Source organism: Neofelis nebulosa, chromosome 9 (genome assembly GCF_028018385.1).
Source record: "Neofelis nebulosa isolate mNeoNeb1 chromosome 9, mNeoNeb1.pri, whole genome shotgun sequence".
Lineage (NCBI taxonomy): Eukaryota > Metazoa > Chordata > Mammalia > Carnivora > Felidae > Neofelis > Neofelis nebulosa.
Window position 1 is genome coordinate 53,602,990 of NC_080790.1, and position 121,896 is coordinate 53,724,885.

Here is a 121,896-nt window from a genome sequence, read left to right on the forward strand (position 1 = left end):
TTCAACATTTTTTTATTTATTTTTGGGACAGAGAGAGACATAGCATGAACGGGGGAGGGGCAGAGAGAGAGGGAGACACAGAATCGGAAACAGGCTCCAGGCTCCGAGCCATCAGCCCAGAGCCTGACGCGGGGCTCGAACTCACGGACCGCGAGATCGTGACCTGGCTGAAGTCGGACGCTTAACCGACTGCGCCACCCAGGCGCCCCGAGAATCACTTTTTAAAAAAATGTTTATTTATTTTTGAGAAAGAGAGAGAGCACAAGCAGGAGAGGGGCAAAGAGAGAGGGAGACAGAGAATCTGAGCAGGGGAGGGCAGAGAGAGAGGGAGACAAAGCCCAATGTGGGACTCAAACTCACAAACCCTGAGATCATGACCTGAGCCAGTCTGACACTCAACCAGCTGAGACACCCAGGCGCTCCTGGAGAATTGCTTTTAAAACAGAGTTGATAAAAGAATTTGGCAAGTTTGCTTGTTACAAATTAATGGCATACTAAGAAGCGGCATTGCTTTATGGCATTATTCCTTCACTCATTTAAAAACTTTTATTGAGGGGCGACTGGGTGGCTCAGTCGGTTGAGCGTCCGACTTCAGCTCAGGTCACGATCTCGCGGTCCGTGAGTTCGAGCCCCGCGTCGGGCTCTGGGCTGATGGCTCAGAGCCTGGAGCCTGTTTCCGATTCTGTGTCTCCCTCTCTCTCTGCCCCTCCCCCGTTCATGCTCTGTCTCTCTCTGTCTCAAAAATAAATAAACGTTAAAAAAAAATTTTTTTTAAAATAAAAACTTTTATTGAGAGCCTACAATGTGAAGGCAACGTTTCTTAAGCTCTAGGGCTACAGTTATGAACAAAAGATGTTGTCTTTGCTCACGTGCAGCTTATTTCTAGTAATAAGTTAGATATTATATTTTTTTAAAAAGATGCTATTTAGAATAGCCACGACAAATATAAAATCTCTAGGAATGAACTTCACCAGCACTGTGTATGACCTCTCAGAATAAAACCATTCTAAGACATAAAGGAATCTTTAAAAATGGAAAGAAATACTGTGTATCTAGATTGGAAAATCTAATGCGAATTTTAATTTTAATTTATTTTGAATGTTCTTTGATGCAATAAGTTTAGTCAGAAATTTAGATGAGAGAAAATAGTCAAGAAAATGTTGAAAGGGGAGTAAGGCTTATGCTACCAGTTATTGCCATTTAGTACACAGATGCAGTAACCAACCAGGGCAGAGCTGGCACAGGAAACGACAGGCACATTGATACAAGGAAAGTGTAGAATAAAAAAGAATGTGTTATCTAATAAAGGCCTCTCACATCAATGGGGTAAAGGGTGGATTAGTCTAGCAATGACACAAAATTTCATCCTGATGCCAAATCTCACAGGTTGGAGGTGGCTGCCTGAAGCTCAAGGAGGGCTGTGAGGCCTAGTCTAGGCTTAGCCAGGGGTTCTGTGTTTGATTAGAAATGTCTTCCAGAGGCCCAGGAGGGGAAGACTACACTCAGACCACATATTTTTCATTCCTGTGTTATTCAATAAATATCATTGGGACAACTAGCTAGCAGTTTGGCAGGGAGGGGAATCACTAGCTTTTCCTATTGTATATACCAAAATAAATTTCAGATGGATTAGATTTAAATGTAAAAAATGAAAGTATGAAATACTAGAAGAAAGAAGAGGAAAATTTTTGAAAGTAATTATTGTGGTGAGGGAAAGACTTCCCAAGCGTGATGCTAAAGACAGAAACCATAAAGTTAAACATTGATAGATTTAGCTACTTAGTCATTAGAAACTTCTACAAAGCAGAAGTTAAATGGGAACTGGCACATTAAGAAAAAAAAATGCAGCATATCTGATGAAGGGTTAATACTTTACTACATAATGAGGCCTTCAATCACTAAGAAAAGTATGAACACACCAATAGAAAAAGGTGAAAAAGATGTTGTTAATAGGTAATTCACCAAAGGAGAAGTGCAAACAGCTGAGAAACATAAAAATTTTATTTTACTCACCAGTAATGTAAGGAATGAAAATGAACACAGTGCTATGCCATTTTTTTTTTTTTTTCACCTGCCAGACTGGCAAAGAAAAATCTCTAGTGTGGTGAAGAATGTGGGAAACAATATTGAGAAAATCCCAGCTAATGGGGCCTAGTTGCTTTTTGCACAAAATCCACTTTGTAATGGTTTCTGAGTAGTTTTTTCAGAGAGCAGTCAAGCTATTACAGGTAGCATTTACTGGAGAGATCTGAGAAAAGTTGTGAAAGAAGATCTTTGTAGCTAAACTATAATTCTGTAAATTTGTGGTTAGCTAGAATATCCTGTCAGACTGTTAAGTTCTAGTTTCCTTTTCTTATTTTAAAATGTCTCTTCCTAAGAAATGGGTCATGAGTGTGTAGGCTATTGTCCCCTAATAAAGCTTTAACTGCTTGGATACCCAAATCCCTTGCTAAATTTGGGTATAAACTGGCCCCACCTCAGGATACGATGAGACAGCCCCCTGCTGGGCACCACAATGTTGGCATGTGGCCAGGGGGCCCACCCACGTGGGTTGTCTCCTCTCTTGTGTGGAACTGGAGACTCACAAGTCTCTACCCTTCTAAGCAGGTGAGACCCACCTCATCTGACACAAACAGTAAACCCCAGCATTGTCACCTTGTTCTGGGTTAGCAGTTTTCTCCCAAGGACATTTGGTTGGGAAGTGTCCTGGGATTGTGACATCCAAGATCGTCTTCATTCTGGCTCAAATGCGATTTCACTCTCATTGTGTAATACCCCAATAATCAATAGAATAAAAATAGGAAGATTTTATTAATACTATAAAAATGCTAATCGGGGGGCGCCCGGGCGGCTCAGTTGGTTGAGTGTACAACTTCGGGTCAGGTCATGATCCCCAGGTTGGTGAGTTCAAGCCCCGTGTCATCCGGCTCTGTGCTGACCACTCGGAGCCTGGAGCCTACTTCAAATTCTGTGTCTCTCTCTCTCTCTCTCTCTCTCTCTCTCTCTCTGCCCCTCCCCCACTCATGCTCTGTCTCTCTCAAAAATAAATAAACAAACCAAAAAAAAGTGTTAATCGGGTTCCTCCTGATGTCTTCGTAGGCCAAACAAGCACATTCACACACTGCTGGAAGGAAATTAATTTAGAGGACGATTTATTTACCTTTGTGTTGGGCAAAAGGAAAGGATGAAACCAGTAAAAATACTGATGGGGGGGTGATGCTGCCTGGGTGGCTCAGTCTGCAGAGCATGGGACTCCATCTCAGGATCATGGGTTCATGCCCCATGTTGGGCGTAGGTTTTACTTAAAAAGATAATGATAGGTATTTTTACATAAAAATAATCATAACTTTTAAACCTCTTGCACATCAAAAATATGTTCAGTATTTATGACAAAGGGCTAATATCCTGAATATAAAGAGTGCTCTTACAATCATTAAAATAAAAGATGCCCATCCCTGGGGCGCCTGAGTGGCTCAGTCGGGTTAAGTGTCCGACTTCGGCTCAGGTCATGATCTCATGGTTTGTGAGTTCAAGCCCCGCGTCAGGCTCTGGGCTGACAGCTCAGAGCCTGGAGCCCGCTTCAGATTCTGTGTCTCCCTCTGTCTGCCCCTCCGGCTGCTTGCACTCTGTCTCTTGCACTGTCTCAAAAATAAATAAACATTTGCAGCGCCTGGGTGGCTCAGTCGGTTGAGTGTCCGACTTCGGCTCAGGTCATGATCTCGCAGACCGTGAGTTCAAGCCCCGCGTCGGGCTCTGTGCTGACCGCTCAGAGCCTGGAGCCTGTTTCAGATTCTGTGTCTCCCTCTCTCTCTGACCCTCCCCCATTCATGCTCTGTCTCTCTCTGTCTCAAAAATAAATAAACGTTAAAAAAAATTTTTTTTAATAAATAAATAAATAAATAAATAAACATTAAAAAAAAAAAAAAAAAAGATGCCCATCCCAGGAAAAAAAAAGTGCAAAGGATACAGAGGCAATTTATAAAAGAAAAACATAAATTGCAAAAATCATGAAAAAAAGTTTCAACATTATTAGAAGTTACAGAATACAAATTAAATCCCAAAAAGAGACTGCTTTTTGTTTCACAAATTACAAATGTTAAAAAAAAAAAATGATAATGCCCAGTGTTGATGAAGGTGCAGGGAAAAGGAAACATTGGTGAGAGTGTACTTTGGTTAATTCTTTCTATAGAGCAACATTTTTCAGAGCAGTCAGGGACCCCTAGGGCTCCTTGAGACTTGAAGAGGTCTGAGGGGTCAAAATTATTTTCATGTCAATACTAAGATGTTATTTGCCCTTTTCATTCCCTCTCACTAGTGTAGAGTACAGTTCTCCAGAATCTGGATGAAGTGTGATGTCACAGCAGATTGATGCAAAAACAGATATGAGACTCCAGCATATTCTATTGTTGCAAATAAGGTAAAAGTTGCAAAAATGTAAAAGGGGTACTTTTCTCACTAACTATATTTTTGTTTCTTTTGGAAAATCATTATTTTTAATTAAAATATGTATCGCTTGTGTTAGCATTTAATGGTTCACTATAGTTATTTTTAAATGAGTATGTAAATATACAAATGTTTAAAATTTTTCCATGGCTAAACTTCTAAGACAGGCAATAGGGATTGAAATGAGCCGCACAAAGTCTTTGAGAAACCTCAGTAATTTTTAAGAGTGTAAAGTGGTCCCAAGACCAAAAAGCTTGAGAACTGTTGCTCTAGAGCAAAGAGATTATATGCATCTAAAGCCTTGAAAGTAGAACTACCTTTTTTTTTTTTTTTTTTTTTTAATTTATTTAATCTCTACACCCAACATGGGGCTTGAACTCATGACCCTGGGATCAAGAGTCACATGCTCTTTCCACTGAGCCAGCCAGGTGCCCCATAGAGTTACCCTTTAATCCAGCCTTCCATTTTTTGAATAATTTGTCCTAAGGAAATAGATGTATCTCAAATATTTTTGTAAGTATATTCACTGCTGTATTATTTAAGACAGCAAAATGTAAAAACAACTTAAATGTCTAAATAGAAGATTGGTTGGGGCAATAATAAGAAGAAAACATTAGCATAAGTCTTCATGAGCTTAGATTAAGTAGTTTCTTAGGACACCAGAAGCACAACAGTCAAAGAAAAAATAGATGAACTAGGCTTCATCAAAATTAAACACTTTTGTGTTTCAAAGGACATCATCAAGAAAGTTAAGAGACAAGGGTGCCTGGCTGGCTTAGTCAGTAGAGCATGTGACTCATGATCTTGGGGTTATGAGTTTGAGCCCCATGTTGGGTGGAGAGATTACAAAAATAAATAAATAAACTTAAAAAAAATTCTGATTAAAAAAAAAGTTAACAGACAACCCACAGAATGGGGAAAAAATATTTGCAATCATCTATCAGATAAGAATCTAGTATACAGGGGCACCTGGGTGGTTCAGTCAGTTAAGCAGCTGATTTCAGCTCAGGTCGTGATCTCAGGGTTCATGGGTTTGAGCACAGAGCCTGCTTCGGAGCCCGCATCTCCCTCTCCCTCTGCCCCTCCCCTGCTTTCATGCTTTCTCTTTCTCTCAAAAATAAACAAACATTAAAAAAAAAAAAAAAAAGAATCCAGTATATAGAATACATGAAGTACTCTTTTCAAAAAAAATTTTTTTAATGTTTTATTTATTTTTGAGACAGAGAGAGAGACAGAGCATGAGCGGGGGAGGGGCAGAGAGAGAGACACACAGAATCTGAAACCCTCTCCAGAGCCCGATGCTGGGTTCGAACCCATGTACCACGAGATCATGACCTGAGCTGAAGTCGGACGCTTAATCCACTGAGCCACCCAGGTGCCCCTAGAATATATAAAGTACTCTTACAACTCAACAATAAATAAGACAAATAACCCAATTTTTAAAATGGGCAGAGTATTTTAATAGATGTCTCTCCAAAGAAGATATCTAAATGATCAATAAGTGCAAGAAAAGATGCTCAATGAATGAAATGCAAATCATAAGGGAAATGCAAATCAAAACCAAAATGAGGTCCCACTTCACATGCCCACTAGGATAACTACCAAAAAAAAAAAAAGGTATTAGCAAGAAGGTAGAATAATTGGAAAACTCATACTCAACTGTGGGAATAGAAAATGGTGTAGCCATTGTAGAAAACAGTCTGGCCATTCCTCAAAAGTTAAACACAGAGTTACCATATGTCCCAACTATTCTACTCCTAGGTATATACCCAAGAAAAATGAAATCTGCATCCACACACAAATTTGTACACAAATGTTCATAATAGCATTATTCATAATAGCTAAAAAGTGGAAACAATCCAAATGTGTATCAACTGATGAATGGATAAACAAAATGTGGTATAGTTATACAATGGACTATATTCAGCCAAAAAAAGGAACGAAGTACTGATACATGTTACAACATGGAGGAACCATGAAAACATGCTAAATGAAAAAAGCTAGATGCAAAAGGTCACATATCGTATTGTTCTATTTATATGATATCTCAACAAGTAAATCCATAGAGTCAGGAAGTAGATTATTGGTTGCCAGGGATGGGGGTGGATGGAGGGGATGAGGAATGAGGAGTGACTGGTAATGGATATGGGTTTCTTTTTGAGGAGATAATAATGTCTGGCATAAGACTGTGGTGATGATTGCACATCTTTGTGAATATACTAAAACCACTAAATTCACACTTTAAAATGGTGGATTTTATGGTATCTGAATGATATCTCAATTAAAAGAAAAACAGCATACAAATTAGTGTGTAGAGTATTATCCCATTATAAAAAAAAAAAGAGTAGCATATATATGCTACTTTAAAAAGTAATATAGAGCATGGGTGGCTCAGTTGGTGAAACATCTGACTCTTGATTTTCGCTCAGATCATGATCTCAGTGTCATGAGATGGAGCCCCGAGTTGGGCTCTGTGCTGACAGTGCAGAACCTTCTTTGGATTCTCTTTCTCTCTGTGTGTCCCTTCCCTGCACTTGCTCTCTCTCTAAAAAAGTAAATAAATAAAAATAAATAAAAGATGAGTATATAAAACAAATAGAGGTTGTTAACAGCATGGATTTTCATATGCATTGCATATTCATGTATGTTCTATAAAAATATGTTTTGCCATCTTACTTGGAAAATTGGGTAATAGAAGTTATCAAAGACAAAATAATGTGCACACTATCTGTCCATTTAGACTCTCCCAGGGGCAGTTTTTCTGGCCTGGTGGGACAGTCCAGAATAGTGATTAAAAAAGCAGCTTGGGGAATAAAAAAATTAGAAAGCAGCTTGGGAGCCACATTGCCTGTGTTGAAATACTGGCTGTGCTACTGACTAGCTCTGTAACATTGGACATATCACCTAATTGCTGTGTGACTGTCTCCTCACCTGTAAAATGGCATCAAAATATCTACTGTACAGGGCCTGGTGGAATCAGAGTTAATTCATTTAAAGTGTTTAGAGCAGCACTTTGCATATAGTAAGCTTTTCATACATGTTAGCCAGTCCTGGAGATGTTGCTTGGTGTGGCTCAGATTCCAGGATGGGGAATGACTACATTTAACCACACTAAAGTCAGGAGCCAGTGAGAGAAGGTTCTTTTATGGGCATACTGAACAAACTCTGAAAATGCTTTAAAATTTTTAATTAATTAATTAATTAATTAAGAAGGGAATTTTGTTTTTATCGTTTCTATTTTTAAATTATTTTTTATTATTTTATTTTTAAATGTTTATTTATTTTGAAAGAGAGAGAGAATATGTGCGTGGGAGAGTGCAAGTTGTGGAGGGGCAGAGAGTGAGGTGGGAGGGAGAGAGAGAGAATCCCAAGCAAACTCTGTGCAGAGCTGGATATGGGGCTCAATCCCACAACCGGGGGATCATGACCTGAGCCAAAATCAAGAGTCAGATGCTCAACTGACGGAGCCACCCAGGTGCCCCTGATATTTATTTTATCTTTTACTTTAAATATAGCTGATACACAATAGAAAATGCTCTTTTTTTAGTTTATCTATTTGGGGCTCAAACTTATGACCCTGAGATCAAGAGTCCCATGCTCTTCTGAGAGTCAGCCAGTGTCCCTAGAAAATGCTTTTTGAAGTAGAGGTGAACTAACAAATGCAGGCACAGCTTTTCATCTATGTAGAGGTAAGATTTAAGAAAGTGTGTCCCCTCACTATGGTTGAACTTCTCAGGGAATAACTAATTTGATGTCTTCCACCACCCAGGAGTGAATGGTGTAGTTAGTATGTTTGCTGTTGCTAAAGTACTGTTGCCTTAGCTCCCCACCAGGGTGTACTTAGTCTGGTGGCAGATGTCTCGAGTGCTAATGCTGCTGGGAGAAGGGGAACAGCTAAGCCACTGTCTCCCTACTTTAGTGAACTTGGGTCCAGGGGGCACTCGGGAGCCAGAGCCCCCTCACAGAGCCCTTATATTTAGGGCAGGAGAGCAGGGGAAAAGAGGAGAAGGGAGTTTGGGTTTTGCCTGGGGGACTAGCCTTCTCTTGTCTGCGCCCTTTGCCTTCCCCTCTACTGTCCTTTCCTCTTCCCGGTAACATCTAAAGGTGACAGCACCTTCTGGGAGATTCAAAGCAAATCTTCCTGGTAGTTCCTTCCTTCCTCCTTCCTCTTTAATCAATTTCCCATGAATAGTTACCCAAAATGGCAAGCTGGGGCTTGTTGCAGCCAGTTTTTTTTTTTTTTTTTTTAACTTCTGTTTTTCTCTTTTAGAGTGTTTATAGAAGGTCTGTGTGTCAGAAGTCAGCCCTGTGGCAAGAGGCAAAGGCAGGGATGGGTGCCCACAAAGGCAGTATTATTTCCCAAGGCAGCCAGAGAATTGTGGATATTATCTTATTCATTCTTCCCAGATGGAAGACTAAGACCCAGAAAGACCCATAAAACTTGTCCAAGATCACCCAGGGAGTTGATGCCGAAGCCAAAACTAGAATTCAGCTCTCCTGATCCTTAGCAGAGTGTAATTTTCCTTTTAGAATGTTGATGCTCAAGAGCAGGAGCCCCAGTTAGGTGTCCCGGAACCCCAGGCAGGTAACAAAGAGGACAGCCAGGGTTAGAATTATAGAGAAACCATTATTTCCCAGGTGCAGGGATGCCCAAACAGAGTGACTTTGGGGAATGACAGGTCATTCTCTATGGGAGAATGAAGACAGAGATAAGAGACTGGCAGGCCTTGCACTGGTGAGGCTGGGGGGAACAGATCCAGAAGGATCTATAAGCTATGCTGAGGAGTTTGGATTTTTTTTTTTGTAGACCATGGGTGGAGGAGGGACTTGATGGCCTTTAAGTAGGGGAGTGATGTGGTCAGATTGGAATTTTAGGAAGGCCCCTCCAGTGGCCAGGCCAGGCAAGGTGGCCAGAGGACTTGGCAATGGAAGGCTTCTCTGGTGGTGACTGCCTATTTATATGTCTGGCTAGGTGCTGCCTCATTGGCAGGAAGTGACAACCCTAGCGATGCTGGACAGTGCGTGGTTCACTACTAAGGGTAGCCATGAGAAGCAGGAGTGAGGTGTGTTCAACTCACAAACCGCAAGCCCTTAGCCAACAATGTTACTGTCCAGGTGACAGAATAAGTAGCTGCTCTTGGGGTGAACCTGAGTGGTGATGGGGTGAACCTGAGTGGTGATTCATTGCCCAAACTGCTGGCTGGGGTGGCGTACGTAGTGGTAGTATACACGTGTGTATGTTGAGTGGGGCAAGAGAGGGGCCTGGGGATTGGGGAAAACTTCTAAACACATGGGACAACTCCTATGGCTATGACCCAACAGGTGCTTGTTGACCTGTTCAGTCTTCTCGACTGTGGCATTGTTTGTGGCCTAACAGCTGGTGGTAGGATAGGGCTGCAGCAAGAAACACAGCAACTGCAGAGGGGGCTTATTGATTTCCAGTCCTCAATCCAGAAGAGGATGGGACATGCTCAGACTGCCCCAAAGAGACAAGAGAAGAGTGCTGAAATGCAAGTCCTGATAGGAAAGGAGACAAAGTGGATTAAATTCTAATAGACTGGCCTGGCACCTGATATTCATTGCTCCAAGACCCTCTTCTATCCATAGTCCTTTTTTTTTGTTTGTTTGTTTTGTTTTATTTATTTGAGTAATCTCTACACTCAATGTGGGGCTTGAACTCATGACCCCGAGATCAAGAGCTGTACACTCCTCTGACCAAGCCAGCCAAGTGACCCTCCATAGTCCTTTCTTACCTAGCTTTTATCTTCAGCTTCCTATTGGTTCCTTATTATCTGCCTTTAGTGAAGCTCCTTTCAAAAACAACAAACCACTCCCCCCCCCCAACCCCAAATCTTTTCCCCAATCCTCCCTGACTCAAGTTATTGTACTATTTCTCTTTCTCTCTTGAACCCTCAGCATTTGAGTGATCTACACTCCTGTCTCCAATTCCTTACTCCCAGGCCCTCCTCTCCTGGTGTAATCTGCCTTCTTCCCATCACTTTTCTGACATTCTGCTTCCCAAGGATATCCATGACATTGGAAGTGTCTTCCTCAGTATCACCTTGAAGTGGTCTCTACAAATGAGTGGAAGGAATTAAAAAAAAAACAACACAAAAAATGATTAGAAATTAGATTTCAATTTGTTTACCTGAACTGTTATAAAATTTTTGTTTCTTAACTATATAATATTTAGGATTATGCTTGTATTAAGTTTTAAAGTAAGCATGACTAATATACATATAGTAATTTAGAAATAAACATGTAATAGTGTATATGCTAAAGACTTTTTACTGAAGGGGTACACTTAAAGACTATTTGGGGCTCACGAGTTTTCAGGATAAAGCTCAAACCCTTTATTCTGGCATTCAAGGCTATTTTAGCCTCAAATGATTTTGTGGCTTCCTCTACTCCTTTTCCCTCTCTTTATCACATACCATGCTTTTAATTAGCTACTACACATCTTCCAATTTTACCAAAACATCATTTTAGGTCAAAGTATTTTGTACAAAGTAAATGTTCAATCAAATCTATTAAATCTCTCTGTAACATTATTGAAAATTTCCTTAAAATTTTCCTTCTTGACTCCTCTCAAGGGCACTACCCTGGTTTTTCTCCTGCTGCTTTGACTACTTCATTGGCTACTTCTTCTATATTCATTCTACAAATACTGCTAATATGTTATGGTGACAGGCACCAGAAATACCATGGTGAACAAGTAGACTAGGTCCCTTACCCCAAAGCTTAATCTTCCTCCTTTACCTGTCTCCATGTAGCTCACTCTTTCAGTTTGTCTATTTCTAGCTCCTTGTTGAGTATTCCTCCCTGCAAATACTACCATCCTCAGGTCTCAATTCATTGCTCCCCTCCTTAGATCTCTCCTGGCCTCCACATTCGGTTTCAATCTCCCTTGCATTGGCTCCTTTCTACATGCATTCCTAGTGATGCCACTTCCCAACCTGTATTAGAATCTAGAGGTAGTTTTCTAACTGCTGTTCCCGACTTTAGTCCATCCAAGTTGCCATTCATTCTGTGCCTTGCAGCCTAACTCATTATTTTACAAATTATTGCCAGATTTGCCTTTGAATGGATGGGAGGGGAAAGACACTGAGGGAAATTTGAGGCCTAATTTTGATCTGGCATTTAAACCACTTCACCTAACCAATTTTAGGGACTCCTCAAAGACTATTTGGCCTGGGTTTGAGGGATTAATTTAATTATCCACTCCTACCCTACTCTATGAAAACAGGATTTGTGCTCATTATCTCCAGAGGACAATGAACCTATTTCTGGGTCCTCACTAGGTCATCCCTTTCCTGTCCTGGTCCCTCAGTCCAATGGTCTTCTCCTGGCTTGTCATTTAGTACACACTGGTTTGTTCTCTTTTAAATATTTGTCCTTTCTGTCCAGAGACACTGGACAGAAATGGGCCTTTGGTTTTTTAGTCTTAAGTATATTAAAGTTTACTTTGTAAGCAGTGTTGTGCTTTACATACACGCTCTCATTTTTTTCCACAAGCCCAGGAGATGTGTACTTTTAACACCTCTATTTTATATAGAGGCTAACTAATTTGCCCAAGGCCACAACAGGCAGAACTCAAATTTGAACTCCGGTTTAACTCCAGAATGTGGGTTCCCTTCAGTGACTGCCTGCCTGACTCCACAGTTGTGTATAAAATGTATGGTAGGCCCCAATCTTACCTCCAGGGACTCTTGGAACCAGGTCTGTAGTTTAGAAAAAAAGAACAGATATCCTGTAGAGAATAAGCCTCAACAAATATTGTGTGGAATACTCCCCTCCCACAGGAATTTCTCTTTGCTGTTAGTGATCTCCCACAGTGCCTGGGGTTTGAACTAATCACTTTGGCACCTAATCGTTCACTATCTTATATTGTATTGCTGTTTCTAGCGTGTCTTTGCCTAATGGTAGAGAATTTTTCTTCTCATGAAGTCTAGCCTAATCCTACTGGCTGGTGTGGACATAAGGCAACTAGGCCTTCGCAGCAAGATCTTCCTAATCCACCAGTGAAATCAGTGGCACTCAAATCTAAGAACGATTCAGGGTTTTGTTAAAAATGGTCTTCTTTTTAGATTTGGGGGGTGGGACCCAGGTATCTGCATTTTTAACACCATTTCAGACTATAGTCAATGGATCTGTCTACAATCCTGTCTGTGAGGCCTGCCCCATTCAGGCAGGATTATTTCCTGGTATGGTTTCTCTAACATTGCACACAGCTGAAGAGTTAGAAGCTGGGCCTCTTTTGTTTCTGGATTCACCACTTGGCAGGTGTAATAACATCCTCTGACAGGCTGCTTGCCACAGGTGCATGCTCGACACATGCGCCCCGCTGGTACCATCCCCCATTTTGTCCTGGTGCCCAAGACCCCTCCATCCCTACCACCACCCCTGCCCTCTTCCAAATCCTCAAACCCACCCTTGCCCCTTTCCCTCCCATCCCAGCTCCAGCCCAGCCCCTTTCCCTCCCCCACCTCTTCTCTGGGTCCCCCCAGGCTCCTCCCACCTCAGAACATTTTTTTGTTCCTGGCTAAGAGTTTTCCCAGTGAGACTGGGGTGGGGGGTGGGGCTGGCAAGAGGGGAGGACACACTGCCATTCATCAGAATTTATACCGAATGGCCATACTTTTTCAGAGAAAACCCAGGTTTTCTACCAGAGAAATGGGCAGAGACCTCTCTCTGGAACTTGGCTGGAGGGATGTCACTCTCCGGGAGAACCCCTCTGTCTCTGCAAATATCCCAAAGCAGGCCCAGCCTGCCATGTTCCTTTGTTGGGACAGAAAGGGAATGGAATCTTACCAATAGGTGAAAAGGGCTAGACAGAACACCAAGGATGGGCCCAACCTTCTCCCTACAAAGGCCTAACGCTAACAGGGAAGGGAAAAAAAAGCACCAACAAAGAGTTTAAGATAGTAGTTCCCAGCTTTTTCAAATATGAAGCATTTTTTAACCAATCCATTTTTTAATTTTTAAATTCTTGACATTACAGAACTAAACTGAAATTTATTAACATTCCACTCTTACATTTCTTATCGACAAACAGAAATAAAATTCATGAGCCAAAACCCAAAACAAAACTAAAAACAGGGAAAAGCTTATAAAACTAAATATGGATCCCAGCATTAACAGCTGAACAGAGAATGTGATTTTTAAATTCTTAGCGGATGATAAAGTTGTGTAGAAACTGAACACTTACAAATTATTTAAAACCTGGAATCACTGACCAGAAATTACACAGTTGGATCATGGGAAAACAGCAGAAAGGGGTTATAAGTGAACCTACACTGTTCTAGCTGCACCCCATGCCCTTCTCAGAGGAAAGCCTGGCATTGATTAGATATTGGGCCAGACTAATACTGGCAGCAGAACCAGTGATAGTAACCTGCCTACCAGAAGAGCCTTCCACTGGATTGGCAATTTTGATCTGGGCCCCGGACATCTGGCGGATCTCATTAATGTTGGCGCCTTGGCGCCCGATTATGCAGCCAATTAAGTTATTTGGAATGGTGAGTTCATGGGTCGTTTGAGTAGATGCATCCAAACTTGCCCAATAGCCTTTCACCTCTGGAGAGCTGGAGTCAATTCCGGCGAATCCGGTCCCGCCGTGCATCATGGCAAAGTGAGACTGTTGTCTTGCCACCTGGTTCAGCTTGGCCAGATCGAGCGGAGAAATGGTGTGTTGTCCTTGAATCGAGTAGGCATCTAGAGGTGGTCCCTCCAGGTCATGGGTGGCATGGGGGTAGCCCGCAGCGTCGCTGCACCGATCTTGACCGCCCGCACAGATGACTGGAGAGCTGGCCGGCATGGGCTGGTACGGAATGGTCATGACTCTCCCTTGCGGAGACTGGGAGAGCGTCTCCAGCATGACCAGGCAGATCTGCTTGACACACTCGGTGACAGACTGCGGCACGCCAGCAATGGTGATGGCTCGCTCGGTGGAGTTGGGCAGCATATCCCCCGCCACCTGGACCTGGGCCCCCGTACTCTCGCGGATCTCTTTGATCTTACACCCGCCTTTCCCAATCAGGGAGCCGCACTGGGTGGCCGGCACCACCAGCCTCAGGGTGACCGGGGGCCTGCTGGCCGCCGTGCTGTTGGTCATGGAGCTGTTAATATCTTCTTCCAGCTTGTCGATGATCATAGCGAAGGCCTTAAAGATGGCATTGGTGGGGCCGGTCAGAGTGATGATTCTCTCCGGACAATTCCCCTCCGAGATGTTGATCCGCGCGCCACTCTCCTCGCGGATCCTCTTAACCGACTCCCCTTTCTTCCCAATGATGCTTCCTACTTCCTTTCCGTGCATAAGCAGCCGAATGGTGAGAGTCACATTTAGTCCACTTTCAGTCACACCGGCATCCATGGCGAGCGGCGGGCGGCGTTCGGGGGAGTTGGGCTCGTTACGTGGTCAAGTCTTTGGTGGCTGGCGGGGGGAGGGGAGGTGTAGGCCCAAAACTGCCGGCGCGAGGCGAGCGAGGGCCGCGGGAGCGAGCGGGCGCGGGCGGGAGGCCGCGGCGTCGTCGCAGGGGCGGGCGGCGGCGGCGGAGGGGGCGAGCGGGGCCGGGAGCGGCGGGCGGGCGGGTGGGCGAGGGCGCGGCGGTGGCGACTCCGGCGGCAGCCTCGGCGGTCTGGGCGGGGCGGGAAGCCCGCTTTCAACCCCGCGTACCCTCTGACCCCGGAAGTGCTTGCCGCGCAGGACCCCTTGAAAAAAACTGAGGACCCGTATTTTTTAGGTCACAAGATTGCGCCAACCTTCGCATGGTAGTTTAAAAAAAACTCTTTTAACAGCTTAGCATTGAAGATAAAGCCACGATGGGCAGAATCTGTGAGTCCGGCAAGGTTTTAAAACCAACGTGCATTTTATTAACTCCAGCGGCACAGGCAGATGTTTGGGAATGTTAATGTTGTGAGTGGGGGCGACATATTATTTTCCCGCCTTACAAAAAGGGCTTGGATGCGGAGCGACACGGGCAGCCCCGGCGGTAACTGCAGGCGGCAGCTGGGACGCCGCCGGTTTAAAACGTGCGCGTGAGGCGGCTAGAGCGCGTGCGCGAGGGTGTGGGGAGACGGGAGGGGCAGCCGCGGTCTTCCGGGGGGGAGGGGCGGCGAGGCGAGGCTTGTGTGGTGGGCGCGTGCTCGCGCGCGCGCGCGCGTGGGCACGTGGGGCCCCTTCGCCCCAGGCGTCCCGGCGCCCCGTACCAGGCCCCCCACCCCTGTCCTGGTCTCCCCACGGCAGCTGGTGAGGAGAAAGACCGAAACCCACCCCTGCCACCGCTAGAGTCGCGGCTCTGTTGATGACTTCTGGGAAGTGTTGGAAACAGGGCCTTAAAAAAGAATGGCGTCCATTTACATAATGCTTTGTTTGCATTTTGCAAGTTTCTTTCGGTTGAACCTACAGAAATCCCACAGTGTCGTTTTAGTCGTGGCAGTCTCGTCAGGCATTTAGGACAATGGTGTGCTCCTTTTGGGACCGCATTTAGTCAGGGTTGCTGACTAGTGCTTGGAGAATTCTTGCGATTTCCCCCCACACTCTTCACTTTCCCGCTTCTGCGTTTCGGCCTTTCCCCCGTTTCCCCTTTTGGTGCGATCGCCTCGCCCCGCTCCCCTTGGGGGCGGCCCCTGTCGGGCCCCGCCATCTTGGAAGGCCTTTCTTGCCGGTTCGCCACCGCACGTCCCTCTCGCCAAAGAAAGGTTGCTTGGGAGGCTCGTGTACGTTTATTTCTAGCCCTTTCTCTTTCCTGCGGATAAGCCAGACAGAAAAGGCACACAGACAGACGTGTGCACAACGTGCTTCAGGATCCCTCAGGGAAAGCAGCTAACGTGGCGGTCCCTCCGCCCCTTTCCTTCCCCACGGGATGGCCGCCATGTTTCCAGAACACAAAATGGCGACACGTGGCCTGGATTCGTTGCCAACGAGAAATTGGGGTCGACCCGAAAGCTCCAAAATGCCCCCACCTCCCCACCCCGTGCGTGTTGGCCAGCGCCTTTCCCTCGCAGCCAGTGCTCTAACCACTCTGGTCCAAACCTAAGCTGCCGAATTTGAATGCATTTCCCCCATTAATTTGAAATGGGAATGTTTATAACTGTAAAATGTAGGTGTGATGCCGAGTCTCTCATAGTCTTAAGTTTAATAAAGGGTAATGGGGGGGCAGTGCCAGTGGATGATTTGGGCCCCCAGTTACCAAAGCATTTAGGAATCACTGCTTTAAGAAATAAGATGGGAAGTTACTGATTTCCTAGACCTCTAGCACAGGCTGGTGTGCTGGAGAGACTGAGAAATGGTCTTATAAAATTTCTTAGCATTTCCATGAAGCAGTTTGGATACCTGTGACCATTTTCAGAGGCTAGCTGACCGGTGAACCTAAGTTTACCACAAGTGGTATTAACTTTCAGTATGGAGGGACAGATGTTATTGTGCATTTACCAGCGCAAGATCCTGTGCTAGCATTTTACTGCATACTATCTTTAATTTTTACAGTGATCTGAGGTAGGTGTTATCTTTTTCTCTCTCTTTTTCTAACAGATGAATTCACTTAGGCCCAGAGAGATGAAGTGACTAATTCAAGGTCACACAGTGGAGGATGGATTCCAGACCTTCTGATTTCCTTATTGGTGAGCACTTTCTCAAATTTTTCTGTAAGTCAGTGTTTTAAAATTTAAGTGCTATTTGAAGTTTAGGTGAGCTTGTCATTTAAAAGAACCTCTCAGGTAACCTTTTGGTGCATAGTCACCCCGTTTGTATCTTTTGGGGATTCCCAGCTTTTCCTGGTGTGAACTATACCTTGGCTCAAATGCTATTTAAAAAAATTTTTTTAATTAAAAAATTGGTGTCTGGGTGAGAATTGGGAGTGGGAAATGATTCAGCCCTACCCAAAGGCTGAAGTATGTGTCAGTCCAGCCTTGTCTGTGGCACATTCAAGTCTACCTGGCTCTGTGGAAGCAAGCAGTTTCTCTGACTCACTTGCTTCCTTTAGCTACCCATGGGCACGACTTCCGCCTTCCTCACCCCGGTGTCCCAACCAAGTAAAAATAAATAATTTCACTTTAGCGCCAAGCCTCCATTTCTCTGCAAATATTGACAGAGCATGACAGTGTTAAGGAAATCATGGTCTATGAACTCTTCAGTTCAGTGTAACAAATAACTTGTAGGTCAAGCAAGGAATATGTGCCTGAACAGGGCTCTACTTGTGTGGATGTTAGAGATGGAGAGAAGGGCTTTTTGCTTATTTTAACTTACATTAATGTCATATATCATAGTTTTCAAAGTGCCTTTGCGTTACTTTGTGTAATTCTATAACCAACTTTAATTGGTGGGTACATTATAGCAACAATGGCAGTACTAGCATTAAGTGCTAACTTTGTGACTGGCACTGTTTGAAGCTTTATTCTGTATGTTATTTCAGTGGCTCTCACATTTTTTTTTTTAAGTTTATTTATTTTGAGAGAGAAAGAGTGTGCTAGTGTGCACGTGAGCCCCTGAGTGGGGTAGGGGTATGTGTGTGTGTGGCTGGGGGTGGGGGGCAGAGAGAGAGAGAGGGAGGGAGAGAATCCTAAGCAGGCTTTGTACTGTTAGCATGGAGCTGGACTTGATCTCATGAACCCAACCATGAGATCATGACGTGAGCCAAAATCAAGGGTTGGTTGCTTAACTCACTGAGCCACCCAAGTCCTCCCCTCCTTTTTTTTAAGATTTTATTTTTAAGTAATCTGTATACCCATTGTGAGGCTCGAATTCACAACCCCAAGATCAAGAGTCCACTGACTGAACCAGCCAGGCACCCCAGCCAGTTCCACTGACTGAACCAGCCAGGCACCCCAGCAGTTTTAAAAGTAAGCCATCAAGAGATAACATTTTTACAAAACAATTCATATATGCATAGGCATATGTAACAGAAACCAAATCTTTGTAAAACACTGTTTATTTTTACTGTATGCGGTGTACTCTGGTAATTTCTGTTTGTTTACATGAAATAAAAAGGTATATCACAACTGAAGTGACAAACCGTTATAAGGTTGTGACCAAAATGATTAATATACACATTTAATCCTCACAAAACTCCTGAGATGAAAGTGATGCAATTTATATTTTATAGAGATACAGAAAGGTGAAGGATTTTGTCTAACACACAGTTATTAAATAGTAAAATATGGATTTGAATTTGGGCAGTCTGAGCCCAGAGCCTGTATATTTACCACTGAGCTAGATGTGGTCTCTGCAGATGGCCTTGTCTTTAAGGGAGACAGAGTTGTTTAGGGAATTAAAATTATTAGTAAATGTTACAAACAAACTGAAGACGCAACAAGAGAAATTCTATGTAATGAAGAGTTATATCCTTATTCAAAATACTCTGGTCTGTATGAGGTGCCTGGGTGGCTCAGTCGGTTCAACATCTGACTTCAGCTCAGGTCATGACCTCACAATTCATGAGTTCAAGCCCTGCATAGGGCTCTGTGCTAACAGCTCAGAGCCTGGAACTTGCTTTGGATTCTGTGTCTCCCTCTTTTTCTGCCCCTCCCCTGCTCACACTCTGTCTCTCTCTGTCTCTCAACAATAAGTAAATGTGAAAAAAAGTTAAAACAAAATATTTTGGTCTCTAAATCTGTCACATATTTATTTCCCCTGAAGAAAAATGTATACGTTGGGTCTTTCTTCCTGTCTATTTAATGCCTTTTTGCCTGAAATTTTCCATTAATTCCTTCTTATCTGAGTACCTCCCTGATTCTACTCACCTCTTCCTTCAATAAAGACTTCCCCTTCCCAGCCTCTCTGTTTCCCCCAGAGTCCTATAGCCCCCACGGCCCCCTGTAGGCTACCTTTGGCTGTTAATTAAATTGTAATCTGCATTGGTGTTGATAGTGTGTTGTACAGGGCATTGGTGTCATGGGTGACCCAGAGATCTGGTAAAGAGGACATTGGACTTGGGAATCTGTGGCTCTGGCCCCTAGCTCCAGCTCTCCCACTGTCTAACTTTGAGAAGTCTACAACCCAGTTCAAAACTGGGCTTTGGTTTTCCCACGTGTAAAACAACAGATTAAATGATTTTTTCTAATTCTATCCAGGGAGTGATGATACTTGATGATCCTGGGTATCTCTGGGAGGGAGGAGGATTATGTAAATATTTTACTTATGGTAAATTTCCCCCTCCCTTCCTCAGACCTGCAGTATCTTGTGTATACGTGATTGAATTCCACACCACCCATTTTACAGATGAAGCCACTGAGATATGGAACATTTGACTAGTCACTGACCCACCCCTGGAGCCTCACACATGACTCTTCTCCTCCCATTTGAATGACTGCAGGTTAGTTAAGGGGTTTAATGAGTTTGGGAAGGTGAGTCAGGCTTAGACTTTGGAAATTGAACCACAGGATTTATATTCCATTCAGAGGAGGGATTTTTGCTTCCTTTTACCTCACATTGGCATGTTTATGAAATGTTTTGAAGTGATTTCACATTATTTACTAATCATGACAGACACCCTTGCCATGAAAGTATAAATATGCCTGTTTTATGGAAGAGCTATCTATAGATCAGAGGAATGAAGTGACTTGCCCAAGGTTACACAGCTTGTCAGGACCTGAGCTGGGTCTCTTGACTTCTAGTTGTGGATTGTTCCTCTCCTTGGCTTTAGATGCTAGTTGCACTGACTTTGACACATGGAATAGTTTTATCTTTAACTCAGAAAGCTTTCAATCCAGCCTTTATTTTTTTGTCCCAGAGCATCTAGTCCATTTATGTTAGGTTCCTGATTCTTTTGGTTTAAGAAAAGCTCTTTCCTCTTTTTGTCTAATGTTTACATTTATGGGTTTGGGAAGTGGTGGGAATTATTCCTCGATGAGGCTGTGGAGGCAGGGACCACATCCCTCCCCCTCCCCCCGCCCCCCCAATATACCTTTTCCAGCAAATGTACTACAGCTTTTTTTAAAAAAAATTTTTTTTCAACGTTTTTTATTTATTTTTGGGACAGAGAGAGACAGAGCATGAACGGGGGAGGGGCAGAGAGAGAGGGAGACACAGAATCGGAAACAGGCTCCAGGCTCCGAGCCATCAGCCCAGAGCCTGACGCAGGGCTCGAACTCACGGACCGCGAGATCGTGACCTGGCTGAAGTCAGACGCTTAACCGACTGCACCACCCAGGCGCCCCTGTACTACAGCTTTTTAAAGTTGCCCTACCAACATGCAGTTTTGCAAAAAATAAACAAAAAACCAACATGGTTTCTTCTTCTCTTACTCTTTCAGATTTAGCTTCTCATTTTTCTTTTATTTGAAATTATAGTAAATTGAGAGGATCTTTACCCTATCACTTTCTGGGATACTACAAAGTATAACCTACGAAATATTTCTTGCCCACTTTGTAGATAGGAACAATAGTTACAATAATAATCTCATATACTGGTGATCCTGTGCTGCCGTTATGGGGTTAATACTGAGTTTTCTCAGAAACTTAAGAAATATATTGGTGTGCCTTACAAAAGTGCCCAGGAAATACAGCAACATCCTTGGTCTAAGTTCTCCTGGTTGGGGAAAGTAATGCCTGTGGATTCCCAAGGGTTACTCTGACTGAAATAAGTCATGGAGAATGGAGTGCAGAGAAAAATTAAAGGAAAAATGAGAACAGAGTACAAATGTAAAGTATAGAAGAAAATGAGGAAGGAAAAAAGATAAGAAAAGGAAAAAGAAAAGGGCAGAGAAAAGAGGAGAAAACAAGATCAGTGGAACGGATATGAAGAGAACAATTCCGAGGTTCATTTGCTCCTTATGTGATGTGGGAAGCATAGGCTTGCACCAAGAAAGAACAGCTGGTATGAGAACTCATGAACTGATCTGAACCACCATGTCTCTTTTTTAATATTCTTTTTCTAATATCAAGTAGGGAAAATTTGTTTCTACTATCAGCTGGGGATGTGATTAGACACCAATAGTTTCAATATTAGCTTTAGTCCTATTGGTTTATCAAGGAAAATGTGCTATAAAAATCACATTAAAGTATTCCAGGTCAAATTTTATCCTATTCATTCAGTCAGCAATTTTTTTTTTCAATTATTACTATTTTTAAGTTTAATTTTACTCTCAGTGTGGGGCTTGAACTCACTACCCCAAGATCAAGAGTTGTATGCTCTACCAACTGAGCCAGCCAGGCACCCCAGTCAGCAAATACTTATGGATTGCTTGATATGTCCCAGACACTAAGGATATAAAAATGAATGAGATCCTGTTCTTGCCTTCAAGATGTTTATGATCTGGAAAGGGACACGGACAAGTAAACAGATTTGCAGTACAATATGTTAAGGTATTAGGATATAAGTAAGCAGAGGATGTTATGGGCTTAGAAGAAGGCCCTTGATTCAGCCTTGGAGGGGATCCAGAATGACTGCCTAGCGAAGGTGACATTTAGGCTGAGTCCCAAGTTGGCAGATTACAAGGTGGAGGGCAGGAAAGAGTAACTCCAGGCAGGGAAGCAAAAGCCCAAAGGCAGAGAGTATGCGGTCCATTCAGAAGTTGAAGCCACTTCAGGAAGGTATGAAGGATGTTTGCATGATCCAGTTTTTCGTGATTGTTGTACTGCTTTAGAAGTGTACATTATTGAGACTTGATTATGCTTACTAGAGCACAGAAAGTCTAAATCCTTATTTTGTAGCAGGATTCTCTTTTAAGATGAAGGTATCAGAGGGACATCTGGATGGCTTAGTTAAGCGTCTGACTTCCTGCTCAGGTCATGATCTCACAGTCTGTGGGTTCAAGCCCGTGTCATGCTCCGTGCCGACAGCTCAGAGCCTGGAGCCTAGTTCAGATTCTATGTCTCCCTGTCTCTCTGTCTGTCCCCTGCTTGCTCTCTCTCTCTCTCTCTCTCTCTCTCTCTCTCAAATATTAAAAAAATTTTTTTTGTAAAAGATGAAGATATCAGAAATTGTACTTCTGGTCTATAGATTGTAAGAAGAAAATGTAAATAAAGCACAGTCTTTGAATTAGCAAATGGTTATTAAACTTCTGTGCAATAAAGGAAAGAAGGTGCAAGGCATAGCATATCCCCCCACCCCGCCATTTTTTTTTTTTTTTTAGGATTTTATTTTTAACTAATCTCTGTGCCCAATGTGGAGCTCAAACTTACAACCCCTGAGATCAAGAGTCGCATGCACCATTGACTGAGCCAGCCAAGCGCCCCAGCATATCCCTTTCTTATCCAACTTTTGGATTTGATTGTATTCTGCTTTGTTTTTAAGGAGGTGTATGTGTGGAAGTTTAGGGTCTTTGTTTAGTTGGTTAGGATCTTTGAGTTAGGGGGGAGGGAAAGGATTTCAAGAATAATTGCTACTTTATGGCAGAACAAAAGAAATACATTTAAAAAGCTCTTTTTTTTTAATGTTTGTTTATTTTTTATTTATTTATTTATTTTTAATGTTTATTTATTTTTGAGACAGAGAGACAGAGCATGAACGGGGGAGGGGCAGAAAGAGAGGGAGACACAGAATTGGAAGCAGGCTCCAGGCTCTGAGCCATCAGCCCAGAGCCCGACGCGGGGCTCGAACTCACAGACCACGAGATCGTGACCTGAGCTGAAGTCGACGCGTAACCGACTGAGCCACCCAGGCGCCCCATGTTTGTTTATTTTTGAGAGAGAGAGAGACAGAACAGGAGCAGGGGAGGGGCAGAAGAGAGACAGGGAGACATAGAATCTGAAGCAGGCTCCAGGCTCCGAGCTGTTAGCACAGAGCTGGATGCAGGACTTGAACTCACGAACCGCAAGATCATGACCTGATCCAAAGTCAGACGCTTAACCAACCGAGCCACCCAGGTGCCCCTAAAGCTCACTTTTCTGATCTCCCCTACTGAGCACAAACAAGACTTAGGGAACATTGTTAGACAGTTAATTCAACCAGACAAAGCATTTAACATTATTCTCTATGTAAAATCTGTTGTGGACATGGATATAGCTGCATTAAGTAAAAACCTTATGTGTATTCATTGGACAATACTGGGATTTTACCTGGAGTAAAAGAAAAAAAAAAGTACTATATGTAGAGTAGGGAAGAACATGCTTGGAAAATAGCACACAGATTCAGTGGTCATTTCTCAGTCATCTTCTTGACCCTGTAGCACCTGAAACTCCCTCCTTGCACATTAGTTTCGTTTGACTTCCAGGATGCCACTCTGTTGGTTTCCCCCCTCCTCACCAGCCCCTCCTTCTCACCCCCCCCCACCTTTTAGCCGATTCCTCCTTATCTCCTCAGCCTCTAATGAAGGAGTACTCAGATTAGTCCTTGCATCCCTTCTCTGTTTATACTCATTCCCTGGGTGCTCTCTTTCAAGACCTCAAATACCATTTATACCCTGACAGCTCTCAAGTGTATAGTACTAGCTTGGATGTCTTCCCTTGAACTCAAGACTCCTATCCAACTGCCTACAAGATATCATCTCCACTTGGTTATTTAATAGCTTCTTGAGCTTAACATATTCAGCAAATTAATTCTGGAACTTCTCTTCTCAAACATGTACCTCTGCCAATTCTTCCCCATTTTAGTTTCAGTTGTATTGAACATATGGAGGACTCTCCCTTGACTCTCTTCCTTTTCTTGCTCTCTTCATCTAATCTACTAGTAGGTCCTATGAGCTCTACCTTAAAAAACATCCAGGATTTGAACACTTCTCACCACCTCCCCTGCTACTTTTAGAATAGCCTTCTAAATTGTCTTCCCTCAGTCTAATCTGAACAGTGACCAGAGTCGTTTTGTTAAGTTTATATCAAATCATTCCACTCCTCTGCTGAAAACTATTCACTGGGTCCCACCCATGTTAAAAATTAAAGTCCTTACAGTGATCTAAGAGGCCACATAGCATATTCAGTGCTCCCCCAGCTGCTCTGACCTCATCTTTTATCACTTTCTCCTTGTGCTCTGGACACATTGGTCTCCTTGCAGTTGCTCCAGCATGCCAAGCCTTGAACTTCTTAGTGGTATTCTTTGCCTGGAATACTTCTTCCAGTTACCAGTATGGTCTCCTCCCTTACCTCCTTCAGGTTTCTGCTCTTGTCACCTAGTTTGTGAAACATTCCTTGACCATCCTATTTAAAGTAAAAGCCATCTCCTGCCCTTTTCATTCCTTCTTCCCTTTTCCTGCTGTATTTTTCTCCACAGAACTTATCACTGTTTGAGGTACTATTCATTCATTCATTTTTCACATATTTATTGAGGGATGCCTACTATGTGCCAAGCACTGTACTGGGGACTCTCTCTACTATAGTCTGTTTATTATTTGTCACCTGCCACTGGAATGTAAATTTCCTGATGACTAGGACTTTGTTTTGCTTGTTGCTATATTGCCATCTCCTAGAATAGTGTCTAGCACATTGCAGTTGAATGAATACATTTATTCAGATTTTAAACAAAAACGTATTGAATGTATAGGGGATTGTGTACCAGATAATGAGGGAAAGATATGTATAAATAATATATTGTTCCTGCCCTCAAGTTGCTCAGTCTAAAATATGCTTATTTTGACCTGAACAGTACTGTGTTCTCTAACAGGATAAAGTGTTACATCATTTTGGAATTGGGGAGGTGGAGGTAGGGACTAGTGTGCAAGGGTATGGATCTCTCCAGAAGTGAAGTCTTGCTTTATCAGGCTTATCAATAATTTGTGTACTGGTTCTGGGAGGGCAGGATTGCTGATAGCTCACTGCATTACTGGCTTTCTGGATTATAATTTCTGTTTAGTTTTGTCTTATTAGAGCAGGAGCTTCTTTAAAATCCTGCTATCAGTCTTGGTTCTTTTTAGATATCTTCTAGGAACCTCTGTCACAGCCACTTTTTTCAAGATAAGTGAAGGAGTTTACTATCTTTACCTTCCTCCATATCTGAAAGTTCTTTTCCAGAAATTGTGGTCATCCATGTACTAACTGTTTGGTCTTGAACCTCTCAGAACCTCAGTTTCTGCACTTGTCAAATGGAGATAATGATAAATGACATCAGTCTTCTTTTTAAAAAATTTTTAAAAATTTTAAAAATTTTAAAAAATTTAAAAAAATTTTTTTTAATCTTTATTTTTGAGAGACACAGAGACAGTGTGCGAGTGGGGGAGGAACAGAGAGGGAGACACAAAATCCGAAGCAGGCTTCAGGCTCTGAGCTGCCAGCACAGAACTCAATGTGGGGCTCGAACTCACAAACTGCGAGATCATGACCTGAGCTAAAGTCAGACGCCCAACCGACTGAGCCACCCAGGCACCCCGACATTAGTCTGTCTTCTTATGAGGATGAAATGAGTAAATACTGATTTTGAGAGTGGGGCAGTAGAGAAGGGAAAGAGAGAACAATTTCCTTTTTTTTTTATAAAGTATTTTTAAAAAGTTTATTTATTTAAAATTTTTTAATCTTTTATTTATTTTTGAGAGAGCAGGGGAGGAACAGAGAGAGGAAGACAGAATCTGAAGCAGGCTCCAGGCCCTGAGTTGTCAGCACAGAGCCTGATGTGGGGCTTGAACCCGTGAATGGTGAGATCATGACCTGAGCTGAAGTTAGACACTTAACTGACTGAGCCACCCAGGGGTCCCTAAAGTTTATTTATTTATTTTGAGAGAGAGGGAGAGAGAGTGTGTGCTAGTGGAGGAGGGGCAGAGAGAGAGGGAGAGAGAGAATCCGAAGCAGGCTCTATACTATCATCACAGAGCTCGATGCAGGGTTTGAACTCACAAACTGTGAGAATATGACCTGAGCCGAAATCAAGAGTCAGATGCTTAACCACCTGAGCCACCCAGGTGCCACTGAAAAAAAAATTTTTTTTCTTTATGTTTATTTATTTAGAGAGTGTGAGCTTGGGAGGGGCAGAGAGCCGAGAGAGAGAGGGGGACAGAGGATCCGAAGAGGCCTCTGCGTTGACAGCAGTGAGCCCAATGTGGGGCTCGAACTCACAAACTGTGAGATCATGACCTTAGCCAAAGTCAGATGCTTAACCAGCTGAGCTACCCAGGAACCCCCAAAAAACTTTTTAATACGCTTATGTTTCGTTTCTACCAAGAGTAGTGAAGATTTTTTTTTAATATATATTTTTAAATGTTTGTTTATTTTGAGAGAGAGAGAGAGTGTGAGCAGGGGAAGAGTAAAGAGGGAGACAAGAAAATCCCAAGCAGGCTCCATGCTGTCAGCACAGGGCTCGACGTGGGGCTTGATCTCACAAACCGTGGGATCGTGACCTGAGCCGAAACCAAGAGTTGGTTGCTTAACTGAATCACCCAGGAGCCCCATAAAGATTTTATTTTTAAAAACAAAGATGTTAGGGTCCTGGGTTTGGGCTTTAGGGTTAAACGTTAAAAAAAATGATTATTTATGGGGCGCCTGGGTGGCGCAGTCGGTTAAGCGTCCGACTTCAGCCAGGTCACGATCTCACGGTCCGTGAGTTCGAGCCCCGCGTCGGGCTCTGGGCCGATGGCTCGGAGCCTGGAGCCTGTTTCCGATTCTGTGTCTCCCTCTCTCTCTGCCCCTCCCCCGTTCATGCTCTGTCTCTCTCTGTCCCAAAAATAAATAAAAAACGTTGAAAAAAAAAATTTCAAAAAAAAAAAAAAAAATGATTATTTAAAAAAATACATTAATATATTGTTTTCTATAGAGTAACAGGTTTTTAGAAAATATTTCCTTGTGTTTCTACTCAGGTAATTACTTTTGTATTACAGAAGGGCAGTGAAATACTAGAACCCCACCCCAGGCTGTGCAGTGAGCTGGTGTCTACGTAGGCAAACAACCATTTCCTTTTAGGTGAAGTTGGAGTTCAGGAAGTACTATTTGAAGAGGCTCAAAGGGATTGATGATGATAACAACAGCAATAATAGTAGTGTCTAACTGATGAACCAGGCACTTTATGTAGATTGTCTTATTTTAACAGCATAGCAACCACATGAAGGCTGGTGCCTTGAGAAGTACAGCAGTGTAGGAGTAAAGAGCATAGACTCTGGGGTCAAACTTTCTATACTGACTTCACAGCTTTGCCAGTAACTAGCTGTGTGGTCTTGAGTGAGAAAACTGCCTCTTCTTCCTCTTCTGTAAGATGAAGGTAATAATAGTAACTGCTTCATGAGGTTGTAACGATTAAATGATGTAAGCCCTGTAAAGCACAGTACTTGGCATATAGAAAGTGCTCACCAAATTTTATTGTAATAAAAGTAGATGGAGAAACAGAAGCTTAGAAAGAGGGAAGTTAATTTGCCTTAGTGACACAGCAAATATAAATGACAGAACAGTAATATGTGCCTGGGAAGTCAAACTCCATTGCCCTTCCTTCCTTCCTTCCTTCCTTCCTTCCTTCCTTCCTTAAATAGGCTCCACATGGGGCTTGAACTTACAACTTTGAGATCAGGAGTTGCATGCCACTGACTGATCCAGCCAGGCACCCCATTCAGCGCTCTTGTTTCTTTTTTTTTTTTTAATTTTTTTTTCAACATTTTTTATTTATTTTTGGGACAGAGAGAGACAGAGCATGAACGGGGGAGGGGCAGAGAGAGAGGGAGACACAGAATCGGAAACAGGCTCCAGGCTCCGAGCCATCAGCCCAGAGCCTGACGCGGGGCTCGAACTCACAGACCGCGAGATCGTGACCTGGCTGAAGTCGGACGCTTAACCGACTGCGCCACCCAGGCGCCCCATCAGCGCTCTTGTTTCTTAACCATTACATTGTACCGCCATTATGGATTGAGGGCGAGAGCCTGGACAAGAACCACATTTTGTCCAACTTGAGGTGAGCATAGATCTAAAGGTCACACTTGGGTTCAGACCTATGGAAGCTTTATTTGTGCTCTTTTTTTTTTTTTTAACATTTTAAATTTATTTTTTGAGAGAGCGAGGGCAGGGGAGGGGAAGAGAGAGAGGGAGACACAGAATCTGAAGCAGCTTCAGGCTCTGCACAGAGCCTGAAGCAGGGCTTGAACTCATGAACTAGGAGATCATGACCTGAACTGAAGTCAGACACTTAACCAACTGAGCCACCCAGGGACCCCTTTGTCTGTGCTCTTAACAGTGTAGCATGTACTGGTTATTCTCTGAAGTGATTGTTCCCTAGATCCAAACAAATGAATGAGTGATGGGTTATTTATGGTCTGCTGAGGGGTTGAGTGTTCCCTGGCTGGGGCCAGGAAATGGAGCTGAATAAACACCTGTATCTTACCCACTGCTCTTGGACCTAAGTAGGAGCTTGTCTAGTGTCTTTTGTTATTATGATTGTTACTCCTTATACAACTGGTAATGATGAGAAGCTGAGCAGTGTATATATCAAGCACTTTATTTTTTATTTTATTCATTTATTTTTAAAATTCTTTCTTTCTCTCTCTCTCTCTCTCTCTCTCTCTCTCTCTCTCTTTCTCTTTCTCTTTCTTTCTTTTGTGTGAGTCAGGGAAGGGAGCAGATGGAGAGACAGGATCTCAAAGAGACTCCACGCTCAGTACACAGCCCAACTCGGGGCTCAGTCCCATAACCCTGGGATCATGACCAGAGCCAAAACCAAGAGTTGGGTGCTCAACTGACTGAGCCACCCAGGCACCCAGTAAATATTTTATTTTTAAGTAATCTCTACACCCAACATGGAGCTCGAACTCACAACCCCAAGATCAAAAGTTGCATCCCCTCCCAACTGGGCCAGCCAGGAGCCCCTACATTGAGCACTTTATGTGCCATGCATTTGACATAGATTATCTCATCTAGTCCCTAATGTAACTGTATGAGGTAGTCACTCCTAATCCTATTTTATAGAAACAGAGAGATTAGGAAACTTGCTTAAGCTCACATAGTGTGTGTGGTGGAGCTGGGATTTGAATAGACAGTCTGACTCTAGAGTCCACCTTCTTGATCTCTACACTCTATTGTTTCTATTCTTTCCTGTGTAAAGTATATAGTATATGGTAGGTGGCTTAGTAGGTCCAGTCCTATTTTCCCATCTGAAAAATGGGAAGATTTTGACTAGTGGGCTAGAAATAAGGAGGCCTGTGATCTTGTCCTAACCTTGTCACCAACTTGCCACATCCAGGACTTCAGTTTTCTTAGCCTCATTGTCCTCATTCATTAAACAAAAGGGTCACTCTAGATGGTCTCTGAGATCCCTTCTAACTCTTAATGTTCTGATTGACCATATGAAGTGAGGAGAATAACACCTGCTCAACTCCTTGATTTTGGAGTGGTGGTATTTGTGAGGTTTTAGAGAGTCTGCTTTGTGTAAGGGAAGATGCCAGATTTTAGGACAGAGAACATTGCTTTCCTGAAGAAGGTAGGTCTGGGCTCTTTTCTGAGGGTGGTTGCCTAGGGAACCTAGCCTCTGGCCAGCAACAGTCAGGAATGCTTTGGTTAAGAGTTGGCTACAGATAACTAAAACAAGCAGCACATTTAGGTTTCACTTTCCACGCCCCCTCCCCCCCCCCCCCCCCCAGCTACCTTTCCTTTTCATGCTCCCAGTTTGATACACTTCTGTATATTAGTATTTAACAGGAGTTTGTTATTTAAATCTTTATTGTAATCTTATGAGGTAAGTACTATTCTAAATTTACAGTTAACGAAAGTGAGGCAAATAGAGTTAAATAATTTGTCCATAGTTACTCAAGTGGAAAGTGGTATTCAACCCACTATGTTGTACTGCCTGGTAGGAACTTAAAAAAAAAAAAAAAAAAAAGCAAAGGGAGGACTCTTTATTTATTGGTGGTGTTTTGTTTTGTTTTTTCTTTAAAAAGTTTTTTTTAAGTTTATTTATTTTGGTAGAGAGTGTGAGCAGGGTAGGGGTAGAGTGAGAGGGTAGAGAGAGAATCCCATTGTGGGGCTTGAACTCATGAACTGTGAGATCATGACCTGAGCCGAAATCAAATTGGACACTTAACCCCTGATCTACCCAAGTGCCCTGTTTTTGTTTTCTTTAGAATAGTAGACTCTTGGAGTTGGAAAGAGCCTTTACCATAGTCAGTCTCCTTGCCTACTACCTGCCATCTGGTTACAGGAACGCTTTCCATCATCCCCCTGACAGATGATCACCCAAGTTCTTTTTGAATACTTCCATTGCTGGGGAGCTAGCTCATTACTTCTTGAGGAATCCCATTATATGTGACTTGTTCTCTTGGGTAAGAGATTATTTCTTGTTTTGAAATTAAATCTAATTGAGATGACTTACCAGTTTTAGGCCTGTCTTCTGGAACCATTTAGGATAATTATGATCCATCTTCCATATGCCAATCTTGTTAATGTTTGAAGACCCTTTTCCTATTTATAAGTCATTTGTAGTTTTCTCATAGCATCTAAACTTGCTTTCAGTTTGGATTGGTCTGCACAAAGCAGTCTCTATTTTTTATTGCTTTGCAAGTGCAGCCTTGCAACAGATCTATGCTTCACTTCTTATGGTTAGGCACAAAGTATGGGCTCTTTCCACATCTTTGGAGAACGAATAAATGGTGAGCTGAGTCTCTACAATAGTATATGAGTCTGAAGGGTTTGCAGTTTCCTACTCTTGTAATCTAATGTCCATTAGACTGTTGCCCTGTACACACTATTAGAGCTCACAAAATGGCTGGAAGTTTATCCGGGCATTTGACAAAATTGCATTTACTTCATCAGGCCACTAGGTGATGAACAACTCACAAACCCAGACTTTCAGGGGCAGTTGTATACAGGACAGTTTTAGATTGTAGTTGGAAAGGCCATCAGAAGTCATTTGGTACAACCTTATTAAAAGGTCTTTTGGGGATGGGGGAGGGGAAACATGTCTTGTGTATACTTTGTCTTTCCCAGCTTTATTCCAATTAAAAAAATTTTTTTTTCTTTTTTCTTTTTTTTTTTTTTCAACTTTTTTTTTTTAATTTATTTTTGGGACAGAGAGAGACAGAGCATGAACGGGGGAGGGGCAGAGAGAGAGGGAGACACAGAATCGGAAACAGGCTCCAGGCTCCGAGCCATCAGCCCAGAGCCTGACGCGGGGCTCGAACTCACGGACCGCGAGATCGTGACCTGGCTGAAGTCGGACGCTCAACCGACTGTGCCACCCAGGCGCCCCTTTATTCCAATTTTAAATATTAATTTGAATAGGGTACTTCTTTCTCTGAGTGATCTTAGAAAAGGGGCCTGGGTGGTACTTTCAAGGTTCTCTTGTGCCCATTTATGTATATGTATATTTTAAAGGTTTTATTTTTAAGTAATCTCTACCCAACGTGGGGCTCAAACTTATAGCCCTGAGATCAAAAGTCTCATGTTCTACCAACTGAGCCAGCCAGGTGCTCCTGTATTTTATCATAATGTAGGAATGATGTCTTGGCTTGGTTTAGGATTCTCAAATAGTAGTTCTTGCCACTACAAAGTCTACATGCAGCTTTCTCCTGTCTTCAGTTTCAAGTGATACACATGGGAAGTCCAGTGCCAATAGGATTGTTTTTCCTTGTAAGTAATCACCTGTCCTTTCTCTTTGGAAGTTTGTAAATTTTTTTCTTCATGCTTAGATTTCATCAGATATGCTTTGGGTGTGTTTCTTTTTAAAGTAACTCTGCTTGCCCCTTGTTAACCTTTTTTAGATCTAAAAACTTAAGTCTTTTCTTAACTCAAGGAAGTTTCCATCTGTTTCCAACCTTCACAGAAGAAGAAACTGTCCAGAAAGGTGACTTACTCAAGGTCACGCAGCTAGTTAAAAATGAACTTCAAGCAAATAACTTGACTTCTTTGATGACCTATATTTTCATTGTACTGAATATTGCTCTGTTGAGAGGGCCAACATGAAAAACTTGGGAAATTTTTTAGTGAGACACGAATTTTGCTGAGGGTCTGTGGGGACATGAAGAAGGACAAAGAGATGATAAAATTAATTATGATTAAAATGTGGCCCATTTGGGGGCTCCTGGGTGGCTCAGTTGGTTAAGTATCTGACTCTTGATCTCAATTTAGGTCATGATCTCACGTTTTGTGGGTTTGAACCATGTTTCTGGCTCTGCAATGATGGTGTGGAGCCTGCTTGGGATTCTTCCTTTTTCTCCTTCTTTCTTCCCCTCCCCACTCATGCTTGCAAGCTCTCTCTCTCTGAAACTTTCTCAAAATAAATAAATAAAAATGTGGCCCATTTGAAGAACTATAAAATTCACAAGGTATCCCAGTTACTGGAGTTAACCCAGAGCTCTAAAACTTAATAAAGTTAGTTTTGCAAGGGAGAAAAACTTGATAAAGCCAGGAAGTTTATTGAACACTTGGATAACTAGATACTTAGTTGTCAGGAGTTGGATAAGTATGGTCATGCCCTATTGTAAATATTGGAAAACATATGAGTATCTGAAGGCTTGGAGACAGACATCATAAATTGTGTCTTATCAGTGGTCTGGTTTCTGTTTTGAGTTCCAGCCTGGGACCCTTTTCTGCTGGGAACCACCTGTCCCTGGCTCTGTTGATCTTTGGATTTCCCCAGCCCTCAGTCCCTTTCAGTTTTGAAATGAAACCTACCCCACCGGGTGAGGTCAGGTACTGAGAGAACTTTGACAGCTCATACCAGGTTGTTTTTTTTCTAGAGTCTGGTATGTGACTGTGTGAAGTGTAAGGTTCAGCAGGCTGTGATATAGACTAATTGATGGTGAATCACCTGTTGGGTAGGGCCCAGGTAGTGCCATTTCTTTGGGTAACCAGGAAAACATGTAGACCAAATATGTTGTCTTTCATCCTCAGACACTTGAAACTTAAGAGTACAGTCACCAGAGATCTGCCATGATCTCTCTGCCTTGGGTTACTACAGAAGGAAAGACATTGTTTTATTTCAGTGTCTTTTCGCCTCATTTTTAGAACCTCCATTCTTTTCAGGAAGGAGCCAAATCCTTGGCCTCTTTCTGCTGCTCCAGCTTCTAAATGTTTATACTGTGCCTCCTGGAATTGCTGCTTTGATGTGAAGTGTCTCCTCTAGATACCCCTAGACACACATGCCCTGCCCCAACCCCTTCACAGAATTTAGCTTCCCCTTTTCCCTTTGTTGTGAAACTAGTTTCCATGATGCTATAGCACTTTGCTTGGAATCTTTATAAGTGGTACTGGCTCTTTCTGTAACTCACCCCATACCACTTCCCCCTGATTTTACCTGACTGTCCCCCAGCCACATCCCTCAGCACTGCAAAACTGCTTCCAGACTTTCAAATACTTTTCCCCCTTTGAGACTTCTGCTGGCCAGCAAGGTTACCTGATCCTTGTCCTTGAGTACAGTTAGCATCTGTACTCAACATGGGGCTCAAACTCACAACCCCCAAATCAAGAGTTATATGCTCTACTGACTGAGCCAGTCAGGTGCCCCTCATTCTCCCATGTTGGTTTAAAATTTTAGTGTTTGACCTCTCCTCCTGGGACTCTGGCCCAGGCTAGGGGATTGGTGGTCAGGTTTGGCCTGGGTCTAGTGATTCAGGGTAGACGGTGGAATTAGGGAGCTTGGTGTTAACATCTCAGATGTGGGCAGATGGGAAACTGTAAGATCTGAACACCAGAGCCATCTGGGGTGGAAGGGACAGAGAAAATTTAGCATCTGAAGCAAAGGATATCCTTTGTAGGTTCCCTCTTCTGCTCATTTGGAAAAAAATTAAGGGGCGCCTGGGTGGCTCAGTCAGTTGGATGTCGCACTCTTGATTTCAGCTTGGGTCGTGAGCTCGCAGTTTGTTGATTTGAGCCCTGCATCAGGCTTCATGCTGACAGTGCAGAGCCTGCTTGGGATTCTCTGTCTCCTTGTCTCCCTCTCTTTCTTCCCCTCTCCCACTTCTGCACGCCTGCGCTCTCTCAAAATAAATAAATAAAAATAAAAAAATTTTTACAAATTAAGTTTTTTTATAACAGTTTTAGGTTCACAGAAAAGTTGAGGGGAAGATAACAGAGATTCCCATGATTATTATTTTTAAGTAAGCTCTATGCCCAGTGTGGGGCTCAAACTCACAACCCTGAGATCAAGAGTCACATGCTCTCTCTCTGCTCCTCTCCCCTGCTGCGCACGCTGTCCCTTTCTCTCTTTATTTTATTTTATTTTATTTTTTAATATATGAAATTTATTGTCAAATTGGTTTCTATACAACACCCAGTGCTCATCCCAAAAGGTGCCCTCCTCAATACCCACCACCCACCCTCCACTCCCTCCCACCCCCCATCAACCCTCAGTTTGTTCTCAGTTTTTAAGAGTCTCTTATGCTTTGGCTCTCTCCCACTCTAGCCTCTTTTTCTTTTCTTTTTATTTTTCCTTCCCCTCCTCCATGGGTTTCTGTCAAGTTTCTCAGGATCCACATAAGAGTGAAAATGTATGGTATCTGTCTTTCTCTGTATGGCTTATTTCACTTAGCATCACACTCTCCAGTTCCATCCACGTTGCTACAAAGGGCCATATTTCATTCTTTCTCATTGCCACGTAGTACTCCATTGTGTATATAAACCACAATTTCTTTATCCATTCATCAGTTGATGGACATTTAGGCTCTTTCCATAATTTGGCTATTGTTGAGAGTGCTGCTATAAACACTAGGGTACAAGTGCCCCTATGCATCAGTACTCCTGTATCCCTTGGGTAAATTCCTAGCAGTGCTACTGCTGGGTCATAGGGTAGGTCTATTTTTAATTTTTTGAGGAACCTCCACACTGTTTTCCAGAGTGGCTGCACCAATTTGCATTCCCACCAACAGTGCAAGAGGGTTCCCGTTTCTCCACATCCTCTCCAGCACCTATAGTCTCCTGATTTGTTCATTTTGGCCACTCTGACTGGCGTGAGGTGATATCTGAGTGTGGTTTTGATTTGTATTTCCCTGATAAGGAGCGACGTTGAACATCTTTTCATGTGCCTGTTGGCCATCTGGATGTCTTCTTTAGAGAAGTGTCTATTCATGTTTTCTGCCCATTTCTTCACTGGGTTATTTGTTTTTCGGGTGTGGAGTTTGGTGAGCTCTTTATAGATTTTGGATACTAGCCCTTTGTCCGATATGTCATTTGCAAATATCTTTTCCCATTCCATTGGTTGCCTTTTAGTTTTGTTGGTTGTTTCCTTTGCTGTGCAGAAGCTTTTTATCTTCATAAGGTCCCAGTAATTCATTTTTGCTTTTAATTCCCTTGCCTTTGGGGATGTGTCGAGTAAGAGATTGCTATGGCTGAGGTCAGAGAGGTCTTTTCCTGCTTTCTCCTCTAGGGTTTTGATGGTTTCCTGTCTCACATTCAGGTCCTTTATCCATTTTGAGTTTATTTTTGTGAATGGTGTGAGAAAGCGGTCTAGTTTCAACCTTCTGCATGTTGCTGTCCAGTTCTCCCAGCACCATTTGTTAAAGAGACTGTCTTTTTTCCATTGGATGTTCTTTCCTGCTTTGTCAAAGATGAGTTGGCCATACGTTTGTGGGTCTAGTTCTGGGGTTTCTATTCTATTCCATTGGTCTATGTGTCTGTTTTTGTGCCACCCTTTCTCTCTTTAAAATAAAACAAAACAAAAAAAGAGTCACCTGCTCTACTGACTGAGCCAGACAGGCACCCCGAGGTCCCCATTATTTTTGAAAAATTGATCTTTAATTTTATAGGGAATATAGTAATATAATCTAAAAAAATGAAAATTGGTAGACATTTTGAATTCTCTTGTTCTCCTCCCATACTCATTTCACTTATTTTTGTATTCCTCAAAGGTGGTAACTTGTTAGTGTTTGAAATGTAGCTTCCAGACTTTTTTCTTTGTGTTTACATACATGTGTATGAACCCAGAAAAAGAGTTATTTTTGTGTTTATTTATACAAATGGGGTCACATTTTATGTATTATTTCAGTATTTCTTTGATTCAGTAATGTACCTTGATAGTATTTCATGTTGATACATAAAGATAACTTCTCCTTTATTTTGGCTACTGTGTAGTTTTTTTTGTATAATAGAAACACTGTGTATAGCTACTTTCCTAGTGAGAGACATTAAGGTATTTCCATTTTGATGCTATAAGTGATTCTTGTTGTGTTTTAAATGTTAGCATTCTTTCCTAGGGCTTCTTTTTTCCTTTTCCTCATACTCTTCCTAGGTGATCTCAACTTCTCTGACAGCTCCACTTAACCATCTACACATGGATGATGTCCAGATCTTTCTGTGGACCACAGTATCCAACTGCTCATGTAGACAACATCACAAGGATGTCTTGCATACTCGGCAAAATGCAGCCTCCTGCTCTTCCCCACTTGCTCCTCATCCATTGTCCTCATCACATGTAAGTAGCACACTCTTGATAGGCCCAAAGCCTGGTAGTCATTCCCTTCCCCTCCTACAGCCAGCAACCAGCCTATCACTAGGACTTTTCCTCCCCATTATTTGTTGGATCCAGTTGCTTTCTTTCCTTCTTCATTGCGGGTACTTTGTCCCTTAGTTTTCTGATTTATAAAATAGAGTATTTGTGAGTACTAAATAAATTAACACACATAAAATGCTTAGAACAATAGATTGGCACCCAGTAAGTGCTATGTGAATATTGATTGTTGTCATCATCATCGTCACCGTTGTTGTTGGGGTCTTCTCATCTTAGTGTACATAATCCATTCTCATATCTACCTCCAGTCTTGATTTTATCCTTCCCTACCTCTGTTCCATTCTGCACATTGTAGCCAGAGTGATCTTTATAATATATACAAATGATCATGGTCTAACTTTCCTGCTTAAAAAAACTTCGGTGATTTTGCCATTGGGCTTTTACATGTACTGTCACCCCCATCTGGAATGCTTTTTCCTTGGTCTTTGCATGGTGGTTTGTTTTTTTGTTTGTTTGTTGTTTCGATATACCTGTTTCTAAATGTCATCTTCTCAGAGAGGCCTTCCCCTGACCACCTAATTATTCCAAAGTAGCCATTCCTATTCTTTCTATCACATCACCTTTTTTAATCTTTGCATAACACTTATTAATATGTTATTTTTCTGTCTTATTCACGTGTTTATAATCTCCTTCAATTAATTTTTTTTATTTAATTTTTTTTTTAAAGTAGGCTCCACACCCAGTGTGGGACTTGAGCTCATGACCCTGAGATCAAGAGTTGCATGTTCTACCAACTGAGCCAGCCAGGCATCCCTAGTCTCCTTCAATTAGAATTAAATTCTCTGAGAAAGACAGATACATGTTTTCACTCATATGTGGAATTTGAGAAATTTAACAGAAGACCATGGGGGAAGGGAAGAAAAAAAAACAGTTACAAACAGAGAGGAAGGCATTTCATAAGAGACTCTTCAATACAGAGAACAAACTGAGGGTTGATGGGGGTGTGGGGTTGGTGGAACAGGGAAAATCGGTGATGGGCATTGAGGAGGACACTTGTTGGGATAAGAACTGCGTGTTGTATGTAAGTGATGGATCATGGGAATCTACTCCTGAAGACAAGAATACACTGTATACACTGTATGTTAGCTAACTTGACAATAAATTTATATTAAAAAAAAAATTTTCTGAGAATGAGGGTATTGTTTGTTTTATTCGCTATTCTCTTCCTAATGCCTAGAACAATGCCTGGCACGTTGTAGGCACTCAGTGAATACTTGTTAAGTGAATTACAAAACAACTTTGCATGTCTCAGGAGTCCCTTTTTGGTCTCCCCAGCATCATTTGCTTCAGGACACCTTCTACTTTGGCTTCCCTACCCCCCATCTCTTCAGATGTGTTTTCTTGCTGCAAGAATTTTTTATATTATGTTTCCTTTACTTAGAACACTTTTCCTCAGGGTGCCCAAGTGGCTCAGGTTAAGTGACAGTTTTGATTTCAGCTCAGGTCATGATCTCTTGGCTCGTGAAATCAAGCTCATGTTGGGCTCCATGCTGACAGTGCTCAGAGCTTGCTTCTGATTCTCTCTCTGCCCCTCACCTGCTCACAGTTGCTTCTTCTCAGAGTAAATAAACTTTAAAAAAGAAAAAAGGATCACTTTTCCTTAAGTGCTCTGCCACTGCCTGGGTATCTCCTATTCATCCTTCAAGTTTCAGCTTAGGTGTAACTTCACCTGACTGTCTTTTTTTTTTTTTAATGTTTGTTTATTTTGAAAGAGAGGGATAGAGAATCTCAAGCAGGCTCTACTGTGTGTCAGTGCAGAGCCTGATGCGGGGCTTGATCCCATGAACCATGAAATCATGACCTAAGTTGAAATCAAGATTTGTACACTTAACTGAGCCACCCTGGTGCCCCATGACTGTCCTTAGTCTTCCACCTCTACGTGCATTACCTTTAATTATACATACTGTAATTATTTGTCTCCCTTACTAGATGGTAAGTTTTGTTGGGCAAAGGCCTAGGTCTTGCTTACTATGTATTCTTAGTGCTACTGCTTTGGGCTGGAAGCATCTCTTGAGATGAGGTGCTGGGTAGGAGTACCCAGAGTAGTACTTGAGGACTAAGAAGTGTGCCTTAGAATGTCAGAGTAAGGTCTAGTCATTTGGCCCAAGCTCATTGTCATTCTCCTTATTCCATCTTCGGTGATTCCAGTATTTTCTTGAATGAGCCATCTAACATGCTTGAGATGAATCATCTAATACACTTGTCTCTCTCTCAGATATATTCACAAAATCAGGGTAGGTCTGGCAGAGAACTTGCCCATGGAAGGGAGCATGAGTGCTGAGGATAAAAGTTGGGGATCTGGGTAGGCAGATTATTTACTCTTGAGTGGCTGAGGGCAGAATAACTGAGAGTGGAATGCAATCCTCAGCAAGGAAAGAAACAAAAGGCCTTAGGGATAAGGTGAGGCAAAGATGAAACAGGAAGCTGAATCATTAAGTCAGAAACTTAGAGAATCAGGATGGTGGGTGGAGTGTAAGAAAGGACAGGGCAAGCAATTCAAGATTAAGGCCATAAATAATCTTGGGGATTACGTAAATCATCTTTTGGCATTCTCACCTCTTTAGTGTGGAACCAGCTTTTGGATTAAAAGAAGAATCAGGTAGTTGACATATAAAGGTTTGAGCTAGATTTCACATTAGTTTGTATTTTATAAGTTAATTACCTGAATGTGAAATCCTCAAATCCAACCATGTACCTTTCTCCACACTTCAGTTTCTGCTCCGAAGAGCTGACTTCCCCTCCTTTTATTTTTTTATTTTTTTATTTTTTTAAGTTTATTTATTTTGAGAGAGAGCGAGAGAAGGCAAGCATGAGTGGGGGAGGGGCAGAGAGAGAGGGGGAGAGAGAGAATCCCAAGCAGGCTCCACACTGTCAGTATGGAGCCCGATGCAGGGCTGAAACTTACGAACTGTGAAAACGTGACCTGAGCCGAAATCGAGTCAGATGCTTAACTGACTGAGCCACCCAGGAGCTCCTCCCTCCTTTTAAATACACTAAGTTTAACTAGCTAATTTTCAAAAAAAGTTTCCTGTACAGAAGCCTGTAGCAATCTTGGTGCTCCCTTTAGGTAGGCTGAGGATATTCCCTTTACATAGAATGATCACTCTTTCAGGCTGTATCTCCTCTTACCAAACCATGCGTAGGAACTGGCTTCAGCAGTCTCAGGAATTCAGGACTCTGCCTAGCCTGAATCTGTGAAATTTCTGTCTGAATTGTGGGGAAGGACATGGGAGTGTAGATTCTGTTGGTGAGGCATAGTAGTAGTGGAAGGCTGGGTGTGCATAGATGAGAGATTTGAAGCTGTATAGGCAGTGGGCTTCAAAGTTTCTGACCTGGAATGGTCTTTGAATGTATGGCAGTGTTAGTGTGCTCTAATATATGCCAAATAGAGAATCTTGGTGATTGGTGCCAGTCATTAGCCCTTAGAGGCATTCTATATGTTTTTCTGTGTGGCCTGGAAGTCTTCTACAGACTGACCAGTAGCTGGCATCACAGTGGGTACCTGGGGAGAATCACGGGGATAGGAGCAGTACTTACTAAAGAGGGATATATTCTCTTTTGAAGGTTGGATGGAGTGATTATGTGCACATCCTGGGCAGTCTAAGGCCCAGTCACCTTGCCTGTGTGAGGCAAGGTATCTGTATTCCCCTCCTAGGGGTCTGCTGGGAAAACCAACCTAAGAGGGCCAGAGATCATGGCCACTCTTAGTGATTCCCATAGGAATGCTCCCCATCTTTGACTCCTCTGTTGCTTAAGCCCCATGCTCTGATGGCCTGCCTTCTGTTTTCTGCTTTGGTACCTTCAAATTTCACAATCCATTCTGACTTTTCTTTCTAGATTACTCCATGCCTAGCTTGATTCTTGGTTCTACATAGTCCTCTAATTTTGACATTGCCAGTCAGCTTCAAGTGTGGGCCTTCCTCCATGAGCCCTGTTTGTAGAGGTATGATTTTGAAGCTTTAATGCATCAGAATTACCCATGCAGGCAAAGGAGGAGGTTGCTGTATACTTACTTAAAATGCAAATTCCAGGGTGCCTGGGTGGCTTGGTTGGGCATCCGACTTTGGCTCAGGTCATGATCTCATGGCTCATGGGTTCGAGCCCCATGTCAGGCTCTGTGCTGACAGCTCAGAGCCTGGAGTCTGCTTCAGATTGTGTGTCTCCCTCTCTCTCTCTGCCCCTCCCCTTCTTGTACTCTGTCTCTGTCTCTCAAAAATAAATAACCATTAAAAATAAATAAATAAAATGCAAATTTCTGGGGCACCTGGGTGGCTCATTCAGTTAAGCGTCTGACTCTTAATCTCAGCTCAGGTCTTGATCTCAGCTCTGGGTGTGAAGCCTACTTAAAAAAAATGCCAATTCCGGGGGGCACCTGGCTGGCTGAGTAGGAAGAGCATGTGATTCTTGATCTCGGGGTCATGAGTTTGAGCCCCACAATGGGTGTAGAGATTACTTATAAAAAATAAGAGTGCCTGGGTGGTTCAGTGGCATCTGACTTTTGATTTCAGCTTGGGTCATGATCTTGCAGTTCGTGGGTTCATGCTCCACATCAGGCTCTGTGCTAACAGTGTGGAGCCTGCTTGGGATTCTGTCTCTTTCTCTCTGTGTCTCTCCCCTGCTTGCTTTCTCTCTCTCTCTCTCAAAATAAATAAAAATAAACATTTTAAAAATATAAAAAATAAATAGGGGTACCTAGGTGGCTCAGTTGGTTAAGTGTCTGACTCTTGGTTTCAGCTCAGGTTACACTCTCAGCCCTGAAAGGGGTTCTGCGCTGACAGTGTGGAACCTGCTTGCGATTCTCCCTGCCCCTTCGGTTCCCCTCTTCCCTCCCCCTTTATACAAAATGTACAGCCACTTGGGGCGCCTGGGTGGCGCAGTCGGTTAAGCGTCCGACTTCAGCCAGGTCACGATCTCGCGGTCCGTGAGTTCGAGCCCCGCGTCAGGCTCTGGGCTGATGGCTCAGAGCCTGGAGCCTGTTTCCGATTCTGTGTCTCCCTCTCTCTCTGTCCCTCCCCCGTTCATGCTCTGTCTCTCTCTGTCCCAAAAATAAATAAATGTTGAAAAAAAAAAAAAAATTAAAAAAAAAAAAAAAAAAATGTACAGCCACTCAATACAAAGTAACTCCATGTTACTCTCTTAGTACCTCATTTGCTTTCATTAGACCCCTTACTGCTTTTTTAATAGTTTGTGTTTCTTGCCTACCAGATTATAAATTTCATTAAGGTAGGGACCTTCTTGTTAGAGGTTGTATTTTCAGTGCCTAGAGGCATTCAGGAAGTATTTGATGACTAAATTACTCCTTACCTTCTTGTCAGTACCCATGTGGGTTCTTTGTGGCTCTGCACAAACTCTCATCCTTTGTATGTGTTGTTGCCTCTGCCAGAAGCACCCTTACTCTCATCAGCTGGTCAGACTTTTTCTTGTCCTTTCCCACTTCTCTGAGCAAGTCTTTGACTTTCCCAGGCAGTGCTAGTTCAATAGAGTTAGCACTTTGGTCCACTCAAATGGACTTTTTGCCCTGTGTGGTGATTTTATCTGTGTAAGAGATAGATGGTATTGCCCTTGGTTTACCAAAAGCTCTGAGAGGTGGATTAACTTGGAAGTGGTGAGAACTGAGATTCAAACCCCTATGTATCTGTAGAGCCCTCACTCAATCCACCTTGCTTGCTCTAAAAGAAACCAAAGAGACCTAGAGACACTGAAGTGAAAGACATGTTGTTTTGTTTTTTTTTTTTTTTTTTTTTTTTTTTTCAACATTTTTTATTTATTTTTGGGACAGAGAGAGACAGAGCATGAACGGGGGAGGGGCAGAGAGAGAGGGAGACACAGAATCGGAAACAGGCTCCAGGCTCCGAGCCATCAGCCCGGAGCCTGACGCGGGGCTCGAACTCACGGACCGCGAGATCGTGACCTGGCTGAAGTCGGACGCTTAACCGACTGCGCCACCCAGGCGCCCCAGACATGTTGTTTTTAATTAGGTAATGAAAGTGTGTGTTTGTGTGTGTGTTTGTGCGTGCATGCATGTGTGTGCGTGTGTGCATGCATGTGTGGGAGGGATGTTCCCTGTTGAAAGCCCAGGAAAGAGCAGAAGCTAGATGGTGCATGAAAGGCTGTGGCCCCATGGTGTGTAATGAGGCTTCTGTGTTGCAGGCCTGAGGAGAATCTCAGATTTCTGACCTCTTCCTAATTTCAAGCCTGGGTATTCAACTGTCAGCAGGGCCTCTTGGACCTGTATGTATCATTGGCTTCCTAAATTTAGTAGCATATGGTAGGAATGTTTGATTACAGTGATTTGTCATTTTTGGTGATAGTATATGAAAGCATTTAACACAGGGCCTTTTGCACACTGTAGGTTTCCAACAGGTGACAGAGTATGTGAGAAATATTTTGAAACTGTTAAGTCTTTCCCCAGGTCCCTTAACTCTACTCCTGTGCCTCCTACCCTCAGGCTAAATAGGAGATAGCAACATGGATTCCACCTTTGGGAACTTGCTGATTCCTTGTTGGTGGCTTTATGCTTAGGCAAGAAGTGTAATTGATTTCCACATATCTGAGAGCATATATATCTGGACCCTGTCCACCAGATTACTCAAAATCTTACCCCAGACTGAAAATGTTACCTTGGACAACTTTCTTGGTAGGTACCTAGGCTTGAGAATCTTAGTGGGGAAGACTGCGAATCTCTAGGATGGTCATGCGAGGTGGTGAATGTATGGGGGTCGAACATGAGTTTAACTTAGCCAGGATAGCTTATTGGGTGCAGACATGGAGGAAGGGATAAAATAGGGAGCAAAATGGGCTCAACTCTTTGTAATTTTCTGCTCATAGGAAGGTGTACGCACTTGTGTGCCAGGGGCAGAGCTCTGGCCTGCTGTGAGAGTCAGGTTTACTCCTGGCTGCCCTGCAAGGCATTTGGGATTTAGTAGGAGATGAAATAGGAAATCTGAATCCCAGATAGCTTTGCTTCAGATCTTATAGATCTGTAGGAAGGAAGTGTGCCTCCCAGGATCTCTCAGTCCTCTGAATCACCTCCTACATGCTGAAATAAGGAATTCCATCCAGATGTATGGGGGTGTCCCTTCATCCTTCTTAGGCTCCATCAACTTGCCTTGATCTTAAGCTTTTATCCTTTTCCCCCTGTCACTGACCTGGCTTCTGGAAAGGAGAGGGAAAAGGATGAGGAAGGAAGGGGAGAGTTAAATAATTTGTGGGGGGTAGGTGGATTTGTGGTCCTTAAATCTTTTCTGGAACGAAGTGTAGGTGTGAGGAGGAAGTGAGTGAGTGGGGAGAATAAATAAAGGCTACTGGTACCACTTGTCTGGCACTCAGCCTGGACCCCTGCTTAGTATTATGTTCTTTCTGTGTTGTTTCTCTTCTCCTTTTTAAAGCATAAGTGTGTATGCACATGTAATTTCATGTCAGTGGAATCATACCTTAATACTGTTTTTCTTACTTACACTGTTTTGTAATTTTCTTTAACTTTTTCTCCAGCTTTATTGAGATATAATTGACAAATGATTATCACAATATGGTTGTCGCCTGACATAGTTACCTATTTTTGTGTGTGTGTGGTAAGAGTCATCTTATAATTTTTTATAGACACTTTATCATGTAAATAAATACAGAATAAATGGCTAAATTATATTTCTATTTTTTAAATTAAGTTTATTTTTGTGAGAGAGAGAGGGAGGGAGGGAGGGCCTGCCAGGCAGGCCCATGTGTGGGAGGGGCATGGCAGGGGGAACAGAGGATCCAAAGTGGGCTCTGTGCTGACAGCGGAGAGCCTGATATGGGGCACGAATTCATGAATCTTGAGATGATGGCCTGAGTGAAGTTGGACGCTTAACCAACTGAGTCACCCAGGTGCCCCGCTAAATTATATTTTGTTGTATGGATGTACCATAATGCATTTTATTCTTCAGTATTGAATATGTTTATCTCATTTGTTATCAATGGGCCCTTCCCTGACCCCCTTACTTAAAATTGTAGCAAACCCCCTTTCTTTCCTTTCTCCCTTCTCTCCTTTATTTTTGTCTATAGCATTCAGCACCATTTGGTACATACTTTTCTTATTTATTATTGCCCACCACCCTCCATTAGAATGTAAGCTCCATGAAGACAGATTTTTTTTTCTTTTTTTATTCACTGCTCTGTAGCTGTTGCTTGAAACAGTTCCTGGTACACAATTGGTACTTGATAAATATTTGTTGAATGAATGAATTTGTTGGACTTTTGGTGTACTTGTTGGGCTTTTTTTTTTTTTTTTTTAAGTTTATTTTATTTTGAGAGAGAGCACACATGCATGTGCGAGCAAGGAAGGGGCAGAGAGGAGAGAGAAAATCCCAACAGGTTCCATGCTGTCATGCAGAGATCTATGGCGGGCTCAATCTCACAAGTGGTGAGGTGATCTGAGCCAATATCAAGAGTCAGACACTGAGCTGACTGAGCCACCCAAGCTCCCCTTTGTTGGGCTTTTTAAAAATTGTTTTAATGTTTATTAATTTTTGAGAGAGAGAGAGAGAGACAGAATGTGAACAGGGGAGGGGCAGAGAGGGGGCAACACAGAATCTGAAGCAGGCTTCAGTCTCTGAGCTATTAGCACAGAGCCCAGTGTGAGGCTCAAACTCAAACTGCCAGATCAGGACCTGAGCCAAAGTCAGACATTTAACTGACTGAGCCACTTAGGCACCCCTGATGGGCTTTTTATTTGCAGTTTTTTAGTAATCTCTGCATCAAGCATGGGGCTTCAACTCACGACCTCAAGATCATGCGTCGCTCTCGACTGAGCCAGCCAGGAGCCTTCTTTGCAGCATTTATGTCATTATGTGCATTCTGTGATAAACACCCTGTACATAATCTTTGTACACTTGTCTACTTACCTTCTTAGGATGAATTCTAAGAAATAGAATGGCTGATTTAAAGGATATACACATTTATTAAATTTTTAAAAAATGTTTATTTATTTTTGAGAGAGAGAGAGAGAGAGCACATAGGGGCAAAGAGAGAGGGAGACACAGAATCCAAAGAAGGTTTCAGGCTCTGAGCTGTTACCACAGAGCTCGACACAGGGCTTGAACCCACCAACCATGAGATCATGACCTGAGCCGAAGTTGGGCACTTAACTAACAGAGCCACCTAGGTGCCCCAAGGATATACACATTTAAAATGTTGGTTCATGGAACCAAACTGCCCTTAAGAATGTTAACTTCTAGGGGCACCTGGGTGGCTTGGTTGGTTATGTGATTGACCCTTGATTTAGGCTCAGGTCATGATCTCACAGTTTGGTTGGTGAGGTCAAGCCCCACTTCGGGCTCTACACTGACAGTGCAGAGCCTGCTTGGGATTCTCTCTCCCTGTCACTCTCTCCCTCTCCTTCTCACACTTGTGCACGTGTGTTCACTCTCTCTCTCTCTCTGTCTCTCTGTCTCTCTCAAAATAAATATTTTTTTAAAAATGTTAACTTCTTCCAACAGAACATGAGATTGTCTATTTCTCCACATTATTAGTAATACTGGGTTGTATATTTTTCATCTTCCCCATTTGACAGGTGAAAAGTGGTCTTGTCACTGTAAATATGGTGGTTGAGAATGTGACTCTGATATGATGTGATGTGATATGGTATATGATTCTGGAGCCAGCCTGCTGGGGCCTGAATTCGGACATAACCACTTACTGTGTGACCTTGGGTAAGTCATTTAACTTCTCTATCCCTCAGTTTCATCTTTGATAAGGTAGGTATAACAATAGCTCCTATTTCGTGAAGAATAAATCAGTTAATCTAAAATGTTTCAAATAGTCATGGAAATATGTCACTCAAGTATTTAAAAAAAAATTTTTTTTAACATCTATTCATTTTTGAGAGATGGAGAGAGAGCATGAGTGGGTAAGGGGCAGAGAGCGAGGGAGACACATAATCTGAAGCAGGCTCCAGGCTCCAAGCTGTCAGCACAGAGCTCAAACCCATGAACTGCGAGATCATGACCTGAGCTGAAGTCAGATGCCTAACTGACTGAGCCACCCAGGCGCCCCTCACTAAGTATGTTTTAATGTTTCTTTGTATATTAAAGATTGAATATCTTTTCAAATGTATTTTTGACGTTTATATTTTTTGAGTCATTGATCCATGTCCTTTGCACATTTTTCCAGTATTATTTTCTTAATAATTCGTAAGAGCTAAAGTGTTGACCATTATATATGGTGCAGAATTGTCCCCAGTTTGTCATTTGTCTTTTGACTGTGTTTATGCAGTTTTTTGTTGTTGTTGGGAAATTCTGCATTTTTAGGTGGTCAAAATAATCTTTTCTTATAGTTTTTCCTACTGCTAGGCCAATATTTAGAAAAGGCATGCTTCCCTACCTGAAAATTATAAAAATAGTTATTCATTCTCTTTGAATACTTGGGGTGTGTGTGTGCGCGCGCGTGTGCATGTGTGTGTGTGTGTGTGTGTGTGTGTGTGTGTGTGTTTAAACTTAATCTTTAAGTATTTGATCCATCTGGAATTTATTTTGATATGAAGATAGCAGTAGATATCTGGCTCTATTTCTTTTCAGTTGTGTACTGTCCCAAACCTGTTTATTAAAAAAGAAAGAGCAGCAGCCTTTAATCTTTAATCTTCCTTCCCCTAATTTGAAAGTAAGATATCCTAGAGATAGCAAATCTCCATTTCAGAGAATGAATTTCATGTTTGGACTCAGTAGTCATTCAGTTGCTAAGCTGTGGGATGAATATGCTGTGTAAAGCAGTTTGGGATCAGAACTCACAGCTTGACTCTAAGTGATGAGACTGCTGCATTCACTAGTGTAGGCTTCTCTGCTGGCTCTTCTTTGGAGGCTCCTTCTAAATAGGTCCTACTTTGAGGACTGCTTTGAAGGGGCTATTGATAATTTGGAATGGTAAATTCTGTGTCTTTCAAAAAACAAATGAAGTAATTGTAGTGGATGTTTCCTCACTCCAGCCCAGAGTATTGGTAGTGTATTTATAGGGGGGTATTGAATGGTAATGAACCCATTGTCTTCTACCTGTGCCCTCAGGTAGAGCAGCTCTTTTTGGAACTCTTGTTCCATGGGGCGCCTGGGTGGCTCAGTCAGTTAAGCGTCTGACTTCAGGTCAGGTCATGATCTCACACTCCGTGAGTTCGAGCCCCACATCGGGCTCTGTGCTGCCAGCTCAGAGCCCGGAGCCTGTTTCAGATTCTGTGTCTCCCTCTCTCTGACCCTCCCCCATTCATGCTCTGTCTCTCTCTGTCTCAAAAATAAATAAAGGTTAAAAAATTAAAACAAAAAACAAAAAACTCTTGTTCCATCTAGTTTCTTGCCTCTGACTCAAGATGGAGGGAGAGTGGGTCTTATATAACAGAGTGTTCACATATCCCATGGCAGCTGTCATCTGCTAAAGATGATGAAGAAGGGTAGCTAATTCTTACAGGGCATATGTTATGTGCCAGCAGCTGTTCCAAGCACTTTACATATATAAAGTTTTTATGAGATAGGTGTTCTGTACTGGGTAGAATAGTGTCTTCCCAACAATTCATGTCCACCCAGAACCTATAAATGTGATCTTATTTGGAAGTAGGATCCTTGTAGATGTAATCAAGTTAAGATGAAGTCATAATGGATTAGGATGGGCCCTAATCTAGTGACTGGTGTTCTTATATGAAGAGGGAGACACAGAGAGAGAAGATGTCCGTATGAAGATGGAAGCAGAGATTGGAGTTGTGCTGCCACGAACCAAGGGATGGCAAGGATTACAGGCAACCACCAGAAGCTGGAAGAGACAAGGAAAGATTCTCCTCTGGAGCCTTCAGAGGGAGCATGACCCTGCTGAAACCTTGATTTTGGACTTCTAGCCTCCAGAACAATGAGAGAATAAATATCTTTTGTTTGAAGTCACCCAGTTTGTAGTGTTTGTTACAGCAGCCCTGAGAAACCAAACATGCTCTTTTATCATCTTCTTTTTCGAATAAGGAAACAGGCCCAGAGAGGTTAGATACTTTGAGATCTCTGTAGGCCACTGCTCTGCTGGCTGGGCACTTACTCTGAAGCTCCTCATGTTGCTGTTGTCAGCTCTGCACCACGACCTTTACACCTTTTGGTAGTGCTGGGGCTGAGGTGAAGGAATGGCTCCTCCTCTAACACAGCAGGCCACAGCCCTTCCCCATTCTTGCCTTCTTCATACCCTAAAGCAGAAACTCCTCTCAGGAGGCTTCTGACTATAGCCTGATCATTTCCGCAGGTTGCTTCCCAGCCCCACTCCTCCAGGTGATACCAGGCTTTTATTATTTTTTAATTAAAAAAAAAAAATTTAAATGTTTATTTTGAGAGAGCATGAGCAGGGGAGGGGGCAGAGAGAGAAGGAGACAGAGGATCTGAAGCAGACTCTGTGCTGTCAGCATGGAGCCCAACACAGGGCTCAAGCTCATGAACTATGAGATCATGACTTGAGCCGAAGTTGGACACTTAACCACTGAACCACCCAGGTGCCCCTGGGTTTCTATTTTTCATTTCCATGCAGTGTTAGAGAAATGTGGGTGACATTTGGGGGGAGTGTCATTCAGTTTCTAACAGTTTTTATGTTTCCCATTTCTGGCCTGCTATACTTCCTAGAACTCCTGTCAGTAGACGACTCAAGTCTTGGTGTGGTTTTTTGTTTTCGTTTTTGAGCTTCAGGATATCACACACAGCTCAGATGGCACATACCACAGTTCATGGCTGTGAGCAGAGAAGGAGCAGCATCATGGCCACATTGGCTCTGAGGGCCCTGGTCATCTGTTTTTGATAAACCAAACATACCACAGTTGCTCTGTCCTTTGCCAAAGTGAGTGGGGGATAAGGATGTTCTCTGGCCCAGCCCAGCTACCTAAACAGCTCCTTATTTGCCCATAGTCTCTTTTGCTGGCATCCCAGAAGGGATCTCCTTCCTCAGCATCTCATTGCTGGCTGCAGAATTTTGCCTATTTTCCAATTTGGACCTTTTGCTTTGGGTCCTGCTCTTACTCTTAACAACTCTCACTAGGCTGAGCTCCAGGAACTCAGGAACCATATTTGTTTTGTTTGCTGCTATATCCTAGGAATGAGGAAAAACCTGGTACTTACTAGCTCCTCAAGAAATGTATATTGAATGAAGAAATGAAACAATATTAAACACAAAATAAGTATAAGGAAAATCCAGCAAAATTCTGATTTTTACCATGATGACTAATTAGATCAATATAATTTGAAATATCTGTTTTTGTCTCTGCTTTTCCAGTTCTCTAAGCACATGCTATTGGATAATCCTGCCTGGATCAGTCCTTTCCTCACCTTGGACTTCACCTTCTTTTCCTCTTTATTCTATCTGCTAAAGTTGCCAGCCAGCCTCTTTCACCCCAGAGGGGGATCCGGCTCCTGAAATCCCAGCCTATGCTAGTGCCTCATGCTTCCTGGGGGCTTGCCAAGAAAGTCAAGTAAGTAGAACATGCACGTTGCTAAAGAGTACCTCAGAGAACTCCCATACTGAATTGTGATTTATAGGCAGCATAGTACATTGTGCCAAGTAATTACACTTAGGCCTTTTTTAGTTGTAATAATCTGCTTCTGTGATGCTGTATGTGGAAAGCCCAGAAGTGTCTCTGTGGTCCTCGTTTCTGGATCACTAAGAAGTCAAGACACAATCCCACTCTGCCACCTGTATTAATCTGACTGTTGAAACCATTCAGAGAAGCAAGGTATGTTTCTGGAAGTAGAGCCCAGGCCTCCTATAGGCTATTCTAAGGCTGTAACCGTGATCAAATCTGTTGCTGCTTCATTTAAAAGAACTTAGAATAGTGTTGGAAACATCATAGGATTAAAGCACCACTGTAGCTTCTTGGCTAAGGAAGTGTTGTATGGTGGCCAGAGAAGATGTGGTAGCAAAGGCTCCCAAGTTCTTTTCTGGACCTGTTGATTTGAGGTGAGACATTTGACAATCGGAGATGATGTCCTTTAGCTCTCATGGTTTCTCATCTTCAGCACAGAGTGATGTGGGTGGGCCATGCTTGTAGAGAGAGAGGCTGACATTGTGATCAAGAAAAGCTCATCATTAGGTGTCCTGCCTTTCATTTGAATTTCTAGTTCTATTTTTATTTTATTATTATTATTTTTAGTTTTTAAAGATTTTTGTTATTTTAAGTAATCTCTGTACCCAATGTGGGGCTTGAACTCACAACCCCGAGATCAAGAGTCGCACTCTCCACCAACTGAGCCTGTCAAGCACCTCTGTAACTCTTTTTTTTTAAATGTAGAAATCCTACACGTACAGAATTAATATAGGAACCCAGCAACATCCACATTTTACTTGAATTCATTTAATCAGAATTGCTTTCCTTTTAATAGTGTGATTAGATCAGTTCTAAGGGGTGGAAACTGATAAGGCTTAGGAAAAGAAGGCTAGGTTTGTGTGGGGCACACACCTTGGCCTTGGACAGCTAGAGAATAACATTAGGGCACCAGGTACATGATGAACTAGATGGGAGAGAACAAACTCTTTATCCCTGGAGAGCCAGGCATGTGTTAGACGCTTTTCATATGTTTTCTTTTTTTTTTCTTCTTTTTCTTTTTCATATGTTTTCTTACCTAATTATCATAATGGAAACCAATGAAGTATCATCTTCATTTTTTCACATGGGCAAGCTGATAGTCAAAGAAGTTATGTAACTTGCACAATGTCAGACAGCTAATAAAAGGCTGAGCTAGGATTTACTTCTCCTCAGGTCTGTCCAGTTCCAAAGCCCATGCTGTTTTCACAGAGCTTGTCTGTCTCTGACAAGATTTAAGGAAAGAGGTTAGGGAAGGCAGAGAAGATGGGAGAGATGCCATCTTTTTCTGCCTCACAGTTTTACTTGTTGAGACGTGTTTAGCCAGAGCATCTTGTTTATAGAATGCTAGGTTCTATATATAGAGATGCTGCAACAACATATGTGGGAAAGATACCAATTGGCTCTAGGGGAGGATTTTTAAAAAGTCTTTGTTCTTTACCTCTAGGTCTTCATTGCAGTGTAATCCACAAGTGTCAAAACACCACTGGTAACTCTGGTTTACTGCTTAAGAGGCACTTATCCTATTCTCCAGATAACATTTATTGATGTGACCCAAGGAGTAAGCTATGATGGGGGCAGAGGTGAGGGTGTGGTGTGCCCTTACTGTATGTACTGGAGCTGGTGGCACCTGTTATGTGACTATTACGGTGAATTATTACTGAGTAAACAAGAGGTGTCTCTCTTTTGCCTTTCTAAGGGAGACCAGATGGCAGTGGTTGCTGGCTTAGGTCCAGGGGAGCCTGGCCTCTGGGCTGGCAGAGGAGACAGCTTGAGTGTGTCAGGTGATGGAATAAGAAGAAACAAGGCTGGATTGTCAAGTGGTATAATTTCAGGGGCACCAAGAATGTGTCCTGCCCCTCTGAGACTTACTTCAGCTCTTTGCTAGTGCTTGGAATTCAGCAAGTGAAATTTATTTCCCTTAATTTAAGTCTTCGAGACCCTATTAAAAACGAAGATATGAAGAATTTAGGCATGATGTTGTCTGGAGAATAGCTGACAGGCAGAATGTAACAAGGAGTGTGATGGTCTGTGGTTTGCTGTGATGTCCTCAGACAAGACTGGCATAGATCTTAGGAAGTAGGAGGCAGCTTCCCAGAAGTGATGTAAAATGGTGGCGCAAAAGAGGCTGCTGATGACAACATGGGCAGGGCACTTCCTCAGAGGCTGCTGGTCGCAGACAACTTCTGGTCTTGATTTCCCAATATGTTGTGCTGAGATAGGGCTTTACCAGAAAGCAAAATAAGCCACATAAAAAGGAATGACAAAGCATTTGGGGTGTCCATGCAAAGGTGCAGTTCCCCCTTGTCCACTAACTTTGGTGGAGCCAGAATAACTAATCCAGAGGCTGCCAGCATAGAGCCTTGATTCAGATCTACAGCTTTTTTGGCTTGAATTCCTCCAAAGAGAGCTTTTCTAGTTGACTGTTCATCATCTTTCTTCTAGCACTGCTCTCAAACTGCCTTAGTAATCTAATTCTCACATCTTTTCTCCCCCAGGGAGTCTTCGACAGAAGCAACTTAAATCTTCATGCCTTTCCCAGCTCCTCACAGTTGGGTTCATAGGATGCCCTTTACCCACTTGCTTCAACTTCTACTCTATCCATGTTCCTACCCTAAGTGTAGAGCATTTTGTTTTGGATCAGACTTTTGGCTTCATTCAGGCCTCTGGGGTCCTTCCAACACATTTCCCAGAAGGCTATTCTAGGAATGGTCTCCACCCCTCACCTCCTGAAATTTGACAGGGTCTGGACCTCTCTTCTTTGTGAAATTAGTGCAACTCTGTGGAAGTGTCTGGATATATCACACCCCTTCCTGTCTCCCCAACCACCACACCCATGCAGAAGATCTAGTGATGTAGCTAGGATCTGCTGATCACCAGGACTTTGTAGCCAGTGCCCCCAGCAGGGAGGGACTCCTGGATAGGTTTACTATACTGTGAACGACACCTATGTCCACTACTCTCTGCCTCTCTTCCATCTCACCTTTATTTTGTCTTTTCCCTAAGAAGACAAAGATCTGTCCAGTTGTCCTGCCTTGACCCCCTAGTCTTATCTTGGACTAGAACTCTGCTGTCAACCCCTCAACAGGGGCTGGGGCTTTTGCTTTCCAGCCTCTCTAAGGTCAGGTCACTTCTCTGATACTAGAGACTTTTCTTTTTTTTTTTTAAATGTTTATTTATTTTTGAGACAGAGAGAGACAGAGCATGAACGGGGGAGTGTCAGAGAGAGAGGGAGACACAGAATCTGAAGCAGGCTCCAGGCTCTGAGCAGTCAGCACAGAGCCCGACGCGGGGCTCGAACTCACGGACCGCGAGGTCGTGACCTGAGCCGAAGTCGGACGCTTAACCGACTGAGCCACCCAGGTGCCCCGAGACTTTTCTTGTATCTAGGCTTTGGTAGGTAGAGTCTTGCCCATGCACAGATCTCCCATTTGTTGACCACCCTGAACTTTGCCTACTGCTCTTTGGGCTAATTGGATGTCATGCTGGTCTGCTGAGCTGCACTTCTGGAACAAGCTTCTTAGCTTAGTCAGGCCCAGTCCTGAATTTCATGCAAGTTCTCCTACTGCCTCTGCCTCAAAAACAGCTTTTAATATGTATTTATAAAGCTTCAGGGGTGCCTGGGTGGCTCAGTTGGTTAAGCGGCCGACTTCAGCTCAGGTCATGATCTCACGGTCCGTGAGTTCGAGCCCCGCGTCGGGCTCTGTGCTGACCGCTCAGAGCCTGGAGCCTGTGTCGGATTCTGTGTCTCCCTCTCTCTCTCTGCCCCTCCCCTGTTCATGCTCTGTCTCTCTCTGTCTCAAAAATAAATAAATGTTAAAAAAAAAAAAAAAAGGCTTCAAAAGGGAAATAGAGAATATAACATTTTCCGAACTTATTTAACCAGAGAACCATTTTTTTGAAGGAATATTAAAATCTCACAGGATATGGTGTTTGGTGGAACACAGTTTTGGAAAGTATGAGGCTTTATACTAAAGGAATGGACATCAAATGGGAGGAATTCCAGGTGAAGGTAATGTGAACAGTCAGTGAAAAAACATTATTTGGGAGTAGTAAATCTCTCCTGGTGCTTTTCATTCAACAAATGCCCACTGAGCACCTACTGTTTACCAGTCTTTCTGATGGAATCACATCATGTATTTGACTACTTAACTGTGTGTCTGCATAAAGACAGCTCTGATCTGGAGCGGAGCTCTAAGGTGGGGAAGAGTAAGGATTCTACATTCTTTCTCCTTGTTCGGAGAACAAGTTCGGATGTTCGGATCTTTTTCCTTTTTCCTTCAGATACAGGAAGTAGTGAATGGGGTGATACCATCATCAGCTTCTAAATCCAAGGAAGGAGGCTTCTCTAAGGCTTTTTTCCGCAGGTTTGAGGTCTTCAAGGATTTTTCTAGCACTCCTGAACACCCCTTTGCTCCCACTCTGGCAATATTCATCTTAGCGTCAGTCTCAAGTCTCACTGCTAGTTTAGGACTTCGACTTCACATATAAGATCAGTGCCAAGTGGGATAGAATGATTATGACATTGTAAATTTTCTGCTTTTCCTGTGAAATCCCTCTATAGCTCATAGGCATGCCAGACTGTTTTTTTTCCCCCAATCCTTATCTCCCCACTGGAGATAAACCCATGCACTGTGGGCAGGGCAGTATTTCAGGTGGAGAGCATTTAAATCTGGCAGGTAGGTGACCAGGTGCCAGGACCTCCAGCCTGCAGAGCTGGTAACCAAAGAGGAAGCTAGCCACTTCCTCTGTATGCTATTGTCAATCAGGACAACCAGGAAAAGACCGCTTGAAACAGAAATCTCCAACTAAGACTCCTGATTAAAAAAATTTCTTTGAGACCCTGATGTATGTGTCTTTACTGTCATGAGTGAGATCTCTGACCAAACTTAACTCGGTTGGATGAGCTAATCATGAAACAAACTGTACACAAAGGCTTAGCTTTGATCCTGCCCTTAGGTATGATGTTCTTTGAACATCCAACATAGCATCTTCCACCCACAAGCCCCACTCTGGAGGCCTTGGTCCATGGCTCTTGTCCATTCTGCCACTTCCTCTGAAATACTCTGGTTTTAACTGTGAAGATCAGGGAGTGGGCTCACAGCAAGGTTGAAAGAAGGCTTGAAATGGGCCTTTAGAGGTGTTCTGTAGAGCCAGTTATTTGGTCCATCTGTAGGTATTTATAAGTATTGGCACATGACTATTTACAGACATGATAACCATAACTTCCTATAACTGCAAAGGCTTATTTTCTCCTACAGGCTTCCTACATGAAGACATTTCCTAAGAATCTATCCTTAGCCCCCTCTCCTCTCCCTTTATATACTATCCCTGGGTGATGTCACCTGTGCTTATGGTTTTAGCTACCACTGATATGTTAAAAACTCTTAAATCTCTCTTCTGAGTTCCTGACTCGTGATGACCAAACACAGTTGCCATCATAACCTGGTTCTTAGGTATTTTATTATCGTTTTGTTTTTTTGTTTTTGTTTTTTGAGAGAGAGAGCATGTGCAGGGGAAGGGGGGAAGGAGAGAGAGAATCTTAAGCAGGCTCCACACCCAGCATGAGCCTGACAAGGGCTCAATCTCACGACCTTTAGATCATGACCTGAGCTGAAATCAAGAGTTGGATGCATAACCAACTGAGCCACTCAGACTTCCCTTAGGTACTTTAAACTTAGCATGTCCCAAGCCAAATTATATTTTCATTATGCCATCCTCTTTCCCCATTCCCCTATTTCTTCCTATACCTATTCCTCCTTTGTTCTTGACTTAGAGCATCACCATCCATGGTCATTAGTAAGCTTACTTCTATATCACTATCTTCCACTATTTGTCCACCAGGAATTAAGGAAGCTCTGAGTATAATGGAAGATGTTTAGAATGTCCATCCTTCCCTCTGTCTTTCCTCTCATTCTCTCCCTCCCTTTCTCTCCTTCTCTTCCTCTTTTTCTTTCTTTCTTTCTTTCTTTCTTTCTTTCTTTCTTTCTTTCTTTCTTTCTTTCTTTCTTTCTCTTTCTTTCTTTCTTTCTTTCTTTCTTTCTTTCTTTCTTTCTTTCTCTCTTTCTCTCTTTCTCTCTTTCTCTCTTTCTTTTTTTCTTTCTTTCTTTCTTTCTTTCTTTCTTTCTTTCTTTCTTTCTTTCTTTCTTTCTTTCTTGTTGGAGTTCTTGTCTACAAGGCATCTATAGCTGAATTCAACAGAGAAGTTAACAAATAGAAAAAAAACCCACAAAGGTTACACTGAGGTTCAGATTCTAAGTAAATGGACATTTTGGAAAGGAATCATCTGAGAACTAAAACCTTAGGAGAAACTTTCATGGAAGAGGGGAGAGTTGACCAAGGACACCCTAAGTGGTGTAGGGACCAAAATACCCCTATGGGAACATGTGGAGTGAGGAAGGGATGGGGTATAATCTTTAGTTTACTACTTGTGCAAGCAGAGTAATTGGCTCCTCCCCCACTGATTTCTTCTGCAAATCAGCACTGAACCTCACTCACTTGGTTCTTTTTAAAAGCTTCTAAGGATTGAGTATCCTTATGTAACCCATTAGTTAGCAGGAGCTATCTTTTCCTTTAAAAATTTGGCTGAAAGTGCCATTCTACATCTGGAGTCTAGATGTAGGGTCTGATTCCTTTACCCAGATTCTTCAAATTCCTGGGAGCTCATGTATTGATGGTCATTTTAATTTTGAGCTCTTTCTTCCACCAAATTAGTTCAGATTATAGATGGTCTTACCATCTCAAGCATGCTGTACCTGTTTCCATCCATATTGACCCAGATGTAGAACTCAAATATCTCCCACCTAAAGCCTTTATGTGTGTAGCAGACTTTATATTGCAGCAAAGCAAGCAACTTGAATTCTAATATTGGCTGTCCCTGTCCCTTAAAGTCCTTTTTTGTCTACCTCTCCATTAGGGATTCACTACTATTCATATCACCCCTGTATATGGTTTTGATCCCTTAAAATCTTCTCTTTTTCTGTTGCCACTAAACATTCCAGATATTTCTTACTCTATTATGCAAAATAAATGAATTCTACTGTTTCTCCCAAACTCACATCTGTATGTCCAAAGCCCACTGAATGGCTCAGCTGAGTAAAAAGTTCATCTACTTCTTTAGCCACACAAAGTATCTGATGTGTTATTTTACATTATATCTCTCCTTTGAAAGCATTTCTTGTTTTAAATAGCATTTACTACTACTACTTTTTCTCCTCCTCCTCCCCCCCTTCCTTCCTTCCTTCCTTCCTTCCTTCCTTCCTTCCTTCCTTCCTTCCTTCCTTCCTTCCTTCTTCTTCTTCTTCTAGCTCTGTGCCCAATTTGGGGCTTGAACTCAGGACCCTGGGATTAGGAGTCACATGCTCTACTGACTGAGCCACCTAGGCACCCCAGCATTTACTTCTTATCTCAGAAATGGTTTTGTTTTCAAGGAACTGTGTAGGGCAGGTGAGAGGATGTTCCAGGCAAGGGCAACAATGTGTGTATAGGCAGCAGCCTACGTAAAACCTGTTGTGGGCGATGAAAAAAGTATTCCAACTGGAGACAAGAATTTTTCTTGGTGAGCAGAGCTCAAAGTAGATTAGGAAGTCCAGATCTAGGTTTTAGTGGGAAAGGATAGTGTTTAGGATAAATGTCTAACCATTTGGGCGGGGAAAAAAAAACCCTGTCACTTTCTAGCAAAATAAATTCTAGATAGATTAAAGGTGTTTTTTTTTTTTTTAAATGTTTATTTTTGAGAGAAAGAAAGAGTATGAGTGGGGGGAGGGGCAGAGAGAGGGGGAAACAGAATCTGAAGCAGACTCCAGGCTCTGAGCTGTCAGCACAGACCCTGACATGGGACTCGAACTGTGAATCCCCGAGATCATGACCTGAGCTGAAATCGGACGCTTAACCGACTGAGCCACCCAGGCACCCCAGTTAAAGGTTCTTAACAAAAACTAAAGTAACAAGTATAGCAGAAAAGAGTTATTTTATTTTATTTTTAATTTATTTTTAATGTTTCTATTTATTTTTGAGACAGAGACAGGGCGTGAGCTGGGGAGGGGCAGAGAGAGAGGGAGACACAGAATCTGAAGCAGGCTCCAGGCTCCAAGCTGTCAGCACAGAGCCCGACGCGGGGCTCGAACTCAACAGACTGTGAGATCATGACCTGAGCTGAAGTCAGACAACCAACTGAGCCACCCAGGCACCCCTTGAAAAGAGTTATTTTAGTGTGGCACCCAAGGCAGAAATGATAAAGGAAAAAGTGTGGGGTATTAGCTTAAAAAAAAAATTAAAACAAACACCATAAGCAAAATAAAAAGTAGTTGACAAACTGGTTAAAAAGAGTTTTCAACATATCTGTGTGCACAAAGCTCTTATAAATCAATAGGAAAAAAGTAAAAACAAAAAGGAAATGGACCAAAGTCATAGATGAATAAATGACTTGTAAAACCTTATAGAAAAAGGCTGTTTCACTTACAATATAGAAAATACAAATAGAAATGAGACCTCACTTTCCAGCTGTTAGATTGACACATATTAAAAAGAAAAAAAAATACTTATTACTGACTACAGTTTGGAACTCATGTAGTCTCTCTGAAGTTCAGTTTGGTAGTATGTATCGAATTTGAAGTACACACTCTTAAACTAGCAATTTGACTTCTAGGTATTTATCCCCATGGCAAGTGTACAGAGATATGTTTATGAGGATATTTGTCACTACAGAATTTATAAAGCAGTCAAAATGGCCATCAGAAGATTGGCCAAATAAACTGTGGTAAGTCCATACATACAATGATAAACTAAGTAAATACATACATATGCATATATATAATATATATATTTTTATGTTATATATAATATGTATTTATAATATATATAAACTATATGTTATATAATATATATTTACAATAAATATGTTATATATTAATATATAATGTATATATATAATATATATAAGTTGTATATATATATATATTTTATTTATTATTTTTTTTTTCTGAGAGAGAACATGAGCAGGAGAGACGGGCAGAAGGAGAGAAACAGAATCCAGACTCCCAAGCAGGCTCCACGCTCAGCACAACCCAGGGATCATCGCCTGAACCAAAATCACGAGTTGGATGCTCAACCAACTGAGCTACTGAGGCTCCCCAATATATAATTATTGACATAGAAAGGTGCCTACAGTGTATACAGGAAAAAATATGTAGCAAATGAACCTGTTTTGATTGAAATAAATACAGCTGTAGCTATGTGTATATATTTAAAAAATCATACAACACATTGTTAACAGAAATTTTCTGATTCAGAAAAAAAGCACTTAAAAAATAGGGGTACCTGGCTTTTTCAGTTGGTAGAGCGTGTGACTCTTGATCTGAGGGTTGTAAATTCAAACCCACATTGAGTGTAGAGATTACTTAAAAAATAAAATCTTAGGGGTGCCTGGGTGGCTCAGTTGGTTGAGTGTCCAACTTCAGCTCAGGTCATGATCTCACACTCTGTGAGTTCGAGCCCCACGTCGGGCTCTGTGCTGACAGCTCAGAGCCTGGAGCCCGCTTCAGATTCTGTGTCTCCCCCTCTCTCTGCCCCTCCCCTGCTTGCACTCTTTCTCTCAAAAATAAACATTTTTAAGAAATTTAAAATAATAAAATAAAATCTTAGAAAAAGGAAACAGATTCTGACTTGAGGTGGTGGGTTGGTTGAAACCAGACAGTTAGTTATATTATATCAAAGTGTGTGTCTACCCTTTGAAGTTGGAAAATTACTCGACATGACAAAAAGGGGGTAGCTGGAAAGGAGAACCACTCTTCTAGAAGGGGGAGACAAATTTGTTTCTTGGAATTGAATTTCAAGGGCCAATAGGAAGTATTCTGTAGGCCAAGAATTCCCATTTAGAGAAAAAGGTACTTCTAAAGCAGAGGTAATAAGTATGAGTGGGACTCTAGATTTGACCTTTTGAGATGTTTGGGTGAGGGTGGTATTGTGTTGGTTCTCCCTTTCTTGTTGGTAGTCTTAACAGACTCTGGAGAGGAGTGTGTGGTACTGGTGTCAACTGGAACCTGAGAGTAGAGCTTGGGAGGAGGTAGGAGTGAGCAGTAATCACCATAGTAAAACAGCAGCCACAACATTGTTTAGAGATCACTCTGCAATTTACAAAGGCCATTGTATAGTGACTTGGCTAACACAGTCTTGTATGCTATGCATTATTTTTTTTCTTCCTTTATGTGGACACTGAATCTCAGAGAGTAGAATTAGGACTCAAACCTCAGGTATTGAGGCCTCAGATTCCGTTTCTCATTCTCCACTTTCCATTTTAGAGATGAATTTTCCAAGGAGAAAAAGACTGGAGCAAAAGTGGCAGCCTAGAGCTAGGGATAGCCACAGTGAAGAGTTGGGAGGAAGAAGACAGCCAGGGAAGATACCATGCTACTCATGGTCATTGTCCTATCCTCTTGGCCCTTGTAGGTCCTGACATTCCTCTAAACCAGAGAATGTCGGGTGTTCTATTGAACTTAAGGGGAAAAAAGAAGTCCTGATCTTTTCAAATAGCTGGAGGTGTTTTGGATGTAAGGTTGGCCAATTTGGTTACAGCCAAGTTGGTGTGGTGACTTAGTAGTTTATTGAATTCTGGCTTCATTCTTTTGAAAGAAATATAGTAGAAGCATATTGACTTAGACCTATGAGGGAAGGTCTTGTCTGCTTTAATTATGTGGAAAAAAAATTTTTTTGTGAAGTCATTAAGTTTGTTTACTTTTGGAGTCACATGTTAATTCACTTATGTATATATGTACTAACTAGTAGAGATCCTAAGACGACGTGCTTTAATGAGTAGAAAATCAGAATTCTCTTAAGTTACTTCAGTTTTCCAACTGCTAATCATATTTATGCAATTAAATATTTTGCTAACCCCTCCCTGATAGCACAAACACAAAAAGAAGTTATCTCCTGTCAGAAATTCTGAACCAACAGGGTCTACTTTAGAGAGGTTCTTGGGTAATTGCTAGACTGGTATCTGCTAAGAATCCTGTAAGGTGTCTTTGCAGCCCTGTGCTTGGAGCATAGTGGGCAGTCAGACAGCTCTGGCTGAATGAGTGAGTGAGCAAGTCAAGGACTGAAGGAATCTTTATCCCTGAGGCATGTTGAACTGTGTAAAACAATCTTCCGACAGCTTGATACTATAGGTTGGCTTGGGTGGTTTTGGGACTAATCTTATCACATGGATTTTGTATTGGGGAGGGAGGAAACAGAGGTACCATGGGAAGTTTCTGCTCTTGAGCTGTTGACTCCACAGGGGAGGGATGTTTCTAAAATCAGTAGGCTGATCTCTTTCTAAAAAACATGAGGCTGCTGAGAAAGTCTCTGGAGCAAGTGATGAGGCCCATAGAGGTAGGAGATTTCCTATTGGCAACCTGGATCTTACCCAAAGAGGGCAGCTACTTTATAAGTCCTCTGTAGGAGGCTCTCTACTACCCTTCTTTACTGCTTACATTCTAAATCTGGAGTCTCTCTGGCTCATCGCTGACTTTTGCTTACCCAGCCTGGCCCTGCCCTCTGGCTGTATGCCATTGGCGATTTTTAGCCCTGCTGGAAATTACACCCTCTGCAAGGGTAAAGCAAACTGGGAGGTTCTGGCTCTGGCTCCATAGGGACTGGAGCCTGTCACCTGGCCCTGGCCTGTGCTTCCTGGCTACCTTTTTTACCCTTAGCACAGTCTTTTAAGCCCATAATTCTGCCTTGGTAAGGATTAAGGACTGGCTTCTACAGAGGGACTGTGTGGGCAGGAATGTCAGTGCTTTGGAAGAAGCTCCTAATACCCATCTCAGTGTCCTGCTTTAGGAGAATTATTGGTCTCATGTAGATAATCTAACAGTTATGTTGGGGGTGGCTGTGGATGTGAAGATTCTTCCGTATCACAAAAGAATTTACAACTGGGTTTCTTTAAGCATTGAACTTGCTTTTCAAAGTAAAATTTGATTTTCACACTGTAAGTAATGTGCAGTTATTTACATAAAAAACTTTGTAGATTTTCTAGGCAAACTTCCTTATTTCAGATATGAGCAAACTTTGGGAGGTCCAGCAGGGCAAAGCTGTGTCTTTGTTGAGCTGACATTCAGATTATGTGAAAGTAATTGAAGCAGAAGGGAGTAGACATTGTGTGAAAGGAAGTCTCAATCCCTCCAGGAGGAGCATTTCTTGGGTATTTTTTAGGTAAGGGAGAGGAAAAATGCATTCCTTCCCCCTGAATGCCCCACTCACAGCCTTTGGATTGGGTAATTCCTACCTCACTGACTTTTACCTTTGTCTTCTCAGACTGGACCCAAAGTGATAATGACCTCACTATTTGAGACTTTGCAAGGCACATTTAAGTAAGTGAAAAATTGCAGGATGTGAGTGATTGAATGCAACTTTATTAAATTCAATGTGTTAAAAAAAAAAAAGCCTTATATTAAGTTAGCAAAATGTCAATAGAGATTCTTCAGGGGGGCTGATTTAATTAGGCAATATTAGATTGATTTGATTAGATTGATTTGAATTTATTTGATTAGAATTATCTGATCTATAATAGGTACTTGTAAAATATATTAATTTATCAAATATGTATTAACGGCAGAGAGTTCTATAATAACTGAAGATGAAGTGGTAGGGTATTACAGGTACAGACAATGCTGTGGGAACTCAGAGGAGAGATTGTTTCTAGTTTTTAGATTTAGAGAATCAGGGTGCTTTTGTGAAAACAGGTTATTTTATTTTATTTTATTTTATTTTATTTTATTTTTTTCCATTCTATTCTATTCTATCCTATCCTATCCTATCCTATCCTATCCTATCCTATCCTATCCTATCCTATCCTGTTTTTAAGTAGACTCCATGCCCAACGTGGGGCTTGAACTCAATACACTGAGATCAAGAGTTGCATGCTCTATTGACTGAGTCAGCTAGGTATCCCAGGTTTCTTTGTTTTAAAGAACATTTTAAATAATCTAGCTTATACTCTAGTTGGAGGTAGTATTGATACAAAGGTAAGTCTATTCTCATTTATATTATTAAAATTTATTTTTATTCATATTATTAAAACTTTGAATTAATAGCAACATAATGTATTTTCTTTACTTCTTTGCTAATCTCTAAAGCAGTTTCCCAAAGAGCAGACCTTTGGCAAATAAGAGCAGTCCATTTTCTTTTACTAGACAGTACCTCTGCAGCTAGCAAATGGAGGCAAGGGTATGGACCCAGTCAGGGAGGCCAGTCTTACATGAAGCTTGTTTATGAAATGAGAAAAGTGAAGGGGGAATGCAAGGTCTATGGAGGGTTATTTATTTTTTGAGATCCGTGCATGTCCCTGTGCTGTGGGGGAAAGAGCCAGTTGAGAGGGAGAAGTTGAAGGTAGAAAAGAGAAAAAAAAAAATTGAGCAAGGCCCCTGTGGGAAAGGGTCTACTATATCCTGAACACTGGTGGAGAGATTAAACTTGAACTGAAGAAAGGACAAAGGCTACCACTGAATTTAACTCCATCACCACCATCACCACCATTTATAACTTCTTACCTTTTGCTAGCACTCCATTGAGCATTTTCTAGTCTCATTTAATAGGGACAAAGGATGTGATGGGGCAGAGGGATTTGTTGAGATTTGGGAGAGACAGAAAGTTGGAGTTTCCTTCTGTTTGGCTTTGTTTTCTCTGGACAGAAGAAATTAAAGTCATCTGATAGGAGCAGGTGGTATAGTGGGGACAATGACTTAGTTTTTAAAAGCTGTTGAGCCAATGACAGTAATCTGAAGACATGTAGGTGGATAGCTGAGTAGCACTGAAGGTCTAGGTAATGTTGCAGACAATGACTTCTTAGAGGAAGCAGCCTTCATGACTTAATCGTGGTTTTAGCAGTATTCAGCAGGGTTAAAGCAGAGGACATTTGTATTCAACTGGGAGCTGTGTTTTGTGGGGCAAGTGGAAGACTTGGAATAATGGGGTCTAGGATATTGGTAATAAAGTGGTTGTTGTCCAGTTGGTTAGAGAACGGACTGAATTTAGGGAAGGACTGATAGGCAACTAAATGATGGGGTTGGGTGTCAAGGGGCTGGAAATCTCAATGAAGTTGAAGAATGAAGCTGTAGAAGTAAAGACAAGGAGAGGTAGAAATGTAGAAAGATAGAGGAGATCATTACCAGGCAAAAGGTCTGACTTGGAGTGTAAAGGCAGACTGTGATCAAGGAGCCAAAGGTCTTGATGACTAAGAGGTCAGGAGCTGACAGCAGTGAGGAAGAGTGTGGTTGTTTGGTACAGACTTTGGCAAAGAAAGGATTTTTTTGGTAAGGTTGTAGGTGTAATGGCTTTGAAGCCACATTGAGACAGACCATCTGTTTCTCCTCTTGGTACTACTGGGTACTGAAAAATGATTTTATGGCAGAACCTTCACTGCCTGGAACCAAGTTCCTCAAGGAATGCCAGGTCCCAGATAGGGGAAGGAGGCCAGAACCATCTATTAGGCCTGCACTGTGTGCCTCAATACTGTGGAATTGTGGGAGGAGAGAGATTCTGGCCAAGTGGGACAATCTCCACAAAGTACTGGGCCTTTAGGCAGAGTTTGCAGACTAAGAATGCTTGCAGGGAGAATCCTATTTTGCCACGAGGGGTTTTTGAACTGTTCAGGATCAGATTGAGTCAGTGCTATCTATGAGAGGCTGAAAGGAAACTAATGGTTTCTTGCTTAAAACTCTAGGAGTCAGTAGACTCTTGAGCCTTTTTGTTCCTGTGGGGTCTGGAATTTATTTTTCCCTGCACAGTGACAGCAAACAATGCCCTAAAGCCCACACAGTTTGAAAAGAGTCTGGAAACACTCAGATTATTGTTTATGAAGATGTTTTGGGGTTTTTGATGTTTCAGGATTCTTTTGACATTGTTAGTATATGATTCCAAACATTTAAGAAAGGGCCTCCAAATAGCTGGAAACAAACCAAATCTTAGCAATTCTTTTTGCTCCTTCTTGACTTGATTCATTTACACCACCACCCTGGCCAGAAGTGAACAGCTCAGAAAATGATTGCCCAATCAGCCATTTCAGCACAGGAACCCAAACAAGATTGTGTGGCCCCCAGCAGAATAGGCTGTGTGGCTCAGAGCTCAGGGTGCACTGTTCCCATGGCAGTACTTTCTAAATTGTTTTTAACTGGTTTTGCCACACAAAAATGAGAAACTTCTGTCTGGCAAAAAAAGTCATTATAAACAAAGTTAGAAGACAACCAACAGAGTGGGAGAAAGTTTTTTGCAATATATGTAATAGATGATGGATTAATGTCTACAATCTATAAAAGGTTTCTATAAATAAGTAAGGAAAAAAAAACCCAATAGAAAATGGGTGAAGAATACAATAGGTGAGACACAGCAGGGCAAACTGTAATTTCATCTAAAAAAGCTTATCTATTTCATCTATTCCAGATGAAACTGGAATTTCATTTAAGAAATGAGCACAGAATCCTCTGGATAGGAATGTTCACTGTGTTGGTAAATATCCATTAATATGGTGCTATGTAATATTGTGTGGCTGTGAAAACTTTGAAGTAACTTTATCAGCAAAAGGAGCAGGTGCAGAGCAATATGAATACAGTGTTCCCATTTATTTTTAAAAAACATTCTTATTTGATTTGGAATGTATTTATGCTGTCTTAAATTTTATTAAAAGATTCCTTGGAATTAAAAAATATTTAAGGATGTATTTTAAAAAAATTTTTTAAATGTTTATTTATTTATTTTGAGAGAGAGCTCATGAGTGCATGGAGGAGTGGTAGGGGCAGAGACAGAGGGAGAGAAAGAATCCCAAGCAGGCTCCTCGCTGTCAGTGCAGAGCAGATCCCAATGTGGGGCTCCATCTCACGAACCATGAGATCATGACCTGAGCCAAAATCACGAGTTGGGAACTTAACTGACCGAGCCACCCAGGCACTCCAAGGCTGTATTTTGCTAATTACAACATTAACGAATGAAATGTTCACTTTTGTCTTCCTCTTATGTAAAAGATTGATCTAGTATTATAAATCTTAGCCTCTGAGAAGAATTTAGAGACTCCTCACTACCTTTCCCTTCCCAGAAACTAAAATGAGGCTACTGGGCCATGGTGTCTGCAGTTGTACCTCTTGGTGTAAGGAACAAAGGAATTCAAAGCTCAGAATTCTTTTTTTCCCAGGATTGGCTGCATTTTAGTATTCATGGCCTTGTAGAATCTCTTTTCCTGTTGCCTCTGATGCAGTGGAAAGGGCTGGGGCCTCCTCTGCTTGAGAGGCTTTGCTTGCTCATTACCTTGGAAGAAAACAGAAAATTACCTTTTTTGGCCCAGGTAGGCAAGACTTAGAGCCAGCCTGAATTTTGGGAGGAAACCTGCTCTTTGCATTTGTCCTTGCCTCTCCTTTGGGGAAGCCTCTCAGCCAGTTTTAGTCTTTATCTCAGGCTCCTGCCAACCTAGGTGAAAGGAGACCTTGAAGTGCACACCATAGTTTTGCCTATTTCCCTGGAATTTGAGGCTCTAGAACTCTAGCTTGGAAGCATCAGGAATGCCATCAGAGGGTGGCACAAGGCCAAAAACAAAAAGAAAAACCCCTCTTTGTCTTTCAAAGACAGGCAACATTTTGGGACAGAAACACTGCCTTCCAAAATAACATTACCAGTGTCAGTAGACCCCAGTATGGGTGTATGAGAATTGTTTCTGACATGTAACATAGGTTTTTCTGTGAGCTGGAGAGTTTACATAGAGTGGTTTAATAGAAACCTATTTAAAACCAAAACTGACTCCAGCCAGTTCTGTTCTGAAGGTGGGCCAATTCATATTCATAGGGGAAAAAAGTCGTTCCATTCTCTTCACCAGTACAGAATGGTGGTGGTGAGAGAGTGAAGTTCAAATTTTCTTTTTGTTCCTCAGTGCTGGTCAGGAGTGGAACCTGGAGTGGATGGTTCCCAGTGGGGCTGACTCCAGGTATGGGTCATTGGATGTCAGAGGAAGGGGGATAGAGAGCTAAGTCTCTGAATAATATAAGGGGAATTTAGTTTCCTGAGGGAAGGGAAGACCCCCCCCCCTAAATATAGGCAATGTTTGGAGAGGGTAAAGGAGCCAAGAAGCATGATAACAATAAACTCCTCTGTCTCTTCATAAATTTAGGAAAGTCTGATGAACACACAGTGTTTTAAATCTGTCTGTGTATGCATATTTTTTTCTTTTCGATAAAGCATGGAAGAAGGGAGCTGAGTCCCACCTCTGGGGGGACAGCTCAGAGCAGAAGAAAGAGATCAGCCTCAGGAAGTGTGATGTGAGTGAGATAAAAAATCCACCAGGAGCTGGAGTCATAGCCAAAAAGGACTCCAACAGGAGCTGGAATCATAGCCAAAAGCATTAGCTGCTGGGAATTCACAGAAATTGTGGGAGGGTCACTGGATGGGGGGGATCCAGGCTGATTTTAAAACATGCCTGGGGATGCTGGTGGCTTAGTTGGTTAAGCATCTGACTCTTGATTTCGGCTCAGGTCACAATCTCACGGTTCATGAGATTAAGACCCACGTCGGGCTCTGTGGTGATGGTGTGGAGCCTGCTTGGGATTCTCTCTCTCCCTTTTTCTGCCCCTCCCACGCTTGTGTGCTCTCTCTCTCAAAATAAGTAAATATTAAAAAAAAATAAAACATGCTCACAAAGTGGTTGCAGCTGACATCTGATTGCTGCTGTAGTACTTGCTGTACAACTCATAGAATGTTTAGTCTTGATCCTCCCCCAAGATCCTTCTTATGGAGATCTATTTGTTAGATAGTTCAGGAACTACCCTGATATTCCTCTTTCTGCTCAATGGAAGCCATTTTCAGTTCAGACTCCAAAAGGGGAGGAGAACTTCCCAACAAAGGGCTTGTTATTCCCTTTCTTCCTCATAATTTACATAGACCCTGTGATGCTGGTCAAAGGGCTAGAGAGCTGCAGCTTCGCTGGCCACAGCGGCACTGAGTAGGGCACTTCATTTGGGAGTTGAAGGGAGGCAGAAAAGTCTTCCACAAAGTATTGGGACTTAGAGACTGCTCTGAGTAAGTATGTAAGTATCTATTAAGACTCCAATAAGTGCCCTAGAGCAAGAAGCCAAGTTCTCTGAACAGCTGGAGTAGGACCATGGCAAATCCAGCCACTGTCACACTAAATGAGGACTCATGTTCATGTCTTAGGGAGGAAGACCCAGTTGATGGAAGAACTTACAGTATAGTTTTAAAATCCACTCTTAATTCCAAACTTTGAGGACAATAGTGCTTAGTGGACTTTAACTGCTCAGCATGATTTCTCTCTTCTTAGGTTAGAACATACTGATTTTCCTTTGGGGGACCATGTCCTTTTCCATTCTCAGACTGGGTTTTGGTGGAGTCGAGTCCATCCCTTGGTTCCAGAGGGAGGACACATGACTATGCCAATCAGAGAACAGCAGGTGGTATGGGCATGATCTCAAATTCAGGCCAGTTACGATTCTGGACTTTTGTTGGAACCATTAAGTGAATTCTCTCTCTTTTTTTTTTTTCCAACTGGGTTGCCAAGCCTGTAGAATGTGAATAACTCTGAGGTTCCTAAGTGGTCATCTTGCCACCCCAAGGGGAATGCTGAAGCCAACACAGATGAGAGCTGAGTTACGAGATGGAGTTGGAGCCTGAATGGCTTCTTTTGAGTACCAGGATCTAACCGTACTCTATGTTAGTCTCACTCTGGACATTTCATTTATATGGATCCAGGCTCTCCTTTTTTATTTTTGAAAGTGTGATTTGGATTTTTGTCACCTGCAGCCAGTAGAGTCTTAATTCATATTATGAATTGTATATAGCTGTCATTACAAAGTGTGATTTGGCCTTTCTCATCAGACCCTTTTAAAGTGCTAACTTATGGGGCGCCTGGTTGGCTCAGTCGGTTAAGCGTCCGACTTCAGCTCAGGTCACGATCTCACGGTTCGTGGGTTCGAGCTCCACATCGGGCTCTGTGCTGACAGCTTGGAGCCTGGACCCTGCTTCTGGTTCTGTCTCCTCCCTCTCTCTCTCTGCCCCTCCCCTGCTCATGCTGTCTCTCTCTGTCTCTCACAAATAAATAAATGTAAAAAAAATTTTTTTTTAAAAAGTGCTAACTTGTAAGTTTGTTGTAGGAATCAAATGAGACCATACATACGAAGAAGAACGTAGCATTAGATCACTTAGCAAAGTGATCATGAGATTGAGCTCCACATTGGGCTCCACACTGAACATGGAGCCTGCTTGGGATTCTCTCTCTCCCTCTCTCTCTGCCCCTCCCCCACTTGTGCGCATGTGCACGCTCTCTCAAAATAATAAACGTTTTGAAAAAGAAATAAATAACTTAGCATTATCTTTTGTACATAGGGGAAAAAAAACCAGTAAATACTGACTACAGGAAGCAAGGAAGGAGGGAGTGGAGGGGGAAGGGAAGGAAGATCAGGTGCTGAATTAAAAGGACCCTGAGGTCCCTAAGGTAATCTTTTAAGAACCCTCAAGCCCTATCAGGCCCCCCTGTTCTAAATGCCCCTAGTACTCTATACTTTACCCTCATAAGCCTTTATCATGGTTTGTAATGATATGTTTATGTAATATTTTGATTAATGCCTATCTCTCTCACTGAACTGGCAGGTTTTTTTTTTTTTTTTTTTTTTTTTTTTTTTTTTTTTTTTTTAAGTTTATTTTTAGAGAGAGAGAATGAGCACATGTGCGTCCGGGGGTGGGGGGGGGGTGTGCAGAGAAAGAAGGAGAGAGAGAATCCCAAGCTGGCTTCATGTCCGTGCAGAGCCCGACACAGGGCTCAAACTCATGACCCTGAGATCATGACCTGAGCTGAAATCAAGGGTCAGACTCTTAACCAACTGAGCCATGCAGGTGCCCCTGAATTGGCAGTTCTATGAGGGCAGTGATTTTGCTCACTGTTATGTCCACAGCAACTAGTTCAAGTGTGTGGCATTCAGCAAACGTTTTTTGAAGGAATTGTCACTTGTAAGTACCTAAATTGGACTGACCTTGATTATTGGGGTTGGGATTGTGGCAGAATTGCCAAAATCAGGGAAAGCTATCCGTGTCCCCTTTATATCTTTTGCAATAGCCATACCCCTAACACACATAGACAATTTTATTTTTTTTTTAAGTTTATTTATTTTGAGAGAGAGTATGAGAGTGTGAGTGGGGGAGGAGCAGAGAGAGAGGGAGGAGAGAAATCCCAAGCAGGCCCCAAGCTGACAGCACAGAGCCTGATGTGGGGCTCGAACCCACAAACTGTGAGATATGATCTTAGCAGAAACCAAGAGTCAGACACTTAACCGACTGAGCCACCCAGGTGCCCCTAGACAGTTTTGTCTTAATGAGATAATTTTGGTATGGCTGACAGTGGAGAACCCTATGTGGGGTTCGAACTCAGAACCATGAGATCATGACCTGAACCAAAGTTGGAGGCTTAACTGACCAAGCCACCCAGGTGCCCCACATTTTGATTACTTTTAGCTCAGAAAAATCCTTATGCCAGAGACCTATTTTGGGGCGGCAAAATCTTCTTCCCTTCCAACCTTTACCAAGTCTCTAGTTATTATACTTTTATTGGTTCATTTTATTGAATAATTAAATAGTATAGGGGTTGGCCTAATGTGTGGAAAGCAGAGGAATGGGTCAGGTCTCAGTGGTTAACAAGCAGTCTTCCTTGCTCCTCTGTCTTTAAAAACTCATATATTTAACTGGGATAGTCCACCCTCACTCAGGGGCTGGATGTTTGAGGCTGTAGAAGGCCCAGGAAGTTAATGAGGGATGTCCACTGCTGGAGACTTCACTCTCTAGGAAGAAACAAAAGCAGTTAAATGGAGTCCTGGGGAGGGCAGATAACCTAAAGCTCACTCCGTCAGCCCTGGTGTCTGGGCTGGTAGGAGCTCCAGGATCCACCCCCCCTCCGCCCCCCCCCCCCCCGCCCCCCCAAAAAAGCAGCCTCCCTCTAGCTAAGGTTGTGGCTCATCCCTTCCCCCAGCCTGCTTTTCCTGGGGTGGGAAAAGTGTTTCCCAGGGCCCATGTGACTTCCACTGGCAGTGACGATTACAGACAGTTTACCAGTCAGTAAAACTGCCAGAGGCTTTTGTGCTGTAATAATCCTTTTCCTGTTTTAAAACTCTGGGGATTTTCTACTCTTGCCAGTAGTTTTTCAAGTCAGCAATTACGTTGTGGATTATGTAATGGCTAGGTATTAAAAATAGAAAAGACCAGCGTTTGCATCTATTTTAACCAAATCAAAACAGAGCAGAGGGAGGGGAAAGGAGGAGAGGGAGAGACCAGAGGAGGAGGGAAAAAGAGATTACGTGACAAGAAGCAGTGAGATCTCATCATGTGACTAGGCAATCCAGCCTACAACTTTGCTCTTTTCCTGCCATTCTTGGCCCAAGGGGCTGCACTCCCTTCCTCAGCCTCCTCCAGGGAGGAGACTTTGCAGAGAATTATAATATTCCTCAGCTCAGCCTTGAGTGTCTGCCTGCCTCTGACAGGCAAAATGACCCAGGGGGGAAGTGACTGGTTTTGATGTAATTAAAAACTGTATTTGTTATGAAAACATGCTTTTATTATAGATACTCCCGACCCTCTGACTTCCCCACCCTCACTCCTCTTCCCACTGGATTGCCACCTCTAAACCCCTCATCTAGGAATTCCAGGGCTATCATTGATTTGTTTTTATGTGACTTCTCACTAATCTTCCACCCCCACTCCAAGTTAAGAGATCTCTGTGTTTCTCTGGAGACTTATTGAGTAACTTTAAGGGCCGTCTAATGGTGAAATATTAGGTGCCAGGTGGGTCTGGAGAAGGAGGGATATTTTTGGAAGGGGGACTTATTCTTTTTTTTTTTTAATTTTTTTTTTTCAACGTTTTTTATTTATTTTTGGGACAGAGAGAGACAGAGCATGAACGGGGGAGGGGCAGAGAGAGAGGGAGACACAGAGTCGGAAACAGGCTCCAGGCTCCGAGCCATCAGCCCAGAGCCCGACGCGGGGCTCGAACTCACGGACCGCGAGATCGTGACCTGGCTGAAGTCGGACGCTTAACCGACTGCGCCACCCAGGCGCCCCAAGGGGGACTTATTCTAAGGGCCTGACAGATCACACCAAAATTTACCAGGCTTCCTACTGTGTCACCTCCAAAGTCCCTACCTCATACTGGATAGAGAGGCAGCTGCAGAGGGAGGTCTGGAGTTACTCACTTCTAGCCCTTGGACCCACATAGAGCCCCTGCTGAGAGCACCCTACTTAGTAGGTCTCAGGTGGCAGGGAGTGCTGGGTACTTTGAAGAAGCACCTTGATGTTGGTGAATATTGAACTCAGGTTTGGTGGAATTAGGGAGAGAGACCTGAAAGTCTAGATTGGCAATAGAATCAGTTGCAGGCAATGTTAGAAAGTTGTGTCCTGATTGTTACTTCCATCACACTTCTTTCTCAGAATCTTCATCTGATCTGGGGTGGAAGAGTGCCAACAGCTCAAAGTAACACTGGTCCCAGCTTCACCCAGCACTGCCCCAAGTAGTGGAAGTGCAGTGAAAGGAAGAGCACTCTAATTTGGGGATTTTAGGCATCATTTTACTAAATACGTGGAGGGTTTGGGGACCTTCCTTAGGGCCTTTCAAATCATAATACCAATCTGGACTAGGAAGTGCTCATGTTGTGGCACCTTTTCCTTATTCCTGTAGGTTTTTAGTTCTCTGTTGCTGGGTTACTATCTACATTCTCACCAGAGGCTGACTTTGGTAAGGACCACTGAACATCTGGTATGGTCCAGATTTTAAATTGTTCCAACTCACTGTGTCTGTTAATGCACTTGAACATGCGCGGTCAAGTGTCCTGCCCTTGGGTGTGGTCAGTGTCACTACAGCATCAGTTTTTTGTTATCTGGACAGGCTGGCTACTCAAGACCCAGGTAGTCAGCAGAAGTTGTAGGTCTCAGTGAGTATCTGTCCTCCACATCCTATCCCACCCCTGAGGCTTTGAGCAATGTTTAAGAGTCCATTGAAGTACCTGCCCTAGGGGCTGCTAGGGGCTAGGGTCAATCCAAGACTAAATCATTGCAAAGTTCACCAAGGAACCTTTTCTAGCTAAACTAAATTCTCTGTTGTGGCCTCCTTCCCACTCCTACTCGCCATGACCTCACAACTTGACCACAGCAATGTTGTATACATTGGTCATCCCCATTCTGAAGGAGGTCATCTTTTCTGTCATTAAAATATTTAATGGATTTCCACTGCCAATGTGAGGGCATGCGTGTGCTCATGCACATGCGCGTGTGCGTGCACACTGTGTACACACACACACACAGTAGTGGTGGTGCTTCTAGAGTCTGTTGCTTAAGATAGTGCTAGTGGTCACAAACTGGTATAGACAGAGTAACACATTTTTATTTTATTTTTTTAATGTTCATTTATTTAGAGACAGTGTGTGTGGAGGAGGGGCAAAGAGAGAGGGAGAGAGAGAATCCCAAGCAGGCTCCATGCTGACAGTGCAGAGCCCAACACAGAGCTTGATCCCACAAAATTGTGAGATCATGACCTGAACTCAGAGTTGGACGCTTAACCAACTGATCAACCCAGGTGCCCTGACAGAGTAACACATTTAAATAGATTTAACTTTTATTCATCCAACTGACAAATTAGAGACACAGTAGTGCTTATATGTTTCAGACATTCATTTGAGCTACAGACAGTATAAGATATAAATGATAGATCTCTTGCATTAACTTCAATACCAGGACTCAGAGCTAGACAACTACTTCTCTTTACTGCACATACCATCACACTCCTTGGACACCTTCTCTATCCCATTCTGACATCAGACTCAGAAATGAGTTTGGGGAATGGGCGAAGACAGGCTGAGGGTTAGGCTTCAGGCCTCCACATATTTGCTGCAACTCCTGTGGCCAGAAGTACCAGGCGATGGGCATAGGTAGAGGACTGGATATGGGGAGAGGTGGTACAGAACCTGATAGGACTCCAACCACACCTGAAGCTACTCTGTCTTCCAACAGAAGATGGGGGAGAGGAGGTTGGGAGAGGGAAGAAGAAGAGAAGGAGAAAGGAAGGAGTGAGGAGGGGAGGGAAGGAGGAAGCAGGTAAGGAAGAGGGGATTGTAGGCTGACAGGGCAGGCGAAATCTCATGTTTGAGGTACTGAGTCTTGTGGAAGCAAGCAGGGGATGTCTTGGCAGCATGGTATAACCTGGTAATCTGACTTCAGGCCAACCAGGGATGTCAAACAAGGGTAAGTGCCAGCACCTTCTCTGTATTCTCAGCACCCTCTTTCCTTCCATCCAGATAGGCCTAGGTTCCAAAGACCCATCTTTTGCGTCACAAAAGGCAACCTAAGAAGGAACTCACTAGCACTTCCCTGAGGGGTTTGCATTTAAGAGGAGACCCCAGGATATTACTGCTACTACTACTACTATATAAATCTTAGTAAAGCTATTACTTTTCCTTCTCTAGTCAAGTAATTTGGTAATTTAAAATTTTTCTTAAAAAAAAATTATTAGCATAAAATTTTCCTAGTCTTGTTTTCCTATATTGTACTCTATCTTCCCTTTTTCATTCCTAATATTGCATATTTAATGCTTCATGCTTTTTTCATGATAATTTTGTTAGAGGTCTGTTTTGTAAGAACCGACTTTTGCATTATGTCTATTGTTTCTTTGTCTTCTATTTCATTAATTTTACTTTTAATCATTTTTAAAAATTTATTTAAAAAAATTTTTTAATGTGTATTTATTTTTGATAGAGAGAGACAGAGTGTGAGCAGGGGAGGAGCCAAGAGAGAGGGAGACACAGAATCTGAAGCAGGCTCCAGGCTTTGAGCTGTCAGCACAGGGCCTGACGTGGGGCTCGAATGCACAAATGGTGAGATCATGACCTGAGCTGAAGTCAGATGCTTAACTGACTGAGCCACCTAGGTGCCCCAACTTTTAATCACTTTAAAACTAATTTTGCAATTGAAAAGTAATAGAGTCACTTTTTCTTACAAATTATTATAAAAAGACCAGTTACCCATAAGAATGAACAGAGGATAAAAAAGAAACCTATGTGGCTTATAAACTAAAGAGAAGACCTTAGTTGCAAGTAAAATAATGCATCTTTAATGATTGATGGACCTCTAGGCTTGAGTGGGGAAGAGAGGCATCATGTTCAGATACTGAACATGAAGGAGATGACACCTGAACTCCCATTGAGCCCTCTGCCCCCAGTCTTTCTTCTCCCACAGGTGGCAGTAGGAAGGGTTTTTGGAGGAACCCAGCCTAGCCTGGCAGGGCTATTTAACAGGACCTGGCCCTTAAAGGAACATTATTTTGAAGGGAAGGAAAGGGTCTTATTGTCTGTTTAGTTCACAGTGCCTGCTCTCTCATCTCTTCCTCAGCTAAGTTTCGTTTTTGATTTTTTTTTTTTTTTTTTTTTTTTTTTAGTTTTTATAATTCTGTATTTTGTGGAGAAATGCATGGGAGGGGTGGGTGTACTAGAAATAAGATCCAAGAACTGGGAGGCAGGAAAGGGTGGTCTGTATCAGCATTCTCAAATGTTTTGGTCTCGGGACCCTTTTACACTCTTAAAAATTAATGAAGACTTCAGATGCCTTTATGTGTTCTGTAGCTGTAGATATTTACCATAATACAAATATGGAAACATACATTAGAAACAGGCTTTAGAAGTACTTATTAATTATATAAAAATAACAGTAATAAATCCTTTATATATTAAAATACACATATATATATGTATGTATGTTTTTTAATGTTTATTTATTTTTGAGAGAGAGACAAAGCATGAGTGGGGAGGGGTAGATAGAGAGAGGGAGACACAGAATCCAAAGCAGGCTCCAGGCTCTGAGCTGTCAGCACAGAGCCCAACACAGGGCTCAAACCCACAAGTCATGAGATCAGGGCTTGAACCCACAAGCCAGAGATCATGACCTGAGCTGAAGTCAGATGCTTAACCAACTGAGCCACCCAGGTGCCCCAACATACCTTTTATAAAAATATATCATCTAAAATAAAAAAAATTCAGTGGCACCTGGCTGGCTCAGTCTGAGGAGCATGCAACTCTTGATCTCGAGGTCATGAGTTTGAGCCCCACTTTGGGTGTAGAGATTACTTAAATAAATAAAACTTAAAAAAAAACAAACTTTAAACTCAGTGAGTCATTATTTTACAGTTTTGGAAATTTCTTTAATGACTGGCTTAAAAGAAGACAGTTGGATTCTCATATCTGCTTCTTTACCAGTCTTTTATGATACATTGCTAAAAACCTGCTTCATACAGATTTGTAGTTGGTATTTTTTTTTTTAATCTTTTAATGTTTATTTTTTTTGAGGGAGAGAGAGACAGACCATGAGCAGGGGAGGGGCAGAAAGACACACACACACACACACACACACACACACACACACACACACACACACGGAACCCGAGGCAGGCTCCAGGCTCCAACACGGGGCTCAAACTCATGAACCATGAGATCATGACCTGAGCCAAAGTCGGACGCCTAACCAACTGAGCCACCCAGGCACCCCTGTATTTGGTATTTTTTATAGACTTTTCAGATAATTGTGGATATCTTCTTTGATATTTCACCAAAATAGGACTAATGGCAGTTTCTGAAAGGTTAATCACCATGTGAGATCTGAAAGTATATCAATGAACTTCTCATCCTCAGCTATATTCAACTCCATTGATCTGTCTTGTAGTTTGAATGGGTCTTTTGTTCATTCTTTGTGACATCATGCATTAGTCATTTGGAAAATAATGGATCAGTGATTTATGCAGATCTTCCAAATGTAGACACATTTCAATCCATAGTATTACATTCATTAATATTACCACTTATTTCCTCAGCAAAGTCTTTAAGTACCAGGAAGCTGTGAAGTCATGGTGTGGGGACAAGTTTTCTATAATTCTGATTTTCACTTGTCAGCTCAAATTTTATCATTGGCAAAAAAATACTATCAGTTTTCCTTGACGTGATAAGCTCACTTCATTCATTTTTGAAAAAATGGCTGCAGATACCCAAGTCTGAGTAATCACAGTTTGTCAGTGCTCTTTCCTTTTTTCTTTTTGTTGCTTTTCTAATAAAATGATGTTTCATGAAAAAAGCAGGTGGTGGGGCGCCTGGGTGGCTCAGTCGGTTAAGCGTCCGACTTCAGCTCAGGTCATGATCTCGCGGTCCGTGAGTTCGAGCCCCGCGTCAGGCTCTGGGTTGATGGCTCAGAGCCTGGAGCCCGCTTCCGATTCTGTGTCTCCCTCTCTCTGACCCTCCCCCGTTCATGCTCTGTCTCTCTCTGTCTCAAAAATAAATAAACGTTAAAAAAAAAAAAAAAAAAGCAGGTGGTTCACTTCTCAATGCAAACAATCACATACATGTATGTAGTACTTTGGTATGTCCTGATATGTAACAGAAGTGCTTTATGCATAGACCATTAACAAGATGTACTCAGGAGTCATGGTTTTTTTTCTTTTTTTAAGATTTTTTTTAAGTAATCTCTACACCCAACGTGGGGCTTGAACTCACAACCCTGAAATCAAGAGTCACAGTCTCCACTGACTGAGCCAGCCAGGTGTCCCAAGGGTCATGTTTTTAAAGAATCAGTAATTATTATTCTATCACGGGCATTCTTATGTGAAGCTAGCCTTTTTGTTAAACCAGAGTGCCTGCAGTGAAGAATATAACTTCACTGGTTTGTGTTAGGTCCCCAGCAGTTTTACCCACTTTTGCTTTTGCATTATCAGTTCAAATGTCAACAAACTGAATACTGCAAAAAAAGTATTGGTATTCTTATAAAAATGTTCTTTACCTCTTGGACCACACTGAAAGGGTCTTTGGGACTCCCCCCCCCCCCCCCCCCCCCCCGCCCCGGACTCCAGGGATCATAGTTGAGAGCCACTGATGTATGTGACTATGGGCAATAATAGCTTGTGGCTTTGAACACCTCAGTGTCCCTGGACCTCAGTTTTCTCAACTGTTAAGGGAGACCAGAGCTGGGGCTGGCTCTAAGTTTCTACACACTGTTGGACCCTGTTTACTAGTCCTTAAAGTCACTTCTCCCCTGTGATACTGCTTTCTTTTCTCCCTCCCTCTCTCATGTCTCCTTTTCCCTCCATAGCTCCCCCTGAGCCTACCTCTTATAGGTGGGGATCCTCCTTGTTGTTTCCCCTTCTCTGTTGCTCCCTGGGGTATCTTGTCCCCTCCTTGATCTTTAATCAGCTGTAGGCTGACAGCTCCCAAATTTCTATCTTTAGTCCTGATGTCTGTCCTGGGCTCCAGTGCTATGATTCCAGCTGCCCCTGGGACCCCTCCACCTGTGTGCCCTACAGGCATGTCAAAGTCAACATGTCTAAACTGTGATTTCATCATCTTCCTCAACACATTGCCTCTTCTTCCAGAATAGCCAGTGTTGGTTAATCTGGCATCTACCCACTGCTTAAATCAGAAGCCCAGGAGCCCTCCTCTCCTTATCTGATCCCCTCACTTCCCTCATCTAGTCACTCAAGCCTACCAGTGCTGCCTCCTAAATATTTTCTCAATCTCTCTCTGCTCTCCAGTTCTACCACCACTGCCTGAGGTCAGGCCCTCATCACTCCTTAACTAAACTACTGCAAAAGCCTTCTCCCTGGTCCCCTTGTCTCCCCTTTCCAACCTATAATCTGCAGCCCTGGCTGGAAACCACAGGATTATCTTCTCATGGGCTTTTTTTTTTTTTTTCTTTTTCCCTATTAAGTAAATACATATGGAATACTTATGCCAAGCACTGTGTGGGGTGCTGGGGATACAATGTAGAACTCAATAGACATAGTTCTTGGTTTCCAGCCCTCACAGTGTATGAGGGGAGAGAAAAACGTACGGGGCATAGGTAATCAAGACACAGTGTGATGGAGAGGGAAAGAGGAGGTGCTTGGGAACCTCTAGAAGCCTGAGCTGAGGGCTGCCTGAGTCCAAGAGGTGGTCAGGGAACACTTAACTGGAGGAAGCAGCCCTCTGAGACCAGGGGGAGTTAGCTAGGAGTGGTGGGAGCATAACGGTGAAAAGCTTTCTTGCTAATTTGTTCATCTAATTTCCCTGCATAAAGCCCTCTTCTGAGTTTCACTGTTGCCAGCAGGATAAAGTCCAAATTCCTTACCAAGGAACATAATCTGTGGCCTCATTGACCACTCCCCTGTATTTAGTCTGAGCTGCTTTCAGTTAGTTCCCCCAAACTCTGGCTAGCTCCCTTGTATTCCAGGCCTTTGCACACACAGTTCCTCATGCCCTCCACCCTTTCCACCCACTCTGAATTACCAACGTCAGTTGACTTAGGAGAGCTTCCCTGACCCCTCCTCCTATGTAGACTTTGTGGCTCCCTCTTCTGTGCTCCCCGCCTGTGCATGCACCTGAACACCTGTGCACTCATTACATCATTATAGCTCGTCCACGTGTATCTCTGACTCTTACCCCTACCTTCCTGCCAGTGTAGAATTCCAGGTCTTGCCTACTTCCCACACCCTCACCCTGAGAGCATTCTGGGCGTCCCCAGGGTGTATGTCTCCCTTGTGCTGGTGGATAAGGTTAGACAACTACACCCTCCCCACTCCCAGCTATCTTTTCCCCTCCTCCAGCTCTGCAACCTCCCTTTGCCCCTGCCACACCCTATGGAGCTATCAGTTCTGCTGGACATTGCCACACCCATCAGACACTCGACGCCTGCTGGGAGCCACTGACACTCCTCTTGGCATGAGGTCAGCTGGCTCTACTGTAGGAGCAGGGCTGTGAGGCTGCTGGCACCCCCATTGCCTTACAGAGAGAGCCTTGAGGTTTGGTTCCACTGATACGTGCACATCACAACTACCACTTTAGCTCAGAATTATTTCCTTCTTTCCACTGAGCAAAGTTTTGGCTTTGGGTCAGCTTATTGTGCTTGTTGCCTTCTTCCCTTAGAAAGAGTTTTTTCTTAACATTAGTCTCTCAACTCTTCATGCAAATACACCCCCCAAGGTTCTGCCCATCAGTGGGCCAGATAGGTGTGACCTGCATCACCCTCCCAACTTCAGCCTGGAGGCAAAAGATATATGCGTATTTATATATTTAAAATAGTAGATTATATAAGCAATACTCAGTAGAACTTCATCTTTAAAGCATAAAAAGCAGTTTAGAAATACATAAAAAGGTAAAGCTCTCCTTCTAGCCCTTCCCCTGTCTTGAAACTTACTCTACTGGTAGACACTATTAATTCTTTGATGGGAATATTCAGACTTTTTGCTCTGCATTTACACATATGTGTGGCTGGCATAATATTTGAGAAATCTCTTTCCTCCCTTTGGATTTTCCCTTTTCTCACTGTCACATTCTTGGAGCTCATTTCCTCCTGAGCTAGCTCCCCAGATTAGAAAATGGAATCAAGTTTCAGGTATCTCTGGCACTTGTATGCCAAAAGTTTACGCACTGAGGAAAACTTTAGGGTTTGCTGAATAGCTCAGTGAAGAAACAGGATTCTCTTGGGGCGCCTAGGAGGCTCAGTTGGTTGGGCATCCGACTTTGGCTCAGGTCCTGATCTCACAGCTTGTGGGTTCAAGCCCCACATCGGGCTCTGTGCTTACAGCTCAGAGCCTGGAGCCTGCTTCAGATTCTGTGTCTCCCTCTCTCTCTGACCCTCCCCACTCATTCTTGGTCTCTCTCTTTCAAGAATAAATAGAAAGAAAGAAAGAAAGAAAGAAAGAAAGAAAGAAAGAAAGAAAGAAAGAAAGAAAGAAAGAAAGAAAGAAAGAGAGAGAGAGAGAGAGAGAGAGAGAGAGAGAGAGAGAGAGAGAGAGAAAGAAAGAAAGAAAGAGAAAGAGAGAGAGAAAGAGAGAGAGAGAGAGAGAGAGAGAGAGAGAGAGAGAGAGAGAGAAAGAAAGAAAGAAAGAAAGAAAGAAAGAAAGAAAGAAAGAAAGAAAGAAAGAAAGAAAGAAAAAGAAAAACAGGATTCTCTTACACAGACTCAATACCTTGGCAAGAGACAAGATGGAAGAAGGATTTCACCTGGAGTGGAAAGACCCCTAACTCTTTGTAGACTTCCCCTCCCCAGACTGGGGGTGGGGGCAGGAGAGACAGGGGAGAAAGCTCTTGTGGTGTCCAGAGTCCCACCTTGCCTTCTAGCAGATCACCTGGGCAGGCAGGAGTAAGAGCTAAGAGAGCCCCATATGGTGGGGCCAAGTGCAAGATTCCTGGCTGCCCATGGGTGGCACAGAGTAGCGGAGGCTATTATATCTGGCCTCAGCCAGCCTCACAGCCACCTCCTCTGTCCCATGACTGGCACTTCTCAGTGTTCTGGAAAACTCAGACACACCTAGAATTAACTTTCCTGTTGGCACGATGGAAACTTACCATAAACATTGAGTTGAGTTATAGAAACTAAAGTTTGGTTTCCCGCATACTTGAATTTATTAATGAGATTCATTCCTGTGGCTTGTGCTATTCATATTCTACTTTTGAAAAAAAATTGCAGTATCTTAAAAATATTTCCACATCAGTAGATATCTATCATCTATCTATCTATCTATCTATCTATCTATCTATCAGAAAGAGAGAGAGATCACCTGCAAATAGCAGAGAGGGGCAGAGGGGGAGAGAGAAAGAGTCTTAAGCCTTGACCCCATGACCCTGGGACCATGACCTGAGCAAATATCAAGGGTTGGACACTCAACTGACACACCCAGGCACCCCTATCTTGTTCCTTTTAAAAAACATTATTATTTTCGGGTTGCCTGGTGGCTCAGTCAGTTAAGCATCTGACTTTTGTTTTTGGCTCAGGTTTTGATCTCACATTTGTGAGATTGAGCCCTGGGTTAGGCTCTGCACTGACAGCGTGGAGCCTGCTTGGGATTCTCGCTCTCCCTCTCTACCCCTTCCTAATGTACGCACTTGTTCTCTCCCTTTTTCTTTATCTCAAAATAAATAAACATTAAAAAATTAAGCAATATTATTTAAACAAAATACAGGCTTGTAGCTGGAAATTTTTTTTAATCTGTTTTTTACATTTATTTATTTTTAAGAGACAGAGTGAGACAGCGTGAGCAGGGGAGGGGCAGAGAAAGAAGGAGACACAGAATCCGAAGCAGCCTCCAGGCTCTGAACAAGTGGTCAGCACAGAGCCTGACATGGGGCTCGAACCCACGAGCCCTGAGATCATGACCTGAGCCGAAGTCAGATGCTCCACCGACTGAGCCATTCAGGTGCCCCATCATAGTTGGAAATTTTAACAGTACCAGAGGAGAAAGCAAAAGTTCTCCAGTCCTCCATTCCCAATCCCGAGATATAATATTGCTAACAGCTTGATGGTGCTTCTAGAAATTTTCTATGTAGATAAAGTGACATACATGTATTTCTGTATAGCTCTTTTTATATACAAATAATCCCAAACTGTATATACTTATCTGTAACATGTTCGATTCGTTATTTAGCAATTTGATCTTATTAAATGAATTCTATTATGTAACTAGATACAGTTCAACTTCATTTCTTTAAAAAAATTTTTTTTTACATTTATTTATTTTTGAGAGACAGAGACAGGGCACAAGTGGGGGAGGGCAGAGAGAGAAGGAGACACAGAATCCCAAGCAGGCTCCAGGCCCTGAGCTGACAGCATAGAGCCCGATGTGGGGCTTGAACTCACAAACCATGAGATCATGACCTGAGCCGAAGTTGGATGCTTAACTGACTGAGCCACCCAGGCGCCCTCAACTTCATTTCTTTTGATGGTGCTTAGTATTTCATAGAATAGATGTGCCACATGCATTTAACCAGTTGACTGGCATAAATTTCCAAATTTTTAGCTATTACCAGCTAAGGACACATGAACACATTAATAACTATAGCATTTGTTGACCACATTGTTCTTTGCATGTAGTAGCTCATATAACCCTTGTAACAGTCTAGTGACATAGGTCCTGTTATTGCCCCTGCTTCAGAAATGATGGAATTAAGTCACAAAGAGATCAATAACTTTCCCATAGTCACGTATCTGCTAGGTGGTAGATCTGGATTTGAACCCTGGGATTTGAACCGGGCAGTGAGGTCCCTGCAGAGATGCTGTGCATCTGTGCTAATGTAACCATAGAATATATTTGTAGCAACTCCTATGTCAAAATAAATGCACGTTAAGCTTTAATAGTGCTAAATGGTCAGGAGGTTATTTTATCAAAGGAACAGTGTATTTCTTTTCATAACCAAGTGCAGGGCCCACTTGTTTCCTGAGAAGAGAGGGGCTGCAGAGGCTCCTATGCCCAGAGGCCTCACTAGGTTAGGGGAATTTTTTCTGCCATGGCCAAGGCTTTAGCTCTGAATCCTATCTGGCCTTCTCCCCTCTGGACTCAGCAGGGCTCCCTCTAATTAAGGCTATAGACACAGCCTGCCAAAGAAGTCAGCTCCTCGACTCTTTTTCTCTCTGCACCCTCTTAGTCTCTCATGGGTGAGGTACCTCCCAAATAGATTGCTGCCTAGGCCCCAGTTTCCCATTCCATCTGCAAGGAGAGAAAATGGCAGCCACCTACAGATCCGGAACTGACTGCTCTCTACTTCCCCACCTGCAGCTCCTGCATCAAACCACAAGGAGCTCCATTGTGGGACCTCTAGGCCTGGATCCACACCAGACCTGCTCAGAGTGTGAGACATAGTTTCTCCATGGCAGTGGCTTTTTTTTTTTTTTTTAATAAATTCTATGCCTAGTGTGGGGCTTGAACTCATGACCCTGAGATCAGGAGTCACATTCTCCACTGACTGAGCCAGCTGGGTGCCCGCATGACAGTGGTTTTTATAGGACTAGACCACTGGTTCTGAAATGGGGCAATTTCGCCTCTACCCACTAGTAGGGGACATTTTGCAATGTTTGGTGATATTTTTGGTTGTCACAAATTGGTATTGGAGAGCTGGGAGATACTACTGGAATATTGGGTAGAGAGAGGCTAGAGATACTGCTAAACATCCTACAGTGCACAGGACAGCTGTTCACAACAAAGACTTATCCAGCCCAAAATGTTAATAGTGTTGAGGCTGAGAAACCATCAGGTACAGAAGGGCAGACAGTGCCGAGCATATGGCTGTCACCGTATGACTCCTCCTGCTTCTGTTAACAGTGGCAAACACTTACGTCTTGTTCACTTGTAGCTTGCCACTGTTCTAAGTGCTTTATATCCATTAACTCATTTAATTCTCACAAGTCTGTGAGGCAGGTTCCACTATTATCATCCCATTTTGCAGATGAGGAAACTGAGGCATGGAGCTGTAAAATACCTAGCCCAAGGTTTCCATGGTGGCAGTCTAGGCTTGGTCTCCATATGCCTCTTACACATGCTCATGGCAAGCACTCCATCCAGGACCTCTCTTTTTGCTCCTTCTAGAGCCTTGGGAGCACCAGAGATTGTTTAGATCTATACAGGGAGAGAAAAAAAAAAAAGCAGTTGACGGCCTTTTCTCCCAGATCCTGACTCTTCCATGTCCGATGGCTTTTGTATTTTTTTTCTCCAGAGAATTTGATCAAAGTGAGTACTGATCACAGAGATTGTGGACAACTGTGAAGGTTGACTTATTGAATATGCATGAAAAAATCCTGTGTCTTTCCTACAGCGGTCTCCCAGGGCTTTTTTGGTTTCTTGGCCTACAGGCTGGGCTGCTTGGGTAACAGATTTCCTTAGATATGAGAGCAAACTTGGTCACCTAGGAGGACAAGGAGGAGCTGGTGAATCAAGCTTGGGACACCAGGGACACTGGACTGTTCTGACTAGGCCTATAGTTTTGATGAAGGGAGTGCTTCTCCAATGAAGGCCTCCAGCAGCCAAGATGGGAAGTCGTAAATGGGGTGAAGGTGGCGGAAGAAGTGGGAAGGGATCTGTTGGATCAAAGCCAACTTCACACCAGAGGAAATACTTACTGGCTCATTAATTATAGGATGCCCATAGGATTGGCTTTGCCTCTGTGTGTGGGGGCAGCAGCCTATGCTTTAAACAAACAGTTCCATCACTCCACAATAATTAGCAGCAACAATAAGCAACTTCAACAGGACCAGATTGACAGGTGTCCCACAACATGCAGCCTCAAGCCTGGCCTGGAGCTGAGCTTGAATGTCACACCTGTGGAGCCAACCAGTCCATGCTCTGGCAGTCCACAGGGGCATGGGCACAGAGGTGACGTGTCTTTCTTGGGCCATTTGCCAAGAACTTGCTATGTATAGGCACTGTAAGACACCCATGGTGTCTCTTACCCATGGTCTAGAGAGTTGAAGAGACAAGATAAAGTTTGAAAAGTTAAACAGGAACACAAGAAATACCATATATGTCACATGTAAGGGATGTAGATGCTCAGAGTCAAGTGGGAATGCTGGATAGGAATTCCCCATACCAGGTGGATGGTAGAGAAGGAGGTCTATATCATACCACCGGGTTTCTTTTAAAAGTGGGAAATATGGGCACCTGGGTGGCTCAGTCGGTTGAGCGTCCGACTTCTGCTCAGGTTATGATCTTGCAGTCCGTGAGTTCGAGCCTCGCATCGGGCTCTGTGCTGACAGCTCAGAGCCTGGAGCCTGTTGTCTCTCTCTGTCTCAAAAATAAAAAAAGTTAGAAAAAAAAATTAAAAAAAAATAAATAAAATTAAAAAAAAAATAAAAGTGGGAAATACAAAGAACAAAGATGGAAATAAGAAATCGTAAAATACTAGACAAAGGTTTGTATTATTATTACTGTTTTAGTTACATGCCTGTAGATCTCTTTTGTGTGCATATATATGGATGTATACACCCTTACACATTTCATTACATAAATGGGTCCATATTGTACATACTGTTCTATGACTTGCTTTTTATACTTAACAATACGTTGTAAATGGTTTTCCTTGGCAATAAACTTCTTATAGATCTGTAGTATTTCATTGTGTACCTACCAACATTTAACTAATCCCTTATTATTGCCCCTTAAGTTCCTAACAGCTGTGGCTTATACATAATGCTGACTTTGTGTACATCTTTATTTTTATCCTTAGGATATAGTCTTGAAGTAGAATTGCTAGATCAAAGAATATGCACATTTTCAAAGATTTTGATACATATTACCCAGTTGCCTTCCAGATGTATCAGCTTAGGCTCTTACCCCCAGTCCTATGAGAGCATCTTTTTGACTACATCCTCTCCAATATTAGGCATTATTATTTTTTTAAATTGCAAATTTGATAAGCAAAAATAGTATTTCATTGTTGCTTCTTTATTTTGCTTTTCTTTTTAAAAAATTATTTTATTACTTGGACTCTTTTTACAGGCCAATTAGTCATTGGTAATTCTCTTTGAAGAATTGATTATGTGCAGTTTTCTACTGGTATATTATTTTCTTGTTTTCATTTCATTTGTGCAGTATTTTATTATTTAGTGTATGTTATTTTTTTGTCTTTTTGATTTATGAGAGAACTTGATACATATTCAGGCTATTAACTCTTCTTTCTTATATAACAAATACTTTATCCTAGATTGTCATTTGTCCTTTAGTTTTGTTCACTATTTAAGAATTCATAAATCTAAAATGTCCATGTAATCAAGGTAGTCTTTATAGGCTTTCCATACCATTGGGCTGGAGGTGGCAGCTGTGACTGGAAGCAGAGAGGCCCATGGGCAATCCTTGAGCTGGTAACAGGGGTGACAGGTGAGGCCCTCAGTGGGGGTCAGTCTGGAGAAGATCAAGCTGGACAGATTCAAGACAGAATGGAGAGGTGGCCAAGAAGTGGTAACCTTGGGAAGGGGGAGAATGAGGAAGGAGCAGGAGGAGTGTAAGGTGATTCACAGGGTGCTGACCTGGATGGCAGAGTGAGCAATTGGAGGATGAGCCAGAATTGGGAATGCATGAAAAAGCAGGGGTGGGGGACAGGGGCAGAGATTATTATAATTCTCCTTGGGATTGTTGATGGAAGCTCCTGGTGGAGAGAACTTGGTATTTGGATCTCTAGGCCTGGCGTGTGTTTCTGTCTTTGTGTTAGGCTTAGAAAGGCTTTATCTGCTACAGAGTTATATGTTCACATAAATTTTCAATACTTAAATGGTTTCTTTTTTTTTTTAATTTACATTTAATTCTTAGTCTAGATGGAGTTTGTCATATTTTGGTGAATTGTGAGAGTTAAGGATTTAACTTCTTTTTCCTGGTCACTAATAATTAAAATACCTATTCTTAGCCTCCTGGTCTGAAATACTGATTGCATCTTACATTTCCATGTATACCTGGGATTCTCTGGTCTGTTCCAGTGAATTGTCTGTTCCTACCGTCTGTTTTGATCACATTTTCCTTAAATATATCTTAATAGGTGCTAGTGTGAGGTATACTTCATCACACTTCTTTTCTCAGATTTTTCTTTGTTCTTTTAGGATAGACTTCAAAATCAATGTGCCAAGTGACTGCACAGGGGAGCTAGAAACATGAGTGATCCCAGTGGAGTCCTTATCCAACCATAACAGGAGCTGGATTTGATGGGGCTGGACTTCTTGATGCAGAAATCACATGGTCCTTTAAGGAAGAAGCCCCTCACTGCCATTGACTTCTACTTGGGGGTATTCCCCAGTCTCTGACCCAAAGACAGTCCTGTGGACCTTCAGAGCTCCTGTGTCTCTGCTGCTGTGGCTAGCCACATGCTCCCCACTGTAGCCAAGCCATCCTATACTGGGGTTTTCCTGTCCATCTTGCAGGGGATCCTGCCTCCAGGTAGTGCTGTCTTCAACCCTGGTCTCCTCTAAGGATTTCTTGTGGGTTAGCTCTGGGAATCTTTTCTTAATCTGTTCTTAAATGTGTTGTTCCAGAAAGAATTCTTCATAATCACCAGCACTGTGATGGCTTTTTCCTAGTTTCTTCTGTGCATGCCTGTTTTTACTGATTTCACATTTGCTTGGGTCTTTCTTTTTATTTCTTTTTTTTTTTTTTAATGTTTATTTATTTTGAGAAAGGGAGAGAGAGACTCTCAAGCAGGCTCCGTTTTGAGCATGGAGCCCCATGCAGGGCTCAATCTTACCAACCATGAGATCATGACCTGAGCTGAAATCAAGCACCGGACACTTAACCAACTGAACCACCCAAGTGCCCCTTTATTTTATTTCTTTATTTTTGTAGTCCTTTCTTAAGTGACTTTTCCAGGATTTTTAAAAATATATTTTGAGAGAGAGGGAGGGAGAAAGAGAATCCCAAGCAAGCTCTGTGCTATCAGCATGGAGCCGAACGTAGGGCTCGATCTTACACCTGAACCGAAATCAAGAGTCGGATGCTTAACTGCAGGCGCCCCTCAGGATCTTTTTTACTGAGGAGTAGTGAGTGTACTGTAAATTCACAAATCCTAAGCACACATCTCAGTGAATTTTTATAATGTGTACACTCTATAACCACCACCATGATCAAGATATTTCTTTTTTTTTAAATACAATTTATTGTCAAATTGGCTAACATACAGTGTGTAAAGTGTGCTCTTGTTTTTTGGGGTAGATTCCCGTGGTTCATCCCTTACATACAACACCCAGTGCTCCTCCCAACAAGTGCCCTCCTCAATACCCATCACCCATTTTCCCCTCTCCCCACCACCCCCCAAGATTTTTCTTGTTGCATGAAGGAGCTGTTGTGGGAGGTTGGATGGAGAAGGGTATCATGAGTGTGTCCCCAAGCTAAGGAGGGAGCTACACATCAAGTCATGTCTATACAGTGGTGTAGAGAGCAGAATGGTTAGAAGTGGTGGGTCATGTTTTGGTCCTGCCTCTAACTATGACACTTTTGTGCCTCAGTTTCAACAACTGTAAAATGGGAGTAGATGATAGCTCCTACCTCACAAGGTTGTCATGAAGATTACATGAGGCAGTGCATGTGAGTACACAAAAAATGTTAATTGTTGTTTTTGTTGTTATTAGTAATGAGGAGGAGGAGGCAGTGGTTCTTAATGAAGGGTGCACATCAGAATCACCTGGAGCACTTTCGCAAAATACACATGCTCAACCTGGCCAGATCGACTGAGTCAGAATCTATATTTTAACTGCCTCCAAGTTATTCTGTTGCTTATCTGTGGTTAAGAAACACTAGGCTAGAGGTGGCTGTGACTGGAAGCACGAAGACCAGCGGGTGGTCCCTGTGATAGTGAGGGCTGGAGAGGATCAGAGCTGGGCAGATTCACAGCAGAGTGGAGAAGTGGCCAAGATGTGACCTTGGGTGGGGAGCAAAGAAAAAGGGGGAGGAGTCTGGGGTGACTCATAGGGTGCTGACCTGGATGATGGAGTGAGCAGGTGGAGGGTGAGCCAGAAGCCAGAATACAGGAAGCGGGGTAGGGAAGGCAGTGGGCCAGAGATTGGTAAAATTCACATTGGGATTGCTAATGGAGGCTCCTGGTAGAAATAACAAGTTAGTATTTGGGTCTCTAGGCCTGGGCCTGTGATATTTTTCAGAGAGTCATTGGTATAAAGGAGATAGAACCATGGACGTGGTCACAGAGCACATACAGAGGGCAGAAGAGGGCCAAGTTCATAGGGAAGGCCTGCATGCACTTTTTCTTACTCCTTCCCTAGAAGTAGAGAAGTGCTTGTTTCCCATACAGTAACCCCCTTGCCAAGGACTATTGGGGCATAAACTCTTACTTGAAGATGAGTAATAACTGCGGGTCACTTCCTCACAGTTCTCTAAGTTTTCCACATCCCCTGATACAGGAGCTTATCCTTACTCTTCAGTATCCTCAGACAGCACATTTGGCTACGGCAGTGTCTTATCTTCTGACATCCCTTCATCCCGTATTCTGTCTGTCCCATATACTCAGCCTATGGTGGATGGCTTCTTAGACTCTGGCTTTCCTCAGGCCGTTAATATCAACCAGTTACTCTTTCAAGCCATCCCAGTACCTCTCCCAGAGATATTTGCATTTAGAAGTATGGGTGTAATAGAAATAATGGAAGTTGTTGGATTCTTGAGGGAAGGAAGTCCTGGAATGAATTAATCATTTGCTCACTCTAGAACATCCCTGTCCAGTAGACCTTTCTGCATTGATGGAAATGTTCTGTGTTATAGAATATGGCCACTAGTCATATGTGGCTATTGAGTGTTTGAAATGTGGCTATTGTGACTGAGGAACTGAAGGTTTTTCATTTTAATTGATTAAAAGTTAAATTTACAAAGATAAAAGAAAGCAGGCACTATCACTGGATCAATGAGAGATAGGGGCACTAGGCCTGACACGCCACTTCACTCCCCACTATCACATGTCCCCCAAAGGTAACTTTGAAAATGGGTATTTGGAATCAAATCAGCTTTCTTTCTTCCACTCCTCTAGCTTCAGCCCCTCAGTTTGCCTCCCTCAGAAGGCAGGTATCTATAGCTATCCCCTGTAGGCCTTCCCTTGTCCTTGTTCACCTCATTCCTTCTTACCACAGTACACTGCCCATGCCTTTCCTTCTGCCATGCTGCCCCCTCCCTATTCCTGCTCATGACACAGCAAGCCCCACTTCCTCCAAGAAGGCTTTCCTGACTCCGGTGCCTTCCAGATGAGGCCATTTTTAGGACCCTGAACAGATTCTTTTTGGCTTTTCGTTAGGGGTGCAAGTAGCAGGGGTGGGTGTCAGGAAGATGTAGGTGCAGGATGGATGTGTGTTAGATCACTGCATTTCAAACTTCCTTGACCACCACTCCCTGTGAGAAATATATTTCATGTCCCAGCTACCACACACACCTACATACAGATCTATAAAACCGAAGCATAAGTTTTCTAAAAATAACACCCTCACTGTGTGTGATGCACTTGGATATTTTCTGTTCTATTTATTTTTTAAAGAAAATTGCTGGTTGTGACCCACTAAACTGATTTCATAACCCAGTAATGGGTCACAACCCACAGGGTAAAAAATGCAGAGTGAGATCATTGTTCCAAACACAGGCCAAGTAACCCTGTCTAGACATCACCCACTGGGTTCCTTAAAGAGCCAACTCATGATGGCACTGGCAGTCACGTGCCCGTGGTGGTGGTCTACCTGGTGGTGGACCAGGGTCCCAGTTGGTCATACCATAAAGTGGCCATGGTCATAGATGCTGTCTCAGTGCTGTGGCAGGAGGCTGAAGTCTGTAAAGCGCTCCAGAAACCTGGAAGAAAGATGGCAGCTCAGTGTCAGGTATCACAGGGCTGTACATCTCATTCCTCTTGGTGAAGCTCCTCAGGGAGGCAAAGCTTCCAGGCCTCGTGGGGCTCATCAGTGCTGCTCACTTAGTAGGGCTATGAAATAACAACTAGAGTAAGAGCAAAACATGGAGCTCTGTATGCAAGGCCACAACCATAGAAACATGTTACTAGCCAGAGGATGGATGGCAAATACATGGCAGGAACATTCTGGGTGGAATTAAGTCTTGAAGCCTCATTTCCCTTTGGACTCGCACCCTGATCTGGAAGTTATTGAAAATAGGACCTGCAGAAATAACTGCATCAAAATCCTTGCATCTAAACCAGGTGTATTTTAACCTTCTGAGGGCCTCAAGTCTGTTGACAGCACACTATTCTGACAAGAGTGGCTATCTGATTTCCTAACTCCTGCAGAAGAAAAGAAACAGCCTGGAAGGGTGGTGGTGGTAGGTAGTTTTTAGAGGCAGACATGTAGATGACAGGAAAGTGAAAGCCATGGGAAAGGACAGAGGAAGAGTGAGGAAACAAAAATCATGTTGTTGTCTAGTTTCACAGTGACTGCTTGTAATGATGACAACTTCAGTGGGAAAAGGATAGTTTTTAAGGCACTGGGGGACTGTGAGCCATATTTTAACAACATTTCCCTTCCAAGTGATTAAAATACTGTTTTGGCAATTGAAGCTTCACTTTTTAGGAAAAGTATTTTATTGGAACCTAAGTGATTCTGGATAAATTCAATGCTGTCGAGCTGATCCTGATTAGGGCTAGCCATACTCCTCATGGGTTTGATCTCAGGTTCACAGAGCACATCCTCCCCACCCAGCTCTAAGTCTACTTCACAGCCTAAAATCTCTCCGTTACTGTTGGATTCCTTTGTTCATCAGAGTGAAATCGTGCATAAATACTTTCCCATCTGAAAGCTCGCTGATAGTGGCTCCCTGATGCCCTGAAGATAGGTATAGAGAGGACACTCTGAGATGGACACTCCCTGGGGATGGCAGGCCTGGGTGGAGTGGCCTAAATGACCAGAGGACAGGACAAAGCCACTGGGATTTGGTCTGGAATGAGTTTTTACAGAGTAGCAGGGATGGACTTGGAAGACCAATTCCACCCTGTTCACTGCTTTGCCTGAAAATGGACTACTTGCTGAGGCAGGGCCAGGTATCTGTTTCTTCTGTAGCCTGTCCACTCAAGGCTCCCTGGCCACCCAGTCCCCAGATCTGCTGCTGTGAGTCACCCCGAATGACTGCAAGGGTGCTCCAATCAGTGAGGGGACCTCAGAGAAAAGCCAAGTATTTCTGAGACAAAGATTATTTATTTATTCCATGCCATCTGAGAAAGCGAACATTAAGTAGAAGCCAGTGGGGTTAGAGATGTGTTCCACCACCAGGAGGTTTCTGTCTTAACAATAGATGGTTATATAGTGTGTGTGCATAATACATTACACATTCTCTTGTTGATATTTGCAAATGCTGTTTGATTACAAAATGATGAAACATTTCTCCTAATGGGGGAGAATAATAATAATAATAGTAAACTAAAATAACAGTATGAAAAGTCTTTGAAAAGATTTCAGAGGTTTGCAGAGCCATTCATTGATGTGTCCCCAAGGCCAGAAGTGGAGTAGGGTTTGGTCAAGTGGTGGTTCTAAGAAACTGCATAATAAATTTTTTTTTTTTTTTTCAGGAGGAATATAATGTGAGGGGTAGAGAAAAATCACCCAATTCTAACTAGTGGAAATTAGATTCTTATGATGAAATTAAAACGATTTTAACAGGGAGAAGGGTGGGCAGCAGCAGCAAAAGACAGATGAGCTTAGATTTTCCTACTGATTTTTCTCATGTATGTGATTCCTTGTGTGTGATACACCCATGTCAGAATGTCCAGAAGGACCGAAGTCCAGAATTAGCAGTGATTGTAAAGGAAGCCCGTCTAGCACAGAGGTTGCTTGTCTGCTTCCTTATTGAAGTCTGTTTTGAGCAAGAGGATGAACAGGCAAAGAGGCAAAAACAGGCCCTCTGTCAGGGAGAGACACAGAGTGTTAATGTAAGAGAGAAAGAAAAATGCCCTATTTCCATTTGTTTCCAACTTTGTTGTCCTTGAAAATAGTCGTTGAATGGTGGGGGGTGGGGTGTGGCGGGGAGGAGTAACAACAGAGATGTATGGAGTGAAATGAAGTACCCAATAGTAGAGGAGATGTTAGTGGAATATTCTTAACCCCTGCCTGGGGCAAAGTTCACCTGTCTTCAAGAAGTCACAGCCCGATGTAGAAACTGTCATACGTAGAGATGAGTTCACAGCAGTGCAGGGTGTGGTCCCTCAGGAAAGGGGTGGGTCGGGGCGGCAGTCAGAGGCTTCCTTCCTTGGAAACCAGCTCCTGAAACTGTGACTTGGCTCTGAAGGCATGAGGTCTGCTGTCTTTATCAGTCCAGTGCTCTCCCTGGCTATTTGTTGTGGGGGTGGCTGTGCACAAGGTGCACCCAGAGCAAGTGCTAGGACTGGCCAGGCTGGCCTGGCAGGTCTAAGGGTGTGGGGCCCTGCCCCACAGATGGGGCCTACAACACCATTCCTGAGCTTCAGGGCCCAAACACTAAAGCTTCCTGTGTGTGTCTCTTCTGTGCCTAGCATTGTGCTGGGCGTTCTCCAGTGGTGTCATGACTCATCATATCCTGGGAGATGGTTGGTATCAGGTCATCCCCATTTTATAACTAAGTAAACAGACTGGGACGTTAAGTGTCTTATAAAGGGGAGAGCCAGGACTTGGAGCCAAAGTTTTCAAGGCCAAAATCGGGTGCTGTTTCCATACCCCACCCTGGGCAAGACCGGAAGTGACTCAGTTGAGAAACCTGCCTTTGGGAGGAGATGGAGCCAGAGGTCCAATAATTGACCACCTCAGCCCAGGGGAAAGGCTAGAATGGTTCTGTGAGGCCTACGCTTCCAGGTCAGTCTTCTCCTCAGATCACTGTCCATTCATGGGACCCACTCCTCCCCCTGCCCCACAGAGCCAACACCTGCCTGTGAAATGCTTAGGGGACCCCTCCTGCAGAGTGGTCCTTGCCCACTCGTCATGAAAACATCTCTCAACCAGTGGTCATTTTAGAAAAGGAAGGTTGTAGTCTAGAAACATGTTTTTAGGCAGCAGTGGTCTTTCCCACCTGTAAAAACTATTTTTGGGGGAACAGTTTTAGGTTTACAGCAAATTATGAGGATGGTACAAAGATTTCCCATATACCCTCTGCCCCTCAAACATGCAGAGCTGTCCCTGTCATCAACACCCCCCACCAGATTGATACATTTGTTAGAATTGATGAATCTGTGTTGTGGCCCTTTTATCCAAACAAAATTTCATCTTAATATGCTTAAAATTGAAAACAGATACAAAGAGAACTATTCTGTGCCAAGAGATTGTGGGGAAACCTGTGCATGCCTCCCATTTCCTGACCCCCTCCTACTACCGCACGCAGACTCTCCAGAACCCAGATGTAGTTTATGGCTCCTGCTCTGAGGTGGGGAGAAATAATGCTACTCTATTAATGAGCTGTTTTCCCAGTCTGTGCCTCTAGAACCTAAGTTCCAAGTGCCAGGTTAAAAAAAAAAGGTAAAATATACATAACATAAAATTTACCATTTTAACCATTTTTGACTGTACAGTTTAGTGGCATTATGTATATTCATATTGTTTTATAACCATTACCACCATTCATCTCCAGACCTTTTTCATCATCCCAAACTGAAACTCTGTACCCCTTTAAACAATAATGCCCTATCTTCTCTCCCTCCAGATCCTAGCAACCACCATTCTACTCTGTCTCTATGAATTTGCCTATTTTAGGTACCTCATAAGTGGAATCAAACACTTAGTATAATGTCTTCAAGATTTATCCATGTGGGGGGCGCCTGGGTGGCGCAGTCGGTTGGGCGTCCGACTTCAGCCAGGTCACGATCTCGCAGTCCGTGAGTTCGAGCCCCGCGTCAGGCTCTGGGCTGATGGCTCAGAGCCTGGAGCCTGTTTCCGATTCTGTGTCTCCCTCTCTCTCTGCCCCTCCCCCGTTCATGCTCTGTCTCTCTCTGTCCCAAAAATAAATAAATGTTGAAAAAAAAAAAAAATTAAAAAAAAAAAAAAAAAAAGATTTATCCATGTGGTAGTATGTGTCAGAATTTCCTTCCTTTTTAAGGTTGAATAATATTCCATTATATGTATATACCACATTTATTTATCCATTCATCTGTTGATGGACATTTGAGTTGCTTCCATTTTTTGGCAGTTGTTAATAACGCTTCTCTGAACATCGGTGTACAAATATGTGTTCTGATGTCTGCTTTTAATTCTTTTGTGTATATACCCAGAAGTGGAATTGCTGGATCATATGATAATTCTATGTTTAACTTTTTGAAGAACCATCATACCATTGTCCATGAAGCTGCACCATTTTATATACCTATTAGCAATGCACAAGGGTTCCAATTTCTCTACGGCCTTGCCATCATGGCAGGAGTTTTTAATCCCTTTTAAGTTTATTTATTGGGGCACCTAGGTGGCTCAGTCAGTTGAGCGTCTGACTTCAGCTCGGGTCATGATCTCATGTTTCGTGAATTCGAGCCCCGCGTCAGGCTCGCTGCTATCAGGTCAGAGCCTGCTTCGGATCCTCTGTCCCTCCCCACTCTCTCTGCCTGCCCCCTTGCTCATGCTCTCTCTCTCTCAAAAATGAATAAACATTAAAAAACAAACATTAAAAAAAAGTTTGTTTATTTTGAGAGAGAGCGAGAGCACATGAGCAGGGGAAGGGCAGAGAGAGAAGGAGACAGAATCCGAAGCAGACTCTGCACTATTAGCATGGAGCCCACCGTGGGGCTCAAACTCATGAACTGTGAGATCATGACCTGAGCTGAAATCAAGAGTTGGACACTTAACTGACTGATCTACCCAGGTGCCCCAGGAGTTTTTAATATCTTGTTTATTAAGGCTGTATCTCCAGAGACTAGGACAGTGCCTAGCATGTAGTAGGGACTTAAAAATATTTGTTGAGTTGAATGAGTGGGAGGCCTTGGTCTCTGGGCAGCTGTACCAGGGAGCCCTCCTACCTATTAAGCAGTCAACAGAGACTTCCTTCTAGTCCCTTCTCAGCTCTAGGAGGATCACCCTTTTGATGAGGTAAGTTACCTAAATGTGCCCACTGGTGTCAAAGAGGAAATGGTTCACTGGAGATCAGTGAATCTAACATGCTGGCCAGCATGGGAGTCTGTCAGACTGTGGGTCTCAACTTATTTGTGGCTCCTGAAACCCCATTTTTAGTGGTTAAAACCAGCATTTATGAAAAATGAAATAGAAAAAAAAAATCAGGGTATACCACATGGAAGAAAAAGTAAATATCGTTTTGTGAAACTTTGTTTTTAATGTGATATTTATGTATGTTTGTAATGGATCACAAAGAATTTGAAAAAGACTGTTGGATAGGGTATGCAGCCTCTGCTTAAAGAATTCCTTGTGGTAGGGAGTTTATTGCCTCACAAATAAACTTATGCTGCTTGGGGGTTTGCTGAAACATTGGAATATTCCTCCTTTATTGAGTGGAGACCATTCAGCTGACAGATCTTTCCTTTGAGGTCCCACTGTGTGCTAGAACCTGTAATAGGCACTTGAGATGAAGAGGAATAGAGGGTGCCTACAGGAGTTAATGGAGAAGACAGGAGAAGAAGAAAGGGATAGACTGATGTGGGAATGGAGGGATGGGAATGCTGCCCGGGGGAGTCCAGGAAGGAGCCAGAATGAGCCTTGGAGGGTGAATAGGAATTTGCTATTCTCCGCTAAGAGAAAAGCTTATGGGAAAGGATGGAGATGAGAAAGGGCAGATTATGTTCAAAAAATGGCAAGTAACCTGGTCTGGCCGGAGTCCAGGGTCCTAAGGAGGTCAGAGGTGGGGGGGGGGGGGGCAACTTGGGGGGCATGGAGCAGAAGAGCAAGCAAAGCTCAGATATGTAAAGGTCTTTGTGTCAAGAGCTTAGGTTTTCACCCTACAGCCAGAGGGGTGTCTTTTGAATATTTAGAAGACAAATACTTGTCAGGATGTGTACTAGGCTCTGGGGAATTAGGGTGAATGAAACCTGAGAAGCCATCACCCCAGTGTGGGGAGCTGGTATGAAGTAAGAGTCACACAGAGACAAATGGTTATAGAGAGTGACATGAGCAGTGTGATGGAAAATAACAGAGTCCTATGAGAAAGGTACCCTGGTTTAGACTAGGAGGGAAGGCTTCTGTGAGGGGATAATGGTTAAGTTGCCACCTGCAAGTGAAGAGCCTTCTCCACAGAGGTGCAGCATGAGCAAAGGCTATGGGCTCCCAGAAGACCCTGGAACAAAAGGCAGCTGAGAAGGGGAGGTGGGTGTGGCTGAGCCAGCTCAGGGAGGGCCCAGGAACAAGGTGGGACAGGCCTAGAGTAAGAATTTGGGATTTTATCCTAAAGGCAGTGAGAAGCCACCGGAGTTTAAGCAGGTGTAGCAGTGTGTGTGTGTGTGTGTGTGTGTGTGTGTGTGTGTGTGTGTGTGAGAGAGAGAGAGAGAGAGAGAGACAGACAGACAGACAGGTTGAGAGAAATTATTTATTTTTACATGAAAGGAAAAGTACATCCAGGGCAAAGATCAGAGTCAGGAGGTCTAGAGGAACAGAAGGAAGGGAGGCAGTGACAGACTGTGGAAAACCCACCCTAGTTTTCTATGGATCCTGGAGCTTGGCTGTTTGGACCTGAGGTTGGAGATAGAAGTAACAGGAGATGCCTAGAGGATATGACACTTGGGGAAACGTTGGCGTCTTTTGCCAGAGGTCTGGGAGTGGGGAAGAGAGTCTTACCAGGAATCCTTTTCCTGGTTTCTTCTTCTTACTCAGACTGGACCACCTCTAGATCTTTATCCAGGCTGTTCGCCCTCCCTGGAACATCATTCCTGCTCCTTTCTCTTTCTTCCCAACCCAGGGTGGCTCATCCCTCAAAGCCTAAAGGAAGGCCCATATTCACTATGAGGCTTTCCCTACCTTTCTGACTTCCCATCCCTGCCAAGCCCAGCCCTGCACTGTCTGTGACCAGCAGGGATGGGAAGAATGGTGTTCCTGGCATGTATTGTGACACTGCACCTATGGGGAACCCTCTTCAGTTCCAGTTTGGCACAGGACAAAAGTCTTCCCCACTGAGTGACCTCACAATCCCCTCCTACTTTCCTGGCTCCCAGTGAGAGACACACATGGCAGGGGCCCCAATCAGTGTGTTCAAGTCAGCATGAGGCCAGCTGTGAGGCCCCCGGAGGGGCTTCTCATGGCCCTCATGTCCCTGATCATCTGGGTCAAGTGGTCCCCAGGCCCTGAGTGAGGAGGGGCTGGGGACTGATGTCAGAACCACCTCCTGAGGTCTGCTTGGTTGAGGTCTGGGAAACTGTCATCCCACTAACAAGTGTGGGTTTTTTGCTGTTCAACACAGCTGGGCTGGGGATACCACGGCCCAAGTTAAAGAACCTTTTAGAGTCCCCACATGCACTTGCTGATCTGGGTGGCCTCGACCTACTCCCCAGGGGGCAGCCTTTGGTGAACAGACTGTCCTGGGCACACTTGTGCCTAACCTGATGGGGGAGGTGGTGGTGGGAGTTCTCAGTGCTGCTTTCTTACCTGCTTGGCAGCTAGGCTGTGTAGGAAGACCATTCACCACTGTTAGCTAATCTGCCCCCACTGCCACCTATCCTGGGCCATGTAAAAAGTTACCCATGTGAGCAGCAGCCCAACCATGACTCCTATCTGCTGTGCCTTTTTTTTTTTTAATGTTTATCTTTGAGAGAGACAGAATGAGAGTGGGGGAGGGGCAGAGAAGAGAGGGAGACCACAGAATCTGAAGCAGGGTCCAGGCTGTGAGCTGTCAGCACAGAGCCTAATACAGGGCTTGAACTCATTAACTGTGAGATCATGACCTGAGCTAAAGTCAGACATTCAACTGACTGAGATACTCAGGTGCCCCTATGCTGTGCCTTTTGATTGGGATTTATATTAGATACCCTGTTTGTTTTCTCCAGTGAAGGTATCTGTATGGGGACATCTGTGCCCCATTCGATAGGCAGGACTCCCTTATCCCAGTCTTCACAGGTCTAGTCTAGGATGACTGCTTCCTTCTCTGAGGTGTCTCCCTGAACTCCTCACACTTAATTTACTGCATGCCACGTTGTCTTTAGTTTAGTTCTAGCCGGCCCACACTTTCCCTCCAAGTGATGAAAATTCTTTTAAAAAAATTTTTTTAATGTTTATTTATTTTTGAGACAGAGAGAGACAGAGCATGAACAGGGGAGGGGCAGAGAGAGAGGGAGACACAGAATCTGAAACAGGCTCCAGGCTCTGAGCAGTCAGCACAGAGCCCGACGCGGGGCTCGAACTCACGGACCGCGAGATCATGACCTGAGCTGAAGTCAGATGCTCAACCTACCGAGCCACCCAGGCCCCCCAAGTGATGAAAATTCTATCCACCATTGCTGCAAGATGCTGAGGCAAATGAGCAGAAATAAATGTACTTACAGATTTATATTTCGTAATGATTTCTTGGATTAATGTTACTATCTGAGCCATGCCCAGGTCTGGATTCTGTCTGTCCCACTTTGCTGCATCTCCCCTACCATAGCCTTGTGACAAAAGTCTAATTAATTGTCTTCTCCCCTAGTAGACTCTTAGCTCTCAGAGGGCAGCGACTGTTGCATTCATCCTTCTATCCTTGGACCTGGCACATGAGGTCAGGTCTCCGTATGTTTTTGTGGAGTGGACCAATGTGTGAATTTTAAATTTCTTGAGGGTAGAGACTGAGTCTTTCCCTTTCTTATCAATCCCACATCTCAGTCTAGCCCAGAGCTGAACCAGTAATAAGGCTAATAGGTTGGCTATTGGGTGGGAGTGCTGGAGAGTCACCTGGAAAAGTTTCTCAGGTCCAACTAGATTTTGATCCTCAAGGAGAAAAAAAATACCAAATTCCAATATCTGGAGTGCCTACTAGGGAGGGGTCAGACCCTGTCACGTGTGAGCTGTGATGCTGGGCATTCGGAAGGTAGCGTGGTGAGGTGGGAAAAACTTAGGTAGTGAAACAGGGAGAGGATCATTGGTGCTCAAGGGCCAGGAACTGAGGAATTTGGTTAACTAAGCTCTCTGCCCCCAATATCCAAATTTAAAAGAAGGAGGAAAAGAAGGAAGGAAGGAAGGAAGGAAGGAAGGAAGGAAGGAAGGAAGGAAGGAAGGAAGGAAGGAAGGAAGGAAGGAAGGAAGGAGAAAGAATGAACCTGGGCTTGGAAGCTAGATCAAAGTGGGCCTGAATCGCCTTTTCATCTCCTTTAAATCTAGAACTACCAGACATGGTATTAATCTCTCTGAGTCCTAGTTTCTGCATCTGTGGAATGAGAGTTAGGTTAATACATGTGATAGGCCCCATGCCATTCTTGGCACATGGTAGACACTCAGTAAATAATGAGAATTATTAGTACCATAGCATCATGTATCTTAGGCTGTGTCAGTGAGGGTCCAGCTAACATAAGCCAAAAAAGATCATTTATTTGAAGAATCCTAGCTCATAGCCTTGAAGAAAGGGTCGACTCTGAGGCTTCAGGAAGGCCAGGAAACTTGGGCCTGGATTTTCAGGAAAAGGAAGGCTGCATTTGGGTAGAGGCAGTGCCAGCCTCTTTGTGTGATTGAGACAGTCTCATTGGCAGGTCTGGATCCTGTGCTAACAGTCTCGTGGGGGATTGAGGGAGATGGAGTTCTCTTTCTGAAAAGTGAGGTGCTGGGGTGCCTGGGTGGCTCAGTCGGTTGAGCATCCGACTTCGGCTCAGGTCATGATTTCATGGTTCGTGGGTTCAAGCCCCACATTGGGCTCTGCTGTCAATGTGGAGCCTGCTTCAGATCCTGTCTCCCTCCTTCTGCCCCTCCCCCATTCATGCTCTCTCAAAAATAAACATTAAAAAAAAAGAAAAAAGTGAGGTGCTGTATCCAGAAGAAAGGAGGGGAGACTGCTAGACAGGCAGAACTTTTGACTATCACACATGAGACTCCCCTTCCATCCTCAGCGCCCACCTCTACCCTGGTGGTCTATGTATGTAGGCCTGCTAGGTGAGCCCTCATGTGCCAAACTACCACTTCCCCCACCGACTTTGTTCAAATTCCTCCATCAATTTTTAATTTCAACACACTGTCTGCTGGCCCAGCCCAGCCCCACCCTGAGCAGGAGGGTGGCATCTTTACCCAAAGGACTGCCCTGCTCCGGAGCCTCCAGCCTCCTCCCCAATCCTTCTCAGGAGTTCCAGACCCAAGTCCTCACCTGCTGTTTACAAAGTTCTATACACCCTACAGAAAAGAGCCTCCGGTCAGTTTTGAAATTTCCATTTGTTTTTTCCTTCTTTTACTTTTTCAATGTTGATTTTTCTTTTTACTCTATTCTTGTCCCAGACCTGCAAGAAATGTGTTCTTAGGAAGGCTGCTGGGAGATCTTGGGTTTCCAGTAGGATGAGAAGGCTCAACTGAGACAAATAGAGACAAATACTGAGAATTGCCAAGTGTCCTTAAGTACTGAGCCCTCCACAGGGCCCCAGGGAGGGACTGACACCCTAGCTTTGCCAGTATTTTCTGCTTTCCTCCTCTCCCCTTTTCTGCTCCCAGTATTCTTCCACAACAATGCCATCTACTCGGGGTATCTAAAAGGCCTCTAGGTGTGAGGGACACACTTCAGAGGTGTAAGATTTCATGGCAAACAGTCTCAGGCCCAATAAGGGAAAGAAGCAGGCCTATCTTCTCAGGATTGATTAGTTATTTGCCTTTGTGCCCTGTCTTCCCCTCTCTCCTGGAAGATTCCTAGCGCCGGTGCCCTCATACCTCACCAAGGCTTGTCCATTCCAAGTATTCCAGTATTGCCTGCTGCAAGACTTCCCCTTCCCCTTTCCCCTGTTAAAGCTTCTCTCTTCTGTATCTCTTGTCTTTTCAGACTGCTGTATGTTAGATCAGTTAATTTCCACAGTTGTGGTAAATTTAAAATCCCAGAAAACTTGTATTTTATCGGGGAGATATAAAAGGACAGAGTGTCGGTTTCAGAGGGTAACTATAAGGATTAGCTCCTCCTTGTGGGGGCCCCCTGGGTAGTATAGCTGTAGTGCTTAAGGGAAGGAGGGAGGGAAGGATGGACAGACAGGTGAATGAACTAGTGAGGAAGGAAGGAACTGATGGGGGGAGATTCACAATTACAATCACTTTCTGAGGATTCTCTCCACCACATAAATGGATGGCTGTCTGCTCTGCGTACACAGGCCTGGCCTGGAGGGTGGGCCAGTTGGACTCCACCAGCCTGAGCATTATTTAAAGGTAAGAAAACAGTTTTTTGAAAGAAAATCATGAGAAGCAGTGAAATGTAGCATTTGGACAGGGAAATTTCCTTCCTTCCTTCCTTCCTTCCTTCCTTCCTTCCTTCCTTCCTTCCTTCCTTCCTTCCTTCCTTCCTTCCTTCCTTTTTTGAGAGATAATCACAAACCACAAAATTCACCCATTAAAGTATACAATTTAATGTTTTTTAGTATATTCTCAAGGTTGTGCAACCATCATCACTAATTGCAGAACATTTTCATGACCCAAAAAAGAAACCTTGGACCCTTTAGTAGTTACAGACTATCCCCTAGCTCCTGGCAACCACTAGTCTACTTTCTGTTTCTGTGGATCTGCTTATTCTGAACATTTCATATAAATGGAATCCTGTAAAAAATGGCCTTTTGTGTCTAGTGTCTTTCACTTAGTGTTTTCAAGGTTTATCCATGTTGCAGCAAGTGTCAGTACTTCATTTCTGGTTAGTGCTGAATAATATTTCATTGTATGGATATACCACTTTTATTTACCCTGATGGATGTGTAGATTGTTTCTACTTTCTGGCTATTATAAATAATATCACTATGGACATTTATGCACAAGTGTTATTGTGGATGTATGTTCTCAGTTTTCTTGAATATATACTTGTAGTGGAATTGCTGGGTCATATGATAATTCTGTGCTTAAATTTTTGAGGAAGTGCTGTGGGTTGGGGATTTTTGATACCTTTTTTTCCTGGATTATAAACATATGTTCATGGGGCACCTGGGTGGCTCAGTCAGTTGAGTGTCCAACTCTTGATTTCGGCTCAGGTCATGATCCCAGGGTTGTGGAATCAAGCCCTGTGCTGAGCGTGGAGCCTGCTTAAGGCTCTCTCTCTCTCTCTGCCCATCTCCCCCACTTGCACTTTCTCTCTCTCTAAAAATAAAAAGAAACAAAAAAACAAACAAAAACCCCATATATGTTCATTGTAGAACATTTACAAGGTATACAAATGTACTCAGAAGAAAATAAGATTCTCTATATAACCCATTAATAACTACCTTTAATATATTGTGTATTTCTTCATATCTTGCTTATGTACATCATTTAAAAAATTGTATTAAGCTTAAAATAGATACAGTTTTGTGTCTTAATTCTTTCACTTTACTTTCTATTGTAAGCATTTTTCATGTCAACAAATATTGTAATATTGTTTCTGACCACATTCTGTCATCATTAGATACATCACAATTTATGTAATTAACCTGCTATTCTTGGACATGTGGATAATTTCCACATTTTTGCGATTATCACAGGTGGTGCAGTATCTTTGTATGTAAATGTCCATCTACATCTCTGATAAGTTTTGTGGGTTTTTTTTTAATAGGTGTTTTTTTAATGTGCTAGGTGTTGTGGTTTTTTTAAGGGGTTTGTTTGTTTGTTTGTTTGTTTGTTTGTTTGTTTTTTAGGTAAGCTCTATGCCCCCAACCTAGACTCCAAGATCAAGAGTTGCATGCTTTACTGACTGAGCCAGCCAGGTGCTCCATACATCTGTGATAAGATTTGAGATAAAATCCTAGAAATTGAAATTTCTGGGTAAAAGAATCTATAAACATTTTAGAAATAAACCTTTTGTTTTGAAACAATTTTAGATTTATGGAAAAGTTGCAAAGATAGTACAGAGTTCCTACATACCCTTCACACAGCTTCCTCTAATGTTAATATCTTATCTAACCAGACAGAGTATATTCATCAAAACTAATAAGTTAACATTGGTACATTACTATTAACTAAGCTTCAGTGGGAGGGGCAGAGAGAAGGGAGAGAGAGAATCCCAAGCAGGCTCCTTGCTGTCAGTGCAGAGCCTGACCTCACAAACCATGAGATCATGACATGAGCTGAAACCCAGAATCAGATGCTTAACTGACTGAGCCACCCAGATGCCCCCTGAGTTTGACTTTTATTAGTTTTCTTACTGATGTCCTTTATCCATTCCAGGATCCAGTCTGGGATACCATGTTGTATTTGAGCATGTGAATACTTTCAAGGCTTTTGATGTTTGTGTAGGAAGGTTGTGTCAATTTATATTCCCACCAGTAGTATAGGGGAAGGACTTTGCCAAGCTAATAGGTATTACAGCAGCAATAATAGTGTGAATTTAGTGGGCATTTCTTTTTTCTTTTTTTAAGTATATGAATATTTTATTAGATCATATATGCAGGAAGTTAAAAAACTTCATAAATGATAAATGTAATGTAAATGCTATGATGCCAGCTATAGAAATAAGCATACAGTTTTGGAAACAATGTTTTGTCACTCTTTTTTTTTTTAATTTTTAATGAATTTATTCATTTTTAAAGATTTATTTTCTTGAGTAAGCCCCCAGGTGGGGCTCAAACTCATGACCCCAAGATCAAGAGTCACATTCTCTACCCACTGAGCCAGCCAGGTGCCCCTGTCACTTTTCAAGTACTGTTTTTTTTCTGGGACACCTGGGTGGCTCAGTTGGGTAAGCATCTGACTTTAGCTCAGGTCATGATCTCCCCATTTATGGGTTTGAGCCCTGCGTCAGGCTCTGTGCTGCCTGCTTCAGATACTGTGTCTCCCTCTCTCTGCCCCTCCCTCTCTCTCTGCCCCCGCCACTTGTGCACACACTCTCTCTCTCAAAAAGTGAATAAACATTTTTTAAAAAGTTTAAATATTGTTCTTTCTGGATTTTTTCTTTCTTTTTTTAATTAAAAATTTTTTTCAGGGCGCTTAGGTGGCTCAGTCGGTTAAGTGTGCAACTTCAGCTCGGGTCATGATCTCACAGTTCGTGAGTTCCAGCCCTGCATCAGGCTATGTGCTGACAACTCAGAGCCTGAAGCCTGCTTTGGATTCTGTGTCTCCCTCTCTCTCTGCCCTCCCTTGCTCGTGATCTGTCTCTCTCTCTCAAAAATAAACATTAAAAAAAAAAAATGAAAAAAATTTTTTTTAATTTTAATTTCAGTATAGTTAACATAGTGTTATATTAGTTTCAGGTGTACAGTACAGTGATTCAACAATTTCATATGTTAGTCAGTGCTCATCAAGATAATTGTACTCTTAATCCCCTTTACCTATTTCACCCATCCCCTCCCACGCCTCTCCTCTGGTAACCATCAGCTTGTTCTCTAGAGTTAAGAGTCTGGTTTTTGGTTTGTCTTTTTTTCTTTGGTCATTTGTTTCTTTGTTTGTTGAGAGAGAGAGAGAGAGAGAGAGAGAAAGAGAGCACACATGTGGGGGAGGAGCAGAGGGAAAGATAGAGAATCTCAAGCAGGCTTCATGCCCAGCACAGATGGATGCAGGTTTGCTCTCTGCGAGATCATGACCTGAGCTGAAATAAAGAGTTGACATTCAAACAGCTGAGCCACGCAGGTGCCCCTGTTCATTTGTTTCTTAAATTCCACGTATGAGTGAAATCTTGTGGTATTTATTTTTCTCTGACTGATTTATTTCACTTAGAATTATATCCTCTAGATTTATCCACATTATGGAAAATGGCAAGATATCATTCTTTTTTATGGATGAATAATATTACACTTCTTTATCCATTCTTTATCCATTCATCTTCTTTATCCATTCATCTATCCATGGACACTTGGGCCGCTTCCATAATTTGGCTGTTGTAAATAATGCTGCTTATAAACAGCATGTATCCCTTTGAATTAGTGTTTTTCAGGTAAATACCCAGTAGTGTAATTAATGGATCATAGGGCAGTTCTATTTTTAACTTTTTGAGGAACCTCCATGTTGTTCTCCACAGTGGCTGTACCAGTTTGCATTCTATCAACAGTGCATGAGAGTTCCTTTTTCTTTACATCCTCACCAACACTTGTTATTTTTTGTGTTTTTCATTTTAGCCGTTCTGACAAGTGTGAGGTAATATCTCACTGTGGTTTTGATTTGTATTTCCCTGATGCTGAGTGATACCGAGCATCTTTTCATGTGTCTGTTGGCCATCTGGATGTCTTATTTGGGAAAGTGTCTTTTCATGTCTTCTGCCCATTTTTTAAGGTAGCATTTTTTAAATGTTTATTTTTGAGAGAGAGAGGGAGTGAGCATGTGTGAGCAGGGTAGGGGCAGAGGGAGAGGGAGAGGGAGACAGAGGATCCGAAGCAGGCTCTGTGCTCTTTGCACAGAGCTTGATGTGAGGCTCGATCTCACAAACCATGAGATCATGACCTGAGCCAAAGTTGGACGCATAACCAAATGAGCCACCCAGGCATCCAGTGAGCATTGTTTTTAATAATTAAAAAAAAATTTTTTTGGGGGGGGAGTGTGAGCCAGAGAGAGGGGCCAAGGTGGGGGGAGAGAGAGAGAGAGGGAGAGAGAGAGAGAGAATGAATCCCAAGTAGGCTCCATGCTCATCACAGAGACTGACATAGGGATCAATCCCATAACCCTGGGATCATGACCTGAGCCAAAATCAAGATTTGGATGCTTAACTGACTGAGCCACCCAGGCATCCAAGTTGAGCATTTTTTAATGGCTAGTGGGTTTATAGACTCTTTTCATCTGTGTGGTAATCACTTATACTTTTTGTTTTTGATTTCCCAATCATTGATAGGGGGTTTTGTCAATGTCTAAGCTTTTAGCTTCAATTCAAGCTGACATACAGCCAGTGTCAGGTAAGCATCTAGAAAGTCATCACTGCATCCTGCAAAGTCACCAAGGCAGTGTCACCCAGGAAGGGTTGGACTGCCGGATGTTCCCTGCAGGCCTTGTTTCTCCTGAAGAGGCCTGCCCTGAGCTATGGAACCTGGGTGACAGTGAGGTGTGTTCTCTGAGAGAGCAGGCTCTGCTAGTAACCCGAGGCCAGCTGTGTACAAAGAGCAGTACTGGGTAGGCAGTGACATAAAGAGCTCTGTCCAGTAGTCAGGAGAATGAGGATTTTGTCCTGGTTCTTTTACCACCTATGTGAACTTGAGCAAATCTGGTCCATTTTCTGGGCTCTCTCTTTTTCATCTGGTTAATGGTGAGGATCTCAGGGACTGAATGGACTGTTGTGAAGCACTTTGTAAAGCACTGTACAGGTGGGTGATACAGTTATAGGGAATGATGTCATGAAGGGGACTGAGCAGTGCCTTATGTGGATAGTATGAATCTCAATTCACCATCCCAGAAGGACAAGAAATGCTCTTGGGATTGACTCAGTTCTAACCCTGAGCTCCAATTGTATTGATGGGGAGGAAATTCTATTGCTATCATTATAGGCCCCTTCCTGATAAGGGTCACCCCAGAATCCAGGAGGCTCATGGTGCCCAGGAAAGAGGTACTTCTGTAGGCTGTGCTTTGTCTCATGGGCCCAGGTAGCCTGGGAGGCTCAGACTCTGCTCTCAGGCCATGCCTGAGGCTTTGTGCCCTGGACCCTACCTCCCACCTCTGAGGCCCACTGCTTCTTGAAAGTGCAGGGCACTGGTCTGGATTCTCTTCCTACTCCTCAGGGCCCCACTTCCCTCTCTACTTTCATTTTCTCCCTCCCAGGGTGGCCTTCAAGACACTCCTCTGAGTCTGCAAGAAACTCAGGCTCAGGAAAATAGGTGCAAAGGAGAAAAGGGCCCAGGGTGACTTCTGTCTAGTTCTGAAACTCAAAAAAAGACAGATCTAAGACTTTCTTGCAATGAGAAGGAAAAGAAAAAAATGCAGTCATCTAAACACAAATTAATGTCTGAGAAAATAATCTGGCCACACTGAGAAGAAATTGGAAGATATGTCCTCTTGTCCAAATACTGTCACAAACCTGTGGTGGGTCCTCAGGCATGCCATACATTGTCTCTGAGGCTATTTCCTCAGCTGTGCAGTGAGGGGATGGGTTCCATAAGCTCTAAAGCAGCCCTGGACACTCACCATCCCAGAGTCTTCCTGGGAGGGGGCAAGGTTTTCTTTTATTTTGACATTCTTGACCTTTCCTGGTCCCTATCGTGTGACCTGACCAGGACCCCTTTAGCAGCATTTCTGACGGATTTTCCCTGAGGCCTGTTGTTGGTCTAATCTATGAGGGTTTCTCTTGTAGGTCTGTGTAATCATCACAGTAAATATGAGCTAGCTCTGGGCTTGGCCTGAGTGCTCATTCAGTCCAGATAACTTTCATTTCATGAAAGAGGAAACAGAGGTCAAGTAGCTTTCCCACAGCCACATGGTAGGTGAGGGGCAGAGCTGTCCTTCTGAAGCCAAGCTTTCTAGCCCACTGGCTTATGTCCCCTCAGGGATGCAGAGGGGACCAGAAGGCAAATGTCCTGGGAACACTGTGTGACCATCCTCAGAACTAACCTAGGAAAACCCACCCTGAAACAAACAACTCCCAGGTGCTTGTGTCTCCCTGGATGCTGAAGAGATGGAGAGAGTGTTGGGAGGAACACAAGGACTCTCTCCCTAGGGTTCTCTGGAGATGAGAGCAAGCATTCTGAGGAAGTATTCTGAGTTTGGGGTCGCTACCTGGACTAAGGCCCGGGACCCTGGCTGCATGCCAACCCTGCAAAGGGCTGTCTTCCTTTCTCCAGTGGCTGGGGACAGGCACTAGTTGTGTTCATGCAAAAGTGGTCTGAGAGTACCCTAGCCTGGGCTGGGGTGGGGTTGATGATGTTTGGGTTTACATCCACTCCCTGGGCAGACACATGACACTGTCATTGCCACTCAACGGCAGGGACCCACATTTAGGGCTCATTACCTAGAGACAGGTCCAAGAGGGCTTGGAGTGGTGCAGCTCAGACTGACACAAGCAAGCCTCTGCCTTAGTGGTTCTGTAAAGTTAATCCCTTCACTGTCCCCACAGAGTTACTCCTACTTCTCTCTTTTTCATGCCATGGGCTAAAAATTGGCTATGGAAAAGGAGAAAATCCCAAGACATTGTGACCTTCCAAAGATGCCTTCTGTGCAACTTCCCTGATGAACTTGTTGGGAAATGGTATCTTAATTCATATTGAGGTTATATTGAAGCAAAAATCGTGTTGGACCATTTCTCCTCATTTGTACTTGTTAATCGCTTCCTGGGTGGCGCTGGGCCAGGAACTGTGAATATAGTTGAAATCCAAGACAGAAGATTTAAAGGACATCCGTAATTTTATAGATGGAAATAGGACAACCCAGAGATGCTAAGGAGCTCATTTAAGGTCACACAGCTACTTGGGGCAGTTGTGGGTTTGGAACTTGAGGTTCCTGCCTTTCAGCCCTGTGCTCTTTCGACAGCGTCTTACACAACTTACAGTATGGTTGGTTGCAGGAGCAGGAACAATGGCTTTGGAACAATTATAGAACTCTAAGGGGAACAGAGATCCCCTTGCTGGTGATTTCCCACCCACTGGCTTGCTGCCAGTGTCTTTATGTTTTTTACTTATATATGTTTGTCTGGGGGTGTAATTTTCTTTTGAGAGACTGGGAAATCCCCTAACTTAAAAAAATGATTTGTTGAAATTGAATTCCCAGATTTTTGCCCAGTTTGTGCTTTTTCAGAGAGAGAGAGAGAGAGAGAGAGAGACAGACTGTGTGTGTGTGTGTGTGTGTGTGTGTGTGTGTGTGTGTGTGTTTTATGGGAGGTATTCTAGACTTCCTGTCCTCAGACAGTTTCACACAGGTTGATCTGGGTTAGGGCTCTCCATGTATGCTTTGCACAGGGCACAGTGACAAAGAGGAAAGTGGGAATGAAGTATGGGGAAGAGGTAACTTGTGCCCATGCGGGAAGGAGATGTCATGCCATCTTACTGACTGTGACATTCTGAACCTGGAGGGAGAAGGGGGTCTGCATGACTGCCCCTTTCTTAACCCAGAAGTATACAGGTTTTGATGGCTTCCTGACTCAGTGTTAATATCAGTCATTCATTCACTCAAATAATTCTGGAGAACGTTCAATACATAATAGTCTAAAATCACCTCTGGGCAAAGGCCCTGTATCAGGTTCCAGGAAGGATGTGTTCTATATCCAGGGATAGGTCTTGGTTGGTCTCTGCTCTGTGGGAGAGAATCAGTCTCCTTCAGGTCCCATGGCCTGCATGAGGGCTCCCAACTCCACCTCATTGGCTCTGGGGTTGAGTCCTGGCTGGTTCCGCCTTCTGGGGTTGGGATGAGGGTGAAGACTGCTCATCTACACTGCTACATCACCAAGATCAGATTGGAGAGAGGGAGGTACTGTGGGGCTGAGTCTGGCTTTTAAGGACAGTCGCTACTGTAGCTCCTCTGAGAAGCTAGTGGGTGGAGAAGCAGGGGTGGGAGGATCATAGGTTTCCATCCTTCCCTGACTTACACCTGACTTTTTTTTTTTTTAATTTTTTTTTTCAACGTTTTTTATTTATTTTTGGGACAGAGAGAGACAGAGCATGAACGGGGAAGGGGCAGAGAGAGAGGGAGACACACAGAATTGGAAACAGGCTCCAGGCTCCGAGCCATCAGCCCAGAGCCTGACGCGGGGCTCGAACTCACGGACCGCGAGATCGTGACCTGGCTGAAGTCGGACGCTTAACCGACTGCGCCACCCAGGCGCCCCTTCTTTTTTTTTTTTTTCACCTGACTTTTTGTCAGAGAAGATGAAAACCGGGCCCACTACCCAAAAGTGAACACAGATTTGGATCTCATGAGAGATCAGAATAGAGTCTCAAAACAGAAATCTGGGGAACTTGGTGCAGGAATGGGGCAGGCCTGAGGTGGCCAGTCCTGGGTCAGAGCCTCCCTGGGCCGCAGAGTGGGGAGAAACAGGGCTGGGTGGGACAGAACCTCGGTTGGGTCACATTTCTAACTCCTGTTATTTTGGAGCTGTGAGTCGGACAGGTTTTATCTGGCCTGTTTTGACCCTCCATGAGGCAACAGCTGGGGACCAGAGGAGAGATGGACAGCAGCAAGCATGCTGTTCTTCTTTTGGTCCATTTAGCAACTTCCTCTACTTTCTGAGCAAAAACAGGTATAACCCTTTGTGTCCTGAGGTGTGCAGTCTCCAACATATATGCCTGTGGCCCTAAGGACATCTGGAAATTCTAATCGAAAACAAGTTCACTGACCATGGGGAAAAGGTTAGGGGTACATTATATACGCAGCCTTGGCCGGGCCCTTACATTCATCTGACTGTTCATTCAGCAAATAATTTTTGGGCATTTGCTTTGTGTGATGCACAGTGAAGGACACGGCCCAAGTTTTATTTATGAAGACATGGGCCACAGGGAGAAAACCATGACTTGGCTTCTGTCTCTAAGTGAGTGAAACTGGTAGTAAAGTCTCTTGGCAAATTCAAATGTATCTGCTGCAAACAGATCCTTTTCCTCAAGTAATTCTGGGTGCTTTCCAAACATACCAATTTCCTGAAGAATGGGGGAGGAGGCTGGGAAGCTCTTCAGGGAGAGGAACAGCATGGTCAAAGGCCCTCTGCTAAAGGGAGCAAGGCCCCTTTAAAAACCTAAAGGAAGGGGCTACTGGGTGGTTCAGTCAGTTAAGTGTCAGACTCTTGATCTAGGCTCAGGTCAAGATCTCACAGTTTGTGAGATTGAGCTACACTTCAGGGCTGTGCTCTGACAACATGGAGACTGCTTGGAATCTATCTCTCTCTATCTATCTCTTCCCTGCTCATGCATGTGCACTTTCTCTCTCTCTCTCTCTCTCTCTCTCTCTCTCTCTCTCTCTCTCTCTCTCTCCAAATAAATAAACATTAAAAAAAAAAACTGAGGGAAGGTAGTGTGACAAGAAAGGAAAGGCAAGTTTGCAGGTTGGGCTCTTGATGGGTAAGTGGGATCTCTTTGTGTGCCTCACTCATGATCCCCCCTGTTCACCTAGAACACCCCTTTCCTTCCTCACATCTCAGTCCAGTCATCTTGGCTTCCAAGGAAAACTGCCACCACAGCTGCTCTGAGAACCCAGTGGCCAATTCTATCACCCAGCGTCTTGATTCTTACCCTGTATCTCTCCCTTCTATTTCTCAAATTGATCCTTCTGAAAGGCCTGTAATTCTAGACTGGGAAGACTTCCATTGCTCCCCATTGCCTTTATCACTGTCAGAATCACTATTTATCAAGCTTTCTCCATGTGCCAGTTAAAACTCTTCTAGATCTGGTCTTGCCTTCCTTCATGGTCTTCTCTTGACCCTTGAAGGCTAGCCAAACTGAATCACATATAGTGGCCTGCATTCTCATGCCTCAGGGCCTTTGCACCATCTTCCTGGAGCACTCTCTCACATTCCTCCCCTAGCTAACTCCTGCCTACAAAGCTCAGATCAAGGGCTACAGCTCCCAGGAGCCTTTGTAAAGGTGTCCCCCTTCTGCTCTTCCCCAGAACCCTCCACAGAGCTCTATCAGGGGGCTGATTGCCTTAGTTGTATTTCTCCTATTAGAGTTTTCCAAGAGCCTGGCTCATTTTTGCATCCTTAGTACCTAGCATAGAATCTGGCGCATAGTTAGTGATAAATAAAAATTAGTAATGAAGGAATGCATTAATGAACAAATGAATGAATTCTGCTTGGAGTAGGGGGTGCTCACTAGGGAGATAATATTTGAGGTGAGTCCAAAAGAATGACTTAAGAATTTGTGAAGCAGGAATTTTAATTTCAGGGACAGGGAATGGTATGTGCCAGGCATGGAGGTTTGGGAGAGTGATATGCATTAAGGGAACTGCAGCTAGTTCTGCAGCTAGGGCAGAGGTTGAGTATGCAGGATATGCCAGAGGTGGATCTGGAGAGATGGGACAAGGGGCAATGACTGTTGGGCTCTGGGAAGCCTGACTTTGCTGAGTACAGAACAGAGCAGGACATAGTGAGTGCTTTTGATGCCATGAGGAAGATGGACAGGAGCGGGCAGTGCCACGCTGTGGGGGACTGGGAAGAAGGTGATGGGGGTGTGAGCAGAGCAGCAGGCCAAGGGACAAAGATCAGGGGCAGACTCCAGTGGGGCTTGGATGGCCATGACCTGCAGTCAGAGGAGGTTTGAGGGTTGTGGGATGGTGATTCCATGGTTTCTGGCTTGAGTTCCTGTGTGGGTGGTGAAGCCCCTCACCAAAATGGCAGCCTGGAGAGGAGCAGATTCGAGAGCAGGAGAATGAGTTCAGTTTTGCTTATAAGACATGAAAAAATGTGACTCTTAAAAACTGAGAACAAACTGAGGGTTGATGGGGGGTGGGAGGGAGGGGAGGGTGGGTGATGGGTATTGAGGAGGGCACCTTGTGGGATGAGCACTGGGTGTTGTATGGAAACCAATTTGACAATAAATTTCATATATTGAAAAAAAAAAAAAGACATGAAAAATGTACGTTGGAAGGGACCATCAGGTTTGGAGAGCTTTGTGAGTTCAAGGCAGAGCTAGAGGGATGGGGTCAGATCCAAGTGTGCTCAGATGATCCTAAGAGCTGAAGTTAAATATTCAGGAATTTTGTGAGACAATTGTTAAATTTGGCTATTTTTTAAAAATTAAATTATATAAAATTACAATTAAGTAAATTATATTAAAAACAGAAACTCATCACTTCTAAGGATTTCAGAGTATTTTGTTTATGCTTTTAAGATGATTTACATCTGTTATATCTATGAATATACTATATGATGTTGTGTTACTGTGTTTTTCTTCCTAACTCTGCATTCGGAGGCATCACATTGGTAGTTTGAAATCAGCCATGGTAGGAATATTTGCTCCATGGAAATTGATAAACACCAAACATCAGGGCTTGATTTATTGTTTTGTTGACTGTCTAGACTTAAAATTATGGAGAAAATGTTAATATGCACATTGAACTTATATACATATTGTACCTGTAGCTATTACATTGTGAATGGAACAGAGAAATTGAGCAGATGTTCTTCCAGTATTCAAAAAATATTACCTGATTCAGTAAAGAAGTTGCTTATACCATTGACAAAGGAGTGAAGTTGCAACATGTATCTTCATTGTTTCACTTTCATTGTTTCAACCAGTAAGTTGGCACAAGCAAAAATATCAACCAATATTCATGTTAGAACTATATTCATTTGTCAATTACAATTATAGGTTAGTTATGGACTTAGCAGGTTGGTAAAAATCAATGAAAGTATTCTGTAAGATTCAATTTACTATATGCGATTTACAGTATAGACTACTGTATATTTTACTACTACTTGTAAATTGCTAAACATATTTTATGTCAGTAAAATTTACAATAAACTCATATGTGCCTGCATTTTTTCCTCCAGAGGGCCTGTTGTTATATATTTACCAGCACACCACTGGGCAAATTGCCTTAGGCTGAGGAGAGACCAGAGACCAGATTGGACTCTTTGGAAAGATTCCCAGAAGAGGGAGGGACTCATCGATGGAAAGACGCTTCCATCAATGGAGAGAGGAGGGATGGGTAAGTGAGGCTTAGGTACAGGGATTAGGCTGGAGGGGTAGAGAGTTCTGAGAAAGGATGCAGGGGTGAGGAGAATCTGGGGTGGGAGGCAGCTGGGCTTCACTATTTCCTCTGCCAAGTAGGATGCAAGCTGTGTCCTGAGAGTGAGAGGCAGACAAGTGAGGAACGGAGGCGGGGTGAAGGTTTGGCCCAAGTGATCAGTGAGGGACACAGAGAAGGGACCTGGGAGGATGAGGCTGACTCAGGAAGCCAGGGGATGATCATAGTGGCAGAACTGTAACCATGTGGGTTACAAGGTGGGGGAGTGACCTAGATTTTGGCCATAGGCCAAGCCCTGCAGTGAGAATTGCTATTTTATCTCCCAGGACAATCCTGGAGGAAATCAACGCTGGGAGAGGTTAAGTCCTTTATCCAAGGCCCAGAGCCAGTTAGCGGCTGAGTCAGGATGCAAACTGAGGCAGCTAGGCTCTGTTGACAAGGCAGGAGCTTGCACAGTGGCACATCTCTCCTTGGCAAAGCCCCTTAGACTATGCAAATAGGAATCTCTTCAGGACAGAGATCGGCAGGGTAGGTGTGGCCAGCCACTTGGCAAGGGTTTCAGGGCATCAAAAGTACTGGCAAAGCCTCCTCAGCCTGTGGCCCGTCTGGTGTTTGCCAGCCAGCACATTCTTGCCACCACTCCACAGTGTCTACTGAAAGCGAATGATAATGAATTGGCTTGCATTTTGTAAGTTTCTTCGTGACTTTGTTTCCTAATAACTCATTCTTATTGTACTTTTAAAACATAAAGTACATGCAGACTGGGAACTTAGAAAATCAGTCCTTCCCCTTAGAACACTTGAGAAGCACTGTTCTAACCCATCCTTCTAATCACATTGCTCCTCTGCTAGAAACCCTGAGTGATCCGTGCTGGCTGTAGCAGAGGTTTCAGATGGTAGGTGGGGACTGGTTTGTGGAACTTAATTACATGTGTCATTACCAGCGTTAAAAAAAAAGAAAAAGAAGTCAAGTGAAATAGAAGATATCAGATTATATTACATGTAGTAAATACATTTTTGTTTCATTTAGTTATATATTTCATATATTATAATGCATGTTTGTACTAGCGTATGATGGAAAATGTCTGTCTTTCTATGATCACAGTAAATAAAAATGTTTGAGTGCCACTGGTCTGCAGATAAAGATGACATTGCCAGGCCTGGTGTTCCAAGTGTAAGGGGGAGAGTGATTGCTGAGGAACAGCAGGCAATGCTTCCTGGGAAACGAGCAAAGGTGAGCTGGGTTTGGAGGACGTCCAGGTTATGGATGAGCAGAGGGAACAGTATTAGCAAAGTCAGAAAGACCATGACTTTCATGCCTAGATTGTGTGTCCAACTCCAAGAGGGCCTGGGTCATGCCACTGGGGACTTGCAGATAGCATAAGAGTTGTAGTACCTGTGATAGGAGCTTAGGGGACAGAGCCCATAAGTCTGCCAGGGAAATCAGGGAGACTTCCCAGAGGTGGCAGTTCCTTAGATGAGGAGAGTTGGGGTTTGCCAGAACAACAGGCATGTGGAAAAAGCCTGGTCAAGTGAGGATCTTATAAAGAGGCACAAGAAAGCCCATCATGTTTGGGGAACCATGAGCCACTTGGTATAGGTGGAGCATGAATTAGGGAGGAGGACTTCATGCGCTGTGTTGTAAGTTGAGATTTTATTTTGGGATGAGGAGCCATGGGAGAATTTTGAGCAGAAGGATGACATGAATGTTCCCACATCTCACGACTCTGGCAGCCTGAGGAGAGTAGATTGATGGAGAGGATACCTGCAGGACCATTACTGCAATAGTTGGGCCTGAAGGAAGGCAGTGGGGGTGCAGGGGGGAGACTCAGGAGGAGCTAGCAGAACTTGGCCACCCGTCCGTGATTGGATTGGGCACTGAGAGAAGGGAGCAGGCAAGGGTGACCCCCACTGTGGCTGACTCAGGAAACTGGCTGGGTGATGGTACCTTTTGCCCAGAAAAAGAACACAGGGGGCCGAGAGGGTCCGAGGGACAAGATAACATGTTCACTGTTGAAAGGGGCACCTGACTGGCTCAGTCAGTAGAGTGTGCGGCTCTTGATCTCAGGGTCATGAGTTCAAGCCCCATGTTGGGTGTAGAGATTACTAAAAAAAAGAAAAGAAAAGAAAAAAAAGAAAAGAAAAGAAAAAAGAAAAGAAAAGAAAAGAAAAGAAAAGAAAAAAGAAAAGAAAATGGCACCTATAGGTGGGCATGACAATGGAATCTCTCTGCTGGAATAGAGCAGAGAGATTAGGCCAGGGATACAGCCTGGGGAGAGTGCAGAGTGAGGAGAAAGCACTATCAAGGGGGCCTCAGGGAGAAAGGAGCTCATGAGAGACTGAGGGGAGTGGTCTTTGAGGCACAAGATCCAGAAATTTGGGTCCCAGGAGCCAATGGGGCAGAAAAGACTTAGGGGGAAAACCAGTCATGCAAATGCTTCAGAAAACCAAATTCCCTGAAGGAGCCATGGGATGTGGCCATTTGGGAGGCCAGTGATGCACCATCAAGGGTGCAGAGGTGGGTGGTGGGGCAGGAGCCAGAGGCTTTGGGAGAGAGTGGGGTAACACAGTGAGGCAGGGAGGAAGCAGGGCTGCACCTTTGTGCAAATCAGAAAGGGGTCCCCTGCCTCCAGGCAGATTAACCCCCTCATCCCAGCATGCTGGCCTGGCCAGAGGATGCGGGCTGGGCTTTGGCCCTGTGTGCCCCACCATCAACATGCCAATGCCCTGAGTGTAGGCCAGCCTTTCCAGAAGTAGGAAAGAAGGAGAGAAGGAGTCATTGACCAAGGAGAGTGCTTGGTCATAGACCAAGACCACGTGAGGGGTTTATTTTTTTAGGATGTGAGACACGGGTGCACGTTGACTTGGATGAGAGAGGGGAACCTGTGACAAGACAGAGAGATCTGCAATAGGCTGGGTGGGCAGGTGGGCAGACAGGCAGGAAGGGGCATGCCTCTGGTGTGCTAGGGGCAAGGCTGGTGTTGTTGCCATGGGGAAAGGGAAGGGACTGAGGAGAGCAGGGCTGTGTGCTGAGCCCACAGCCTGGGGCCCAGTGTGCAGGCCACTCCTGCTGGCAAGAGTCAGCTGAGAATCTCTGCAGCTGAGCAGGCATCCTGAGACACAGCTGAGACTGCCAGTCCTGGGGGACCAGTGGTTCCGGTGCCCAGGACCGGGTGACATCTAGAATGCAGGCTCTGGGTCGAGAACTGGGCAGACCAGGCTGGAGAGGGTCTTGGCACAGAGCTTTAGTTTACTTAATTTACCTTTTACTGTGGAAAATTTTCAAACACGCCCAAAGGTTGTGGGAAACTCAAACGAACCCTCTTATCATTAGACTTCAGTGATTATAATGATTGTCAGTATTATTGTATGACCCCTCCCCCCCCGTAAGTACTTTTTTAAAAACTTAAAAAAAAAATTGTTTAATAGATTTTTTTAGAGAAGTTTTAGGTTCACAGCAAAATTGAGCAGAAGGTACAGAGAGATTTCCCATATATCCCTGGTTGAAAACTTTATTTGGAAATAATTTTAAGCTTACAGAAATTGCAAGGACAAGTTTCTTTATTTTTAAATCATGTTTTTCTTATTAGAGAATATGTTCTCAGAATGTATATAGAGGAAAATTAAGATCATTCATGACCCTACCACCCCAAAGTAAGTACTATCACTCTTCTGGTGTATTTCCTTCCGGTCTTTTTTTTCTGTGATTTTATGTACATATATTTTTAAAAGATAACTGTTTCTTTTTTTTTACATTTATTTATTTTTGAAAGAGAGTGTGTGTGTGAATTGGTGAGGGGCAGAGGGAGAGGGAGACACAGAATCTGAAGCAGACTCCCTGCTCCGAGCTGTCAGCACAGAGCCCAATGTGGGGCTCGAACTCACAAGCCACGAAATCATGACCTCAGCTGAAGTCAGATGCCTAACTGACTGAGCCACCCAGGTGCCCCTTATGTACATATTTTTAATTGGACTTCTTTTACCCAGAAAATAACCCCATTCCTCAAAACCTTCCTGATTGGTGTGTCCATATGAACTGGCTCAGTCCCAGGGCCCTCACCCCCAAAGCCCTCCACAGAGACTGCAGAGAGCAACAATTGATCCAAGTTTGTGGTTTGTGGGTGCCCTCATTCCTTGGTTTCAGTGCTAATTCAGGTTTCCTCTTAACATTCCTCTCATTTTTGTTTTTCTTGGGTAATATTGGTTGATTTCTGTGGGATGAGTTGTCCAGTGCTCCTTGACCCACCATCTTGCCTGCCTCCCACACTCATCTCTGGATTTGGGACATCTGTGTCTGAGCCTCTCTCCCCAACTCACTTGAGCACTCTCTGAGGGTAGGGCTCCGCTGATTCATCTCAACGTAAGGCACAGCTGGCCTCAAGAAATATGTATGGAACTGAATCAGCCCATTTATTTGGCATTGCCCAGTCCCATCTATGCTGCAGTCTCTTGCCTTATATTAATTTACACCCACCAGCATGGTGTCTAGAATACAATAGGTGCCCAATAAATGTATGTTACTGCCGCTACCAATAACCTGGGGATTTCTATACATGTTAGGTCTCTGCCGTTTTTTCCTTCTTCCCTTTCCTGCCTCCCCCTACTTCCAGATGGTAAAGAAAAGATACCATTTCAACATGCCAGAGGGAAGGTGCCCCCTGTTTGTCCCCCTGTCTTCTGTAAGTTGGGAGTAGATCTAAGTTGGCAGTGGACTCACAAGAAGCAGTTCCTTGCTCTGAGGCTTTGCATCGTTCACAATACCAATTATCATTAGCAGTAATTAAAACTATTTCAGGATCAGTTCAAAGCTGTCTTTGAGGTATTTTAAGTTGGACCAAAGTCCTCTATGTATCTAGCTCTAAACCAAGTTTCCTGGTGTCATTAGAAGCCCACTTGTATTTGGAGAATACCCAATCTGTATATTTTGATTGCCTGAACATTTCATAAATTTCAGGGGTGATTGTCACAAGTGGGCCAATGCCCCCAGGGCTGTTTAGACTGTCTTACACATCCTACTCTCCCACTCAATTAAGTGAAGGGGACCATGGAGATGGGAGAAGAGGTAGGGGTCTGCAGAGGGTCTTTCCTTAGAGCCAGGCCCTCTGGCCAGGTGGAACCCCTAGGCCCAGAGTGAGGGTGGCAGAAATCAGAACAGGAAGAGATGAGGGCTTGGTTTAGGGTGGGGGCATCAGGACTTGGGAAGAAGGTGGGAACCCAACTGGGAGGGCCAGGCTGTGAGGAGGGGAGCAGGGAGGCCTTGAGAACATCTTAAGTGATACTCATATTTGATTGAAAGATAAAAACAGGGAAAGAACCACTTTTGGCATGTTGGACTTCTAGGGAGTTAGCCAGCAATCTGTTCTAACTCTTGGTTGGCCCTGGCCCTAACCCTGGGCCTGGAGGACTGGCAGTAGCATTGGGGCCTGAGATGGCTGTTCCCTAAACACCTCCACAACTCTTCAGGACCCTCCACGATTGGCACCAGACATCTTGCTGCCTGTTGACAGAGTGGGTTCAACTGGTGGGCTAAGCTGGGTGACTTCCTCTTAGAGGGCTTCTGAACTGGATGGCAAAGGAGGGTGGAGGGCAATTCAAATGGGAAAAAAAGAAGTTCTGGAACAGTGGAGAACTGGGGAAGGGCCCTACAGGCAGAAGTACCGTTTAGTCAGGGCAGTGGGACCAAGAAGGGGGACCAGTCAAGGAAAAACTATCTTTCCTAAGTACCTTTGGCCATGACTGGTGTGAGTGCTGGGTAGTTCCTGCTCCGAACAGCGGTGTTTGTAGTCTGAGGGTTTGTGGTTTGGAAATAGGAACCTGCTGGTGTCTTGGGTTTCCCCATATGCCCTGCTTTGCTCAGAGCCCACCAGACCCTCTTGGTCTCTGATCTGAATCCCTAATTAGATTTTTGTGCAGCATTCACATCTTTGCCCTTCTTTTCAGCTTGAAGACCTGATGCCATGCCCCACTGAAGCAGAATGCCAGCAGCAGCTGTGGCCCCTGCTCCTAGGAGCTGTGCCACCCACCCTACACATGCACACACCCACACCAACCCCAGGGCCCAGGCCTCAGCCTAGGCTGGGGGGGTTGTGCAGGAGTGGGGCAGGCAGTCGGGGCCCAGCTCATGGTGGTGAGTACCCAGAGAGAGGAAGAAGGGAGGACATCATGTCCTTGGCCTCACACAGTCAGGGGGAGGCAGAGGGCAGGATGACCCACTTTCAGAGTGGCGTGGCTGTGACTGGGACTGCTTCACATGGTCAGTCTGCATATACATGTCAGTCTTAAACTCTTCAAAAGGGGCTGTTAAACATCTGTATCCTGTTTTCATTAGCTTGTAAGCCATGGTGATGGGGACCTGTCTAGTTCTCTGAGCTAACAAGTGTGCCCAGAGGCTAATAAACAGCAGATGCCTCTAATAAATATGATTTTAATACTCAGTGTAAATGTGTGTGCAAATACATCTGTGAAATGAAAGGTGGGAGCTGAATTCTATATGCAAGTTGCACAATTTCTTAGCTGTTTTGAAATAAGAACTGTAGTGTGACTGTGTATGGATGGTATAGGTTTTGGACTACAGAATGTGTGTACAGGGTGAAGGGAGTGTTTTTTTGTGGATAGCCTATATATGTGTGGTGTGAGGTAAGGGGTATGTGTGTGTACGTATATGTTTGTGTCATGTGTGTGTGTGTGTGTGTGTGTGTGTGTGTGTGTGTGTGAGTGTGTGTGTATGTAAAAGAAGTCTCCGTCAGATCGGTTGGAGAAAAAACCAGCTACATAGTTTACAAGATCTGGTGCGGAATGAAAGTGTAGGGCCCCTTGTTCAAAATTACTGGGAATTTCAAGACAGCTGC

General features: G+C 43.4%; 1 protein-coding gene and 2 long non-coding RNA genes across 25 annotated transcripts; 1 reads left to right on the forward strand and 2 right to left on the reverse strand.

Moving 5' to 3' along the window:
• Window positions 1-13,358: 13,358 nt before the first annotated feature.
• On the reverse strand, window positions 13,359-14,976 carry PCBP1 (poly(rC) binding protein 1). The gene has a single exon (XM_058683818.1). The coding sequence runs from the start codon at window positions 14,813-14,815 to the stop codon at window positions 13,745-13,747; it is 1,071 nt and encodes a 356-aa protein (XP_058539801.1). The 5' UTR covers window positions 14,816-14,976; the 3' UTR covers window positions 13,359-13,744.
• A 122-nt stretch (window positions 14,977-15,098) lies between these two features.
• On the forward strand, window positions 15,099-121,489 carry LOC131484962 (uncharacterized). Of its 22 annotated transcripts, none has more exons than XR_009248536.1 (10): window positions 15,699-16,161; window positions 16,976-17,064; window positions 19,608-19,754; window positions 36,431-36,613; window positions 46,257-46,395; window positions 49,955-50,150; window positions 114,442-114,596; window positions 114,853-115,010; window positions 118,639-118,702; window positions 120,989-121,489. It is a non-coding gene; the product is annotated as an uncharacterized LOC131484962 (long non-coding RNA). The 22 variants fall into 22 exon arrangements; XR_009248537.1 differs by lacking the exons at window positions 114,442-114,596; window positions 114,853-115,010; window positions 118,639-118,702; window positions 120,989-121,489 and adding exons at window positions 58,906-59,016; window positions 62,550-62,605; window positions 75,009-75,127; window positions 82,279-82,726; XR_009248533.1 differs by lacking the exon at window positions 118,639-118,702.
• On the reverse strand, window positions 70,805-98,456 carry LOC131484963 (uncharacterized). 2 transcript variants are annotated; one of them, XR_009248548.1, is made up of 3 exons: window positions 98,220-98,456; window positions 91,266-91,341; window positions 70,805-71,053 (listed from the first exon to the last, which is right to left on the reverse strand). It is a non-coding gene; the product is annotated as an uncharacterized LOC131484963 (long non-coding RNA). The 2 variants fall into 2 exon arrangements; XR_009248547.1 differs by having other exon boundaries at window positions 91,233-91,341.
• Window positions 121,490-121,896: the final 407 nt, after the last annotated feature.

Coding starts and splice junctions, on each gene's coding strand:
- PCBP1 (XM_058683818.1), bottom strand. CDS start 14,815: ATGGATGCCGGTGTGACTGAAAGTGGACTAAATGTGACTCTCACCATT.